Here is a 106,970-nt window from a genome sequence, read left to right on the forward strand (position 1 = left end):
TTGCTCCTTGTATCCCAAATCCTCCCATCAGTCCAAGTGCCTGATTTAAAGGTTGTTGCTATTTCAATACATTTGTTGCTCAACTGCTCCAGTGTATGAGCCAATGTCCTTGGGGTCTACCAACCCCGGAGTACTTGTTTCCACGGCACGTCAGGAAACTCTTCTTGAATCAGTTGCGTGTCTTGCCATGACTCCTCTTAACATCCTTTTTTTTTTTTTTTTATCTCTGTAGGTTTGTTCCAGTCCAAAATGTGTTCTTATTACCTGTGTTTCAGTTTCACCCTCATTATCTCAGTATTTTACCCATAATGTAACTGTCACTTTTTACAAAATATGCAGCAAAGAACCAATTGTGTCCAATTCTTAAATATTTCCATTCTTCGAAACAGGATAGTTGTAATGCTCTAACATGCTTTAATAACACTGTTGACACTTCTGACCAGTGCCGCTATCCTTAATGGCTCCAAGCGACCCCTTAGCTCAACTGCCATCCTGAAGACCCCATAGCGGTGCTTGCACTAGTTCTCTCTAGCTGCCCTCGTCCCAAAGGCCCCTCAATGACACTTTAATAGTTCCTTTTACTGTCATCGTCCTTCAAGTCCCCTTAGTTACTCACTGAACTCTCCCAGGCCTCATCTGAAATGCTACAGCGAAAGGAAGCACAGGTGCTGTGCTGGCTTTTAACTCTTAAATGTGTTCAATCTGAACTGCCAAACAATTACCTACTTACCTACTACTACTAATTACTTTTATTTATGGCGAAGAGGCTCACAGTGACAACCAGATTATTCTTCCACCAAAAACAAGAAAAGAGACACACTAGCAAGCTATGCACAAATTCAACAAAAGTTCATCCAGGTTTTTCAGCAAGATGCAAAACACATAAAGCATAAGCCTTGAATTTTGCCAAGCCAGTCATTTTTAAGAATGTATCTGAGCTCTGTTTATCTTTATTTCTTTAAAGATGAGACAAGCTGATTTCCCTCATCTGGGCACATCCTCATGTTGAGACCTCTGACACCTATTCTTCCAAGGCAGCTGGTGTGTCAGCTTCAACACTGTAAGTTTATGCAGTACAGTCCATCATGGTATCCTGAGATTTTTCTCAAGTTTCCCACAACAGGTCATGGAGCCATGGGCACAAGTTCAGCCTGATTTGCTTGTGCCCCCCTCCCTGTGTACTCTCAGGGAGTCTGGCATGCTTTCTGCTGCAGACGGGATTCTATAGCTTCTTGCAATGTTCACAGCTCTCACAGAGTCCACCTTCGCACAACATCAGAACCAAAGGTTCACTGGTGTTTGTCTGGATCAGTCTTCACTGATGCCAAAGTTCATTGTCATCAAGGAAGAGTTTGAGAATTTGGAGCGCCTTGGCGTCATTTGACACTTGACACCCATCTGCCTTGTCCCTAACCTGGCACCGGGTAGTGCTTATATGTATAGGACCACTAACTGTCCTATACAGCCAAGATTTTTCCTCTTTCCTGACTCTTCAAAAGTGGACCTTGTCAGGGGCTACCACCAGGAACCTGACTGGCCACTGGACAACGGCACAGTTTTCCCTCATCTGTTCACAGTCAAGTCCTTGTAGGAGTTCGTTAACATGGAGAACTTGTACCACTGCTGTTTCCCCAATCTGAGGTCCTGAAAGCCAAGGCTCTGAAACATAGGGTGGACTGGTCCACAGAGAAGGATAATACATTTCTTGAGGCTATGGCCCTTTACAACAATGCTTGCACGCCACTCACATAAAACTTCAATCACCACAGGCGCTTCAGACTACGCCTTTGGCAAGGTGCATGAGCAGTGAGTGAGAGGTACTTGGCAGGTGTTTGCTTTCTTCAGCCGACTGTTGCTTGTCAGCAACTGGATAAACAGTGCCTTTGATCAGGTGCTCCTTTCCCTCTACTTTGCTATTCAGCACTTTGCTGGTCTACTGCCGCCTCATGGGTTTGTGCCATTGTGTGGCTTTGGTGAGTTACTATGTTTGCTGAGAATTAACTAAACGTGTAAAAACTTCAGAGTCACACAGCAGTAGACCAGCAACTTCCATGTTTTTGTTCACCGAGTAGAGAGTCTTGTTTAACATAGGTGGCTAACATACTGTATGTCTTGCTGCTGCTCATTTGTCTAGGTTTCTTTCCAGTTTTTACAGTACACATCTTCTGAAAGGGATCCATGATGATCCTGATCAGGTGATACATCACCAACAAGTCTTTTTGACATGAAAGTAAAAATAGTTTGCCAGTTTTCAGTTTCTCTGGTAATCCATTTCACTACTCTTATTTCTTAACATCTTACCGAAGAATGCTTCTGTCTCCATGACACTGAGATCTTTTCAGGTCATAGCATCTGTTGAAAGACTCCTTGTTCTTCTTGTGACTGCATATCTGGGCTGGGTATCTGGGCTTGATGTCCAAATGCTGAATTTTGGGACAATCAGATGCCACCTGATAGGGCTGTGGACCAAGATGCAACTGCAGGATAACCTCCAGTGTTCTTCATTGCTGTTCCTAGACACTGTTCAACCCTTCTGCAAGTAAAACACCTTTGGTTAGAGCCAAAAAATGTGGCAGTCCAGCTACTGCCACTTTTGCGCAATTGTCCTCGTGTCTTAATGGACAGGGGAGTTTCTTGGCTTTGTTTCCACAGCAGGAAAGATTTATTTATTTATTTTTTTTGTCTTCATGTTTTACATAAAGACCCCTCCTATGGGAGCTTCTCTGCAATATTGACAAGCACAGAGTAGTCTCTGTTTTGTGCTAGTTTATATTAACTTCACTTGTCCAACAATTGATTCAAACACAATTTCATGCCAGTGTTGATTTTACAGTACTGTCCAAATGTTTATATGTATATACCTACCTCTGCATGTTTAAACAGCAAATTTCTATAAGCAACAAATTAATTTAAAAGGTTTTCATGCAAACTGATGAACATGTGCCTTGTGCGTGCGTGTGTTCGTGCAGCTTTGTGCATGTGTGTGATGACACACTACCTGACCTCTCAGGTTTCAGTCAGAGAGGCAAAGCAAGGCGAGGCAAGAAGACAGCAGACAGAGTGAGAGACAGACAAGCTGGGAGACAGACAGACAGACAGACAGACAGACAGACAGGTAGGCGGTCAGGCAGACAGTCAGACATGCTGTTGATGTTTACTGGAATCATTTCGGAATAAACGACTGAAGCAGGTAAGACCACACCGTCAGACGTGTAGACCCTTTGATTTCTGATGACGCTCAGATGTGAAATGAAGCCTGTGTTTATATGAAGGTCTCCGCAGAGATTATGGGAAGGGGTCACACTTTGTTCAGTTGGACATAGTGTCACGGTGTAAAGTGCTGTATGCATCCAGAGATGTCTGGTTTACCTCAGAGTGAACTTTGTATTTAACCTTAAACCTTTCCAACATGAGTTTACAGTTCAACTGTAAAAACTGGTCTCAGTTTTAAATCCACAAGAACCAGAATTTATTAAGGTGATCTCTCATTTTTAATTAATAAGTTGTGGAAGTTTAATTTCAACCAAACCTTCACAGTAGCATACCTCAGACTTAAGACTATCTGAATGCATCATGTGTGCCTGTGTGACAGCTGCGTTGCTGCTAAAGTGACTTCCTCTGTGGTGATAACAGATCATTGGGGTTTTAATGACTCCTGAATTCATTGAAACCCTGTGATACAGTTTATTTCAGGAGAAAGCTTCAGCTGTAATCAAACGGACAACTGTTCACCAATGAAAGACTCATCAGGTTGACTGGAAATGGTGGAAGGAAATTGGACTTGAACTTTTTGAAGGGATAATTTAAACGATATTCATAATCCCAGCTGATATTTAAATGCCAAGCTGATGTCATGTTTCCCGTCACTGTTGTGGACATGGAGGTGTTTTAACAATGAAGCTTCTGTTAAGAATGGAAGTGTAAAAGTCCAACTTGATTGCACATTTAAGTTTCAGGGTGTGACGAATGTCTTGAAGAAAGCTATGATCAACATACTAAAATGCACACCTCAACACCTTTATTTATAAATTCATGGCGACTTGACTGATGTTTCAAGTAAGTGAGTAATGAAGTGGAGTAGTCTAAACTCACAATTTACACATGGAGGAGAACTTGAACACTTGAATACACATGAAAGACAGTAAGATTCATGCATCTCACTTGAACCTCATCTTTTATTGTTTTCCTTATTATAGATCTAAATATGTTATATGTCAATTATTAGCTGCTCTACAACCAGAGTGGCCCCCTGGTTGTGTTACTGGGGTTCTTGTCAGGGTTCTCTGTTCTTTTAGTGAGCTTCGTGCTGCAGCAGCCTTTTGCAATCATGGATGTTAGCATCACTTTGCTACATTATCCAGCACTAAATGTGACTCAGACTTTTAATAGTTTTAAAGAGGGGCCACTTTGCTTGATGATGAGCTTCAGGTTGGATTTTATACTACAGAGCACCAACCGAGGTTAGAGTTTAAGATAACCCAGCAGACACAGTATTTATAGGCCAGCTGACTGTGTTGAACAAGCTGATCAGGGATCAGATATTAACAACTGCTGCCACCAACAACTGCTGCAGTCTAAATTAGCTCGGTGTGGCTGTGGCCAGGCTAACCGCTAACTGAGTAGGGTCACACTGAAAGGTTACTAGTCTGCCAGAGGAAAGAGCATTTAGCTAGTCCGATTAGCACTGCTGGGTTCAGTTCAGGATAGCATGTATGCTAGGAAATCAGGTGGTGGGTCATGACTCAGGAAAGCTTTAATATAGATGGATTATCACCCCTATCTGGTTACAGAAGGTATCTCTCCTGCGGAAGTGCTGACGGAGGCCTCGCACACCAGCAACCGCAGATTAGCTGCTAGCATCTGGCTAGATGCATTAATTTAATTAGCTGAGGGCTTTGTACAATATATACAGTGTACAAGTTGTTAATAGGACCTCACATAAACAAAGCAAACAATCAGGATCTCATGTGTGCTGCACAGTAAACCAGCAGAACCTCCATAATGTTTGTCATTACTGACCTTTGCTTCATTAGTTTAGGTGCAAATGAGCTTGGGTTGCCCCTAAGATATTTACCAGGCTCACACAAGCTTGAAAAATACAAAAACACTACGAGACGTCGCTCCAACACTAGAATTACCAACATGGAATCGGAGAGCATACTAATGAGCACGGTAATCGCAGAAGAAGTGGTAGAGCCATGAAGACATCAAATGCTGATGACAGGGCAGCAGCCTTTAGACACATTTGATCTGCTCAAATCCACCAACATTTCTCCAAACGCCTCAGGCTGCTCTTCACGCTACAGTAAGACAATGGGTCTAAATCCCTCCAAGCATCTTGTCCATACGACGAGTAGAAAACTGAAGGCAACAAACCCCTGAAGATAAGCAGGAGCTGCAGATGCTTAGTGGAGGCCTGGCAGAGCATCATCAGAGAAGATACTAGGTCTGTGAGCTGCAGACTTCAATTAATTCTGATATACAAATGACTGGTGTGTCTCAGATATTATGGAGCCAGTTACATTTAAGGATCGATTTCTCTGTGTCAAGACTAAATATAACAAATCCTCTCTGTAATGAAAATCTAATCTGTAATGTGCCCTTCAATATCATGTGAAGCTTTCTGATCAGGGGAGCACAAGGGCAAATACGCATGTGTCTTTTCCCAAACATTATGGAGGGAGCTTTGTGTGCAAACATATAGCTCAGTAAGCATGTGTTCTATACGTATGAGGTTGTTCACTGGACACCTGTTGCCAGGGAACAGTGTAGTAATGTTTGCTGAAGTTTCCTTGAGTTAGTTTCAGTTAAACATGTGAAATAAGACTGAATGAAACAGTAGGAGCCCTCTTTCTCAGTCGCATAGACACACACTCACTCACACACACACGTGATTGCAGAACATTTGGAGGTTTTAGAGTTACAAGTTTCTTGGCATCTGAATCGCAATGTGATCCTCACGAAACACACTCAGGCTAGAACACATATGCGTGTGACTGTGTGTGTGTGTGGGTGTGGGTGAAGTGGGTGTGCGTCACTGTGTGTTGCCGCCTGGCAGTAACTCCTTTGCTACAGCTCGTTTTTGTCCACAGAGAATTCAGAGAGAAACTGGAGAAACTGTACTCGGCTGTCAGTCAGTTCCTTCCGACGTACAGCTCAATCAGACGGACACACACAGCAAAATATAACACCAACATTCAAGACCAACAACCCTCCTGAGAAGATAAATTTATCAGAGCAAGATCACAGACGGATACCTTGTCGGATCAGTCACCTGGCGCCTTTCTGACCAGTTACCGAATATCTGTCATCAGTTAATATATGAGACTATATGAATAGTTCTAATCGTTTTTATTTATAGAGCACTTTTCTGAAATCACATTACAACCTTCTTCACAGAAGAAACCAAACTGTCATTGGCCGAGAAAAATAAATAAATATATATATATATATTTATATATAATGAATAATTTAAGAAATAATTAAATATTGTCGTATGTCAGTGCTTAATCAAGAATAATCAAATAGTATAAAATACAAAAATAAAACACTAAAATAGCCATTTTAACGTATGATTAGTATTTCTACCTTCAAACTTTCTTAAAAGTAAAAACAGAAAGTTCTACGTACAACTATTAGCCATAACATTATGACCACCTGCCTAATACTGTGTGGGCCACCTTTTTGCTGGCAAAATAGCCCTGACCCATTGAGGCATGGACTCCACTAGACCTCTCAAGGTGTGCTGTGGTATCTGGCAACAAGAAATGTACAGCAGATCCTTTAAAGGGGAACTATTGTTTTTTACAACCTGGACCTTATTTCTGGCATAAAATTTGATCGTTTACTCACCCATATAACTTTTGTGTAATTTGTAGTCATTCGGGAGAAATGCGTATATCCATATAGTGGGAGTGACTGGGGCACCGAAACGCAGCCTCTAAATAACTCATTATCTGCCACGAAACTCGTTCATTTCACCAATATTTTGTTATCGTATGCTAGTGCTATTCCCTGTTGAACCACAGCAGTAGCACATTATGATAACAGGTAACTCCGGACTCAACGGGGAATAGCACTAGCGTACGATAACAAAATATTGCTGAAATGAACGAGTTTCGCGGCAGATAATGGGTTATTTAGAGGCTGTGTTTCAGTGCCCCATTCACTCCCATTATATGGATATACGCAGATCTAAATATCTCCCGAAGGAATACAAATTACACAAAAGTTATATGGGTAGTAAACGATGGTATTTTATGCCAGAAATAAAGTCCAGGTTGTAAAAAACAGTAGTTCCCCTATAAATCCTGTAGGTTGCTAGGGGGGATCACACTTGTTCGTCTATGATATCCCACCACTGCCCCACCTTTACTCACATCTGGGAAATTTGGAGGCCAAGTCAATACGTAGACCATTTCTAAAACATGTTCAAAAAACACTTTACCTTAAAGCTGCCCACGTCTGGTCATATCTCCCAGGACACATTTTAATAGCAAGTCTGAAATAGTTTGGCCTATATAGCCTATAGACATCCTTATGTCTATATAATGGCATTATAATATTATAAGTAATGTGTTACAGTATGTTCCAGTTAAACAAGGTCCAGTGAGCAAATTCATCTACAATACTGTCTCTTTTAGGACAAGAACAGGGCATTTAATTTAATTTAAATATTTTTTACTATTTTAAGTTTCATTTTAACCTGCTGTCAGCTTTGGTTTTCGACACTAAAACTACTTGGTTAGGTTTTTGAGCATCATGCTTTAAGCATCATGTCGACTAGTCACTGGTCACGTGACAATAGCAACATAGACGTCTCCGAGAAGACAGGTTGGGGGCCCAGTGCGTCATTGCAGCAAACTAGCAGTGGTTCATCAAGTGTATGGAAGTACTCGACTAAAGTTGAAACCCATACTACCGTGACATGCAAAATATGTGAGTCAGTCCTGAAATACAACAAAAGTACTACTGCAGTGCACTCTGATCTGAAAAGCCATCCGCTAGCACTAGCAGAGAAACGGTCCAAATCCTCTCGAGAGCAGTCAGTTAACAACTTCACCAAACATCGAGTGGTAACAGAGATCTGCTGATGAAGTTCACTGTCAAAATGTTCCTTTTAACCAAGCTTCGCTATCCCATCTTACAACACACTGTGGAGTACTATTAAATGCTATTGATGGTGCTGAGTTGCAGCCTGTTTTTATACAGGCTATACATATCTGCAGCGCACAGTATGTAGCACATGAGCTGTCTGTTCTCAGCATGTATGTATTCAGGCCAAGAATATAGATTTCATTGTTGCAAAGGTTAGATTTGTTCTTTACTTTTTAATTAAACAATGCTCTTCAGGGAAATGTGATATTCATTCAATTTCTTGCAGAACTGTGACATAATTTATCTAAATTGAACAAGATTTATCTGCAATCGTCGGAGGAGTTGGCAGCGCCCCCTGTCTGAGGGAGGACTCTGTCAGCTGTAGTCAGTCATTCACCTGCTGCTAAAACGCATCCTTTGACTTCAGCATGCGGAGCTGACAGAGAGACAGGAAATACCCAACGTTTCTCACTGCGTCCAACAACATTCTGCAGTCTACAGTTACACACACACATACAGGCTGTGTGTGTGTGTGTGCGTGTGTGTGTGCGGCTACATTCAAACCAGATGGGCTTTTCTCTATCGGTGTGACACAACATCACACAACATCACAATCTGCTGGAACAACAACACTGATAACAGCTGCCGTTGTGTCTGTGTGTGTATGTGTGTGTGTGTGTTTGTCACCTGTCTCTCTAAGAGAGAATCGTCATTAAAATGCACTCTTGTTGACTTCTGTCTGGAAAGAGTGAATCACGTTGCTGTGAGCTTTCTTTATATTTGTTGTATGTCTGTTAGAGTGACAACTACCAAACCCAAACCAGTCACCAAAGTAATTCCTAAACACAAAGTGTGGTTGCACAGATGACGAGGTTGAAGGCTGAAGGTTCAAATTCTGGGAGTCGTGATTCCTCTTTCTTTTTTTTCCCCAGTTCCTGGCCCATCAAGCTACAGTGATAATAAACCAATCAGACACTCCTCCATATCATTGTGTCTGGGTGTCATTGTATTTAGGGATTTGAAGTGTGAAACAATCGTGTCCTCTATAATAAGCCCACTGACTCAGTCAGAAGGGACTAAGGGTCAAGGGTCAAGTTTGTTAGCATTTTACCATCCATCTCTGTGCAGGGCAGACTGAGCTCACATTTCCCTGTGAGCAAGGTGCCAATGAATACAATTAATAAAAACTGTATGTTCAGACAACATTTATGCAGCACAGTACCTGAGTCCTGCAGTCCTGCATACTTAAGATGTTGTGCACTAGTAAAAAATTATAATTCACATGTAATTTGTTAGGAGTCCATAGTAGGAGTGGTTGCAGTATATGATTGCCGATAAAGTTAATAACATTACACAACATTTATTTAAAGCATGAAAAAGTGATGATTAATGCAATGGGCCCTCAAAGGTTGTGACAGTGAACAACTGTCTTTATGTTTTTTTAATTTCTCTCAATTTTTTTCTCCAGCTTCACATTGTCATTAAGTTTTACTTTGTTTCTTCTTCTTAAACTGTATTTTCTACGCTAAAGTAGAACAGTTTCTTAAGAAAGTAAATTTAAGCAGTACGATTATTACTTAAGCATTTTATCTGTCCCGCTTTCTTGAGTTCCTCATGCGAGGAATGTATTTTGTTTTTGCTGCTTTTGGAGTGCTAATATTAGTAGTCACTTCTCCATATTCCTCATAACCCCCTAAGAGACGCTTTTGCTTTGCTGGGATGAAAGTTCACGTCCTCGATTCTGTCATTCCTCCTACGTTGTTGTGTTGCTGATCATGGTATCCGGTATGACTATATACAATATGCATTATACAGTGAGTAAGGTGGCGTGTAGTCATTTCAGATTTTTTAATTTAGCTACTCAAATTAACTTTGGATCCTGAGTTCTTTTTAATGAAACACAGGATATATCATAGAGTACATATAATAAAACCAACTATAGTATGCATCTTTGAAAATGAGGGCAACTGAATGAAAAATAAAAGTGGTACCATACCAATACATGTACAAATTCTACAGTTTAGGAAGAGCAACTATGGAGGCAGAAAACAATGGCGATTGCACATTTCATGCAGATTTGAATTGTATTCATGACACTTTGTTGTGAAATCAGCATGACCCATGTGAATGTTGTTTGTCTGCGTCAGTCTGCGTGTGGCGCCGGTTATCAAAAAGACAAGAGACTGAATGACATGTTAGTGACGGGCGCACACATACAGACAAACACACTCACCTTCAGACTGAACCAACAGCAGCTCTAACAGTAAGACTTGTTTTCATTAATGTTTAAAGGTTTTAAGTCGCGTGTGATTCCTTTTTTCGTGTATGTGCCCAGACATACACATTAGTGCATGATAATATTTGTATGTGCGAGAGTAGAAGTGGTCTGAGGAGGTCAGCACTACCAAAGTATGCGGTCAAACGTACTGTCCTATTTGAATTAGATGTCTGTTACAAATAAAGATTTCCATTGAAAAGACAGAGGGGGACAGCTCAAAATTAATTATTACATACATGCAAGATCAAGCAAAAGTGAGAGTGTCACTTGACGTAGAGGACTTGATCGATCACAGTGTACGACAAAGGACATTTTTGGATTTGTTTTATTTATATTATGCCAATTGCAATTGTCCTAAGACGCCAGTGAATCCACTTTCTTTAAAGGGGAACTACTGTTTTTTACATCGTTTACTCACCCATATAACTTTTGTGTAATTTGTAGTCGGTGGGGTGATATTTAGACCTGCGTATATAGTGGGAGTGACTGGGGCACCGAAACGCAGCCTCTAAATAACCCATTGTGAAACTCGTTTATTTCACCAATACTTTGTTGTATTCCCCCGAGTCCGGAGTTAACTGCGACGTCGGCTTGTTTACCTGTAATTTGCCACTGCTATTTTTTTGGAACATGGCCGAATATTTTTCCAATTCTGAGGTTGTGGACTAACCATAGCAGTGTCAATTTACAGGTAAATAAACTTCATCCTGGATGATGACAGCTAACAGCTAACTCCGGACTCAACGGGGAATAGAACTAGCGTACGATAACAAAATCTTAGTGTAATGAATGAGTTTCGCGGCAGATAATGCGTTATTTAGAGGCTGCGTTTCGGTGCCCCAGTCACTCCCACTATACGGATATACGCAGATCTAAATATCTCCCGACTGACTACAACTTCCACGAAAGTTGTATAGGCGACTAAAGATCGTACTTTATGCCAGAAATAAGGTCCAGGTTGTAAAAAACAGTACTTCCCTTTCATTCTGTGTTTGATACCTTGATGAACACATCTAAATTATCTCCAGAAGTGAAACTGGCTTTCACTGTTTGTGGTACATGCCAGGGGCCACTGGCTGGTTGTCACGGTAACTGCCACTGTTTTGGTCCACGTTTGAGATTTAGTGTTAGCTGCTCCCGTTTCTGACGCTTGCCAATGTTGTTGCCTCAGTTAAATGTTGGTGATACTTTATGGCGACTGAATAAAGTTTGCAAAGTAAAGAGGGAGCAGAAGAGGATGAGTTTAGACAGGACTAGTTGTACTTCAAATGCAGATCACAGCAAACAAGGAGGTTCACAAAACTAAAATTCAACTGCAAGTCAGCTTTCTTGGTCATTGTACTGTACAGATATGTATATACGTGCAACACTTGGAGCATTGAGCAGCCATACACGGTGCCCAGGAAGCAGTTTGGGGGAGTCAGATGCTTGCTCAAGGCACCACAGCCATGGACGTAGAAGGGATTCGAACTAGCCCGCAGCTCACCCTTCAACCACGTGTGTGTGTGTGTGTGTGTGTTTCTGTATTTAGCTGCTGGTAGCCTAATATTTGTGGGAACCAGCAGAGTCACTGAGCTGATAGATGACCTGAGACAGACAGACAGACAGACAGTGTGTCTTCAAGATAGCTCCTTTCAGTGATTTAAACTTCCACGTTAAAACCAAGAGCCCGTCTCTATCGTTCACCCTTTCCCTTGTTTACTCATTCATTCAGATACTCCGTGGCTTCATAAATGGTGAGCAGCTTACTTTCAGACCTTATTGATCTTCATCACTGACAGATGTGGCACTGCATAGCTGTGAATTTTTGTCATCTATAAAATGCAAAGTGTCCCATGGTGGGGCAGCGGAGTCCCTGATGGACGACAGTCAGTGAACATTTGTGCAACATGCTGCATGCTGTTGTAAAATGGAACGTGTGGGACGGTAAAGTTCAAGTTGAACCCTACACTACACACTTACGGACAGTAAATGTCGTGCAACATGTGGTGAAGAGTGTTTGTTAACAGTCAGTCAGTGATTATCGATGTGACCTTTGACATTTCACCCTCAGCGCTTCACTGAGAATCTCTCGATCAGCTAATTAGGTCACCACCTTCATCGCCATCACTCATGTAGCTTTCAGAGGATCTCTATCTGAGATCCTGAACAATGGGACTCAAACATTAGTTTTAAAACTTCAGCAAGGAACTAAAGGAGGTTACAGCTTCCTTTGATTTGTCAAAGTAAAGCACCAAAAGATCCAGCTGAGAAGACACTGACTAAAGGAGACGAGTAAAGGAGTGAAGAAGAGCAGACAATGAGTGCAGAGGAGGAGGAGGAGAAGAAGAGAGGAGGAGTTAGGAGGTCAGCGGTTGATCAGAGGGAGGTGAGGAGGGGCTGAAAGAAAATCATGTAGGAACACAGGAAGGAATGAAGCATGTGTGTGTATGTGTGTGTGTGTGTGGGTGTGTGTGTGTGTGTTGGAATGAGCAGGGTCATCGTACTCACTGTAATTTTACACCAGATGGTCAAACTGATGACTCCCAACAGCTGTTGCTGCCATGGCAATGCAAGGGTGGGGTCAACCCTGGCAACGCTGAAGACTCAAGACACAAGGATTTGTGTATTACTGTGTGTGCGTGAGTGTTTGCGTCCGTACATGTGTTTCTTTGAGCAGCTCTTTATGCGATTGACTTCGGACAGACTGAATCAGTTTAAATGTTGTAGTTTGTAGTCAGAGAAGTGGTTTTGAGACCATAAGCTCCTTGGTTTGAATCCCCCCTATGCCCACAGCTGAAGTGCCTTGTGCAAGCACTTAAACCCTCATACAGTGCCCTGGGTGCCTTGCATTTCTGCCCACAGCTCCAAGTGTGTTCACTACTCTGAAATGCAGAGAACAAATTCCTTGTATGTGAGCTACACATGTGTGGCCAGTAGAGCTGATTTGCTTTCGATTTTTCTGCAAGGCCCTATTCTGTAAAGCAAATTCATTGTACCCAGGATATATTGTAGTTACCTAGCTAAGTTCTAGTGACTGGTTATCATGTAATAATAGTATGTTCTAATAAAGTGAGAGATGTTTACGGGATAACGGTAGGTCTAGGTGGGTTGATTGTCAGTGTCGCTGTCATTAAGGCACGAATAGTCAGCAGTTTATATCCCACTAAATTCATGTGTTGCTTAGACATACAGGGCTATAGTTCATCAATCACCCTCTGTTGTAGAATGACACCAGTATGCAAAAGCACCATGAAATTGGAAATGAAAGTAGTCAAAAGGAGTCCTCCAGCACAGGAGTACACTCCAACTGAGGATCCTCAACAATCAGGGTCACCCCTTGATGGAAGAGGTACAATCGGGTGTAACATCAGAACCTGTTGCCATCGTACGGATCCAGAAGTTGACAAAGACAAGCAGCATCCTTCACTGAGAATCAGTGTCTCTCACAAAGAATAAAAAAAGTTTTCAATATCTTTTGGTACCCTTTTTAAACCTTTGCTAAAGAAACAAATTCTGGTCTCTTACCTGTAAATTTACATTATGGATATTGGCTGTTATGAGAATTATATATATCATGTACAGGAAGTATCATTATTACAGAAGACCAAGTAAAACATTCTTCCAAAGAAAATCAATGAAAATCAATGCCTAATGAAGCTGATATATGTTGCTGTCATCAATAGTAGGGTTTGAATAGCTATAACATGACAAAAATCATCTACAAATGGTTAAATGTGTCAAGATTATTTAATGAGTAAATCAGTCTGAATCTGGTTGCAGGAGTCCCATGACAGGAAGTGGGATACTGTTTCATGTATACATTTGCTTGAGGTTTCCTAAGGCTGTTAGGTTCATGTTGTCCACTCACCTCCCTTCAGGCTTCCCAAGTAGTCAACTGACATCCTCCATACCTGCTCACCTCCAATCCCCCGCTCAGTATTTAAACCAACTATTTACAGATCCCGTTTAAACCCTAGCCCCCTAACAGTCATAAGGAGCAGTATCCTCCATGGAGAATGACGTTAGAAGCCTAGATCAAGGCAACACGAAGAGAAGCTACTGGAACTGTGGAAAGTTGTGATGATGAAATGGTTACCTAAGAAGTACAACGAGCTGTGATCCGGGAGACTGCCAAGCAAAGACTCACAACTCTGGCTACCCGCCTGTTGAGGAACACCAGAGAAGTAGAGGTCAGGAGAAGAAACAGGATGTTTTCAACCAAGCTTTCCAAAGTGTACTCTTAGTGGCAGGCGTGACGTTTCTCTTCACTCCTTTCAGGTAGCTGCTAGGAGAGCTGAGCTCTTATTAGAGATGCACCGCACCTGAACAGGCTGGGTTTAAGGGGATATAAATCAGGCTCGCAAGATCTTCTCTCTCGCTAGGCCAGCTGACAGACTTGTTTGCATGGATTAATTCATACATTTAGCCTATGGTTGGCAGAATTTCTTCAGTCTCAGTCCCCGGAGCTTTTGAATCGTTGTACCAAGGAACAACTGTTGAAGCTAGTTAAGCATTATGCAACTGATATAGGAGAAAGGTGATGGTAAAAGAAGATATTACCAAGGCATTGAAAGACATGGATAATTTACCCACTGGAGACCACAGTCCAACTGATGGGGGTGCTGACTCTGTTTCACCTTCAGGAAAGACAGTCTGTAGATAGAGAGAAACTGGAGCTGCAGCACTACCAGTTACACCTCATTAAGGCTGGTAGAATGTCATGTAAGGTGCAGCTGGCCATGGAGTTTCATCTGGCTCACTTGACTTGAAACGGTTTGATGTGGTAGGTAAGTTGAGGATAATGACCGTGTTGCTAATGTGAGAGACTGGCCTGAGACTGATCGTTGATTTATTTTGAAATGGCTCAGGAAGCTTTTTCAGCACTTAGTATGTTGAAAGCATATGCACTGGTGTCAGAAACCCACCCACAAACATTTTGTTTTTTGGAGAAAAGCTGATATGCAATCAGGTGCTGAGTTTGCAAGGGATATGACAACATACAACCTTCAAACGTTTGTGTGATTTGATTACCCCTTAAGAGTTTAAGGGTTGTGTTCCTGATAGTGGTATAAAAACTGCAGATGAGTATGAGCAGACTTGGAAAAAAAAAAAAAACTGTGTTAAGTTTAGCGGTTGTTCATAAGTCTTGATCTGAGTCTGCCAAGCGACTTATGTGACTTATGGCCAACATTGGGTTGTTTCTGGTCAGGCTTGTAATTATTGCCGCAAAAAGGGACACTGAAAAGCAGAGTGTCCCGTACTTAAAAGCAAGTTGAATTGCACAAGTGATAAATATAGTAAAGCAGTTGCTCTCAGCGCTCCAGAAAATTCCTACTAGTCACAGAGGACATTCCTGATGTAGTGGAATCTGAAACCGATAAATATTCTCCGTTTGAAGCTTTTGTATCACTTGGATTAGTGCCCGGAAGGTAGTTATGTCCAAATGCCTGTAAAACATTCTTGGAGATAGGATTCATTTACTCTAGCTTCTGTGCTGAATTGATCTGAGGAGTCAGAAACAGGTGACTGTGTGCTGGTAAATTGAATGACTTTGACCACTTTGTATGTTTTATAGCATAGAGCCAGTCTGTCATGTCGCCTTGTCAATGGGTTTGTCCATACTGGAGTTCGGCCTGCTTCGCCAGTAGAGAGGGAACTAGATGATTGCAAAAATTAATTGTCAGATCTGCAAGTGTGCCACAGGATGGTATTCAAAAGTGTGATCCAGTGATTGAAATAGTGGCTCCAATCAATTATTGTGATGATATAATGTTGTTCTCATTACTAGACAGGACATTTGGGGTGTGTGGAAGACATACTGCCACATTTTGCGGTACTTCTTTTGGTCATTTTATCCTATCCCTGCATTGGACAATGTATTTGAATATTTAATTTTATATTTGATTGTGTTGGTCCTTTGACTAGGCCAAAATGTGGACTTGAGCTGTTGACAGTCAAGTGTCAGGCCACCCTTTACCCAACTGCCTATCCATTACTTAACTTTATAGCTACGTCTGTACTGAAGACTCAAGCCCAGTTTATTGCCATATTTGGGATACCATTTATTGTTCAGAGTGATCAAGGGTGATGGAGAAGGACTGGAATGAAGGCTTACCATGGTTGCTTTTTGTTGCATGCTAGGTGTGTCATGAGAGCACTGGGTTCAGTCCTAATGGTCTAGTCGGCCACAAGGTACGGGAGCTTTGGCAGTGCATGGGGATGAGTGAAAACGGAATTAAGTAACCTACATGAACTGCATAGCTGGTCAGTTGGCAAAACAGAATTTGATGAAATCTCAGGCCAAGATGAAACATATGATAAGCATTCTGAAAAACGCCAGTTTAGCAAAGGTTACCAGGTACTGGCTTTGCTTCCAGTTGTGGGGTCACCATTTCAAGCCAACTTTATGGAACCTTATTTAGTGGTGTATCTGCCGGCTGTCGGACCAAAACCATTGAATTACTACTCCCAACTGCAAAAAAGTTCAGCACCCTGACAGCCTGGTGGACGAAGCTGTTCAGCAGTCTGGTGGAGCGGGACCAGAGGCTCCGGTACCTTTTCACCGATGGCAGGAGACTGAAGAGGGGATGCAGGGGGTAGGAAGGGTCACCAGCAATGCCGATGGCGTGGTGTGGAAAACGTCTGACTAATGCTGACAGATGTAACTTAACTTTATTTTAGTTTTTGGAAGACTGATTTGTTGTCAGACGGCACAGTGGCGAGGTGGTTAGCACTGATGCCTCACAGCGAGAAGGTCCTAGGCTTCGAATGCATGGGCCGACTGGGCCTTCCTGTGTGAAGTTTGCATGTTCTCCCTGTGTCTGCGTGGATTCTCTCCGGGTACTCCGGTTTCCTCTCACTGTCCAAAGACATGCGTGTTAGGTTCATTGGTGATTCTAAATTGGCCGTAGGTGTGAATGTGAGTGTGAATGGTTGTCTGTCTCTCTGTGTTAGCTCTGAGATAGAATGGCGACCTGTCCAGGGTGTACCCTGCCTCTCGCCCGATGACAGCTGGGATAGGCTCCAGCAGACCCCGTGACCCTTCACTGGAACAAGCGGTTACAGAAGATGAATGAATGAATGAATGAATTGTTATCCCAAAAAATGTATCACCCCCTACATAAAATAAGGGGATCTTCTGTCCTGATGTCCTCTCGGCCGTAGGCTTAGTTCAGTTTGGTAAGTCTTCTAATAGATACCCACCAACAGGGAGTCAGTGGCTGAGGCTGCAACGAAATCTGTATAGTTATTCTTCAGTGCTATCATACTCTGATACCGGGTTAGTTTTAACCTGTCTGTAGGAGAAACACTCACAATGACTCAGCTCTGTACTGATCATCGGTTCGGTATGTTCCTCAACACGACTATGACTCGCATTGTCTGTGTGTGTGAGAGAGAGCTGACCGAGTGTTTGCAGACAGAAATCAGACACAAGTTCGCATTTGTCATACAACAAAGTCTTTCTTTTTCCTGTTGTGTGTGTGTGTGTGTGTGTGTGTGTGTTGAACAGATGAACGCTGCCAGAAATAAAGAGATGAACAGAAATCATACAAAAGTCCTTATAATTTGTCAGACAACGAAGTTCTTTGTTTCATTTCCTGTTTTTGTCTGAACTGGGTGTGCAGTCTCGTTTTTATTAAGTTGTGGGGTAAAAATTTTCACTTACATTGCAGATGATACTTACATTGTGGGGCTATGTTGTCTTTGAGGGCTAAAACCTGCCAAGACTTCGAATTAAAGGTTACAATTAGATTATGGTTTGGGTAAGTGTAAAGTACTTGGTTCAGATAGCTTGGGTTAGTAGCTAAGAGATGCATTCTGTCAATAGAATGTCCTCACAAAGGCAGAAACCCAAGTTTGTGTGAGTGTGTTTGTCGGATGAATGCTGGCAGAGAATCAGTGCATTTTTTTAAACATTAACAGCAATTACCCAAAGGTTCTCATTCATCAAACAACAAAGTTCTTTGTTTCATTTCCTGTTTTTGTCTCTGAGCCGAGTGTGTCTATGTATGTGCAAATCTACACTGATGAACGCATGAATCCTGGTGCAGAAATGGTGAAATCTATGGATGAAAACCAGAAAGAGAGTGCTGCTGAGACAGAAGGTCGAAACATAACAGACAAAAACTGGACAGAAACACAGTTAGAGGGACAGAGAACAGGCACAGTCGGGATCAGGTAAAAGAGATAGAGTTGCAGCAATGATGAACAGAAAAAAGTCATTTTTGGAGTATTGGAGGCGCAACAAGGAGAAGAAAGCTCTTCTAAGAAGAACAAATGAGCTGAGACTTTTACCTTCACAGCTGTAAGTCGGATTCTATACAGATAAACAATGCTCTGAGCTGCAAGTTGACTAATCACTGCTGTATTCAAATTTGTTAATGACTTCCTGTGAATCAGAGCTGTGGTGATTGTAATCTCTTCTTTTTAATTACTGCTGTGATCAGTCAATAACATAAATCTGTGTTAAAATGTCTTCTGTCTGCTTTGATACCGTTTTGTTCCTGTCTCTCTGTGCTTGTTTGAAACGTCAGTGACTGATCGCAGGCAGTCACCATGATCAATCACTGGAAACATCACAATCTCACGATCAATGACTGAAGATCAGTTTCTTTAGTTTCATTCTGACTGCAGATTATAACTTTCAGAAATGATAAAAAAAAATAAAACACTCGGTTTTATTTCAGCCATTTTCCATTTATGTGTTTATGTATATTGTGTCTTTGTTCTCTTAACCTATTAGAGATTTTCTCTGAGGCAAATACACATGAATCATTTAGAATGTTTTTTGTACCAATGTTGTTGGCACAATCAGTTGAACCCATTGATGCTGCAGGTGCATCAGCCGGTCGAAAAAAATTGTAATTCATCTGTCACAGAATCTACCACATTTTTCTCACATTTTTGTTGTTGTTGTTGTGTGTTTGATTTGTTGCAATGCTTTTTCTAATCACAACGCAATTCTAGTGTTTGAAAAATAAATCTGGTCAGACAGTAGAGCTTATTCTGATACACATCTGAAATCACATCTCTTTTGCCCACCTAACTTGCCACAGGGATCGATTGCTGTGCAGCATAGAAGTACGGGAGGCACTGCATGATGCCAAGATGGCGCCCCTGTTGCCCCCTATTGGTATGGAGGTTTTCAGACGCTTCACCCCGGCCTCACTGGAAGAAATCCAACGACGACATGAAGCCGAAGAGAAGCAGCAGCAAAAGAGAAAGGAAAGGAACATTGAGGTATAAGATATTCCCATCAACATTCAATCCATACACTTCTATTAATATTGCCTCGAGTCTGGTTGCCTGTATCTCTGATTTACTGTCTCTCTGACTGACAGATAGCAGAGGAAGATCTTCCTAAGCCAGCCAGTGACCTGGAGGCTGGGAAGCCCCTTCCTTTCATCTATGGCGATCCACCCCCTGCGCTTCTCAACACCCCATTGGAAGAGCTGGATCCTTTCTATCAGTCACAGAAGGTTTCTGCCTTATTAATCAAATCAATTAGTCTGAATAGAAATCAATACCCTTTTCAGGTTTCAACTTAAAGATTGTCTTAAAACTAAATCTGATATATTAGTTGTTTTGTGTGTGATTGTTTTTTACCGTGAATATTTGAACATTATCTGCAGATGATATGGTTCATCTACAATTATACTGGGAAGATTTCCAACTGACTCCAGGCCTCTTTTTATTGTGGATATGGATATTTTTTGCTGTTGTTCTGAGATTAATTTGTACTTTCAGATTTAGACATTTAGACATTGCTCCCATGGATGAAGCAGACTTGTTCAGGTCTTAGCTGAGCTCTTCCCTGAGCCAGCCAATCAGAAGCCTTTAAAGCTATGACATAATTTTCTGGATTTTCCCAAACTGTCTATCTAACTGTATATTAGTAAGCCACTGATTGTGTGAAATGCATGCTGGGAAACTGAAGTGTATTTGATCAGTAAAGATGGGAGAGGAGATTTCAGGTCACATGGAGGATGAAGAAACACCTCTGAACAGTCGTTCTCTCTGCAGACGTTCATCGTGCTCAGCAAAGGAAAAGTCATCTACAGGTTTAATGCAGAGCCCGCCTGTTACCTGCTGAGTCCTTTCAACCCACTGAGGCAGTTCGCCATCAAGGTCCTCATTCATTCATATCCTTTATGGTGTCAAACTAGGCCACAACGTAGATCCGAGACCTGAGAATGTCTCTTTTGTAAGCTTCACAAACTTGACGATTGACTGAATGTCAACTTTGATTAGCAGGTTATTGATAAAAAAATTACTTCCTCCCACTGTCCAAAGACATGCTCATTAGGTTAATTGGTGATTCTAAATTGGCCGTAGGTGTGCATGTGAGTGTGAATGGTTGTCTGTCTCTCTGTGTTAGCCCTGCGATAGATTGGAGACCTGTCCAGGGTGTACCCCGCCTCTCACCCGATGACAGCTGGTATAGGCTCCAGCAGACCCCACGACCCTTCACAGGAACAAGCGGTACAGAAGATGAATGAATGAATGAATGATAAAAAATTCAGCTGGTTTTTGTTCCTTAAAACCAAAACTTTATTCAGTTTGTTCATTATGGTGACCATTCTAACCAACTGTGTGTTCATGACGATGAGTGACCCCCCGGCATGGAGCAAGACCGTCGAGTAAGTACACACAAAATGCACTTAAAAAGTCAGTAAACTAGTTGGAAGTTTGATCTTAGGGAAATAAATGCTCAGCATTTAGACCTGTGAATATGTGTATGATTGATTTGTGATTCTGAATTTAGATGTATAGAAATCATACTCAGGTATCACATCGATTTTCAGATGCTTATGTCTTGAGTATTCTCAGGAGAAAAATAAAATTACTGCCACAGGTTTTACATGTCTTAGAGAGTGTTTTTCTGTCATTGAGAGTGTTTTTCTGTCATTGCACAGATACGTGTTCACAGGCATCTACACATTTGAGGCAACAATCAAAGTTTTATCCAGAGGATTCTGTGTTGGAGATTTCACATTCCTCAGAGACCCCTGGAACTGGCTGGACTTCATGGTCATCAGCATGGCGTAATAATGAATAACACACTCGATATACATTTACTGGTCACTCACCAATAACATATCTAAGACACACTAAATATAGTTACAAAATAAAGTGCAACTTGAAAGACTTTCAGAATTTGTTATATTTCTGCATAAATATTACCCATGGATGGATTTTCACACATGTCCTGAAAGTAGACAAACAGAATCCAATCAAACAAATTGTTGTGCAGCAGTAACAAGACCTAAATGTTTCTGTTAACTGCTGATTAGTCGCCTGCAGCAGTATGGAGGAATTTTAGCCCTGCACAGGACTGCTTCAGTTTTGAGTTTTGGTGGGTTACCTCACATTAACTTCTCGCTTCAGGTCCTTCCACAACCTTTTTATTGGATTAAGGTCAGGACTTTGACTTGGCCATTCCAAAACATTAATTTGTTCTTCTTTAACCATTATTTTGTAGACCTTGTGGGCTTGATGTTATTGTGCAAGAGGCTGTTGCTGTAAGATGACATTTTGTTTTAGAATTTGTTGGTGTAATTCAGAATTCATTGGTCCATCAATGATGGCAAGCCGTCCTGGCCCAGATGCAGCAAAATAGGTCCAAATAAGGACATTATCACCCCTCATCACAGACGGGGTGAGGTTCTAAGGAGGTTCATCTCTAAACATGACACCTCTCAGTTAATCCAAACAATTCTACTTTTGTCTCATCTGTCCACAAAACGTTTTCCCACTAGTCTTGTTCACATGTTGTTTTGAGAACTGCAGGCGGGCAGAGATGTCCTTTTTGGAGAGCGGTGACATTGTTTTTTGCCACTGTTCAGCATTCTTCTGATGGTGGATTCATGAACATTAAATAATGTGAGAGAGGCCTTTAAAAGCTTAGAAGCTTTGAGTCTTTTGTCTGTGTCATCATACACATCAAACACATGCTGTGAAGATCCGATTGTGACAAATCCCAAATTTTTATTTATTTATTTTTCCATAAAATGGGGCAATGAACAACACCTGAGTCTTATTACATTGACTGGAAACACTTCTGAACAGACTCTTATTTGGCCTTGAAATGAACTTGTTGGCCTTGTTAGAGGAGTACTTACGTCTGCACCTGACAGATATGTAATATTGGTTAATTTTCCTGAATAAATAAATAAACATATAGAATATTTTTGTTAAATTTTATTGACTTTGTCTACTTTCAGGACATTTGTGCCAAAAATGTGTCTCATATCTCACAAAAGAGCATGTGTCATCTTGTAAAGTTCTTTGTTACGTTAGAAAATAGAACATTTCTATGGCTGCATCTCCAGTATTATCTTCATAGAGTGTGAAGTTTAACAGGCACTCAGAATTTCAATTATAACTGTTTTTTTTTGTTTTGTTTTGTTTTTGTCCAAGTTTAATGTTTAACTAAAGTGTTATGAAGGTGATGAAGATGTCGATGATGAAGGTAAAACATGTATATCCTTGTGTTTCAGATATCTGACAGAGTTTGTCGATTTGGGAAACGTGTCCGCTTTGAGGACCTTCAGAGTCCTTCGAGCCCTGAAGACTATCACTGTCATCCCTGGTGAGTGTGATCGCTGGTTTTAACATCTAAAGCCGCCTTAAAACTGGGTTATGGTGAAACATGGCTTTTGTTAGTGGTGAGTCAGTTTCAGCTGAGCGTCAGTGACTTTAGAAAAAAGTCTGTTCATGTTGGTGACTTGATATTTACGTTCCTGGTTGGCAGTTCAGTCTTTAACGCGCTTCTCCCGCAGGTTTAAAGACGATTGTCGGCGCCCTCATCCAGGCAGTGAAGAAGCTGGCCGATGTCATGATCCTGACGATATTCTGCCTCAGCGTCTTTGCACTGATTGGTCTGCAGCTTTTCATGGGAAACCTTCGGCAAAAATGCGTCCTCATGCCACCTATGTTGTTTAGCAACCACACATTGGACAACTTCAACGGCAGTTTCATTGGCAATGACACCTATGGAAACAACAGCAGTGACTTTGATTACCATGAGTACATTGAAAATCCAGGTAGGATGAGCTTAAATATTGGTGTGACATTTCAAATTATCTTCATGTACTCCCAAAAATATCAACTTCAGCTGTAACGTCTGTCTGGCAGAGAACCATTACTACGTTCCTGGTCAGCTTGATCCTTTGTTGTGTGGAAACAGCTCTGATTCCGGGTACGTTCACATGATAATAAAATCAACAACAACAATGGTGATGATGATAATGATGATGATAATGATGATGATGATGATATGTTCAGGGTCTGTCCGAATGGTTACGTCTGTCTGAAGGCAGGGAGGAACCCAAACTATGGGTACACCAGCTACGACTCTTTCGGCTGGGCGTTCCTGGCCCTGTTCAGACTGATGACCCAGGATTTTTGGGAAAACCTGTTCCAACTGGTCAGTAGGCTGGCAGACATACTAAACAGGAAGAAAACCAAACTAAACAATAAGTCTTACCCAAATTTGAAATACGTTAAAACAGTAAGGGGGACCAAGTAGGTTTTGAGAAGTTTCAGCACAATTGGTTAAAAAGGTAAATTATTTCAGAGTTTGGATGTAAATACAGCAAAATCTTGGTCTCATTTCTTAGCATAAAAGTCCATGTTTATGTTAACTGCCCATGTACTGTACATTAGGGTTAGGGTTACATTTTGTACATTATAGCTTTACATTAGAGGGCGAACAGACAGTCTTTTGGGCACGCCGACAGGAAGGCAGTTCAACCAAGAGCAGAACCACCCACACCGCCTGTCTTTCTCTCACCTCTGTCTATGCAGACGCTGCGTGCAGCAGGTAAAACCTACATGATCTTCTTTGTGGTCGTCATCTTCCTGGGCTCTTTCTATCTCATTAACCTCATCCTGGCCGTGGTTGCCATGGCGTACGCCGAGCAGAATGATGCCTCCATCGCCGAGGCCAAGCAGAAGGAAGAGGAGTACGCTCAGATCCTGGAGGCGCTGAAACAGAGAGAGGAGGAGGTCCGATCTGATGCATGAAAACTCACTCTGGATCAATTAAGTGCGCTGCTGAACCATTTCTTTTTTGTCATCACAGCAGGCAGCCTGCAGGGCAGAGCTCTTAGAGAAAAGTGACTCAAAGGGCCAGGAGCAAGAAAATGCTGCAGTGGAAGGTTTGAACACAGAGACACACTGGAGCATCAATGAATGGTTGGGTGTCTACTCTGTGAGGTTTATCACATCTCAGTACTCAGTCATAAGGACTACACATCACACTGGGGCAAAAATTGACACATGAAAATAAAACACACGTCAAGCAAATGAGAGGAGGAACACTGTTAACTGATAACTATGCATGATTTGTAGGTGTGTAATTTCTGCCATACCTCTGTAGAGCTTGAACATGAATATATGGCATTTGTGAAATAAGACTTAAACCTCTTTGTGTCTGTTTTTGTCAGAAGTCCATCATATTCCCTATAGTAACTAATGGCACATCTGTTAAAGAGCTTACAAGGTGAAATCTTAAATTTATTCCCATCGTCATACATTTTTGCAAAAAATAAAAAATAAAATAATAAAAATAAAACATACAGGAGCTCGTTACAGCTGTGATTAGTTCAGGTCAATCTGTGAACTGGATTAAAATCACTGATCATAGCTGTTGATGTTACCATCAGTGTTTTTCTACAGCCAGAAATCTAATCTAAAACCATTCACCTTGACCTCTGACCTCTGACTTTAAGCAGGACAAGATCATAGCACTCCTTACACTATATAACCTTTGCTCGTAAACATGATTCAGACTGCAATCATGTTTCAGTTTAAGAACATTTGTATTAATCACAGTTTCCAGGAGACAAGATATAACAAATGTAGTATCTAATCCCAAGTGGAAACATATAAAACAAAGAATTAGACTCCCTTCCACTAGTGGAGGTTTAGTTTCATTTTTTTTATATATAGCACCAAAATCATAACTGTATGTCATGTCAGGGCACTTTAGATAGTAAGGTCAACCTTACAGAATTATGGAGCAATTTGCAGCAATTCCCCCTTGAGCAAAGCTTGGCAACAGCAAGAAACGTCTGACAGAACCCAACAGAGTGGGCGGCCATCTGGCTCAGCCAGTTGGTGTAAGAGAGAAAAGATGAGAGATGAGCGGTGGTAGCGGCTCCTTGATGTCTGGAAGTCAAACAGTCTCGATAGAAAGTAAATACAAGCTCAATTCAGCCTCTGTTATGATCCCACATGCCAATTTGTGTGTAGCCTAACAGCTAAATAGAGAAACATATGTATTTACGTATTTGTAATGATCATTCCTAGGTTGTTTATTGCCTGAATCTGAAGGCTGATGAACAAAGTGTGATCACTGATCACTATCTGAGAGCGCAGTACCCTTACATTTAAATATTCCAACATTTCCATGTGTCTTTAGAGTCACGCACGAGTGGAGCTAAGACTGCAGAACTTTCAGAATGTATATGGTGGTTAGCAGAGCACAGGGAGCTGGAGAGCAGTGATGGCTGGATACAGGCAGAGCTGAGTGAGCAGTTTTTGGGGAAAGTTGAGTGATGAATCGAGATGCTGAGAGGGAGCGGGTAGGCACAGTGAGAAACACTGCCATCTCAGTAGAAAACCAGATTAAACCTGATGGGATGGCGATAGTGGCCACCACCAGGGCAGCCTCCTAACATCCTACAGTGAACTGTATATGAGCACAGAACACATGTTTTATCTTCAAGCTCTTGGTCTCGGTAACAAGTTGTGTTTTTCAGAACTCCAGAGGCCATGCCCCCCGTGCTGGTATGCATTTTCTGACATCTTCTTGAAGTGGAACTGCTGTGGCTGTTGGAGGTGGCTCAAACAATGGCTCTACATCATCGTCATGGACCCATTTGTCGACCTCGGCATCACCATCTGCATTGTCCTCAACACTGTCTTCATGGCCATGGAGCATTACCCAATGTCACCGGAGTTTGAGGAACTGCTGACTATCGGAAATCTGGTCAGTGATGAGCAGCAGACATGGAAGCTCTTTCAGTTGACAGAGTAGGACCAGGCAAGCTTGGGTGTGGGTGACATTACTGCCATCTGTTGGTGACGTTGAAAGGCTCACTGAAAAGAAAAACACAAATGTTCCCTTCAGCATCACACTGAAAGATGAACAATGAGAACCCTGATCTGTTCTAATGTAAACTTGCTTCTACATTAGTGGGTTAGTCTTTAAAATAAGCTAAAAGAGGAGCTATGTCCTGGGAAATGACTCAAAGAGCAAGTCTCTTGTATTTGCCGTGGATGATTTCAGTCCTCTGGGGTGAACACATTATATTTATAGCTGGTTTGTGATGAAATATAATGTCATCATCATCCCTGTTAGATATACGCCTGCATAAACACAAGGACCACATTTATAGGCCGTTCCTCCTAGACTGAGATTGCACTCTGTTCAAGGTCCAGAGCGTAGAATTAAGAGAGACCTTGTGGAAGAGAGGGAATATAATAGCCATGGTTATGTTTTGATTAGCATATAAGAGCTCTTTTTTATGCTTTTAGAAGCCAACAGCCTCTTGATGGAAATGAAGTGTGAGACGAGGGATTTTCTGCTGGTTGCAGACTGTTACCTCACCACTAGAGACCGGATCTTTAAATTCATCTGCCAGAAAAGGATTATCTTAAATCCAGATCATTAAGTTTTGGCTACTGTATTAAACTGACTAATCTCTAATGTCTGACCTCAGGTCTTCACAGGAATATTTACAGCTGAGATGGTCCTTAAGCTTCTGGCCATGGATCCATACTACTACTTCCAGGTCAGGCTTCCTGTTTGTTAGTTTACCACTCACTAATGATGACTGACAGCTGTTCTCATGGTAACATGCACCTGTTGTTGTCATGGTTGCAGGTGGGCTGGAACATCTTTGACAGCATCATCGTTACCATGAGCCTGGTTGAACTGGGACTCGCCGATGTTCAGGGCCTGTCTGTGCTGCGCTCATTCAGATTAGTCAGTGAATCATCACCATAATCATCATTATTATTTTCACGTATTACCAAACATTGTTATTACATTACTATTAACCTTTCTCTTCATCTGTATCCCTGCCTATTTCCTCACCTGTTTTGTTTCAAGATGCGAGTGTTTAAGCTAGCCAAGTCATGGCCGACCCTCAGCATGTTGATAAAGATCATCGGGAACTCTGTGGGGGCTCTGGGGAACCTGACTCTAGTTCTCGCCATCATAGTCTTCATCTTTGCTGTCGTTGGAATGCAGCTGTTTGGGAAGAACTACAAAGACTGCGTCTGTCGCATATCACAGGACTGTGAGCTTCCTCGCTGGCACATGCATGACTTCTTTCACGCCTTCCTCATCATCTTCAGGGTCCTGTGTGGCGAGTGGATTGAGACCATGTGGGACTGCATGGAGGTCTCGGGTCAGGCCATGTGTCTGATTGTCTACATGATGGTCCTCGTTATTGGAAACCTGGTGGTGAGTTTCTGCAGGTAGACAGTTCTGACCTGAATCAGTTTAATAGAGTTGCAGGACAGTCAAAGATACAAAGAAAATCCCTATCTGTGGTGAAAGTTTGCAGGTCTGGGTTAATGAGACTGACTATAAGCAGTCAACAGTAACCCCAAGTCTAAGTCTTGAATCTGTTCCTGTTCTGGTTTCAGGTCCTAAATCTGTTTTTGGCCTTGTTGCTGAGCTCGTTCAGTGGTGACACTCTGTCAGCTTCAGATGATGAAGGAGAAAACAATTTGCAGATAGCCATAAACCGCATCAACAGAGCTGTGGCCTGGGTGAAGGCCTGGATCCTAGAACAAATCCGGAGTCTACTGGGAAAGAAGACCTACGCTGACAAAGACCCCCCAGGTTTGGACCAGACCTGAACTTAAGTGAAATATTTTGGAATGTTTCATTTTATGTATTGTAAATGTACTACACATGATTTATTGTATTATTTATTAAAAAAATATATATTTTTACATCTGAAAACTTTATCATTCATTTCAGCAGTTGATTGCGAGACAGATGATACGACGACAAAGGAGGATTTAGCTTTGACATCGCTGACCTCAAACGAGCCAGAGCCACGTGTCACAGCCCCCAGTTCTAACCATGGAAACCTCACCAGCAACTACCATGTCATTGCCTCCTTGAGGGTGCCCATCGCCGAGGCCGAGTCCGACTTTGAGACCCCTGACAATGAAGATGATGATGACGAGGAGGGTGAGGAGGAAGAGGACGACGACGACCTAGAAGATGATAAACAGGATAAAGAGAAGATAGAGAAACAGTCCAATGTAAGCCCTTTTCTTTTATATTCTGTTGCAACATTTCATCTAAAACTAAACTTTAGTGCCTGTAGCTCTCTTCAATGTTTCCGTGTTAATTAGATCAAATGTGAAGCTCATTGTGCTAGTGTTAGCATCAAGGAGGTGTCATCGGTGTGATGTGTATGTTCAGGGTGACCTGTCATCAGTCTGCAGTACTGTTGAAGTCCAGGAAGAAGAAGAAATCGAAGACAATGACGAGGATACAAATACACCTGAAGATTGCTGCACTGAGAGTATGTACACACACACACACACCCACCCACACACACACACACCCACACACACACACACACACACACACACACACACACACACACTACTAAGTAACCATGCTAACTATACATGACAGCATTTAAAATATTATTTCAGCAGGTAGCCTGTTATCCTGTCAGTGTTTTCTTCACATAGATATCTGTAAATATTTGAGTCCTGTATGTAATGTAATACTATTGTCTAACACAAATACGCCATCTGATTATGTGTGTATATTTCAGAGTGTTACGTCAGATGTCCTTGCCTGAATATAGACACATCCCAGGGCAGAGGGAAGATCTGGTTCAACATCAGGAGGACTTGCTTCATCATCGTAGAACACAACTATTTTGAAACCTTTATCATCTTTATGATCCTGATGAGCAGTGGAGCTCTGGTAAACAAAGTTCAATGGTTTTAATCGTCTTCAGTTCCCTCCAGCAAGGAAGTTTGCAAATAGATGGAGGGCTGAGAGGGTTTGAGGGTAAGGATGAAAAGTGTCAAAGGAAAGGGATGAGAAGGGTCAAAAGGTGTCAAGGGGAAGGGTTAGGGTTAGGTTCTTTAGAAGTGGAGTACCCCAGGGAGTTAAGCTCAGGGTGTGGGCACATCTCAGGAAGCGTCAGCACCTTCCTCCCCTGGTTCCTACTTCCAGTAATGAAAGACGGAATAGGAAACTAACAAAAAAAGTGATGGGGTAAAGAACCGTGATGAACAGAGAGAAGGGTGAAACACACCTTTATAGGTAAGCAGGGGAAAAAGAGTGACATGAGGTGGTCTTGTTCCTGAACCAAACTTATAATGTCCTTGCATTGATATTTTTTTTTGCTTTCTCCTAACATATAAGTTTTTCATATTTTAACATTTTAATATACTCCATTAGTCTGACTGAGTCTCAGTCTCACTGGTGGTGGTGCTGGTTAGTTCGATTTGATCGTGTACCCTAACTGACCTGATTGGTTCTCAGAAACGTGTGCGGTGTGAATACTAACCTGTGGAGTCAACATGGCTGACTTGGCTAACAGTGGACTAGTGGCATTCTGACTACTAACACGGCTACTGCTATATGTGACACAGGTGAGATTTGTCATATTTAACCCTTGATAAGCAGAGACAACATGAAGATAATGACAACAGGGTAAACAATGATGTCCCTTACTGTTGTCACGAGACAGGTCAGCAAGTAGTTTTACTACTCAAACCAACCTTAACCACAGATAAGAGATACACTATCGTTGGACACATCTATTGGCCAGTCTGGATGAGCATGATGACTTCCTGTGATTTTCAACTGTTTTGTGATGAAGTCAAGTCAGCACTAATGACGTCATAAAAACACAGTAGAAAGTCATGCTTTGCAACAATGAAATCACTGTACCATCAATAGCATTTACTAGTACTCCACAGCATGTTGTAAGATGCAATATCCAAAAAAATGTTTAAGAAAGGCAACTGGACTTGATTTTTTTTGAGAAGGCATTTCACCACTTGTCCTAGTAGAACTGAGGAAGCTACTGTGATGTCGCTGTTCGACTGAGAACCTTCACAGACATGAGATGCGATACTGTAGCCAGGTTAAATAATTCTCTGAAGCCTTCTTCATGTACTGCGGCTAAAGGTCTTATAATCTGGACAATGAATGTCACCAGCAAATTGTTGATTTGCAGCCTCCTTCTCTGTTATCGCAGGGCATTTAGTGAAGTTGTTAATTGACTGCTGTCGAGAGGATTTGGGCCGTTCCTCTGCTAGCGTTAGTGAATGCCTTGTCAGATAAGTGAGCATTGTGGTAGTACTTTTGTTGTATATCAGGTCTGACCTACATATTTTACATGCCTCGAATGGGCTTCATCTTTAGTGAAGTATTTCCACACACTGCTTGATGTACCGCTGCAACGACCCACTGCTCCTCTTCACCTGTCTTCTAGGAGATGTCCATGTTGTTATTGTCCTGTCACCAGTGACTAGTCGACATGATACTTAAGCGCCATGACACACCCATGAAGTCGACAAACCAACTAGTTTACTAGTCTGTACAACTTCTAGTTGAAAAGTAAAGTTATTTCAATGTAGAGTGACCTTACACTGAGACTGGAAAACAGCTTGACGTATGACGCAACTTTCAGTGAACACCTGTCCAGATAGTGACAGTAGTCATTGTGTGAACAGGCGTTTGAGGACGTCTACATGGAGCAGCGTCGGGTCATCAAGATAATTCTGGAGTACGCAGACCAGGTGTTCACCTACGTATTTGTGGTGGAGATGATTCTCAAGTGGGTTGCCTACGGATTCAAGACCTACTTCACCAGTGCCTGGTGCTGGCTCGATTTCCTCATCGTTGACGTAAGAACATCTTCCATAACAATGATTATTGGTAAAATATGAATATAAAATTAAAATAGCTTCTACCTGTGTTTAAGCCTTTTCTGTAATAGATGATAATAAATTATTTGGGGCATTTTTCATCCTTTTTTTCCTTTTCCATTTATTTATTCAGTGCTCAATCAATTCTCATGTCTCATGTGAATCTGCTAAATGCTGATATTAAATTGCCGTTGCTCCTTCCGTCCCTTCCTGTCTACCAGGCTGACTCCAAGACAAATTACAAAACATCAGCACTCATAAACTTGATTCATATGAAAAGAAACTATGTATGCTGCCATCCACACACCAGGGGGTTCTGTACGGTCTGCCTCAACTTGTCACTTGCAGTCATTGTCACATATGTTGTGTTTCCAGGTATCTCTGATATCGCTGACTGCAAACATTCTGGGATACTCTGAGCTGGGAGCCATCAAGTCTCTGAGGACTCTGAGAGCCCTGAGGCCTCTGAGAGCCCTCTCTCGCTTTGAGGGCATGAGGGTGAGACTGAGCACTTGATGCGCAGAGATACAGGTGCATCAGAAAGTAACTTAACGTAGGCTGAGTTTTTTACCTCTCTCTCTCCCTGTACCTGTCACCAATGTGTCTGCAGGTGGTGGTTAATGCTCTGGTTGGAGCGATCCCATCCATCTTCAATGTCCTGCTGGTGTGTCTAATCTTCTGGCTGATTTTCAGCATCATGGGCGTGAACCTGTTTGCAGGAAAGTTTTATTACTGTTTCAACGAGACATCAGAGGAGACATTCTCCCCTGACGAGGTCAGAAACAAGTCACAGTGTTTCGCTCTGATTGAGGCAAATCATACCGAGGTCCGCTGGAAGAACGTTAAGGTCAACTTCGACAACGTGGGGATGGGCTACCTGTCGCTGCTGCAAGTGGTCAGTCTGAACACATGAGATTTCAGTGAGATACAGGAAGGCATTCACACTCATCACTACACGAGAGTATCAATATAATGTCATGCTGTATCCTTGCATTTTGACTTTCTTTGTGTCAATGCCTACAGATGACGTGATGAAAATTAAAGCTGATGTTCATGATTTTTGTCTCTGGCAGGCCACATTTAAAGGCTGGATGGACATCATGTATGCAGCAGTGGACTCCAGTGAGGTTGGTACTAACACTGATACTGATACAAAGTTAATATACATTATCATCCAGATCAGTGAGTAATAGACTTCAGGATAACATTTCAGTATCATGTTGTGCCTCACCTAGGTGATCTGATAAGTACACTCATGTGGTGTAGTACTCTCGGGGGACACACTGTCTTTAGTAGTAAACAGCCAGTTTCAAAGTTTAGTGAAACAACCCTACCAACTGTTCAAGTTTTGTGCTTCTACCTGTCGGCCCTTTACATTCATACATGCCTGTGGTGTTCACACTTAAGGTAGGAAGGGAGATACAGTGCATTACATGTTTTTGTATAATTGTTTTCTCATCTTAAAAGTATATATGAGAGCAACTTGAAATTGACTTGTAACCATCATCACCATATTCCGAGTGTAGGTGGAAGGCCAGCCAGAGTACGAGGTCAACCTGTACATGTATATATACTTTGTCTGCTTCATCATCTTTGGCTCATTCTTCACCCTCAACCTCTTCATCGGAGTCATCATCGACAACTTCAATCAGCAGAAAGCCAAGATATGTTTCTACTCACTGACACCTGAATCACTCTGATCAGATTTCATCAGTACAAATTCGACCAGTTTGGTTTCTTTCTGTCAGACAGTTAACTGTGTATGTCTTTTGTCTTTACTTGGGAGGGACAGATATTTTCATGACGGAGGAGCAGAAGAAATATTACAATGCCATGAAGAAACTAGGCTCCAAGAAACCTCAGAAACCTGTTCCACGACCCGAGGTCAGCTTGGTTACTTCCTGTCAGACAGTAACTCCAAGTGTACAAAGTTTACCATCAAACTGGAATTAAAGGACCATTTGATTCAAGTTTCAGCAATCTGTAATTTTCTTTTTTTTCTGTTTGTCTGTCCAGAATAAGTTTCAGGGACTGGTGTTTGACCTGGTGACAAAGCAGTTTTTCGACATCTTCATCATGGTGTTGATCTGCCTCAACATGGTGACCATGATGGTTGAAACAGATGAGCAGAGCGCTGAGAAAGAAATGATCCTGTACTGGGTCAACCTCGTCTTCATTGTCATCTTCACCACAGAGTGCAGTCTGAAGATCATTGCTCTCCGGCAGCACTACTTTGCTGTCGGCTGGAACATCTTTGACTTTGTGGTGGTCATATTGTCCATTGTAGGTGAGTCGGTCTTAAATTTTAGGAAATAACAACAACAACCGCTTTTCCTTTAACCCAGAAGAAAAGTGATGTGTATTAAATGCCACCCTTTTTCCATTGTTTCTTTCTTCTTCCTTCCTTTCTCCTGTCCTTCCCTTCAGGCCTCCTCCTAGCTGACATCATAGAGAAGTATTTTGTCTCGCCCACTCTCTTCCGTGTGATCCGACTGGCTCGTATCGGTCGAGTCCTTCGTCTGATTCGTGGAGCCAAAGGAATCCGGACGTTGTTATTTGCCTTGATGATGTCCCTCCCTGCCCTCTTCAACATTGGCCTCCTTCTCTTCCTCATCATGTTCATCTTCTCCATCTTTGGCATGTCTAACTTTGCCTACGTGAAAAAGGAGGCGATGATCGATGACATGTTCAATTTTGAGAGTTTTGGGAACAGCATGATCTGTCTGTTCACCATTACCACGTCAGCTGGATGGGATGGTATGTTGAATCCCATCATGAACACGCCGCCAGACTGTGACCCGGACTTTGAAAACCCAGGAACGAATGTCAGAGGGAACTGTGGAAACCCAGGGGTGGGCATCGTCTTCTTTACCACCTACATTATCATGTGCTTTCTGGTGGTGGTCAACATGTACATTGCCATCATTCTGGAGAACTTTAACGTAGCCACAGAGGAGAGTGCTGATCCTCTGTGTGAGGACGACTTCGAAATGTTTTATGAAACTTGGGAAAAGTTTGATCCCGATGCCTCACAGTTTATACAGTATAGGTGAGTCCCCACTTTTTGTGATGTGTTATTCAGAAACCCTAAAGAACTAAAGGACTCTAATGTGTTCCGCAGCGAGCTGTCAAACTTCTGTGACACTCTGAAGGATCCTCTGAGGATTCCCAAACCCAACACCATCAAACTGATCCAAATGGATCTGCCTCTGGTTCCAGGTGACAAGATTCACTGTCTGGACATCCTACTTGCACTCACCGCACAGGTAAAATAACCTGGTTACTGTGTTGGTCATATATTATATTATATTATATTATATTATATTATATTATCCAGGTGTTGGGTGATTCGGGAGCAATGGATGCTCTAAAAGCCAGCATGGAGGAGAAGTTCATGGCCAACAACCCCTCCAAGGTCATGTTCTATTTTATTCTACCTTGTACAGATGTGTACACTGAACTGTTTTAGATATATATATAATAAAGTGCAATCATCTTATACTATCTCCAAAAAAAAGCTGAAAACATGGACATCTCAACTTTCATTTCATCCAAATAGCTTCTTGATTGATTTCAGTATTTTTTTTCTTTGTTTCTATTAACTGACTTAGTATCTCACTCTACACAGATGATGGACATTTCTACATTCAATTGATTTTAATGGGTTTCAGACACTCCCAGGAGAAATAAAGTCCCTGAGGCACTCATTCATATTTGGAAACAAGATTGTTGAAGTGTAATCTATCCACAAACATGACATATAATTATTATCACCAACAGGTGTCATATGAACCAATCAGCAGCACCCTGCGGAGAAAACAGGAAGAGGTTGCCGCAACGGTGATTCAGAGAGCATACAGGAAACACCTCCTGGAGCGGACAGTCAAACTGGCATCCCACAAGTACAGAGAGAAGACAGCGGGGCTAAAGGCTGGGCAAGCGCCACCAGAGACAGAGGGGCTTCTCTATAAACGAATCAGTGAGCTCTACGGAGATGGCAAGGAGGCAGGTTCCAGTGCTTCAGCCAAGGACCCTCCCGTCCATGTGGAGCTTCAGAGGGAGTTACTCCTCCACGCTGCTCCTCCACTCAGCGTTCCCACCTTAATGTGTGATGAGAACCTGAGGGAGTCCATCGTCTGATGACAGCAGACTTACATGTTTGCTCTGTTTCTACCTGTTTTCCTCTGCAGTGTGCAAACTCACCCCATGGAGTGTTTCCTGTCAGAGGAGCAGCAGACTTACCTCTCTGTTAGCTTCAGCTTCTGTAAAGAGCTGAACTTAATAGCAGAGATGACTGCAAAGTTTGTCTCTTCGATCTGCGATTGCTGCAGAGACACCAACTATGTCTCCACAATATTACTAACACTTATTATTATGTTATCTGTTGTTGCCTATTGGTTCCAGTTCAGGTGATTGCTCCAGACTAACCAAAAGTGTTTTAACATGTGCGGGTGCCAAATGAGCAGCATTGACCAGACAAACAGATTGTAGATCGATAGTTGTGCCAAGATGATGGTGACACTGGTGCTGATGATCACTGGTATTCACTTAGCAGTTTCACACTAAACCAAAAGTGTTATAACATGCTCGGAAGCCATATGAGCAGCTTTGAGCAGAAAAACAGATTGTAGATCGATAGTTGTGCCAAGATGATGGTGACACTGGTGTTGATAATCACTGGTGTTCACTTAGCAGTTTCGCACAAAACTAAATAGCACTAATCTTTCTTAGCTTGCGAAATTATCATATCAAATTGACAAACATGCTTTGTGTAATTCATGGCACAATTGACTACCGTACATATTTTGCCAAAAAAAGGGGGGGCAATAAAATAAGTGACCTGATCCATGCTACATATAAAATAATTCAGGCTGGTTAGAAATGTTATCTAACTTTTACCAGCTCTGCAGAACATCATCACATAACATTATGTGGTTATGTCACATAACATTAAAGCCTGGTGGCTGTAATTTTCAGTCAGGGCTTGCACTAACTGGAACCACCTCTGTGAGGACAGAACTTTGCCACTGACAGACGTGACCTGTACTACTTTTTTTTTCAGAGACCTGTGGTTACACTCGGTAGTTATTTCTCCCAATGGATGACCTTTTTCGAGCTCCTCCCTCTAATTTCACTTCCATACACGAAAACTGGGACAGCAGTCCAGATGTTAGGCCATATTTCTTTTCACGCTCCTGGCAATATGATAATCTTGTTGTTTTCATAAAACATATATCTTGTATTTAATTTTGTGTCAAAAGAATGATTTAAAGTTGTGTCTGGCCTTAAAACCTTTTAGAAAAACACATTTCTTGCATAAGCAGACCTTGTTTTAAAAACTTTCTGATATAGGGTCTTGAGGGTAACACTTATTATTCTTAAATAAAAAGTAAAAAATAGATCAATTACATGCTAAATAAAGTTTTTTGCAACCACTTGTGCCGTGACACAGGTGTGATGATGTGTTGGCATGTTTCCTATGCAAACTTTTGTTTTAGCATTACATACGGTGTCAGAGCAGTAAGCAAAAATACAAAAAAGTCAAGGCTTTCACTATAATACGTGAATAAAACATTTCCAATTTAAGCATTATTTCAGGAATGTTCAATCACTATTGTTGTTCATCGTACTTTGCTTGCAAAAAGACGCATTTCAGAGATTTGTTTTTTGCCTGCAAAAGAATAGAATGTCTTGATAATTGTCTTTTTATACTCCAGTCATCGGCAGCTCAGCTTAATCATCAAGTCAAAGTCAAAATGATCGCAGCCAAGATATGACATTGTCACAGAGAAGAGTTTGTCTCTCTCTAGGTCTAAGGTTTTTAGTCTGTAGGTCTCACTGAGTCATGTAACCTGACAGAGTAACTGATCCGCCTCACCTAGCAGATGCTCTTTCTTTCTTATTTCTTAATTTTTGTGTATTTTTCTATGAGGTCTGGTAAATCAGTAATGGTATAGTGTTGGTATGTGCAGTAATCTTCGATCAGCTGAAACATCGGTTCTTGTGTTTCTTCACAAAATTCTCTCAGTAGGGAAATTTGTCATACTATGGCTTGTTGTTGTCGTTAATAAACCCTCTCCACTTGTAAGTGGTGGGTTTAGTGGATGAGTCATCAACTCGCTGACAGCTCAGTTTCTAACAAGCAGTTTAAATAAATTAAAGCTTCAAAGTGAAAATGTTGTCCTGATTTTCATACCTTCACATGTTTACACCTTCACATATTTACACCTACACATTGTTACACCTACACATGCTCTAAAACCAAGCCTCTGGGAGTCTGACAGCAGTCTGATAACTAAGAAACAAAAGCACAGAAAGTTGTTATGAGCTGTCAGAGCTGGATCTTTTTTTCTGCAGTTTCACATAAATTTGTAAATAAATATTTCAGGAATCATTAGCAGAAAATGTTCCATGTCTTAAATTTGATTCCAGCTTGATTTGACTTTCTAACATCTAAAATTCTAAATTCTAAAATTAAGCAGATTACTTGCTCTAACAGTGAAACAGTTTCTGCACTGAATTCACCCCCTGCTGGACATCCTCCGACTTCCACTCGCTTAGTCTGTTATCCCTTTCGACTGAGAGATGAGAGGAACAGCTTACAGTGAAAATTAAAGCAGATCAATACTAACAATATGAATAGGAAGAATAACGTATTGTCTGATATTTTATCTGCAGGATTCTTTGCAGCACCTTTATTACAGTTCACCCAGAAAATAGCTGAGTTTAACAGAGTGAACACAGCTTCATCTGCTCAGTGTGTCTCTGAATGTGTGTGCTCTTGTACAGCTATCTTTGTGAGGACCAGTTTGAGTTATACACCATTGGAGTGAGGACATTTGTGCAAAGTGAGGACATTTTGGCTAGTCCTCACTTTGCACAAATGTCTGTCTGAGGGTTAAGACTTGATTTAAGGATAAAGATTACAATTGGGTTATTGTTAGGATTAGGATTAGGGTTAGCATTAGGGTTAGGATAAGGGGCCAGGGAATGCATTATGTCAGTGAATGTCTTCACAAAGATAGCCATACACATGTTTGTGTGTGTGTGTGTCTGTGTGTGTGTGTTTTTGTACAGCAATCTTTCTGAGGACCACTTTGAGTTTCACACCATCAGAGTGAGGACATTTGTGCCAAGTGAGGACATTTTGGCCAGTCCTCACTTCTTTCCAAGGCTGTTTGAGGGTGTGTGTGTCTGTGTGTGTGATTATCACCAAGGGCAGGATAATAATTAAAATAAATGAGTTTGAATGTGCATTTAGAATGTAAATATTCAAACTGAAATAAACACCAAACGCTTGCACTGACTCGCACTCTTATAAAACACACACACACACACACACATGCACAAACACATACAGTACACAGGATTAATATAACATACCAGTTTAACACAAACACACTGTGAATAAACAACGGGGACACAGCTGATCTCATTATAAAACACAGGTCATAAACACAGCCGTGACTTCATGTTTCTTAATAAAATCGTCAATGAAGAGAAATAATAGATGCATGTGACGTACACAGTGAGAATAAGTATACATAACACGTACAAGCAGTAATACAAAAAGCAGCTGTCTAAAGTTTTCTTTAAGTCATTCAGTTGTTCTTCTTTATTTTTTAATATTTTTATAATTGTAGAACAAAAGTAAAGATAGCTATGAAAAAAGCCTTTATTTTAAAGGAGTCGCCTCATATCCTGAGCTCTTGTTGCTGCTTCACCTTCGCTCCCTGCTACTACTCAAACCAGTTTTAAGAAAGAGATTGTTCTTTACATTTGATCCATCCATCCATTGAACACGTCAGCCATAGATTTAACCATGTGACCTTACAGTCCCACGTCCACTTCCACTCCCCGGTGAGCGGTGGACATCGTAAGCAGCGTCATCTGATCTGATGGAGCACTCCATCACTCCACCAGGTCCTGCTCAAGAACTAATGTCAGTCCCTCGCTCTTTTCATGTGCGTTGAATAAATTCAGCTGGAGTGTTGTGATGTAAGCCACCTCTGCTGAACGTCTGTCCTCAGATCAGTGACAGCTTTGAATAAATTCACACCTCTGAGGACAAAAACATCTGACTCTGTTTTTTTTTTTAAACGCAAAACAGGAGGAGATCTTCACGCCTCCTCCCGTAAATCTACGGAAATTCAGACTGTCAATAAAAAAATAAATATTCAGATGAGTTTCTGTCCTGTAAAGTTTTAATGCTGTTATGTTGTGTGTTCTACTCTACTCTAATATACTCTTCTCTTCTCTACAGTGGTATACTCTACTCTTCTCTACTCTGCTCTACTCTACTCTAGTCTACTCTAATCTACTCAGACATACAGTACCCCACTCTACAGTACCTGCTGTATTCTATTGTACTCTAATATACTCTTCTCTTTTCTACAGTACTGTACTCTGTTCTTCTCTACTCTACTCTTTTCTGCTAGCTAGATGTACAGTACTCGTTTCTACTCTACAGTACCTGGTGTATTCTATTGTACTCTAATATACTCTTCTCTTTTCTACAGTACACTACTCTATTCTACTATACTTTTTTTTTTACTCTACTCAGTTATACAGTACTCTACTCTACTCTGCTCTGCTCTACTCTACTCTACTTTGCCATATGCTACTGTATTCTACTATATCTTGCTATACTATGCTATAGTCCACTTTACTGTATTTTACTCACCTGTACGTTCTGTTTCTACTGTACTCTACTGTACTCAGAAGTACTGTACTCAGTGGTACTCCACTCTACAGTACTTTCTGTATTCTGCTGTACCCTAATGTACTCTTCGCTTTTCTGAGGTGCTTTCACTCTACTCTAGTCTGCTAGATTCTATTCTACTCTGGTAGTAGGCTCTATTCTACTGTACTCAGCTGTACTATATTCTGTTCTATATTCTGTTCTTCTGTACTCAGAACTCATTGTACTCAATGCTTCACTTCTCTACTCTGCTGTAATCTACTACTATGTTGGACTCTACTGTAATTGCTGTTTTCTACTGTATTCTAGTCCATTGCAGTTATCCACTTTACAGTAATCTTCTGTGCTCTGTATTCTACTCTACTGTACTCTAGTCTTCTGCAGCACACTGCACTCTACTTTACGCTGCTGTGCTCCACTGTCGACCTCTACTTTCTTGCATTGTTATGATCTGGTTGTACATCGATGTCTCAGTTTTCTTTGAAAAACACCTTTGAATTGATTTTCTTTTGTAAAATGATTTTAAAATCATTGATAATTTCAGCTTCTAAAAGTTTTAAAGTGTTTTGTTTTCTGTTCTAAATTAAGATTTTTTCACTTAAACCTTGTTGACTGGCTGATATTTAACCTTTGTGATTAACATGAATTTCAGTGTTTCCTCCTCAAAAACAGTTTGATCACCAGCAGTCGCTTTCAATGCATGCATAAATATTATATATCAAGGTGTCAATATTAATTAGACACCGTCACAAACTTGTTTGTCCGTTTCATGTTTCTGTTGATGAATTTAATCATCACATTTTCCGCTATAAAGCCACAAACCAGCTCTGAGCTGAAACTATCAGAACATTAGAACTCCTGCTCTCAGGTCGGACTGAGCTCCTCCAGAACCTGAATCAATCCCACACCAGCCATGGACAAAGGTAAGACATAACTGATAAGGACACCAGGAAACATCTCGTAAGTAAAGATTGAAACTACCACAGGCAGCAGTGATTGTGATAAAAATGACCATGGTAACTACTGTGGCACCCCGTAACATTACCACTACAACTTTGATTTATTTAAAATGAAATAAACTGAACATTAACAGTCATATAGTGATGCTGACTCTTTACCTGTCTCACCTGTCTGTTTCCCTCAGTTGTTCTCCTGCTGTCAGTCGTGTTTCTCGGCGTCTCCCCTCAGCCAATCACAGACAGCCAGCGTCTGTTCTCCATCGCAGTCAGCAGGGTCCAGCACCTCCACCTGCTCGCCCAGAGACTCTTCACTGACTTTGTACGTCTACGGCAGGTCGCAGGGACACAAAGGGCGCACAACAGGATGTCTGGAGGATCCCAGTCCTGAACTGTGTGTAACACTTTGTCTTTCTGTGTGTTAGGAGAGCTCTCTGCAGACGGAGGAGCAGCGTCAACTCAACAAGATCTTTCTGCAGGATTTCTGCAACTCTGACTACATCATCAGCCCCATCGACAAGCATGAGACGCAACGCAGTTCTGTCAGTCAACACGCAGTACACATAGGACTACACAGTACACACAGGACTACATGATGGAAAATAATGAGCACATTAGTACATTGTCTATTACATAGATAGTATGTGTAGGATAAGTAATTAATGTTTGTATTATTAGTATTAGTAGTGTATGAAGTATTAGAATTAGTGTTTGTAGTATCATTATTAGTAGTGCATGAAACATTAGTGTTTGTAGTAATAGTAGCAGTGTGTTTAATATCAGTGGTAGTGTGTGTAGTATTATTACATAGTAACTGTAGTAGTGAGTGTAGTTATAGTAGTAGTGTGTGTTGTAGTAGTGTTCACTTATTGTAGTATGTTGTGATGTGAGTAGTATAATTTGTAGTGTGACTAGTATGAGTAGTGTGTGTAGTGTTAGTAGTGGTATGTGTAGTTATAGTAGTCGTGTGTAGTATTAGTGTGTGTCTGTGTGTGTAATGCATCAGAAACAATAAACAAGAGGAATAAAGTCATGTGAGAGTGCGTGTTATACACACAGTTATGTCTGTTATGACTAACATAATACAATACTGTATACTTGTAGTACTCTGGTAATGAATCTACAGAGCTGTTATCTGTCCCCTGACTGGTTCCAGGTCCTGAAGCTGCTGCGTATCTCCTACCAACTGGTTGAGTCCTGGGAGTATCCCAGCCGTTATCTGTCCGGAGGTTCTGCTCCGAGGAACCAGATTTCAATGAAACTGTCTGAACTGAAGACGGGAATCCTGCTGCTTTTCAGGGTGAGAACACACGCAAAATCAGCCCGAACATGCTACTCCCATCATCTCTAGACCAGCTGTGTGACAAACCGCTTGGCCCCGCAGGCCAATCAGGATGCAGCCGAAATCTTCCCTGACGACTCTGCCATCCAGCTGGGTACTTACGGAAACTACGAAGAGTCACTGAGGCGAACCTACGAACTGCTGGCATGCTTCAAGAAGGACATGCACAAGGTGAGGAGGAAGAGAAGAGTGACGTCATGGTGATGTAACACTGCTGCTGACAATGAGGATAATGATGATGATGATGCTGGTGTTTGCAGGTGGAGACCTACCTGACGGTGGCTAAATGTCGGCTCTCTCCGGAAGCAAACTGCACTCTGTAGCCCCGGACCCTGATGATACGATCATGTGTGTTGTCATTCAAGTATTAGCATTAGCATAGCCCTGCTCGGTGGTTTGTTGGTGGTTTTCTGATGATGTCATACTGTCTTAAATGTGAAATAAAGTGTGTTGCATAGACTGGTGTTCTTTCCTGTGTTCTGACAGGATGAGGATCGCTGAACTGTCCGCTCTTCTTCTTCTTCTGGGTGTAATTTGAGACATGCACAATGTGTTTATTGCATTACTGAGCCTCCGTTTCAACTTATGTAGAAAGTTCTAACTTCAAACTATATACCAGTTTTTAAACTGTGTTGATAGGCCAAAGCCAGCTTCAGATGCTCAGCATAAAAAAAACCCCACCATCTTTAGTGTCTGTGCAAAGGTTTTTAATTTGATAGAAAGAAATACTAAACCCCCAAAACAACGCAGTCTTTTCTACCAGAAAAAGTAGAAATTTAGTTGAACTGTTGATATGACAAAAAAAAGAAGAGACAAGGAGGAACTCAAATGTTATTTTTTGACGTTTTATTTTTTAATGGAATTTAAAACAAAATACAATGGAACACAGTGGAATAAAAGGAAATTAAATGGAATAAAAGGAAATAAAACGGAATAAAAAGAAATAAAATGAAAAATGAGGGTACCCGGGGAAAACCCTCCACACCAAAATAGATAGCAGCACAAACTGACAAAAGCTGAGGATAGGGAATAAAACCCTCGTCTTGTAGCTGTCAGTTTGTACTACTGTCCAGTGAGATGAGTCTTAGAACTCTAAAACTGTCCTACATTAAGGGAACCCCTGCTCCACTGGTCTGTGTCTTGCAGAAACCACTAGAACAGAAGGTATCCCCACAATTTACACGGGACTGATCTTAACTGAATGGCTAAAGAGCTTCCTGGTGGGTTTGTATGTAGATTTCACCAGATGTTCTTTGAAAGGAGCCACAATCACTCTGTCAATCACTGGTCGGTCAAGATCCATGAAAATCACAACAACACAACATTGTCTTCAGATTTCCACTTCTTGCAGAGGTCGTTCAAGACAGCCTTGAGGTTCCTGAACCTTTCCGGCAGTATGTTAACATTGTCTCGCTTGAATTCATCCCAGATTTTGATGAACAGCCTGTAGCGGATGGCCTCAAACTCGTCCATATCATATTTTATCTTTGCTTTTGCATAGGCCCGTGAAATTAGGCTCTCAACAAAAACGCTGACACACAGTTTGCACCTTTCTTGATCATCTCTTGAGGGCTCATCAAGTTTTTCTTCTTCTTCAGTTCTTGTCAGACTTTTCATCCTCCACTACCATAATCTCCAGAGAAGACACTTCCATCTGTTCAATGCCTCGGGCTGGTTTGTCTTTGGATGACTGGTGACGTTCACTGACCTCCACGGTGGTGGTCTGGTGACTGAGTTGATGCCACCCCAACGCGTCATTTAATAAACAAGCCTCTAAATGCATTCCTCAATCTTTTCAGAAACAGTCTCTTTTTTGGACTTGTGGCTGGAGCAGGTATCTCCTCCAGATCCTGGACTTCAACCTCAGACTGAGCAGTGCTGTCCTCAACTACTCTGTCCAGAAAGGAGCCTTCCATCTGCTCAAACTCTTGGGTTGGTTTGTCTTCTCGTAACTGGTGTTGAGGCACAAGGATCTCCACGGTGGTGGCCTCTGGTGAGATGCGGGCTGCGGTAACAGCAGGTGGTTTCACAAAGAAGCCACTAAATGCAGTACTCACTCCTTTCAGAGACGATTTCTTCTTAGACTTTGGACGTGTGGCTGGAGCAGGTCTTTCTTCCAGACCCTGGACTTCTTCAATCTCAGGCTGAGCAGTGCTGTCCACAGAGGAGGTTTCAAAGTCTTGGGCTGGTTTGTCTTCAGGGTCTATGAGCACCACAGCGGTGGGCTCTGGAAATTGCTCATCAGGAACAGTGACCAGCATAGTAGGGACCTGCTGCTGAAGCCCAATGCTCTCTGCAGCACCAACTTCTGATGACTTTATTGATGCTGATCTGACTACAGCAGGTCGCACCTTGAAAATCCTTTTCGCAAAAAAGCCCTTAGTATTGATTTTCACAGACAGTTTCTTCTTGGACTTTGGAAGAGCAATTGAAGCCTTGCTCTCTGCCAAGCTCTTGGTCTCTCTATCAGACTGAGCGCTTTCATCCTCCACTACCATAATCTCCAGAGAAGAGGCTTCTATCTGATCAAAGTCTTGGGTTGGTTTGTTGCCTGGTAAGTGATGGTCAGGTACAACCACCTCCACAGCGTTGCCTGCCTGAAACTGCTGCTCAGGTACAATGAGCACCACAGCAGCAACATCTGGAAACTGCTGCTCAAGTACAATGACCTCCACAGTGGTCACCCATGGGACGTCAGGAGGCTCTTTGAATAAAGGTTTCACAAAGAACCCTTTAATCATGCCTCCCATTCTCTTCAGGGACAGTTTGCACATCCTGCACTCAGGACTCTTGTCCTCTTCATCTTCAGATTTAGAAGCGTCATCCTCAACTACTGTATCCTTGAGAGAGGAGGAGTCTGGGGTTGCGTCTTCTTGGCTCTCTGTGTCAGCCTCTGTATTTTTAGTCTTACAGCTCTTCTTGACTCTTATGGAGGCTGTCTCCTGGGTGTCTGTGTCTAACAACTGAATGCAGCTTTCAGTTTTTCTAGACTCCACATCTTCTGGGGGGGGGGGGGGGGGTGACCAGACGTTTTGCGCTTCATCTTCCCAATGAATTCTTTCAACATCTTGCTGATATAACAAACCATAGTTTCAATTCTTTTTTTGGAAGGGACATGCTCTTCAACTTCAGGCTCTGAAGTGTCCTCACCAGCAGAGAGGGAGGAGTTGACGCTCTCAGCCACGCCTTGGGCAATTAAGCTGGTCAACACCTCTGAGCTCTCAGAGCGGACCACTTCTTTAACATCCAGGACTTGAGCAAAGGTTTGAGAAAGTGTGTCACCCATGCTGGACAAGACAACCTCCTCAGATATAAGACGTCCCTGTTTGATTTTTTCCAGGAAGGATTTGGAAATTAGCACTGTCAAGTCTCTGCTCAGCTGTGCCAACATATAGTTGGTGTCATCGTCTGGTTTACCAGAACTAAAATATACCCACTGGTCTGGTGTGATCGTGCTAAAAAAGGATTCGATCGGTGGACGAACCGTGTCCACTGTGATCCGTGGGATCTCTTCTGTCTGGGAACGACTCCTTCTGTCCATTGGAACTGTTGTTGGTGACGTGTTACTATACATTACCTTGGATGCGTTGGTTTACGGGTTTTAAAGTCTATCTACTTACCTGAATGTCGTCGGTTTAGCGAAGATCAGCTGAATCTCTGATGAATCTGTGTTGTAAGAACAAGATTTAACTTTCAAAGTCTGTCAACTCACTTGAATGTCGTCGGTTTAGCGAAGATCAAGAAAATCTCCGATGAATCTGTTCCTATTTAAACTATCCATGAGATCAAAGGCAGCATGTCCATCATTTATTTAGTAGAAAGTAAAGAGTTAATTTTCCACATTTCTATCAGCGTATTGCAGAATTTTAGAAAAATGTTTTTCCTCATGATAACAATGGACTTTTGTATTAACAGTGAATTCAGAGAACATTGCAAGCTGTAGTGACATTTATGCGGAGGTCTATGTCAGGATACTCCGTAGAGTGGCCAAAGAATCATACATCATACATACAGTAACCACCTGAACGAGCTAACCTTACTGTCAAAATGTTAACAACCCCATAGGAGGTTAAACGTCAGCCTGTTAAGTACTAAAGGAACATTTTAGACGATGGGTCTTTTACTTTGGACCTTCAAAGTAAAGATGACATTTTCTCTGTCCTTTATTCCATTAGTACCGTGGAGGTTAGTGGTAATAAACTGGTGGGATAGGTACTGATTCAGTAGCAGATATGAAACCAGCTTTAAACTGTTATCAGAGTCACACTGACACCTGCTGGGCGCCTCCAACCAACACAACCTGACTCAGATCTGATTCTTTACCCAAGAGCTTTCATTGACCAGTAGGGCACCTCCTGTTCCAGCACAGCGGGAGATGAGGAGGGCAGAGTTAGGAGTTAGGGTTGTTAAATGTCTTTTTGTTTCTTTTATTTTACTTTACTTTGTAGTTTGGGAACAAGGTAGCTGGTGTTTGTTGTTTTGTCCTCAGTTCACACATCATCAGATGTTACAGAGAAAAGAGAAAGTGGAGTGAACATTTAGAAGCAGTGCGATATTCCTGAGATAACTTCTAACCAGTTCATAAACATAATGAGGTGAAACCATGAAGGATGAACACGTTTAGAGGAAAAAGTCCAGGCTTGTAACGTGAATGTTTGACTGTTTTACTTCATATCTGGACTTATACATTAGATCAGGGGTCTTCAACGTTTTCCAGGCCAAGGACCCCCAATCTGATGGAGAGATGGAGCGGGGACCCCCTACTTATATATATATATTGTATAAAATTGTGTTTTATATTAAACCGGTCCTATAGTATGGCACAGCAGCATAGATCGTTTATTTACATCAAGATGGTTGACTCTGTTGCCGTTTATGATCACTACTATCAGGAAATCGCCCATAAATATATGTTATATAATAGTTAGAGCCTTGATTCTTTTCCCCATAATCCCCAAGCTGTATAACATTTAAAAAGAACTTCATGTGTGTTTAAAAAAAATTGTGGAGGTGAATATAAAAAAATGTCTAATCAATCAAAACATTTTCGCGACCCCCCTGCAGTACCTCCGCGGACCCCCTAGGGGTCGCGGACCCCCTGTTGAAGACCTCTGCATTAGATGGATTCATTCCAGGAACTACATCTATGGACAGTTTTAGCTAAATGCTAAATACTAATCCACCACCCACTCTGCTGTCCACTGTTTAAATATGTGTCAGAGGTCAATAACTTCATGTAATTAGTAAAGTCCTTAGATGAGACTTCTTTAACTTCATAGTTATGTTAGTAACCATGATGGAGGCAGAATGAATATCAGAGTGATGCTCCTTCCTCCTCATCTGTAGCCACTGGGCTAGTAGCAGCTAGCTAGTTCTGGTAGCTAACGCTAACTGAGATCAGATAGACTAACACAACACCTCTTATCCAATCACAGGACAGGACACAGGAAAATATATGAAACACTTAAGATGCATAAAAACTAAATATTGCAGAGGATGGTTAGATTAAATTATAATAGTCTGTTTAATTAGCAGACTGAGATTGGTCTAAATAATCCTCCACATGTTACTGTGATTATTAGACTCTATTCATCCACAAGGAAAGTTGCTTGGTCACAGTTGCTCATAAAAAAAAACACAAGTAATAAGAAAAGTAAATGAAGATAGTTAAAAAAAAAAGAATAAATAAGATAAAACGATTATATATATAAATAAATGAAATAGAAATACAATAATTTAAAAACTAAATTAAATAAAATTTAAGTAATTTACAGGCTTATTTTCCAAATTAGTACTTGTGTTTGTTTTCCCCTGGTAATTTTCCCATGTCGAAGTCTAAGTCATCACTGTTTTGTATATATTTTTTGCCAAATTCCCACGCTGCTGTGACAAGGTAATTTCCTATACGTGGGATCAATAAACATGTCTTATGTCTTATGTCTTATTGTTGATGGAGAACCAGGATAAATTCACCAAAAGCTTGTCGATGACAACAACCCCAACGTGGGTTTGTTTTTCAGTTCTAGTTTAGTTCTTCTTTTTTTATTTATTTGACATTTGATCATAAAATAGTGAATCTGTCTTGAGATTAGTAAATGATCAACAGTTCAAAATTTTACTTGCATTCTAATATAACAGTCCTGCACTAAATACCCCTTTGTTAGTGTATCACCATTTTGGAGGATGCAGTTTGCTGTTAAACTGGATTGAATTAAACGCAAAAGTGTTTGAGTTATTATACATAGCCCACTAACAAAAATAGGAACGTTAAAATAATAGAAACATGTGCCGGTACACTAGGTGGCAGTATGTAGTTTGTTAGCCAACAATTTACCCAACGAAGAAGAACAAGCTCGTCGCCTCGTCGCTCATCTCCGCCTCGGCCTTTTACCCTCTTCGGGATTCTTCGGCTGTGTTCGGCTGGTAACGGTCGGTGTGTTCAAATGTTCGGCTGCAGCTCGAGACTGAAGTAAAGAAAGAACGAGAGAAAACAGGGGGACAGGCGACAGGAACAGATAGACGGAGTTTCGAGGCGGAATGACGGTGCTGCAGGAACCTGTCCAGGTAAAAACACATCTCCGGGTCGTTGTCATGAGCGAGGTGCCGAGTATTTATGAGCCGTGCTGCGTTCTCTGTCTCGGCCTCAGCGGCTGGTCCAGTCCGCGGTGAGAGAGCTGTCTCCCCGCTACAGGCCCCGCTGCCCGCCGCTAGAAACACGGAGCTATTTTTAGTGTTATTAATGTTAAGGTATTATTACCACGCCTTTGTTTGGTCTGTCGTTTGCTTTGCGAATAATAAAATGCTACTTCGTTAGCTAATACCAGCTTGGTTATAGTTCAGATAGGTCATGCCGAATTCCTTTTTAAAAACGTCCGATTTAGGTTTTAGTTGCTATTGTTAAAAATAGACATATAAAAACAGCTCATTTGGCTTTTTGTGATACATTTGGTGCTACATGTCGCTTCGGCATACGTCTAAAACAAGTCTTAGTTTTAATTGATATGTAACACAGTGAAATTTCAGTATATTCGTCTGATGAACCTTCAGTCTGATTGAGGTCGAAATGGCCAGAGGAGATTCGGCTGTAGTAGCGGAAACAGTTATTAAAGTTTATATTTTACGGAAGCCCGACTTGTGTGTTTGATTGTATTTGTGCCGAATTTAACAGTAGAATCGGTCGTATGTTTAAAGGCCTGGTATGTAGGTATGTTTTCTGCAAATGAGCAGGACGATACCAAACCGCTGGATTTCAAATGGAGTTTTGTATTGTTAGCGTCGCTAAATCTGAAATGCTAACAGCTAACAGAGTTGTGTTAGCCAGCTAACGCGTTGGCTAACGTTGAGCTGAGCTTGTTTATGTCCGCAGAAATACGACTTTAAAACCGGTGCGTGAACACAAACGACTCTCGTGAAAAAATCTGACGAGTTTGGTGTTGAGGTCTGACCATAGACCAGTGGCAGCAGGCTGAAGTTAACCAACAGCTGACTAGCCTCTCGGTGCTAATACAAGCTAACGCCAGCTAGCTGCCGGTCAACATGAACAACATTAGCTGTGAGCTTCCATGTCAACCAGAATCAGCCAACGTTTAACCTGCTTAATGTTAAATGTTCAATCGAAACGGGCATGATCTTCTGAATGAACCGGGTTGTTTTTGGCGGCGTGAGCGTAACAAAATGCCCTGTGTTGACATGCAGCTCTGCGATGAGGTGGGTCAATTTAATGTCACATAAACAACTCGTGTTTCTTTAATCAGTGGTCAATAGACGCTCTTTAAACGCAAGAGCATCTCTTCTGGCTTCCCGCTCCATCACTAACCATCTGAATTTAAACTGGCAGCTGATCTCAGGGGATCCCGTCACATGGGATCTCTGGTTGGTGGATTCAGTGTATTGATGAACCTATTGACAACATTGTGTTGTATTTATTAGTGATTCAGAGTTAGGGTTTAGCTTGTGACACAGGTGCTATGGAAGCTGCTTCATATATATATATATATATATATATATATATATATATATATGTGTGTGTGTGTGTGTGTGTGTGTGTGTTTGTGTTTTTTAACAAACAGTGTTTTACTGTGATGAAATGGAACATGCTGCTAGTGAAACATATCCAGCACACTGGTCTGAAACCAGTAATGTCAGGCCCTTGCAACGTGAGGATGAACCTGACAATCACTCTTATGCCGCTGGTGTTAATTAAGACTACACTATATACACAACTCCAGTGTGTTGGAGTGCACTACAGCTACATGTGTGATTCACATGATGTAAACAGCCATAACAGTAGATACAGTCACCGCTTTTGTCAGACCAACAACGGATGGATGGATAGATACTTTATTTATCCCGTGGGAAATTCATTGTCCAGTAACAGCATTACATAGAATCAGATATGAAAGATATTTAAGTTATATAATAATATATAATGCTGTGTAAAAAATATATATATGCGCAGTAGTGGCAGCAATGACCACAGTCCAGTTGTTTCGTTGTAAAGTCTTATTACCTGAGGGACAAACAACCTCCTCAACCTGTCCGTGGAGCAGGACAGAGACAGCAATTATAAGTCAACCGTACATTAACAGAAGTGTCACAGTATTCACCGATCAATAAAACTGCAAACCTAAAATGGTACTGCTCTGTTGTCAAAGGTTCAGTCAGTGCAGTCCGGAGCACGTTAACAACGAGCCAGAATGTGCTGAATTTTCCAAATATTCTCCGACGTGTAGTGAATTGAATGTAAATATTAATCATAACTTGGTACCAGATTGCCGTCTGCACTATGAGTTCTGTAATCTTTCCACAGATTATGACTGTTGGCTCCCAGGATCCCAAATCCAATATCAAAAATGATAAAAGGATATAAAATGAATGTATTTAACATTTAAACAAACGTATAGATGTTTACTGCTAGCCAACATGTACGTTTGGTGATATAATGAGACACATAATCTGACACTGTAAACCAGAGAAATATTTGTAAATGGAGGCCAACAGTGGCTAAACCACGGCCGCGCTTAACAACAAAACGGAGCTCTTTCATTGTACAAAAGTACCCATTAACAATCAGTCATATACACTGCCACTTAAAAGTATTTGTACTCCAGAGTTGTCCACATTTCTCCACAAAAATAAAATACTCAAAACATCAGTGGATTATGTCCTGACGGTACTTTCAGTAGACAGAGAGATCCCAGTCAAACAAATGAAACAGAAATATTATGCTTTTGTGTTTGTTTATTCAAGAAAAATAATTAATTGTACATACACCGATCAGGTAAAACATTATGACCACCTGCCTAATATTATGTGCGTCTCCCTTTTGACAGTCCTCACTCACTGGGGGGCCTTTGGGTCCTGTGCATTGAGGGGAGGGGGGGGGGGGGGGGGGTGTCTGTGGATCAGGCTTGTCCCAGTGCACCCCACAGATACTTGATCAGTTTGGGATCTAGTGAATTTGGAGGCCAGGTCAACACCTTGTGCTGTTCTTCATGGTTTTTTTTTTTAGTTGTTCCCAAACTGTTTTTGCGTGTATGTCTGTGTCAGGCTGCATCCTGCTGGGGATGCTGGGATATGTCACTGCTATGGGGTGGGGGTGCCTGGTTTGGTCTAGGTGGGTGCTACATGTCTAAGTAGCGTCCACACGAATGCCAGGTCTAAATGTTTTCCAGCAAAACACTGTATTGTCACAAGATGGTCAATGTTATTCACTTCTCCTGTCAGTGGTTTTAATATTGTGGCTGATCGATGTGTGTTCTCTATTGACCAACCAGTTTTTTTTTCACGTGATACTGCTCTTTGACGAAGAGTGAAGATTGTCTGGGGAATGATACATTATGGCTTATGACAGTGTTGTTTATTTAGTCTGTGCGCCTAACAATCCCATTTTGCTGCGATGAAAGGAGACGAACATGCAGAGACATTATTCCTTTGGATGCGTAATTTGCGAGTGAAGAAGATCACAGCATAATTGCAGAACTTGTCACAAAAGGTTCAGAGTCGTAATAAAGTCTGATTGTGACGGTACTGTCGGGAGGTGCTCCTGGTGACTCCCACAGAGAGCAAACGTGGTGTCGTGTTTAACAGCAGACGCATAAACAGATGGCAGATAAGTGTATTGAGTTCTGCTGGAATTATCTGTACTGGGATTTGCCCAAACCATTTCCAGTTTAAGACCGGTACTCGGTACCAGCCGTCAAGCCTATATGATGTTAAATCTGTTCTCTCTCTCTGCTCAGGCTGCAGTGTGGCAGGCTCTCAACCACTACGCCTACCTGGACGCTGTTTTCCTTGCTGAGAGACTCTACGCTGAAGGTAACGCCTGTCTGTCTTTCTACCTGTCTGTCTGTGTGTCAGTGAGGTCAGAGGAGGCTCTCCACCTGTTGGTTACATGCTGATCTGTCTGTCTGTCTCCCAGTGAGGTCGGAGGAGGCTCTCTACCTGTTGGCTACATGTTACTACCGCTCGGGGAAGCCGTATAAAGCGTACCGGCTGCTGAAGGCTCACAGCTGCTCTACACCACAGGTCCGATTCCTGTTGGCGAAGTGCTGCGTCGAACTCAGCAAGTGAGTTAATGCAGATGTGTTAATATTGAATAGAAACTAAGGCAGTTCCTTGTTTTTCTGTTTGTTAATGAAGGTTTTTAAATATGAGTTTCAGATCTTCTTAAAGGAACCGTATGTAAGAAATGTATTTCAATTAATCATAAAATGGCCCTGATATGTCACTAGATATGTAATTTCAAATACTTATATCACTGACAACAGTGGTCCGGCCAGGATATTGTCATTTAAAAGTGAAAGTTGCAGCCCTCAACTGATGTTGATGTTGTCATGTTGTGTTTTGGTCTGAGGCGCCACCCTCAAGCTATCTACTAATCACGAAGTCAGTAGAGTTTCGTCATCCGGGTTGCCAGCTCTGCTCTAGTTACCGCAGCTGCAGCTACGAACGTGTCGGATAAAACATGTATAACGTTACTAAACCTAAAAGACCTCGTTATGAATCCGAAATACGTCGTGACAAAGTCCGGAATGGCGTGGAATTGACCCTCGACTTTTGGATGCTATATTCTACCATGTTTGTTGGTATAGGCTAAAAGCCCCGTGCTTCCGTACATATAGACAGTGGATTTTCCATGGTCGCCCGTGCTAAATGCGTTCATAAAAAGCTTTATATCGCACCACTAGCAGGGTATGAAAACAATCTATGTTCCGACTGAAATGTGGTATTACAGTACATCTTTACGAAATATTTGGCTAATCGCCATTAGTAAATTTTTTGCGATACATAATTACTTCACAAAACATCTCTCATGAAGCATAAACTTTATTAACAGAAAAGAAAACTTACTGTGTAGGACTCGTCACTTGCCATTGGAAGCTCCTTGTAGCAGCCTACGTTCCTGCTGGATCCTGCAGCTTAGCTGGCAACCTCGAGTCGGGGGGGAGGCTGAGGGGATACACCGTTCTACAGTATTTTGAAAGTGATTGCAGTACCAGTTTTGGCCACAATCCTACATACGGTTCCTTTAAAGCAATAATAATACAAAAGAGGATACAGATACGATAATGAAACCACATTCAATTACATCTGCTTTCTTAAACGGATCAATGGATAACATAAATGAAATATGATCAACGGTCCTCTCTGTCTCAGGTTGGCTGAAGGAGAACAGGTTCTGATTGGTGGAGTGCTGAACAAACAGAAGAGTCAAGATGACATCATCACAGAGTTTGGAGACTCGGCCTCTTTTACGCTGTCATTACTGGGACACATCTACTGGTAATAAACCAGTCCTCTCAGACTGCAGCTTCGGGTGTCTTTCACCTATTGATCACTGATTATTCTGTGTCTCTTTCTCTGAGCAGTAAGACGGATCGTGTTGCTAAAGGTTCAGAGTGTTTCCAGAAAAGTTTAACTCTCAACCCGTTCCTCTGGTCACCTTTCCAGAACCTCTGTCACCTAGGTAACTCACGCACATGCACCTGCTGAGTCATGATTTACACCGAGCTGTCATGTGACTTCAAGAGTTCTTTTGCATTTCAGGAGAGAAACCAGATCCAGATCAAGTCTTCAGGTTGTCTTCTCTACAGAACTCCTCGATAGCCCCACCCCCTCCATCTGTAAGCCCCGCCCAGAACCCCTCCCATCGCTTAGACACTGCCCTTATGGAGACGCCGCAGGACACGTTGGTACGCTATACACACATTCCTGCAGTTTGCCCTGAACATTACTGATGTTATCAGGTCGATAACCAGATTAAAATTCGTTCTTGTTTTTCAGGAGTTGAATCGCTTGAATCTAGAATCGTCTAATGGAAAGCTGACGTCTGATTTGTCGGTTTCCTACATCGACTCCTCCCTCATCTCCCCAGAGACTGGCTCCTTACTGGGTAACACAGTTTCCATGGCATCAGCCGGTTCTCTATTGGCAAAACAGAACAAACCCAAGAGTGGGCGGAGTTTACTGGGAGGACCTGCCGCCCTGAGCCCTCTCACACCAAGGTGAGTGCAGTTCAGGCACAAATCAGTCTGTCGGCTTTCTCCCATAGCTCTTAAGTGTGTTAACGCATTGATCGTGATGATCTGACTCTGTGTGTAGTTTTGGCATCCTGCCCTTGGAGCCCAGTCCTGGAGACCCTACATATCTTCAGAACTATTCAGCTTCTATGGAAACACAAAGTACAGCTCCAAGCAAGAAGGTAAACAAACATGTACATGTACTACCAAACAATGCTCTCTGACATCCATGTGTACAGAAAAAATGTCAAAAGTGTGTTATGTTGTACAGCACCGTGTTCACAGGGTCATCTTATTGATCAGTGGATTTCTCTTTAATGCATTGTAGTGATTGTCCAGCAGGGGGCACTATACAGAACTTTACTAATAACAGACCCATGTATTGTTTTATCTCCTTGTTGTCATTTCCAGTTTCTCATATTTATACTCTCGCTCTCAGTCTGTTTCCAGAATCAGCCAGTCGAAGTCTGTCTTCAGTCAGAGTGGCAATAGTAGAGATGTTCTCCCCATCCCCTTCAACCAATCACAGACCTCTGCACCACATACCAGGTAAGCTGCGCTGTGTCCGAAGTCACCCCTTTGTTCACTCACTCACTTTTCACTCAACGGCAGTAAATTGAGATTACCGACACTTTGACTGTTGTTATTTGCTGTCTGTCAGCTATTGAGTGGTTTTGACGTTCTTAAAATCTACACTTATGTGTGATTATTAGCAGAAAGTGATGTCAAACTATTTTTTGCTTATATTGATGTAATTTTCTTGGATCTGTCTTTTTCTCAGTGGCTCCCCTCAGGTCCTCAGTCCCAGTATGTCAGGTCCTCCAAATGTTCAGCCCAGAAGAAGCTCTCGACTGTTTACTAGTGCCAGCTCTACTGCCAAGGTACTGCACTACTGGAGTACTACATTGCACCACACTGATCTATTACACTATTTCTGTTGTATTGTTCTGATCCATTTCATTTCGCTAATATTGTCTCTACCCCTGCAGGAGAACAGTAAAAAGTTAAAGATGAAGTTTCCAACAAAGATCCCAAACAGGAAAACTAAATGTAAATCAGCAAAGACGACGAACAGCAGCAACCTCAACGAGAGTCTAGACATCCTGAGACTGGATTCCAGTCTTAGTTTACCAGACACTAAGATCCCCCAGTACCAAAGGGCTGCAGCAGGTATTACAAATACTACTACTGTCATCCTTTCTGGCACGTATCTAGTTTCTGGTTCTGGTAGCAGCAGGCTAAGTTAGGTAGCACACACTAACCACAGGCCACGTGCAAAATCTCAAAATAATCCCCCCCTTGAGTTCTGACTGTGTTCCAGTATCTTACAGGGTTTCATGAGTGACGCAAACTCAATTCACCCTCATGTATCTTTGATTTAATCCTTTTTGTCAAACCTGATGACCTCAAGGTGAGAGTTGGACAATAAACTGACGACATGTACGTCAAGTTCAGGAGTCACTCACTGTGTTTTTATCCACCATTAAATAATAGACCCACCCTCTCTCACTGTACTGCCTTTTATCCGTGTCTTTTATAACTGCAGGCTAAGGATACAGATACTATCAAAACAACTAACAAGCAGGGCTGCTGGAGGTCATACTAGTACTATTTTTGTATTAGCCACCACCAAGATCTCTTGGCATTACAGATCAAATTTGTTTCTGCTGACAGGCGAACGAAGCCTAAACCCAGCCACAGCCTGTTCTGGTTTTAACCTCTACAGTCATCACAGTAAATGGCCGACATGTAAATTTTGAGTCAATCAACTGGTTTTGTACAAACAAAATATGCAGTATTCTGTAGGTTGGGGTCAACAAAATTAGTCTTTCATGCCTGCTAGCATTAGGCATGCATGTTTCAAGACACAAAGGCAACAACAGGTACTATAAATGTGAGAATAATTCATACCATTCTTCAACACGTATTATAAATGCACATCTTTTCATTGTGTGTTAAATACATGTTGGGGCCCTGTGTGTGTTCAGACAGTGTGATGGCATTGCTACGGGAACTGGGGCGTGGTTACCAGGCACTGTGTACATACAACTGCAGAGAAGCCATCAGCATCCTGACCTCCCTCCCTCCTCAGCATTACAACACCGGCTGGGTCCTCACCCACATCGGCAGGGCCTACTTCGAATTGGCAGAGTACACGCAGGTAACTTGGACCCATCCAACGTGAAGCAAACCGTTACCCGACCTGACGCAGTTACATGTTCTTATCAAAGTTTTGTCTTTTCCGTTTTTGTCATTATTGTCATACGATGCGTGTTTGCAGGCGGAGCGTCTGTTCAGTGAGGTTCGTAGGATCGAGTCGTATAGAGTTGAAGGCATGGAGATTTATTCAACCACACTGTGGCACCTGCAGAAAGATGTCGCGCTGTCTGCTCTGTCCAAAGACTTGACCGACATGGACAAGAACTGTCCTGAGGTGAGAACTGCACCCGTCCAGACTGTGTGGTCGTGTTGGGTGGGTGACGTGTCAGTACTGTAAGAAAAAATGTCTCATCAAACTCTGTCTCTCTGCAGGCCTGGTGTGTTGCAGGAAACTGTTTCAGTCTGCAGAGGGAGCACGACATTGCCATCAAGTTCTTCCAGAGAGCTATCCAGGTGAGCTGGGTGGGACGTCATTTGGATTTTAGGTGTCTGAGGGACCTTTTTTCATTTTTCATGACCTGTGTATGTGATGTTAGCTCGAGGGTTTGTTGTTGGGAGGCTCTCCCAGTGTGTGATTAAGAAGATCTAAGATAATCACACAGTCAGCCCTGTCAACCAACTGGGCAACCGCTGAGGAGGTTTACCATGAATGCAGAGAAGCTCTGTGTGAGAATGAATCTAGGAATTTGGGACTGGTTCTTAACTGTAACCCAGCCTTAATCGCTGTTACCGTGGTTACTAGGTTGCATGACTCATTGTAGTCTGTGAACTGCAGGGATGGAAGGTCATCAAACAGTCAGTCAGGACAGGTCACCTGTTCAGAAAGTGGTGTATTCATAACTTTTCAATCAGCTGAATCTTCAAATGTCTAACCCGTCTTTCTCACTTTCCGCCTGTCTGTCCCTCTGTCCCTCAGGTGGACCCAGGTTTTGCGTACGCGTACACTCTGTTGGGTCATGAGTTTGTCCTGACTGAGGAGTTGGACCGGGCCCTCGCCTGCTTCCGAAACGCCATCAGAGTCAACAACAGACACTACAACGCATGGTAAGAAACACCCCTAACAGAAAGAGTATGTAGCAGACATGACCAGTATCTTCTGTATGTACCATGTGTATAAATATATTTTCAGTTGGGTCCAGGTTTTGTAATCTCATCTTTTTAACAAAAGCTCAGGGCCCTGCATTTATGGACCTGAAAATAGAACGTCTAAAAATACAAAGTTGATCTTGACACATGGATCAGTGTTCAGTCTATAATGCAGAGTGTGTTTGTGTTATGTTGTGTGTGTGTGTAGGTATGGTCTGGGGATGATTTACTACAAACAGGAGAAGTTCAACTTGGCAGAAATCCACTTCAAGAAAGCGCTGAGCATCAACCCTCAGAGCTCTGTGCTGCTCTGTCACATCGGCGTGGTACGTTAGCACATGCTCTGTTAGCATGGAGCTAATCCATCAGCACTCACTTTGAGATGATGTGTTTGTTTGTAGCATCCTCCACAGGCGACAGCAGCTCTGTCAACGTGTAGCTGTAATACAAAAGTAACAGCGTGTGTGTGTGTGCGTGTCTCTGCAGGTGCAGCATGCATTGAAGAAGTCGGATGCAGCTTTAGAGACTCTGAACAGAGCAATTGGGATTGACCCAAAAAACCCGCTCTGCAAGTTCCACCGAGCGTCCATATTGTTCGCCAATGACAAGTACAAGGTAATTATTACTGTTATATACTGATCAATGCAAATATATATGGTAATAATTGATAACAAATGCAGCTGTGCTATTTGCTAAATATGAGTAAAGGGTGGTGATATGACCTACTAAGCTTATATGTAAAGCATGTAACCAAGCAGTTTACCTGGTGCAGAATAGGACACTGTAGACGCTGCATTTGTACGAACATCATGCTCCGTTTTTGATGCAATTATTTCCTGATTTCCTGAAATCAAATTTTACTGCTGAGGGCGTGTCAGAACACAAACCAAACCAAGGTTAAATAACAGTGTGGTATCAATTTCTCCCCAGATCAGGTTGAAATATAGTTGTCAAAACAGGCAGGCATCTGGTTAATGTCCTCATTCAGACTCTCACATACGGCTCCTCAAGTTAATATTTAGAAAAGGTCGAGGGCTACGATGCATGTGCAAGAACACTTCCAGTCAGAGTCATCCGGGTGAGGCAGAGGTCGTCTCATGTCAAACTTCTTAATTAAGTCTTAATGCGTATGAGTGCTCTTTTCACCACATGTGGTGCCATTAACTGACCTTTAGGTAATTTCATGGCTTCACGCACATGAACACAGTGTGTCACTTTGACAAACGCTTGCAAACCAATCAATGAATAAAGAAAATGAACATTAATCCTCCACTAAACCGTCGATATCTTTTAAATGTATACATGTATATGTTATATAAAAATACAATAGTCAGAGGGACCACTTTTTTGTTTTTGTTTTTTTATAATATTTTCAAAGTTTCATAGGCCTGTCTGGCTTGCTGCCATGTTACCATGACAACATGTCTGCCTGTCATTCCTGTCCATAGGCGGCTCTTCAGGAGTTGGAGGAGTTGAAGCAGATTGTTCCCAAAGAGTCTCTGGTTTACTTCCTCATCGGAAAGGTAACAAGCATCAGCTGATCCCCTCTGACCTTTGACCTCATCACTGATCAACGACACAGTAACCGGGCACAAGAGTGCTCTGTTCAGGTCACATTTAGATTTGATCGCCTGTTCACTGTGAAGAGTAAACTGGACGGAGATCTGGATCATTTGTGCTGATCAGTACCGTCACGAATAAAACTGGACAAACAGATTAGTCCCACTTCAACCTCCACCTGTCTCCTCCCCACCCTTGCATTCCTTTCAGGTGTATAAGAAGCTCGGTCAGACTCACCTGGCTCTGATGAACTTTAGCTGGGCGATGGATCTGGATCCAAAAGGAGCAAACAACCAGATCAAGGAAGCCATTGATAAGAGATATCTGCCAGAGGACGAAGGTATCAGTGATGATTAATGTTACGGTCAAGTTGTCCTGCACATTCAGCTGCTGACTGGTGGGTTTGTGCCGAGGGTGGGTGGACTGTGTTGCTTTTATTATTGTCTGATCGGGTCACAAAGCGTAAACATTTATACCTGCCTCGACTAGAGTCGCTCATAGTGTCCTGTGTCTGTCCCCCGTCCCTGTCTCACCTGTGCGTCTCTGTGCCTCCCATCAGCGGCAGAGGTGGACGACAGCCAGGACAGCAGCATCATGACGGACGCCGACGACACGCAGCTCCACACGGCTGAGAGCGACGACGTTCTCTAACCCCGCCCCATCCCCGTAACCCCGCCCCTGTTCAGATCGACCAGAGGAGTACTGTTGCTAGGCAACACCCTGACAGACAGATCTTCAGTTTAGCTCCACCCCTGCCCTCCTCCCTGTTCTTTGCTTGGCTGAAACAGACTGCTGCTGCCCTGAGGCCCCGCCCCCGTCCCCTTCTCTTCCTGTATGTCATCGAGCTCGTCCTCTGACATCAGCTGTTTTTTATGTTCTTTTTATCATCCTTACGGAAATAAATAAAAACATGTAAACCCCGCACATCGATGTCTGTCTGCTTCCTGTTTACCAGCAGCCAATCAGAGCTGTGTAACCTTCGGACCAGGTACGTTTGTGTGGTTTATTAGACCTACCAATTCCTGTATATAAATATACCATAAAACTGAGCCCATGAGAACTTGATTGAATTCAAATAGTTCCCATTTGTTGAATGGAAAAACATCTGCAGTGATGATGAGCGCTGCCATGTGCGAACAATGTAATAGTAAAACAACAAACTGGTCAGAACCAAGAGAAACTTTATTGGTCCAGAGCACTTTAACAATTGACAGGCAGAGAGAGAGAGAGAGATGGTTTTGGCACCTGGTATCAAACTGCATTCTGGGTAGGTTTTTCAGTGATGGGAGGTGTTTGGGGGGGGGGGGTCATCATGGGCCGTTGAGAAACACAGAAGAGATGGTGAGTGGCGGAAAGAGGCGAATTCAGAGAGAGGCTTTCTTTGATTGGAGGGATTTTATGAGCAAAGCTAACCAATGCTAACAGGCTAATCCAGGCAAGTTATCAATTAGCGTGGTTCAGTGCATTTTCTGTTTCTTCAGTGTCAGACCAGATGATGTATCTCAGCTTCTTCTCCTCAAAGAACGACTTTTTTTAAGCTCATAACCTCCTCAAAGACTTCTCAAACCATATCTATGATCCTGTACTTCTACTCAAGACCTCCAAAATCTATTCTCTGCCTCCGTACAAAGAGGTTTAAGGTCAGTTTAGCCTAGCTTAGCACAAAGGCTGAAGGAAGGTGGAAAAGTGCCATCCAATAGCTACAAGTTTGCTGAACCAACACGGGCAGTTGTTCTCTCTTTTCACGTAGCTAAGCTAATATCTTCCTCCTGTTTGCAGTGTCTGTGCTAAGCTAGGCTAAAAACATGCAGGGTGTATCTGGATTAAACTGATGTTGTTCGTCTGACTCAGGAGTACCTGGCTGACTGTTATGTAGTAGAGCTGCATTCAGTTTAACTTTAATATCATAAAACCTCTCCGATCTGTGGTGTGAAGTGAATGTAATGAAGAAAAAGGCAAATTGACGATATCTTTTTTTTTTTTTTTTTTTCCATCAAGCAGTTTCCTTGGTAACAGAGGGGACGGGGGCTTCAGGCACAGGGGTCATCCAATCACAGGCCTTGTTTGGCAAGGGAGGCCGACACCTGACAGGAAGAGGAAGTTTTAATTGATGTGTGTTTTGTGTGTGGCTTTGAATTATTTCTTCAAAACGGGTGAATCTCTCACCTCGTCGGCCAGGGTGTCGAGGGGCGTGGCTTCAGCAGCATTGAGGCTTCCACGGGAGGAAGTGTTGCTAAGGTGAGGGCTGGAGTCGGCCTGAACGATGATGTCAGCGCCGTGGTCGGTTCGGGCTTTGGCGGTTTCTCTGAAGGTCAGTTTTTGACTCTCAATCTGTGAATAGACACAGAGTTATATTTGACCGGGATAGGTCCTTTAAGTCAAGTGCACAACATTGTCACAACTTGGAACATCCGGTCTCAAAGTGATGCTGCAAAAGTAGTGCATCCATTTGTTTCTTCTCTGCTGGACTACGGTTATTCATTAGCTACTGGTTGTCCACGAAGCTCTTTATAAAGCCTCTAGCTGAGCACTGACAAACTACAGTAGCAAAAGCGATCCCGTGTCTTCAATTTTAGCTTTTCTTCATTAGCTTCCTGTAAAATTAAGCATAGAATTTGAAAACCGGCAAACCAGCAGTTAAAAACCTGATAGTACCGTGTCACCCCAATACAACGCTTCACTCTCAACCTGAAGGCTTACTTACCCAAGGGGTGGTTTGACCATAAAATCCTGATGTTAGCCTGTTTTATTTGTTTGCTACACAGTATATAGTATGTTCCTGTTGTGTACCTTCTTCTTCCCTCCTCCCGGCACATGAGTGACGTTTTCCAGAGAACCGACTTTAGACTGAACGGCTTTGAAAACCACCTTCTCTGTCTTTATCTCCACCTTCCCTCCACCTGAGAAGCAGAGAACATGAGGCAGAGCTCTCATTGATCGAGTGAATTCAGACCGGACAGCAGTGCAGTGTTACAGTCTTATCAGCTACAGAATGTAGATTACAGTCTGCTACTCTGTCGTTTCGGTGTCCTGAGCTTAGGTCTCTGGTTGATCAATAGATCAGCAGTAGGTGTAGTTCATCATCAACCGTTTTTTATTCAGGGAGAAATTGACTGAGCATCAAGCTCTTTTACAGCAATGCCCTGAGTTACAAAAACATACAACAACAATAATCAAAATAACAAAACAAGAACAATAAAAGATAAAAAGGGCAAAAACATAATAATAATAATAATAATAATGGTAAAAGTATAAAGTAATAAAATAATTAAAAATGAAATAATAATAATTATAATAAACAGAAAGAAAAGAAGAATATGTATGTATAAATAATAATAATAAATAATGATATAAAAAAGGTCTAAATATTAGTCAAAACAAGAACATTGTACAACAGCCATATCATCAATCATACCCTTGAATTGGTCAAGAGACACAAACCTATCTAATTTTAATAATTCTTGCAATTTGTTCCATTTATTAGATGCAAAAAATGTAAAAGCTAATTTACCAAATTCAGATTTAATTTGAGGAGTTTGAAGAGATATAAATCCCTGTGAACGTGTATTGTGGCAGATTGATTTTATGTTAGGAAGAGAAGTTAGGTAAAAAGGTAACTTTCCCATTAATGCCTTATAAACAAAAAGGAGGCAGTGCCTTTCCCTTCTATCATAGAGGGAAGACCATCCAACATTTTGGTATAGATTACAGTGATGAGTTCTAAAACCCTCTCCAGTTATAAAACGTAGTGAACTGTGGTAAACTGCATCCAGTGATTTCAGAGTGGAAGGAGCTGCATGCATATACACAATGTCACCATAGTCTAGGACTGACATTATAGTTGCTTGAATAATGGTCATTCTGTTTTCTAAAGAGAAGCAAGATCTAATCCTGTAAAGTGCACCTAATTTAATTTTTACCTTTTTTGTGAGATCAAGCACATGTGTTCTAAATGATAGTTTGTTATCTAGCCAAATACCCAGATATTTGTATTGAGAAACTTGCTCAATTTGTGTCCCATTTAAGGAACAGATGTTATAGGCATCAAGGTCACACTTTCTTGATCTCATGACCACGAGATGTGAACCACTGAAATGTGAACCACTGAAGCTTTGAGTTTGAGTGCCCAGTTCTCCTCAGCTGTGATGGCAATGTTACCTGGTTTGTGACGGATGTTGTCTTTGGAGCCGCACTTTGACGACACATTAGCGAGATCCAGCTTCTTGCTGACAATCTGAACCTGCAGACACGCATTCAGAATGGACCTGAGTCAGGAGTCTGTCAGATCAGACAGGATCAGGCTCCTCACAAGTGCAGAGGGAAAGATGTACGTTACCTTGCCCCCTCCAGGTGTGTGTTTCAGGTTCTCTGTCGATCCCACCTTTGACTTGATGTTGCTCAGGTCGGGCATGGGGTGGGAGGGGAGTGGGGGCGTCCGTCCACGAGCAGAGCCAGGGGACCTGGGAGGGGTCCGGACCACTGCCACCTGCAGGACCAGTTTTACCAGTTAGGATGCCATAGCAACCACTGGAGACGACCATGAAGGAGGTCAAGAATCAATAAGGCAGCAACCTCAACCCAGGACTAGCAACAATCCCCACCCGCAGCATGTTAACAACAAACACCAGTTAAGCCGGAAGAAATGGTTACAATTAAAAACCATTAGACGCCAACAAGCCCAGTGAAACCATGAGAACAAGATGAACTATAAAATCTATGGGTATTCATCAATACCAAAGTGTAAGAGCCACATATCCTTTAAGAGGGTTGTTTTCCTCCGAGCCACCGGGAGGCAGTGAAGTGTCATGCAGCCGAAGGTGGCTACAGGTGTTTTAAGTTTGGCTTAATTATGTGTTTTGTTTTGCTGTAGTGGAGGAGACCAACAGTTTTTCGACCTAAATTGTAGTGGTTAGTCCACTATCACCCAGTCGCGGCTAAATACAGGACTAACCACTGCAAACTTTGAAGTTGCATACTTGGTAGTTTGGACTTGACAACTAAAACGAAACTTCTCAGAAAAATGGAGTATGCATCAGCATTACATTAAGTACCTAAAATGACAGAAACCCTCCTGGAAAAAAATAATATTTGACGTGTATTTTAGTGTTTTAGTTTGGCCCAAGTCCCACCCACTAACATGGAGGGGGTGGAGCTTATGACCTATACTGCAGCCAGACACCAGGGGGAGCTCTACTTGCTTTGGCTTCACTTTTGAGGAGCAGTCCCGCCGTCCGTCTTTATACAGTCTATGGTTCAGACTCACAAAATGCATTCTGGGATACCTGGTCAGATGTGTGACAGGTGTTCGTACCTTCTTCACGTCTCTGTTTGGAGTGGACGAGCGGCTGGCAGGAGAACGACTGCCTGGACTGCTGACTCCGTCGACAGACTCTGACAGACACAGGGAGACAGGGAGGTCGGAAACAGCTCAAACTGCTCAGGTCAACGGGTGGGACAGGTGCAGCGTACCTGTACTCTTGGCTGAGATCAGCTTGGCTGCTCTGGCTCCTCCGGCCGTCTTGGAGGCCTGGAGAAACGCAACAAAGGGGAGACGGGTGAGCGCCGGCCGTTGCAGAAATGATGACTCATGTATCAATAGGTTGATTTATTTTTATTTCTTTTACCTTCATGCTTTCGTCGGCTGCTTTTGCTGTTGGGGGAGGAAAGAAAGAGGAGGAGACTGATGACAGTAAACATCAACTGTCCTTGACTCAGCCGCAGGAGAAACACATTAGGAGTAATAATCAACAATCAACCAGAGAAACACAAACTAGGTCTGAAAATCAGACTTGGTCAGTTATTGATTATTACTAATAAGCTCGTACACCTGCGACTGAATCTGACTGATCGCATGGATGGTTATGTCGCTGTGTTAGAGAGCAGCAAACGGAAAAGGCAAGCAGAGGAGGTCGAAGGTCAGAGAGAAAGAGAGAGAGAGAGAGAGAGTGACAGCCAATCCGTTTCCGTGACAACCCAGGAGGTTAAAGAGGAAATGTCCAGTCTGTGTCACCTTCAGCTTCGGACAAACGTAAATATACGCAATGCTCCTTTAACGTCTAGAAATATGACACAGAGGAGAAAGGGGGAGGAGGAGAGGAAGAGGAGCTGCAGGTGGAGGAGACAAATAAAAAGAATACAAAGAAGGAGGTGGAAAGGAGAGGAGAGGAGAAATGCAACTCAGGTTAGAGTGAAGGAGGTGTTAATAGGGCGGAGGGAGAGAAAGAAGAAAACTAGAAGGAGGCGCAAGCTACAGAGGAACAGGATGGGGAGGTGGTGAAGGTGGAGGTCGAGCAGGAGGTGGAGGAAAGGCGTAAAGTGCAGAGAAAGCTGGTATGAAGGACAGACCTTTAGTCAGGGGAGGAGGAGCGCTTGATTTCTTAGCTGGAGGAGCCTGTTTCATAGAAGGAGAGGTGCTTGTTTTCTGCCTTGGGACAGCTGATGCGGGTGGAGCTCTGGTTTTGGAGGGTGGAGCTGCAGCAGAATCCAGACGTCTTTTCTCTTTGCTGAGTCCGTTGGTCATAGGAGCGTTTGTTTCATTGGCAGGGGCTGCTGAGGACTGAGGGGCGGGAGGAGTTTTTTGGGTAACCGTGTCGGCTTTCTCCTCCTCCTGCTCCTCGGCTTGTTCCTCAGGGTGGGAGGGGGCGCTTGTCTTGCTATCAGGGATTTCCACGGAAGGGGGGAGCTGTGGTGACTCCAGCTGCTCCTCCTCATCTGACACCACTGCTCCTCCTTTCAGCTGCTCCTCCTCTCTCTCAACTGCAGCTTCTTTCTCCTCCATCTCCTCCTTGTTCTCCCTGTCCGTCCTTTCTTCTTCCCCCTCCTCTTCATCAGCTCCTACTTTACCATCAAGAGTTGTCGTGCTCTCTGGCTGCTCCTGTTTCTCCTCCACCTCCATCTCTCCATCTCCTCCTCCTAGCTGACCCTCTTCTTTTTTCATCATGCATTCTCTCTCCTCTTTCACCTCCTCTCTCTCTTCGTCAGACATTTCATTCTCCTTCTCTTCCTGTTCATCTCCTCTTACTTCATCCTCTTTCTCATCCCTTTCTTTCTCCTCATCTTGTGAAGGAGGAGGCGTGGAGGTCAGACAGGGAGTCTCGGGCGGAACCTCCTTCTCTTTGACTTCCTCTTCCTCGCTGCCGTTCATTTCTTCCTCCTTCTTTTCATCATCTTCCTGTTCCTCCCTTTTCAGTTCTTCCTCCTCTCTTTCATCTCCAGGAGAAGGTGTGGAGGAGGAGGAGGAAGGTGTCCCTGCCTGTTTCTCGTTCTTGTCTTCCTTTTCACCTCCTAGCTGCTCCTCCTCTTCCTCCTCCTCCTGTTTGTTTGTCATGGAGTGCTCCTCTTTCGGCTCATCCTGTCTCCTGTCTGGCTGCTCGTCAGTGCTGCTCCCGAGCTGTTCACCAACTTCTCTCTCTCCCTGCACCTCCTCCTGTTCCCCTTCACTTCCACCTGGGTATTTGTCCAGAGACCTGGCACCTGACGCCTGGTCTAATGGAGGAGGAGGAGGAGGAGGAGAAAGATGGAAGAGGATAGTCGTAAAGAAAGAAAGTGGAGAAGAGTTTAAAGAGGAGGAGAAAAGAGGGAGAGGCAGACAAAAGGAGGAGAGGGTGTCCAGAGAACATCACAGATGAAGGAGACAAACTGAGTCTGACAGGGGTCAAGTCTGAGAGGAGGAGTCAGTCTGAGAGGAGGAGATTGTCTTACAAACGTCAGTGTGACAGGAGGAGTCAGTCTGAGAATAAAAGTCCAAGTGACAGCAAGATTGTGAGAGGAGGAGTCGGTCTAAAGGGAGGAGTTAGTCTGAGAGGAGTCCATATGAGAGGAGTTAGTGTAGGAGGAGGAGGAGTCAATGCAAGAGGAGGAGCCAGTCTGAGAGGAGGAGTCCATTTTAAAGGGAGGGATCAATCTAATGGGAGGAGTCATTGTGAGAGAAGGAGTTAATCTGAGAATGGAGTCAGTGTGAGAGGAGTCATTCTAAAGGGAGGAGTCAATACAGGAGGAGTCGACAGTGCGAGAGGCGTCGGTCTAAAGGGAGCGGTCAGTGTTAGAGGAGGAGTCAGTTTTAAAGGGAGGGGTCAATCTAAAGGGAGGAGTCAATCTGAGAGGAGTCAGTGCGAAAGGAGGACACAATATGAGGAGGAGTGAGTCTGACAGGAGTCTCCGTGAGGGGAGGAGTCAGTGTGAGAGGAGTTGATCTAAAGGGAGGGGGTTAGTGTTAGAGGAGGAGTCAGTTTTAAAGGGAGGGGTCAGTCTAAAGGGAGGAGTCAATCTGAGAGGAGTTGATCTAAAGGGAGGGGTCAGGAGGAGGAGGAGTTAGTGTGAGTAAAGGAGACAGTCTGAGAGGAGGAGTTATTCTAAGAGGATAAGTGTGAGAAGAGGGGTTAATCTGGGACATGAATAAATGTTAAAGGGAGGGGTCAGTGTAAAGGGAGGAGTCAGCGTAAGATGAGGAGTCAGTCTAAAGGGAGGAGTCAGTGTGAGAGGAGGAGTCAGTCTAAAGTTTAATCAGTTTCATCAAACACATCTGAATCAAAGTGAACTCATTGATGATTTATTGCCAGACGGCCTCAGCGTCTGACAGGACCACACCAACCTCCCATCGCCTTCTGAACGTCCTGGGCAGGCCCATCTCTGAGGGGGGCGGTGTCTCCGTCCATCTTCACTGAGGAGGAGAGAAGGAGGAGGATGGATGGTGGGAAAAGAGGAGGACAAAATGGGGAGAGGAGAGCAACACGTGGAGGGTGAGAGGCGAAGAGAGGGGTGGAGGAAGGAGACGAGGGGCAAGAGGAGGAGGTGGAAGGAAAAGGATGAAAAGTAGAAAGAGAGGAGAGAAAAGGGGAGAATGAGTGGAAGTGGGAAAGTGATGGAGAAGGAGCAGAGGAGGGGTCAGTGAGCATGCTCAGAAACACAATCAAACCTCCATGATGATGATGATGATGCAGCAACACACAGCGTCCGTTAAAATCTACCGTCTCCTCCTGCCTACACCTCCTCCACCTGCCTGCACCTCCCACACCTCCTCTGTGTGCTAGCCCGCAGGCTAACGGAGGAGCGGGCGGTGACAAACGGCCAGAGAGCGGAAAATACCGCCGCTGCCGAACCCGAAACCGCCGAGTCTCCAACGGACGGGAGAGACCCGGAGGACCTGGGACGCAGAGAGAGAGAGGACGGCCGGGCGGAGGTCAGACGGCTGCCCGTGTCTTACCTCCTGTCTGCTGCTTCTGCTGCTGATGATGTCCGTCTGTCTGCTGCTCCACCCTGATGCCGCTCTGAGAGGGAGGGTGGGAGGCTACTGCATGCTGGGAGGAGGCTGCTGTTGCCATGGTAACCCCCCCGCATCCCTGCATCGCGATGGAACGCAGGGAGAGAACACTCCGGAGCTTCCGTTTGTTTCGGCGTCCAATCATGTGTTGAGTTCAGGCTCAGGACTCCTTACTCAGCGGCACCTCCTCTGCTGTCATCTCTCTAGCTGCTGATGAACTGATGATAACTTGAGCAAAACACAGAATAAAATCATGTTTTTGCGTAAATCTTTTTATTTGAACCCGTGTTAATCTTTCCCTCAACGCCACCTGTTGATTAGCTATTTTAGTCACGTTTTGTTCTTTTCTGCGATAAACAAATCTCCGCCCATCAATGTGTGAATGTAAATACAGAATATTTAATCATTGAACTCATGTTTTTTATTGACGATTTAATGTTTGAAATGCGGCCTTGAAGACAAATGTACATATACTATAATAATAATAATAAGACTATAAATTATATATTGTTGTTGTTGCTGCGACTGCATGATCTCCGCCTGTCCACTAGGTGTCAGTGTGCTTCTGTGAACAGAGCCGCACAGGTAAGCTGTGACCTATAAGAGTTGAGTTCGCTGATGTTTACAGAAACCTAAGCATTAAATGAAAATGATTTTAAACTGAATGTTTTTGGGGTTTTTTTTTATCAATATTTGTGTAAATTTAAAGGGGAACTACTGGACCTTATTTCTAGCATACACTATGATCATTTACTCACCCATATTTAGATCTGCATATATCCATATAGTGGGAGTGACTGGGGCACCGAAACGCAGCCTCTAAATAACGCATTATCTGCTGCAAAACTCGTTAATTTCACCAATATTTTGTTATTGTACACTAGTGCTATTCCCCGCTGAGTCTGGAGTTACCTGTTATCATCATCCGGCGTCTGTAGATTGACCCACAGGTAAAATTACAGGTAAACAAGCCGACTGTCGCGGGTTTCGTGTGGCGCTCAGAGATGACATCATCCGGGGTCTGTAGGTCAATCTACCAACCCTGGATGATGATAATAGGTAACTCTGGACTCAACGGGGAATAGCACTAGCGTATAATAACAAAATATTGGTGAAATGAACGAGTTTCACGGCAGATAATGCGTTATTTAGAGGCTGCGTTTTGGTGCCCCAGTCACTCCCACTATATGGATATACGCAGACCTAAATATCTCCCAAACAGCTACAAATAACACAAGTAAACGATCATATTTTATGCCAGAAATAAGGTCCAGGTTGTAAAAAACAGTAGTCCCCCTTTAAGTCGCTATTTAATCATTAATCATTTAATCATTTTATTTTCATACCTTACTCCACCTGCCAGACAGTGAATAATATTGATTATTACTGTCAGTTCTACTGTCTGTGCTGCACCTTCACTCACCACCAGGGGGAACTCACCGCTCAGACATTTCACTGTCTGCAGAGATTTAATTCTCAGAGAAAAAGTCTCCACTGGCAACAAAATTCAATTTCCTGTGTGAAATCTTTAACTTACTGCATGAACTCAATTTATCTGACAGCTGGCTCCACATTGGCAGATAAACACAGGCTGGAGACGAGAGTACAGCAGCACATCTGCCTGAATTTGAATTCCTTTATCCCAGCTGTTGCCACATTCACCATTTTCAGAATCTGACGTCAAGTTTACTTTAAACTGCAGACGAACCATTAAAAGCAGAGCAACACATATCTGACTTGTTTGTGAAAGTCTGCTTGTGAATCATCCCCATCAGTGCTGGGAGAAGGTCCTTGAACGTGTTGATGACAGCGAGCTGAAACTCTGTTTCCATTTCCAACATCATGTCTCTTTTCTGCATGAATAAGAACTAAAACTCACTGCCACTGACTCACTGATGTTAATGAGTTGCCATGTTTTATAAGTTCACTTGAGGAAAACATGTGCTGTGATCTGATCCCACAGATGCAAAACTGGAGCATACACAAACTATTTGCCTTTAGACAGCACTCTTTGTTGATATTATTTTTCAGCTGAATGACAGCTGTTTCTATTATTCTGTCTCTCGGCTTACTTGTAACCTCATACATGACACAAGAAGGCTAAAATATTACGAACCCCTCTGGATGTGATACAACATCTGTTACTTGTCTTTTCCCCTGAACCCAAGAGAAATGCTGAGCATCCTCCTCTTGTTGTCAGAAATTCATCAATACCAAGTATGCAAACATTAGACTTGAGTACTTGGTAATTTGGACTTCTGATAGAATGTAGTTCTATAATTGGAACAGCAGTGTACTTAATGACTCCCATGAAATGCATTCTGGTACACCTGGGTGACTCAAGTCCACACGAGGGTACAGTGATGTTTCACAAGGTGGATAAAAAAGCTGAACGATGCTGTTTGTTTCATTTCAATCCACCTATTGTTACTGATCTGGTGCTATGAGTAAAGTTGTTGATAACAAATATTAGGACAGATTTAAAACATAGACTGTATAAAAATATGAAGCCAAAGCAAGTAGAGCTCCCCCTGGTGACTGGCTGCAGTATAGGTCATAAGCTCCGCCTCTTCTATGTTAGTGGATGGGACTTGGGCCAAACTAAAACACTAAAATACACGTCAAACACTTTTTTTTTTCAAGGATACTTTCAATCATTTGAGGCAATTAATATAATACTGATGCATACTCAAGTGTCATTTTTTCATAGAAGGTAGAGCAGAGTACTTTATTAATCAAACGAAAACGTGAGTGAGTCTGGTGGAAGTGTGGGCGGGTCATCGATAATGTGGCTCCGCATGGCTCCACTCTCGGACCGTATTGCGCAGACTCTGGCTCCAAACTTGCAAAATGGCACCGCCCGTATCCCCAGGATATTAGTGTCAGTTTGGCCAATGCAAGGAAGTGGTGACATGTTGTCCATATTATATACAATCAATGATTTTAATCCCTTGTTCTGTTTTTATATCTTCTGTTTCATTCATTTTTATTTTAGCCGAACGTTTCTGTTCTGTCGTTTTTACATCTCCTGGCTGGTATCAGAGCCAGTAACCAAACTGACTGAAACAAACATCACACACGACTTCAATCTAATGGATCTTTTATGCAAGTAAATTAAAAGTGAAAAACGGTTTGGTAATTCAGAATAAGTGCTGGCTGAACTTCAGTCATCACAGACAAAAGCTCTTCAGTCTGATTGTGTTTATTCTGGGATTGTTCTCGCTCTCAGAAGCATAAATGTGTGATGTAAGACGTTGAGGTAAGCGATTCTTTTTGCTTGTTTGTTCACCTTGAAAGAAGAAATCAAGTCCCCTTTGTTTCCCGTTGTCTCGGCGACCGGCGGCTCATAAACAAGTGGAGCAGCTAACGAAGGCTAACAGTCTCAGCTCCATCACATCGAGTTTATATTCAGTCGCCATGACGACAGAGATATCTGACGGGCTGATCAGTCTGTTTACATCGTATTCGACCTTTAGGGCGACAGACATACGACAGAGATGGAGAAAAGAGACGAAAAGAAGAAGATTCTTTAATTTTTGTGTTTTCTCCTGTCTGTGTAGATGAATTATTTCATTGTTTTTCTTTTTGCATCGACTTTTTTATTTCGATGTCTCTTTATACAAACCTCTCAATCCTCATCAGTGTTTTGTTGCGTTTTATAGAATTCTATAGAATCAGATTTATTGGCTCTTCTGGTGTCTTATTGTTTTATTTTGTAATAGAGTTTTCTTGTTGAATTGAAGTTTTACTTCTTGTCTTTCTGTTCCTGCCTCTGTGATCTCACTCACCTGTCTTGGTCTGTGTCTTTTGCCTGTGTGCTCCTCCCCTCGTTGGTCTCACCTGTTTCGCGTTATTCCATCAGCGCTTGTGTGTGAGTGCATATAGTATATAACCCTGCCTTACCCTTTGTCCCTTGTCAAGTCATTTGCTATGTTACCCCTGTCAATTTGCTGTTGTTGGATTTTCTTCTGTGCCGTTTTCCTTTGCTGTGAATTCACCCCTGTGTGTGTGTGTGTGTTACCGTTCAGTTCCTTGTGTTCTTGGTTTTTTGATTAGACCTGTTTTTGGATCTGTGTTTTGTTCCCTGGATTTTGAGTTCTCATTATATAAATTTTGAGTTCCTACTCCTGCCTCCCCTCTGTGTCTTGCATTTGAGTCCTACTGCTACATAACCGTGATAATGTTTTTGTGTGCTTTGAAACAAGATAGTGGCTGGAACATGGCTCAGTGAAAATTTATCAATCGATTCTCTTGTTTTATGTGACCTATCTTAAGTTCTGCGAACTAGCACCAGCAAACAAACTATCGCAGCAACCGCCTCCTGTTTCCTTCCAACTGACTGTGAAGATAGTAATGTACCGAAGTGTTAGAATACGCCAGTTTCACAGTGACATCCTTTGTTCGTGTTTCCTTTGTCCATTTAATCTTTTAATGCTTCATGTTTTATTTTGACATTCTCTTGTTTCTGTCACTCAGCTTCCTGTCTTTTTGTGTTTCCCTGTCATTTATTTCCAACGGTTGTCATTACCTCACTATCAGTTCTTTGTCTTGTCAATTGAAAAGTTTAAATCTAATTTATATAACGCCTATTCTGCTTTTGTAATAATCCTCTGCAGTTTCTTTACAACTGAATCTCAGTTTCCATTCCTTCCCACATCAGTTACCATGCAGGACAACAATAAAGTGCTTACTATGCTTCCTTGAGGTGCTCCAGTTTTGGCTATAAATATTCCTGACTTTCTCATCAGAGTGATTAAATCCAATGTTGCTTTGAGAAACCCTTCCCAAAAATGAAAATGGATTACTCCAACAACAAAATAAATTCTTTCCAAATCTGGAATTACAGTTTTTAAATAACCAAGGAATAAAGAAGGATTTTACCCAAACTGAGTGATGGATTTATGAAAAGCTGTTGACAGCTGGTTCTCTTACAAAATCGAATTTGATGAGCTGTAAAAACTCACCCTGAGAGTTATTTATAAGAGAAGCAGAGTGTTTACTGTCCGTCATAGACTTCCTGGTGCATGCACATGCTGAAGAAACACAGCATTCATCCTGAGGACAAGTTTATTTCATACATGTCAGACATCAGTACATACGAAGGGGTCACATCTAAATGTACAGTATCAGAACAACTTTAAACCCCACTCACCTTTCCATTATTCTTGTGTCTGGTGCACAAACCCAAGCGCTCCCCGTGTCATTAGACCATCACAGATTAAATAATTAAAGATGTTAATCTGATATTCTTATAAATTCAATATATACAAAAACTAATATTTTTAAATCAAATATTTATCAAGCGTTTTCCAGCAAATAATGCCACAGATATTTTAACTAATCAATAATTATATAAACACAGACACACAGACATATGTATAGCTATCTTTGTGAGGATCTCAGCGCAAGATGTCCTCATGGCGAGGTCCAAAACTCAGGTCCTCACAAAGATAGCTGGACAAGAGCCCCACACACATACACACATACATACACACTAACATTCAGGCACAATACTGAAAAATATGAATTCAGGGAAAAGGAGGAAGAGGAGCAGTATGTGTTTCATCCTGAGTTTTTCCTTCGGCAAACTTATGAGTACTAAACACACTACAGGTTACTATGGTTACTGTGGTTACAATAGTTAGTGCTAGTAATACTGGTTTCTATCAGGGCCAACCAAAATCTTCATTTTTATTTAAATAAAGACTTGCAGATACCTCTACAGAGTGCAAATTGCACAACAACAATAACAATTTATGATAAATAGATTTTCTACTAAACTAAACCTGTTCTGTACAGTGTCCATCTCATGGAAAGTGCAAATATCTCAAAAACACACAGTTAACAAACCTTAAAATTAGCAAATAAATATGTTAAATATCTTTAGGAGTTTGGTGTGGTCTCTGCATTTTTTCCCCTCTGGGTTATTACAGCACTGCCCCGAATTTTCTGTAATCCACAATTTATTAATGAACCCAAAATCTGTTATCTTGACACTAATATATTTGTTACAGTTCGCTCAATATTTTTAGTAATGCACACATTGTTGTATCCTCACATGTGTTGTACCAACAATTCGTTTAACTTGGGTTGTGTTTTTATTTCTACTGATTTTGAGGTAATCTATACATTTCTTGTCGTCATTAAATTAGCAACAACACTGTGGAATATTTTGTAATATCAGAATGAACTAACTAACCAACTTTTTAGGCCCCTCTACATTCCAAATTTACTATGATGGCCCCAAAATTTATTTTATCCTCATCTCATTACGATTTAGAATTGAGTACAATCTATAAAATGATTATCGTGCTGCCAGAAGTTATTTCAAATGTTTTGTTATGAATTGTGCTTGAACGAATTAGGACAGAACCAGAGAGTTTATTCTAAAAATCTGTGACACAAAACAAGTAAAGGAACCAAAACAGAATTCACATTTTCAATCAGCGCTCTGCTGTATGTTTTAGTGCATCATGTTGCGTTCAGGATCTCCAGCTGCACTGATGGAGTTCTGGAAGGAATCTGCTTCTGTGGACTGTTTTGCTTTGAACCAGCTCACTGGATAAAAAACTAACATAAAGTTTGACCACAAGTTTGAACAAAATCTCCAAACTTCAAAAAATGGCTGGACTATTAAGATATGTTTTATCAGTCCATTGGAACCATTTCCAAAGTTGTTTGGTTATTATTTCATTATTGTTAAACTTTTTGTTTCACATTGTTTTCTGTTAGACATATATTCGATCAGGAGCTCAGCTGAAACTGTCTGAAGGCAGATGGATCTGAAGCTGTAGCAGCAATAAACATACCACTTGTGTTTGTGTGTGAGTGTCACTTCTAGTAAACCGTAGAAAGCTGGTGATCAATATTACAATATAGACAGTGAATGCCTGATATACATTTGACCCAAAGGAAGCAGCTGATTGGTTGGAACGTGAAATGGGCAGAGCCAGAAAGGCCTTATTGATCCTCGTCTTTTTGGCTCCACAAATCTGTGTTCTGCACTGTGGTTGGATATTCTTGTCAGATCCAGAATAACACCTCTGATTGCCCAAGTGGGTGAGTTCAGGTCCAACAGAGATCTGTCAGAGGTCAGAGGTTGGAGGACTGTTTGATGCTGTGGAAGGAAACTCTGCTTGGTGAGGTGGGCAGTGACGTGGCTCGCACTGTCCGGCTCCGTATGGAGTGACGGTCCTGCCAACGAATCCAGCGCTTCCTGACAGCAGAGCGTACCTGCACACAGACAGGTGGGGAGAGACAGCTATATGTTGTGTGGTAAATATTATTTGTTAACAAGATTACTAATATGTAAATAAAAAAAAACATATGGGACCCAGTGAAGAACCCTGAGGTACACCACAGAAACAAAACCAGAAGAGAAAAATTAAATTACCTCACTGTTGAGAAAACAGTAGAAAACGGAGACGAAAAAACCCTGCAGAGAAAGAGTGACAGCATTAGTTGACAATTAGTGCAAACAAGCTGCCTCTGTCTCTGTCTCTCAAACCTGGTGTCAGGTTAAGCCTGGTATGTTCAAACGTTAAAAGTCAACACGCTGCTTACATATTGGTTTAAATGGGTGTAAAGCAAACATTATTGTGTAAAATATTATATTTTCCATTTGAGCAAGGTTTGGATGCATCATTAGTCTTTCAGTGCTGGACTCATTCTGCTTGTGATGAAGTAAAATTGTAGCATGAAAGTGGGTTTGAACCTGGAAGGACTCCAGAATGGAGTTGAAGTAGATAAAGACGATCTGCGCAACCTCGTCTTCTCCTCCAGGGTTTACAAAGAACAACATGTAGGTGATCCCTAACAGTGGCAGCAGCACCAGAGTCGCCTTCACCGCCTTCCTACACCAAACATTTTTTTAAAAAAAACACAACAGGGAAGATCAGAGCAGAGAGGAAACAGCAACACCACTTCACTGGAGTTTCAAACTAGAGATTCATCATGCAGTTATTCTCATAGTTAACCTGAAACATGGTCAGGTTGGTCCATGTTGGTCATGTTATTGTTTTAGTAAATGTATTCATGTGCTGAGTCTTAATGATTAGAGATGGTAATGTCAGTCAGTTCTTGGCTGTGATCCAGAGTGGTGTTCGTTTTGTGGTGATCTTTCTACTTTCCATACTGATCCATCATCAAGTCAACATGTTAGGGTATTGACAATACCCACATGAGAAACAACCCTTGGAGACCACATGTGGAAGAGATCAACTACAATGTTGTCACAAGGTAATGCCAAAGCCATTCTGGATCAATAGTGGCAAGACACTGGTCAAACCCTGTGTATGCACCAATGTAGGGGCATGCCTTCCGAAAGAGATTGAAAGTGTGAAGGCTCCAATGTTGACATCATAACCGTACAAATGCTGAGTTGTTGGGTTGTACAGTTCGAGAAGAAATACTGCAAATCCACAAGGAAGTCTTCAGTAAGACAGAAGAAGGAGCATCCTTGCTTCTTGACCCACTAACTGATGAGCAAGATCCTGTTGTACTTGAGAACTGAAGTCTATTGCCTAGTCATACTGGCATCATGCAATGTGCACTAAAAGGTGTAGAGAGGATTTATGACCAGTCCCCATCAGCCTCAACTAGACACTGTGTTCACAGCTAATTGACTAATGTTAGCAAGCTAACAGGCTTCATTAACGTGATAAAATTAAATTTCAGCATGTTGTCATTGTGACTTTGCCAGTGTACATTTGAAGGATTGGACTAAAAACTGAGTTCCTCCAGATCAGCTGCCTTGATGGCACTGAGATTGTGGTTCTCACCAGGTGTAAAGGTGCTTGGAGAGTTCATACCTGTACTGGATGGTCTCTGAGGTTGTTGACGCCCTCAGTTTGGTCATTAGGATCCGAACGATATTGAACAGGAAGACAAAGTTAATCTAAAGAAGAAGGAATTTGGGTTTACAGTCTGTGCTGTGTTCACATTAGATTAGATTTAGACCAGAAGACTAAATACAGGAAGTGGAAGAAATGATAAACAGCTGGGCTACTTCAGGTCAAGAGTGCATACTTAAGAGACCCTTTCACACAGTTTTTATTTTTGTTGTTTTTACAAGCTTTAACTGAACTGTTGCTCGAGGCTGAAGCTCCACTCAAGTGATTTTGTCCTTTTCTAAAAATGAACTCGACAAAAATAAACTTTAATGTTAACAACCCATTGCAAATGTACTGTGGTGAGAACAAGCAACTTCCAAACCAGAGGCCAAAGCAAAAACAGAAAGATAAATCTTTCAGCTGTAACGTTTATCTCAAAAGCATCAGTAGAGGTCATACGACAGGATTAAAGGTGGACTTGCTGTATTTAAGATGGACTGGATGTGATCTTACCAGCAGGACCAGGATCATGGGACCTTGGTAGATGTAGTCTGTATAAACCCCCGCCCTCTTTCCAAACCAGCACCTGTCAAACAAAACAGAAATAACTGTCAGGTGAAATATGGGTTATGTTTAATGATTATGATATTAGACTCAAAAGTGTCTTCTGCTTTCTGAAATGACACATCACATCTGTTAATACATGGCATTGCATCTGCGCTAACAGTCTTCATATAAAAACAACAAATCTGACTCATCTGGTATGGTAACTCACTGCCAGTCAGAGGTAAGATCTTGTTGGCCGGCTTCATGACATAAAGTCTGTGTTTGAGCTGTTTGCCTGCAGACGTCTGAGAGTACAAACTTCCTGTTTCACATTTTATTTTCTCACTTGAAGCAACACACCAACTCAACACCTGGCATTGCTTTGATGCCGGGCTGCTTTGAGTCCGACTGCCTACACGTCGACATGAGTGAAGGGGGGGAAAAGATAAAAAAAAACAAAAAACAAAAACCCATCATCTCTTTAGTCAGTTGTTCGGTTCCCTGGGTCAGGTACAGGTGTGTTGTCATCAGAATCTACCTGAGCTGCTGTTTGAGCTACAGACCGTGAGTTGAAGCCCTGGAGAACGACTAACTGAGAAAGGCTTTTCATTTATTGGAACGCTTACGGCCCAATCATGTGACTTACTTCTCGTTGTCGTAGTATAGCTTCCCGAAAGCCCACGCCACTATGATGGGAAACGGAATGCCTGTAAGCAAGCACACAGATGGACAGGTGAATGGACAGGTAAACAGGTGGACAGACAGGTAAACAGGCAGACAGACGGATGGACTGACCCCAACCGATGCAGATGAACATCCACTTCCTGAGTTTGTCGGTGGAGTAGGTGAGGACGACGGCTGTGTGGAGATAACAGCCTTCACCGAACATCCAGAAGAAGTTTGTTACATGGAAGTAATTATAACCTGCTGTCACCAGCCTGCACCACACCTGGAGGAATTGGGAGGAGAAGGCGTATGATATCATGACTTTGTGTTTTTCCACTTTATCATCACATCAATCACATATTGCATGTATTTGCGTGTGGGGGGGCTGTCACCTGGTTGCTCTCGGTAACAGCGGGGTTCATCGTCAGTTGGACAATGAACCAAGTGGCGTTCCTCAGGATAAAAGCGGAGATCAGATTCCAGTGGATGATGTTCCTCAGACAGCGAATACTCCTGTAATACACCGCACACATAGAGTACATTTATAAACCAACATGGCGCTACGCGACGGGTGTTACATTTCTGTGTGAGGCTGTGGCTATTTGTGCAGATCTCCTGCACGCCAAACACAGCAGACGGAAACGGGTCATCCATAAGACGTGTCTGGTTTTAAGTAAACAACACAACTACACAGCAGGAGGAGACACATAAAAGAAATCTGTGATCTGTGTGTCTCTAATCCGTCCTCTGCATGATGTCTTTGATCTTTAATCCTCCAACAATGACTGGACGCCGACCAGCACACACAGCACACACACTGACCCACACAGACACACACTGATTCACAAACTGACACAACGCGGAAACACACACTAAACCACAACACACACTGACGCACACGCACTAACTGATTGTGGCTGGTTTGTTTGTTTAATTAGACAGGATTTGATCCTTCAGGTTCATCAGAGTGTCAGTCAGCTGATTAGTTTCTTTATTTATGCTTTATTACACTGATCTCTTGGTTCACAGTTGCCAAACAAACTTCTCAGGCTGTATCCACTGCTGGCTCTGACTAGCTGGTATCATGTTACTTCGTCCAGGACACACACACACACACACACAGACAGACAGACAGACAGACAGGTGGATTACCTAAGTCTCATGAAGAGAGTGAAGGCGAGTAGCAGAGCTCCCAGAGAGATGCAATGACCCAGATAGTTGATGATCACGGCCACCTGATAATGAACTTTGCTCTTCCTCTGAAAACAAAGAAACACAACAAATAAACAAACACAACTGTGACTTACTCCAGAAACTTTGTTTAAATGTTTTATTAACAGTTTAAAGATAATAACGAAGATGATGATGATAGTGATAATGATGATAATGATGATGTGATGATGATAATAATGTTGATAATTATGATGACACTGATAATATTGATAATGATGATAGTGATAGTGATAATGATAATAATTATAGTTATGATGATGATGATGACGATGATGACGATGATGACAATGACAATGACAATGACAATGATAATGATAATGATAATGATTATAGTTATCATGATGATGATGACAATGATAATGATAATGATAATGGTAATGGTAATGATAATGATTATAGTTATGATGATGATTTTGATGTTGATGATGGTGACAATGACAATGATAATGATAATGATAATATATGATAATAGTTATCATGATGATGATGACAATGACAGTGACAATGGTAATGTTAATGGTAATGATAATGATAATGATAATGACAATGACAATGGTAATGATAATGATAATAATAATAGTTATCATGATGATGATGACAATGACAGTGATAATGGTAATGATAATGACAATGACAATGACAATGACAATGGTAATGATAATGATAATGATAATGATAATAGTTATCATGATGATGATGACAATGACAGTGACAATGGTAATGATAATGACAATGGTAATGGTAATGAAAATGATTAGTTATGATGATGATGACAATGACAATGACAATGACAATGGCAATGGCAATGATAATGATAATGATAATGATTATAGTTATCATGATGATGATGATGACAGTGACAATAATGATGATAATAATGTTGATGGCGATGACCGTGATAATGATGTTATAGATCTATTCACAATTCACCAGTCAGATGAACGTATCTCTTCTAACATTACTTCAGTTGTGTGTTGTTGCCCTGACAACGATGCATTCTGACATTCTGTGATGTTTTTTCATTTTAATTCACAGAACTGCTGGTAAAATGTGTAAACAAACAAAGAAAAGTGTGTGTCATTTGCAATTGCGGGACAAATGAAGGTTTTTAATGAACATTTTTTTCTTGCATCCTCCTTTGACTATAAACACACGCACACCTTTCTCTTTTATTAATTACAGTGCAGTGACTGGACAGTAGCCAGATCTACCGTCCAATCAGAAGATGGCAGGAAATAGGTGACAGATTCTCACAGTGGGGGAGAGAAAGAGAGAGAGAGAGAGAGAGACCAACTGTGTCACATGACACAACATATGGACATGCCGAGACTCACACACACATACACACACACACAATCCTTTGATAGATTTCATTTTGTCTCTCTTGTCAATGTTTTTATTTTTATTTTTAATAATTAGACACATATGTTTGCCTTTGTATCAGAGGACTCTGACTGTAATGTTGAAAAGATAGATGAACTAGTACACACACACACATACAGACTGGGGGTCCAGATGGTTCTCTCACAGTTCTTGTTCACACTGACGTTTTGATTTTTGATCACTCATGCATGTTCTCACACTCGTCTCTGTTTGCTTCGGTTTGTTTGTTCTGTGTGTGGAGTTATTGTGTGTGTGTGTATGTGTGTGCTGAGCTGGTTGTTGAGTTTGTGCAGATCAGCCTGTCACAAGACTGAAAATGGATGTGTGTGTTCATGTCCTGCGATGCTGAGAGAACAGAAGACCGAAGCTGAGAAAGAACACCACACAGAAACAAACAAACAAGCAAACAAGGTTTCCACCAGGTTCCAGTCTCTGACAGAAATGCAAAGATCCAGAAACGCAGTAACAGCTGGAAGACAGACAGATAGACAGACAGACAGACAGACAGACAGGTAGTCCAAAGATGTTTGAGGTCAACAAACAGAAACAAATCTCTGCCTGCAGGCTGTGATTTATTATAGATGACTACCAGAGAAACACATTAACAGCCAACAGATGTGTTAACACAGACATACACACACTAAAAGTGTTTTCCTGTTCTGTGTGTCTTGGGGCATACGTGTTACCACAAAGCGACGCTAAGGGGGGACACTAGGTTCACAGTTTCAACAGGGTGACAATATAATATTTTCTGCGTGTTTATACAACCTCCTTTTGCTCAAAGGTGCATTTTTCTCTGCCTGGTGAGTCTGAGGTAACATAGTGACTAAAGCGAGCCCATGCTGTTATGCATAGATTTCTCTGCCAGTGTGAGAAAGTAATAATTCAGAGTTTTAGTTGACATCAGAACAATGGACCAGGCCAGTATCAGCTGTTTGCCTGCCTGAACCTGCATCATCACCACTGCAGCTGAATTTGATTCACCAGGCCTGACTAACACCACGTCTTAGAGAGAAGTTGGAGAGCTTTGCAACACTGGCCCAATACGACGGCTGTTTGTCTGATGAGAATCTACTATGTTCAAGTAGGCAAAATGATTTAACTTTAGCTGTATATTGACTGGATTGATGTTGACTAAGCTCTGAATTTTTAAAGTTATATCTTTGAGAGAAGTTTGATTAGTTCTCCCTTCATTAGTCTGTTAGTAACTCAGTAGGACAGATCGAATTAACCCACCTTACCATCACTAAGCATTTCATTGGTGCTATTCAAAAAACGACTGTAGACTGTAAGAAAAATGGATGTCATGACAGCTCCTCAAGTGAAGCTGAAGCATGTGAAGCTCCCCCTGGTGGCTGGCTCCAGTATAGTCCATATGTTCTATACTGTCCCACCATGTTAGTGTATGGGACATGGGCCATGTGATGCTATAAAAACAGGATGTGACATCATGATAGACAGCTGTGATTGACAGTTGCCGTTCAGAACCATTCTGTGAAGCTGTCCAGAATGCACCTGCACATTCCTTTTTGGGATTTGTATTGAGACTAGGAACATCAAACAGTTGTCCTGTAAACTGTCCAAATCGAATCAAGGTTTTTTTTTGTGTTTTGTACGATTGTAAGTGAATTAATGTAATTCACTAGTTAGCTAAAGCAATACTTCAACGTAAGCTCTGTGGGGGAAAAACATTCAGCAATCGGTAATTAGCATTTAGAAAATCTGAATCCATAATGGTGCTCGCTTAAAAAAAAAGTATAGTGCAGTGTTTAATCAGAACTCTAGCCTTAGTTTGACCACTGGGACTATGGTGTAGCCTGATTAGACCTTTGTAAATAAATCCTCTCATATATAACAAAATCTTGTTTATAAGTGTACCTTTAATATAGTGCTGAGGTCACTTTAATCACACTTAAAAATAAATGTGTGGTCACTTTGCTACAGGCATGAATACATCGATCAGAGTTTAGTGACCAGAGGATGTAGTGGTCTCACCAGGATGATGATCTCTGTGCACTGACTGTAGTTTCCTCGAGGAGCCCAGCTGCCGTTGGACTGGCACTCTCTGTATACGCGGTCTGAACACAACAACAAGACAACAGTCACATCATTCAGATAATTAACCGCTTAATTAATTCACTGTCAGAAAGTCTAAACTTAAAGTTAAAACTCAGGTCTATGTTATTCAATCAGCCCCTCGGCACAGAGAGAAAACCACTCGAAGCGCTCGGAGACAGAATCAATCAACATCAGTGTGAACTGATCGGTCTGTACATGACAAACTCCCACACTTGTAACTGACGAATCTACACACATTCATCTGTGTGCCATTAGGAGCTACAGCGTAACCGTGGCAACACCGGAGCTGTCCCATTTGGTGCCCCCCCTCCATCTTCAACAGCACTCCCTCAGTGTACTAAGTGATTTGCATCCAGCATCCGGGTTTATTGTCCAATCAATCAGTCTAGGTTTAGCTGTTTAGCTGCTCCGCTGGCTAAGGCGGCTGAACGGATCAATAGACCCCCTCAATGCTGACCAGCACCTGGCTCAGAAGCCCGCTAGCTGCGTCGGTGTGAGCGGCGCACCGGCCAATCAGAGGCCAGCGGTTCGATAACATCAGACGTGAGACAGCGAGGATATTTCTCGATGTTTGAAGACATGATGATGACTATGATGAAGGTGGAGTGAGGCATGAGCTCCAGCTGGTTGAACACACACACGCGCGCACACACACACAGATGACTCATGCGATTAAGTCAGCTCAAGAACTAAACCTCTAATTAAACAGGATATTTATCACCGCCCACACATTAACACACACACACTCACATACACACTTGTTCTGGGTGGATGAAATACAGCCAGTTCTCAGGAAATAAGAAGTTCGATCCTCTACTGCTCCTCTCCTCCTCACACGAGTTGAGTTGTTTTCATATGCCACAGGCTGATCAGATGTGATTGGCTAACACTTAATTGCCATCTGATTGGCTGAAACTCCAGTGCGCTGTCTTAAAGTGGCTATAGAAGCCCGTCCGAGCCCCAATGAAGAGTTCACTACCATCCGGAAACTGACCTCAGCAATCAGCCGTTGGTTCATTTAGTTTATTTTCTTGTGGGAAATTTATACACTGATCAGGCATAACATTTGGTCTCCCTTGTGCCTCCAATACATTTATGACTCATTTGAGAATAGACATGGGTCTTCTGAGGGTGTCCTGTAGTGTCTGGCAACAGGATGTTGTTGGTGGGGGCCTTTGGGTCCTATGGGTTGAGGGAGGGCTCTGTGGATTAGGCTTGTTCCAGTGCATCCCACAGATACTTGGTGTGTGCCTGTGTCATTGCTATGGGGTGGAGGTGCCTGGTCTGGTCTAGGTGGGTGGCACATGTCTAAGTAACATCCACACAAATGCCAAGTCCAAAAGTTTCCCAGCAGAACACTGAATTGTCACAAGATGGTCAATGTTATTCACTTCTCCTGTCAGTGGTTGTAATGTTGTGGCTGATCGGTGTATATGTACAGTATATAAAATGAAACCTTGATGTAATGAGGACATGTTGTGTGCCTTTGTATCTGCTGAAATAAATTGACTGACAGCGTGAATCTGAAAGCTCTTGGTTCATGTTCATTAAAGACGATGCTCGGCTTTAATCCAGTTTGGATGTGAATCTAGTGTCAGAGTCCTGGACTGTGTTCAGCCTCCATCCCATCCAGCCTCCTCCTGGAGATTGTGTGGAGCTTGGCTCAGTGAAGGACAGATTTTCTCTTCCAAAAATGTTAACTTAATTTCTGTGAGCCAGATATGAATAGATAGCTCACACTGAGCTGATCAGACCAGTCATTACATAGAGACTTCAGAAAAACATACATTTGACATGTTACGAGTACGTGTTCAGCCACAGAGCTGAGGAGGTACGTACTGGTGGTGTTGTAGTGGATGCCGTTGAACTGCTCAGGGCAGGGTCTGGAGATCAGCTCTCCTGCTGCACTGCGAGGCCAACAGGTTCCTATACCGTCCACAGACAGGTCACAGTACAGACCTGCAGACGGAGAGACAGACGAGAAGAACTGTAAAGGGCAGTTTTACTTAAAAACACACTTTTTGGTTTAAAGTTCAGAGAACGAACCAATTTAACACTTTTACACATAGACATTCACACAGGCAGGACTCAAAGAAGCAAACGTCCTGGAGTTAATTTACTGTAATACTTTTTACTGTAAAGGACTGTAAAGATACTCCTGTGTACAATCTAGTACTGGTATGGGTATTCTAAGGAGCCTTTCGGATCCATGATCTCATACAATGTGAGTCTTGTTCCAGCATTGACTTTCTAAAAATACCGCACAGGCATACATCAAAGTAATGTCTTTGAGTAAATCATGGTATGACTCCGATCCTCTAGAGGGCAGGTAAAGTAGAGTGCTCCACCTGTTTTCAGGCTGATACAAATACAAATTGAATCCGTCCACTACACCAACAAACTCAGCTGAGGAAGGTTCTTTTGGTTATTGGGTAATGTAGAAAAGCGTAACACTGTTTATTTAGTCAATTTCTTTGAAATAACCACTCATATATAAAACTCAGGTATGTGGAGTTTCCTGGCCAGAACTGATGCAGGTGTTGGAGGGCTTTATATTCCACCTAAGGCTAACAGAGTGAAAGGGTGGAGGGGTCGGATTGGAGTTGGTCTTTGGTTCCAGTGGTTAAACGGATATATGATATACAGACATATGGGATAACAGTCTTCATACAGACCTGAGGAGTTACTGATGGTGAACGTCTGGTTTAGCAACGCCAACGTCCTCGCTGGGAGGAAGGAAGAAAAGAGGGAAATGACCGATCAGCTCACTTCACTGGTTTGTTCACTGGAGAAACAAATATGGAGACCCAGCAGCAGGACGTTACCTGTCAGGTTGGTCGACAGCAGAATCAAAGTCTCGCAGGTTAACTCGACTGGAGAAACTCGCCCACTCAGGAACACACACACACAGACCACCTGAGAACAGACAAGAGTTTCATATTCTGTAACAAATCCATAACAAGTGGTCCTTTGCGTTGTGTAAGGAAACAGCCTCAAGTCATAAACCACCTGCACTGTAAAACATTACACCCTCATTAAGTTAAATTAACGTTTTTTCTTCTCTTTAACTCCAATAGTCATGGTAAGTTTTTAATATCGAACTAAATAAGTTTTCAAAAATGAAACTTAAAGTAAGCCACTGATCATGTGAGTTTTGTCCGCGTGGTCAATGCTCATTTAACTCACGTCTTGAGTTTCAAGTTGAAAAAAGCAAAGATGGAGAAAAAATATTGGGAAATATGGAGGCTGTATTTTTAAAATAGACAGAGCTAGTACAAAAAAAATGTGATATCTTTGAAACAAGGATTAAACCATGGTATTACAACATCAGCAAAAATATTGGCACCATAAGAGCAACGGATGGGTGGATTTTTGAACCACTACCAGGAATGGATTTTAAGAGGCTGTTTTTGGTTAGTCAAATTTTAATGAACCGACAGGGGAACTTTCACCCACTTTAAATGTTTTACAGTGTAACCACCTTCCTCCTTGTCTCTCCTGAAGTAAGATGGTCGTGACAGAGCAAGAACCAACAAGTGTATTCTGAGTGTGGAGTCTCAGTAAGAGCAGAGGGTTTGTAGAAGGGCTCAGTACTCAAGGGACTCCACAGGAAATAAACAGAACAGCAGCAGAGACAATAATATCACATATTACTGAACCTTAGTGCTAAAGTTGCAACTACAGACTGGGAACCTGTAGAGAAACCTTACCCAAGCTTCCTCCAGAAGAACCAGGATCTAAATGAAGCCTGCTCAGGTGGTGTGTCTGAGTATTTGATCTACAAATGTTTAAATTGTTGAAGCACAAGACTTTTTTTTTTTTAACTTATATTAATAAACATGAGACGGACAGGTAGGCGGAGGACTTTGTCTGTTTGTCCAGACGTTCATATCAGTGTTTGACATCACACAAATATGAACGCGGCTTGTCCTCAGAGGGAAAGAGGATGAAAAGTAATATAAGTTTAAAAAGAAATCAGATATTAAAGACGAGCTCAGAGGGTCTGTCTGTTCTGGATAATTTCCCTCACTCTCGGGGAGCCGGACTTCATTCCTCTGGCTTTGTTTCTGCCACTGAGTCCAGCTGCTGTCCGTCCGGCGCGCCAGATGGTCAGTTGATCATTTTTAAGTTGTCACCTGCCTGTCGACCGCACCAACACCAGAGGCTTCGGGATGCGGTGGCATGCGTGACTGTCATTTGAACAACAACAACAACAACAACAACAGTTCAGTCGTTCATTCAATCTCCAATTAGCTCAGTAATTGACGATTAATCAGATGTTCAGGCTGCAATTATGTTTGTGCCATGATTCATTATTCACTCAGCGTGACTTCACTCTGTTTGGTATTCAGCACTCAGAAGCTGGCGAGGTTCGCATCTGTGCTTCAAACACACGAGCTGAAACACACTGGAACACACACTCTAAAACACACCAAGTAAATCTGTCGTCCGCAGAGATTTATTGTTGTGACGCAGCAGCTAAAATTAGACAGAGAGCTGAGTGCAGCACACTCTCAGTCTTCTAGGCGTTGGGCGTAAATTTTCTTCGGGTCTTGGCAGCGTGTGCAGCCGCTCAGTGGGAGGAGTCGAATCAGCGCCCGCAGGATCCTCTTCATTTTACTTATGCGCAATATTCCGCCCGGTTTCCACCGGGAGTTACTTTTGATGATTCTGCAGCTCGCACTTTAGCAGCGCTCATCACGCACCAGCAGTCAGGGAGTCTCCCCACATCACAGATGCCGCAAACAAACAGTGACAATACAAACATGCCGCGCAGATTTTAGCTCACGGAGAGAAAATTCTGCTTCATGTCCTCTGGCTGTGTATTCGTTCGCGTGTCTGTTGTGTCTCTAGTCGTCACGCTAACTTTACTTTGTGTTGTAGGGATTCGGGGAAATGAGGAGTGAAAACTGATCTTATTTTCTGACACAAATGTTACCCTTGCGTTGGCTGCTGTTGTGATTTCAAGTCATAGTGGATCAAAAGTATGTTGGGTTAACGCATGCTGTTACAGGTGCACTTTGTTAGAGCACATAAAAAGACATTTTTAGGACTTTTGAGTAGCGTCTGTGGACAAGGAGCTACATCTACATCTCAATAAATATCCAAAATAATGTTCAAAAAAGCCATTTTTGAACCTTTGTTGGATATACCATGACCTGGATGACTGAGAACCTTCACAGACATCTACTCAATAAACATAGGCGATCATCAAACTGAAATGCCCTGAGGTGGTCCTTATGTGTCATTGCAAACATGTAAACAAAACAATGGATGAATGATTCGGTCAAGTATCCCCGGATGGAGAATCAATTTTATTTATGTAGCGTCACAAAATCAGGCCTGAAAGCAACAGTGCAAGCACAAAGGCAATGGTGGCAACGGAAAACTCCCTTTTCACAACTTTGACCTTTAAAATTAATATTTATATATAAAAAAAACATTAGTGACAGCAGTAATTCAATTGCAGGTGAGTAAACCGGTATAATGACTGAATATAAGAGGTGTCACAGGCAGGTTGGAGAATGATGCATTCAGGTAGGAGTGGATAGCTGCAGGCCACGAAGACTGGGCACATTGACCAGGTTGTTATCCGCTCCTTTCAGTCCAATTTCATGTCAAATACAGCTTTCTGTAAGCTCCAGGGAGGTTGAGCTTTTAGTCCAAATATTTGGTGTTTTGTGCGACTCCTCGTTTCTCTGAATGTCAGGGTGGAGAGACTCCACAGGCACACTAATGGAAAAATGGCACGACAAAATAAACTGGAGTGATCCTCTCTCGGCCGTCCCACGCGGGGCAGACAGAAATAATTGACTGTTGGATGGATGGTGATGAATGCGTTTCAGACGTTCATGTTCCTCTCAGGATGAACTGAAGCCCTGAGCTGATCCTCCTGACCTCTCCTCTAGCACCACCATCAGGCCAGTGTCAAACAGTAACACATTTTAAACCGGAGACGGCCCCGTCAGCAGGAGCCTTTACTGATAATTAGCATCATACTAAGGTGGCGAACACTATAGAACATTGTCATGTTAGCACGTTTGTTTGCCGAGGTTAGCATTTAGCTGACAGGACTGCAGCCTCAGTGCAGGATTTTACTGTTAATTTTAACCGCTGGTCCTAGATGCTGATAAAAGCATCTCTGTAATGTGGCTGTGTTGCGTTTTGAGGTTTAGACAAATGCTCGTCTCAACAGCTTCACTCTGACGTGACACAGAAACAAAACACAGGTTCACTGTTTCTATAGGGGGAAATTTTCTGGCTCCCACAGTCTCTGGGCCTATTCAGACCTGGCATTAAGATCCGATCACAAGCAACGAGTTTTGGGTACGTGTGTCGTGTGTCTTCAAATGTGTCTCCAGATCCTATCTCAGTTTCGCGCTCTGTATGCAAATAAACCCCGACATCAGTAATTAATTATACCAGCAGTTGTCTCTAATGGATCGCTGCTGCTGCTCCAGAACTGAGAACAGCGCTGTTTTATGTGTGTGCATCATGACTTTGTCTACACACAAATATAAATTCAATTATATATTTAACTTAACCTCACACAGCTCCCCATACATCAACCACATCAGTAATGAACCACATGCTGATGTGTTATTTAATGACAGAATCACACTTGTACTCCAGTAGTGTCATTTGTCATTTCTCGCTTAGATTTATTTATATATTATATATACGTTAACAGCTACAAGGACATAATATTTTAAAAGGCGCATTGCATTGAAACTACCCAAAACAAATGCGACCCAGACCACCTCCAAATGTGGTCAGAGATCGGATCTCTCAGTTGTGATACACCTGTCTTTGGCGCCTGGTGCTTGGAGCTTGCCACTTGCGATCGGATTGCCCAGATCTAATCTCAATGCAAGGGCTGAACAGGCCCTTTGAAGGTTTAATCCTGTTAAGACTTGTGTTACGTCCCTTGGGGAACTTAGGAACGAACACACGACAAACGAGGAAGTTGAGTCAGGTTAGAAGGAAAACTCAACAGATTTACTTCAACACCAAAACGTAACTGAGAAGTTTTTACACATACACTGTGGGGAAGCATGGCACCATGCGGTTGTACCAAATAAACAAAAACAACATAACAAAACCAGGCCGGACTAAGGGCCCGTCCACACAGAAACGCAAAAACGCCGAAACGCATAAGTTTTTCATCGTTTTGGCCTTTCGTCCACACGTATCCTGTAAACGCATAGCCCTAAAACGCACTTTTCTGAAAACGGGTCCCAGGGTGGAGAAATTCGCAAACGCAGCTCTTGCGTTTCTTTGTGGACGGCTAAAACGGGGAAAACGATGACGTCATCGCCACACTCCTGAGCAGCCTTCCACCTCCCGCGAGACGTCTCGTAACAACATCAACAACAATGGCGGACTACATGCTAGTTTTCATGCTGGAGACGATGTTGAGCCTATTAGGGTTACTAGGGCAAAATATCATGCTCCTGTGCCACCACGCTGAGCAAAAAAGGCGATTTGTAAACAGCGCTCAAGCTTTATGCGCATGCTCCGCATCTTCATCTCCCTTTTTGGTGAATTTCTGAAACCGAAACAGCGCCACTTATAGGCCTGGAATAGGAAGTAGCGTTTTCGGTCGTGCTGAAACGGATCCTTGTGGACGCGGATATTTCTTGAAACGATGATCGAAAACGGAGAGGAAAAAGATCGTTTTCGTATGTGTGGACGGGCCCTAAAAGAGCTCCTCTAAATTACTGTTCTGTCTCTAAAAAGATGTAATTAAAAACACTAGTGGTACCAACCAATAATCCTAGTAGTGTACAAAGCCTTTAGGTGCAGTCGAGGCCAAAATTATTAGCCCCCCTTGTGAAATTAGACAAAATTCTTGATTTCTCTCTAAATGACCATTAACAACAAGTGTTTATATTGCATTTGTTTCCAAAATAACAAAGACAAAATGTCCACTAAGTTTGATTAGAATATTTTATTGCTACACTGAATTGAAACAAGAAAGGGCAAAAATGAGACGTCCAAAATTATTAGACCCCTGGCCATTAATAGTCAATAGTGTACCCTTTCTGAGCCACAACTGACAACAACCTCTTAGAGTAGTTCTTTACTAGGTTGGCTCAGGTCTCCTGAGGGATTTTGGCCCATTCTTCCATTGCAAATTCTTCCAGCTGGTCCAAATTGCGTGGTTTCCGAGCATGGACATTCACCTTGAGCACCCACCACAGATTCTCAATAGGATTGAGGTCTGGGCTCTGTGCGGGCCACTCCAGGACCTTGGTTTTGGTATCCTTCAGGAACTGTTGGACCAATTTCGATGTGTGCTTCGGGTCATTGTCTTGTTGGAAGACCCAGCGATGACCTAAGGATAGACTACGAGCAGATTTCTGCATATTATTCCTCAAAATTTCAACATAATTTTCTTTTTTCATGATGCCATGCACCCGAACAAGGCTCCCTATGCCCTGTTCCTTGGATTCCTTTTATGCTGATTGAATGCTCAGGTGTTGTCAGGAAGCCAATTGACTGCACAGGTGTGGTTTGAAACCTGATTGGTTAATTAGGTGTGTTTTGAAAACAAAAATTCACATGGGGGCTAATATTTTTGACCACCCATTTGTCACTGTATTTGATATAAAGCAAGCCTTAAAATGTATTTCATATCCAAAATGTACCAAAAGCTACTAAATAGCACTGGTGAATGTTTGATTATATCAAGTTTTATCAATGCTGCAAACATTGGGAAGAATTTTAGGAAAATGTTCCATAATTCCTGGAGGGGCTAATAATTTTGGCCTCGACTGTATATAACCCTAACCCTAACCCACCTATGTGTGGAAGAGGTAGAGTGCACCTCAAACCCACCCATAGTCCGCAACCTTCCATCACATATATATTAACACTAACACAGAGTGCACAAGTCAACACAGCTCAAAGTCTACTCAGGCAGGATAACAGAAAGCAGACTGGGCCCCTTTTTATGAAGTCCCTGGACAACGTCCGGCCAGTCTGGGGCCAAATCAACCAAACAGTGGGCACTACCAGACCTCACAGATGCAAACCAATCGGGCAATCCACTGCCACAAAACAAACAGGGGAGAGTGAGAGAGAGAATCACACAAATACACTGCCCCCACCCGGCATGTAACCCTTGTTTGGTAGATTTATGACCAGAGTTAGGGTTAGACATGTACTTGGTTATGGTAAATGGATAGCCAATGCATCAATGTAAAGTCCTTTCAGGAATAGAAACACGAATAAGTGTGTGTGTGTGGGTGTGTGTTGGGGGTTGCACTGCAATCTGATTGGCTGAAAGGTCTCGGGAGTGTTGTCCATCTGGTCCACTCTCTAACTGAATCACCTCCTCATATAGAAACAAGATATCTGTCATCCTAATAACACTGTACCCACTATAGCGTGGTGTTTCTAGTGTGTTTTTACAGATACTCTGTTTTTATTATTTGCAGATATTAAAATAAGAATGATAAACAAAACCGTGGCTCATTTTCAAAAGAGGCTCCTGAGAGCTCATTAAGACCTGCAGCTGACGAGTTTCATGTTGAGTTTCACTGTCTCATATGGTGTCAGGAATCATATGAAGAATATTTATTTCCTGTCCGTGTAAATCCTAGCAGGCCACCCGACGATTACCCAGCAGGTAGTGCAGCAGGTTTGAGTTACGTGATAACAGTTCATGTTAATAAGAGCGTCCAGATAAACGGAGGACAAAGATGAGACGGAAAGCCTCGCGGTTTCCTCTCTGAGGAAACAAACAGACTGAAGCTGATGCATCGTGATGAGGGAACAGCTGTGCGAGACTGTGACATTAAACTGAAGTCATGTTGCTCTGAACTGCCAAGTCTCAGAGGAACAAAAGGTAGTGAAGGCAGCACAGCAGCTCCTCGCTGAGCTGCAACTAATAATCCAGCAGAAACCGAAATAATTTGAAGTCACAGATGTCTTCAGAGTCTGAATTCATGTAATCAGGGGAGAAAATGAAACAGTGGTCTGAGCTTTGCTGTTGCGGTGGGCAGTAATGAGTATGTCAGGTTTAACAAGCTCTTCCTCTGCTGTGTGGGAGTCTGATAACAAAATGTTTTGTTTGTTGTTTCCCTCTGACTTGATCCCAGCCTCTGATCTCTAATATTAAATATAATCTGATGACACCGATCCTCGTGAATGGCTTTATGTCTGTCTCCGGTTGGTTAGATTGCAGTCACACTCATGAAACTCTGCAGACATGCAATCAGCTCTACATCAATCCAACACAAAGAACAACTGTCAGATTCTTTCACAGCTGAAGCTCCCAGGTCAACATTCTTGCACAATGACTGACAAAACATCTACAGAGAAAATATACGTCCTATCGCAAGTACATATGAGTGATGGCAGCTGAAATAATTGCTGCCATAACATTCTGAGAGCCGAAGAAATCTGAACGATGGGAGCTGGTAGCTGGTAGCTTAAATTCTTCACCATAAAAGGCTGAAGCTACAAATAGAATTTCTGTATGAGCTGAACGAAACTGAGATATGAAATACGTTCTGTTGTTACAAAAACAATAAGACAGCATGAGGATGAAGATTCAGGAAGGAGGACAATTGGTTAATAGATTTTTGTTTTAGGTCTACCATAAATCAAAACCATGTCCCTGTAGTGTCAAAACGTCTTCTTCACACGGCTCAGGACTCGATACTGAATATTTAAAGATCAGTATCAAATCGGAGGCAAAGAAACTTGTTATCATCCCTAGTTAAGATAGTCTTTTAGTTTGAAAATACAACACAAGCCTCTTATTAGATATGCTTGTTCAATTGCTAGTTAAAGGGGAACTACTGTTTTTTACAACCTGGACCTTATTTCTGGCATAAAATGCGATCGTTTACTCACCCATATAACTTTTGTGTCATTTGTAGTCCTTCTGGAGATATTTAGATCTGTGTATATCCATATAGTGGAAGTGACTGGGGCACCGAAACGCAGCCTCTAAATGACACATTATCTGCCGCAAAACTCATTCATCTCATCAATATATGTACCCGCGACGGTCAGCTTGTTTACGTTTAATTTGAAAGTGCTAGTTTTTTGCAACATGGCTGAATATTTTTCCGATTCTGAGGTTGTGGACGAACTATAGCAGTAGCAAATTACAGGTAAACAAGCCGACTGTCGCGGGAACATCATCCAGGTCAGAAAACATCATCCGGGGTCTGTAGATCAATCTACAGACCCCGGATGATGTGATGATAACAGGTAACTCCGGACTCAACAGGGAATAGCACTAGCGTATCATAACAAAATATTGGTGAAATTAACGAGTTTTGCGGCAGATAATGCGTTATTTAGAGGCTGCGTTTCGGTGCCCCAGTCACTCCCACTATATGGACATACGCTAGGGCTGAACGATTAATTGCATTTGCGATAATATCGCGATATGATATAACGCGATTTTCTAACCGCAACTTGCGCGATTACAAGGTGGTCACGTGACGTGAGCGACGCGGATGATAAGCTTCTGACCTGGACGAGGTCTCTGAGCGGCGCGCGCACCCACGACGGTCGGCTTGTTTACCTGTAATTTGCTACTGCTAGTTTTTGGCAACATGGCTGAATATTTGTCCGACACTGAGGTTGTGGACGAACCATAGCAGTAGCAAATTACTGGTAAACAAGCCGACCGTAGCGGGTGCGCGCGCCGCTCAGAGATGACATCATCCGGGATTATGTTAACACGTAACTCCGGACTCAACGGGGAATAGCACTAGTGTATCATAACAAAGTATTGGCGGAATTAACGAGTTTCACTGCAAATAATGTGTTATTTGGAGGCTGCGTTTCGATGTCTTGACCACTTCCGCTGGATATACACTGATCTAATTGTTTCCTGAACAAGTGCCAATGAAACAAAAGTGATATTGGTGAGTAAACGATGATATTTTATGCCAGAAATAAGGTCCACGTTGTAAAAAACAGTAGTTCCCCTTTAACCTGAATATCTTATCAGCCAATCATACGTCAGCATCTTACTGTGTTTAGGCTTGTAGACTATAGACTATAGACAGTGTATATAGACTATCTGCTGAAGTTCAAATCAAATCATCAGAATGGAGCGCAATGGTGATTAAAGTGACTTTAAATGTGGTTTTTCATGTCAGGCGGGTTGATCTGAGTATTTTTCATGCACGACCATCTCTGGGGTTAACAAAGAATGGTCTGACAAAGAGAAAATATCCAGTGAGCGGTGGTTCTCCAGGTGAAATTGCCTTGTTGAGGACAGATGTCAGAGGAGCATTGGCTAGACTTTAACTGATAGAAAGTCAACAGTAACTTAAATAACCATTTGTTACAACTGAGGTATAACGGAGAACATCCCTTGACGCACAAGACATCAAAACTTGAAAGATGTTTCCACAACGCATCCATTATATGGATATACGTGGATATAAATATTGTCCGAACGACTCAAAATGACACCAAAGTTATATGGGTGAGTAAACGATCGTATTTTATGCTAGAAATAAGGTCCAGGTTGTAAAAAATGGTAATTCCCCTTTAAGGCAGTTCTGAAGACAAAAAGGTCCAACACAGTACTAGAAAGGTGTACCTAACGAACTGGCTGATGATTGCAAATACAATAATAAGAATCAATTGTAAAGAGGCTGCAGTTCCATCATTTTTTTATGTAATTGTTGTATGGTTCTGTTCAGCTCCTCCCAACCACATGTTTACATCCTCAACCTATATCTTATACTTTTCATTCAGCATCAACAGAAAACCCCTTCATTCTGAGTCTTTATTCTGCTCGTGTTTGATCGAGCAGAGCTGAGTGTTTTCCTGCCTGCAGGAGCTCCGAGTGACCGACAAAAAGCAAACAAGAGACCAAAAAACAAAGAAACCAACCCAGAAAACCAGCCGAGCACGAAAACCATCACAGAAACAAGACGCCACAAACTGACCTCAGATCAGCTGCTGAGGGGAGCTCAGAGACATCAGAAACAAAGTAAAAAAACAGACGCAGCGTTACTGAACGCTGACGCTCAGATAATTACCTGCAAGCTTAAAACAAGATGTGAATGATTTGACCTGCTGAGCATGACAGAGCTGACGTTCCTGCTGTGAGCTGACTGAATTCTGTTTCAAACTGATGATCAACAAATCAAACTCACTCCATGACTCTCATCCTGATTCTTTAGAGGAAGGATCCTGGTTTTCTTTTATTGTCGCACGTTACCGTCTTCGGGTCAGAGATAAAACAGCTGATGACTTCCAATCCTCAGACGATCAGCTGTTACTGTGTGTGTTTGTCTGTGTGTGTGGTAGGGAGTTGACATCTGCATGTTAATCACACACACACTTATCCACGCAGAAACACACATTCTGTCCTGATCACATCTGGCCTCAGATTAAAGTTGCACTCGGTACGTCAAAGAGTGTAGCAACTCTCAGTATTCAGAGTACAGCATCTGTTTCAAGCTGTTCTGTTCAATGGTTTCAGTTGTTTGTTTGTTTTTTTTCATTCCTCTGAGATTTCATTCTTAATCAAATGTCCTCACAGATGCTAAACTATCAGTTACATTATTGATCTGCTGCTTACACGGCGTCACACGGATCGCTGGTAACTGGTGATGGTCTCACGCTGAATCTAAACACAGACGTTTAATGTGTTGATTCTGACTGAGTGGCCAAGCTGAAACTGCTCACTTCCTGTTTTTTTTTTGTTTTTTTCCTCCATCACCTGTGCACACCTGATCATCTGCAGCTAACAAGACAAAGCCTAACCCGAACCAAATCCAGAGAGGAATGACACACACAGAGCGAGAAACACGCTGTAGCACACACACGCGTAGACACCACAGTGATGTGAGGAGGAGGATGGAGGGATGAGAGAGAGAGAAACAGGAAGTGATGGATGGCAGTGTCGATCGCCCCCTCAGGTGCTGTCCGTCATTCTACATCTCTCTCTCCCCCTCATTTCATTATTCATCCTCGTGAAATGCACCTGAGTGTGTGTGTGTGTGAGTGTATGTGTGTGTCCTATAAATAGACAGATGTGCGCTGGAGAAACGCCAAACCTTCTCCATTTATACATCACCCCTCTCTCTCTCGCTCTCTCTCTGATGCAAAGTCATACCAATAAAATGGAAACAGAAACTTCATCATTGTGTCTCAGCGTCTTTACTGCAGAGCGTGGACCTGGATCTGATTTACTTATTCATTCATTCATTGGAGCAATCAAAAGGAGAGATATCTTGTCAGAGCATATACTTTATCGACAGCTGGAGCCCCCTCCCCAGACCCTCAGGGGCCAGAAAGACTCATGGATTACTTCATATATTAAAACCTAATGTATTTCAGCCTAAAGGCAACGCCTGCTGGTTCCTGCAAACAGTTTATTGATTGTTTTGTATTGACAGGAGATGGTTATCGATCACATGGATCAGTCTGTCAGGAATGCAGGCTCCATGATGTTTGTTTGTTTGTTTGTTTGTTTGTCTCAGTCTGTTTGGATTTTGGTCAGAGCAAAACTAAATGAAACAGTTCTCCATTAACAACAATGGTGAACGATTTATTGACTTTAAACACACACCAACAAACACACACACACACACACACACACACACACCTCCTCCCACCTGACTCAGTAGTTTTCGCTCCATCTCTGCCATTCATTCATCCGTTCGGGCGCGCGCGCTCCGGCACGCTGCGGTCCTGCTGTTCACAGCCTCGTCCCGCGCGCTCCGGTCCGGCTCAGGTTCCGCAACATATCCGTCCGTACCGGGCCAGGGGAAGAGAAATCCGAGAAGAGCAGAGCCGGGTTAGATCCAACAAGACGAGATGGGACTGGGTTGTGGGGGTGTGGGTGGGGGGGGGATCAGTCTCCGGGTCAGGCAGTCCCGGTTAGCGCGGCACTCTCCGGGTCGCTCATGAGTCCTCCGGTCTGAGAGACACCGGGAACACTGACAGCCCCGAGCAGCGTGTGCTGGCAGCGAGGAGGCTGCTGCAGAGCACGGTCCAATCAGAGGAGAGGAAGGCGGGATGGGACAGGGGGGCAAGAGACAGTAAAACAAACAGTCCGCAGCACGTGACGCTCCTATCACTTACAGTATCGATCATCATGGCGTCTGTAACAGTGATCGATTGACTCTTCAGATGTTTCCTGAAACAGAAGTTTCTTAAAATATCAGATCAATAATTAGAAACCAGAGAATCACAAGTCATTGCACTGTGGTTGTGTTTATTTATAGTCATACATCCTGTTTGTTTGTTGTTTTATTGTTTTGTTTACCGTAAAAATGAATGCAGCTTGTAGCAAAGTAGTATTGATCTACCTGATCGTATCGTGTGTGCATTTGCGAACTTGTTTTTATGAAGTTGTGGGGACCAAACTCTTGAGGAGCACTGGCGTTGTCGGGCCATGATGTCCTTAAAGGGCCATTTTCTGGGCCCCAAGTTATTTTAAGGTTTTAAACCAGTTTGATGGTTAGGGTTAGGGCAGGGCTGTCCAAACATTTTTTCACTTAGATCCACATACAGAAAAATATTCAAAGGGCTGGGTTTAGCAGGTGACGTACATCGGCAGATAAATGTAGGTAAATTATGCTTGATATGTGATGATTTAAGAAAAAGCAGCCTACATCACAGCTTTCCATTAATGTTTTAATTTATTTTGTAACAAAAAGATTTAGCAACAACTTCAGATTGATTCTTAATCAGGATGATGGGTGGGATGCAGGCTGTGTTAGCATATTTTTTTTACTCATTGTTACTTGTAACAGTGTTGTACTGGGAACAGTGATGTTTTGGACTTGAGGATGGTTGGCAAGGCAGGAGTGAGCTTGGTGGTTGAGATGCGAAGGACATTACAGATACAGCTGTTGGTCATTCTGGTTCTCAACCTGCCTTTCCGTAATAAAGAAGTTATTGCTAACTTCCCGATAAAAACTTTGCAATTTGGTGTCTGTGCAATCTGTGCTCTCGCCACATGTAATCAATTAATTTAATTCACTGTACCAATGTGTTTCTAGACATGCTAACGTTGTTGAATGCCTGCCTTGTTGAGGCACTCATTTATGAATTAATCTGGCAAAGGTTTCCTGTTTCGGGCAATAAGTTTTGTACCTCTGAACTGGCTATTGTGACATTTTCCTGTGTTTTGTTTGCATGGAAACTAGTTGCCATCAGAAGAACTTTCTGCTCTCATTCGGCACCAGTATAGATCTGACGTTTGGTTTCAGTTATTGTCAACCTCTTCGCTTTCTGTGAAGAAATACAAATTTTTCCACTGTGTCTCAAATTTTCTGCACTCGCTTGCTGTGTTGCGTTTCTTTGGTTCTGCCATTTTTTTTAAGTCACCTGTGGCAAAAAAATCTTCTTTGAATAATCTTGTTTTGTGGAGAAGCTGCAGCGTTAGCGATGCTAGCGTCACCTACTTTTAAAATTCAATTGTGCAATACAGTCAAGTGCAAGTTCCATCATGTGTAATGAATTCACTGAGCAGTTGCCCCACGGGCCGCAGTTTGGACACCCCTTCCCTGGGGAATGTATTATGTCATGGAAAGTCCTTTCAAAGATAGAAACGTACGTTTGTGTGTGTGTGTGTGTGTGTGTGTGTGTGTGTGTTTGTGTTCTTAAACTCTGAATGAGGTGGCTGGAATTTTATAGTTTTCATTTTGTGTTAACTTTATAACTTTATAAGCTAAGGGTTGCTGTTCAATAGCGTCAAGTTGTGTTTCAGTCTTAAAGTTGGAGGTCAAAGGTCATTGTAAGGTCATGCTCTTGTCCATATTCCAAGTGAAATGAAATGAAATTCTATTCTGGTTTTTATTAGTCCCAGAGCAGTAGAACCAAATAAAGATTAATCCTTTCCTCTGAAAAGGAAAAAAACTGAAATCACCTCCAGGAAATATAACCCTCATATTTTAATTGAATTCAGTTGAAGCCGGCAGAGCTCCTTCATTAGCAACACGAGCTGCAGAGAATCCAGAGAAAAGTCATAGCCTCAAGCTAATGGGTGAAGCAGCTGTCAGGATGCGTCAGTGTTTACATCCAAAGCTGCTCCAACACCTGAAGACCCGGCTGGTTTATTTTCATCCTCTTGGTACTGTCAGCCAGAGACAGCAGCTCCTGGTTTACCTGCCAGGACACAGGCTCACCTCTCCTCACGGCGACAGGACGGTGGAGGTTTTACTGTGACTGCAGAACATTCCTGATGACTCTGACTAGTTCAGGGAGTTTGAAAAAGAGGAGCAGTTCCAGCAGACAATGCAAACTGCAGGAAATACACAGAGACAGTGTGGGCTGCATACAGAACTTAGCTGGTTGTTGCGAGAGCTTCAGTAAGTAAACACACCTGCTGGGTAGTTTAGCTGGTGGCATACAATACACAACAAAGGACTGTGGGTGGGTTCTCGAAGTGCAAGGACAATGTATGGCCTCCAGGAAATACACAGAGCCTTTAATTTTTTTACATTTTAATCAGCACTATAATATTTACGTTATTTACTGTAGGAAGTAAAAGTGAAATGACGAATATGTCCTTTGAGTGTTCAACAAAAGAGAAGGGAAATTAACTATTATTTTTTTAAACCCTAACCCTGTAAAATTAGAAATGATGCCACGGTTAAATTAGTCCACTAGTCCAAATACATTAAAACTTTATTTATTTAATTACTCATGTCTGACATCTCGTTAGAAAAAAATCGCAGTAACCCAAGTAGTTATGATTCAAGTCATAGTCAGTCATCCTACTGAATAACTAATTTAACACTGAGCTTGTTTAATTAATGAGTTTCATGTGTTACATCTGTAGTTGACGTAATCAGATAGAGAGCTTCAGTAAAAAGGTTCGGCAACATCTCTGGCTGTAGACAAAGAGTTCATCAGGAGTATACTTCACGACTGCAGTAAATGTACTTCCCAGTAGACTGAACGTGTGAATACAAACAGACGGACTCCTAATAATAGTCTGAAGGGGATCTGAGTTCTGGTATGGAGACACTGATCCAGAGCTGAAGCTGCTCACCTCAGGTAATCAGATGAGACCTGGTCGGTCTTAGACTGGTGAGGCTGATGTCTGTCATCAGATCTGGGAGGATTATTAGAGTAGAGATCAAAGCTTTTGGACAATTTCTAACTACCGATTGAGTTTCATTTCATTAAACTTGTGTGTTAATGATGACCCAGATATTTTGATTTGAAGCGGTTTACCTCCATGTTTGTGTTGTTCTCTGGGGTATCAAATTGAGGACTGCTCAGATTCACTTAGGTAACAAAGTCACAGAGCTCCATTTAACTTGTTAGCTTGTTAACTCGTTAGCATAAGCATTTGTTTTTTGACGCACTGTTTTAAAGCATTCAGACTGAATTTTTCTATTTAGAAACAGGAATGTGGAGGATGGTTTTGTTTTGAGGCTGTTGTGGATGCTGAGCAGACTTAAACGATATTTTGCTTATCAGACCCTTAACATGAGGCACGCCCACTGGTGACACCACCGTGGATGAGATGCTTTATTTTGTGGTGAAACTGCTCAGAACACAATCTGTCAATCAAACACAGACAAGCCCCTCCAAACCCGCTGTCAATCAAACACAGACATGCCCCCTCCAAACCCGCTGTCAATAAAACCCTCCAGCTGATGCCACAATGATGCAATTTCTTCCTTGATAATACAATCTTCAAACATCACATTACACAGCATCACAGTGTAGTGCTTATCCTGCGGCTGTCGACCTACATTCCTGCTCATGCTGCAGTGCATTTTGGGTAAACTGGACTACATTATACACTAAGGTCTCACCTGCTGACTGGGTCGACCTGCTACTTAACCGAGAGTGTGTGTGTTCCTGTTCCCAAGCTTCACTGATTTAGATCAACCTACATCTGTACAGAGGACACACAATCACACACACAAACACACAGAGTCAGGTTATATCTGCTGGTTCTGCAGCACTGAGTCTGTTTGTCCTGATTGTCTTTCAGCTGGAAGGAATACCCACACACACACGCGCACACACGAAAACACAAAAGACCCTGGCCATGTTCTGAATTGCGACTCAGTTTCTGCTGCGTTTCTCTGTTCTTGTCATGTTTCATTGTTAAATCATGGACAGTGTCTTTGCTTCACTGTCAGATTAATGTAAGCTGACATCTGAAACCTCTACAATAAATCCAGTCCACAGATTAGAGCTCCCATCGTCTTCCTCTTACACGAATCTGGAGTCTTGTCTCTCTCAACACTATGCGAATGCTAATGCGAACTGATGTTGGAGCCAATCAGGAGCTAGGACTCAGTCATTGCTGTCAGCTCATGAGGTGATGATTGAGGTACTGGGTTATAGGAACGACTAGTTTGTCTGGGCGGCCCCTCACCAGAAAACAACAACCAGGTCTGAGACCTGTTAGCATTCATTAGAAGAATAAAAAAAGTCACATTTATGAATAATGTCTGAATCTGTCTCATCAGGTCTCAAGTCCACAAAAATATCTAAAGACGACTTTCAGTTTCAACTGTGGGAACGATAAAGATGTTCACAGCACAAAATACATGGACTGCATTCCATGAAAATCTTAAATGTTGAAATATCCACAACCGAAAATCATCTGAACGAGAACTGATAAATAAACAAACACACACACCAAGAAGACCAGAGTTACATCCAATAACTGTGTCCCTTTGCTCCACAAACAGTCTATTTATAGACCTGAACATACAACACATACACAAACACAATGTGTTCGAGGGATTGTGCGAAACAAAACATCAGTGTTGAATATTTACAGCATGAAACTTCAGTGAAATATCTCTCATCTTCAAGGTCGTTCAGGTTCCATGAGTCCGATTCAGGCACACCAGAAATCATTGACTGATGCCAGTACCCATTAAGGGGCCCTGGAAATGATTCAGAAACCACAAAGCTGATTCAGGGACCACAGTACAGATAAAGGTACTCTAGAAACATTTCAGGAACCCTGTGAAATCTGTGATCTTCAAGGTCATCAGTGTCCAAGAAACAGAGAAGCTCCTTGATAAATACCTGCGACCATAGAGGTGATTCAGGATCCTAGAAATGATTCATGGACCGGGCAACCAATTCAATGACCCTAGAACCGATTCAGGGACTCTAGAAACAGTTCAAGACCCCGTAGCAGATTCAGGGACCCTGGAACTCATTGAGGGAACCCCAAACCAATTGAGGGACCCTAGAAATGATTCAGGGACCCCATAGCTGATTCAGGCACCACAGGACCGATTTATGGACCACAGAATGATCCACAGAACCTCTTTAGTCCACAGTCTGCTCTGGCTTGGTTTTCTGTCACAAACACACAAATTGGAGTCTAAAAAATAATTACTTTAAAAACCTTCATCAACACACACGCAGTAACACACTGAGGTGAGTTCAGTAATGGTTTAGACTGTGGGCCTGATTGACTATTGATCAAGAGACTAGATAGATGGCTCCTCTCCTCCTCCTGTCCTCTCAGATTAACAGAAGAAGGAGGCGGAGGGGGGGTCCCAGGGAGAAGTGGTATGAATGTCGATTAAGTGTTTCTGCTGCCCTCTGTTGGACCCAATCTGAACTACAGCATTCGGAAGACTGACTTTACATTAGGAGAACACAGGAAAGAGAAAGGGCTGTAACCAAACAAATTAATCTACAATTAAAAGATTCATTTTTAGTACTCTCTCCAAAATCCTCTGCACACAATGACTTCCTGAACTCTGGAATCCACGTACATGAGCGAACATGTGTTTTTAGCCTGAGGGTGGCCTGTTGCAGCTCATTTCAACAGATGCTGTGCAAATGCCACACTTGGCAACAACTCCACATCTGTCCATGACGAGGCTTTTGAGTCAAATGTCCAATTACCTTTGGTGCGATGAATAATATAGGATTGTAATTCCTGCCCCTTTCCTCTGATTTTAAGATATGAATATACTCAAATTAAAGTTAGGAATCTGATCTTTAAGCACATTATATAACTAATTTCTGTATTTTTTGGTAAACAGATAAAGTAACAGAATGCTATTAAAATAACTCCAACTACTTTTTAAATTGTCATAGTGTTTACGTCCAAAGTGCTGTGCTTGTTTGCATGTTTGCTTGTGTGCAGTTAACCTCTTGTCTAATGATGAAAATAGATTGGTGCAACATCCTGTGCAAGCCCTGCTGGTTTCCTGACTCCTCCTCTGATCCGCCTCCAAGCTTCATCCACTGGTCCAGTGTTCTGGAGTCACCTGCTAATTGAGGTGACCATTTAAAGGTTCATTCATACCATGGTAGCCCTGTGATAGACCGGCAACCTGTCCAGGGTGTACTCTTGCCCAGTGACAGCTGGGACAGGCTTCGACCCCACCCAGAGCACAAGCAGTTACAGAAAATGAATGAATGAATCATACGGTGAACAGTTCTCCTCTGTGCCACTCTGTGTGTAAAAGTCAGGTTGCTGTCTCAAGGTTTGTGTCTCAGCTAGAGTATTTTATTGGGAAAGCTAGTTTTAATCTGTGATCAAGCCACTGGGTTCTTGTAGTTTCTTTAATATACCCGCAATATCCACCTACACATTGAGACTAGTGGCCTAGAAACACTAGGTTTAGGGGTGTTAGTAGCTCAGGTCTGAGTTTGTCTTACCAGTAAGAACAGGAAAGATTTCTCAACTCTTACATACTGTTGAGGTGGTTGATATTAATTTGAAGGAGGATGTGTCAGAGCAGGAAGACAAAGTGGTGAAGATGACTCTGATGGAGAGGAGCAGGCAGCAAGGCAGACGATAATGTCAAAAAAAACAAAAAACTGTGCTGTCTGTTGGTCTTCACTTCCACATCAAGTTGCAGGCAAGATGGCAGCAGGAAAATGTCATTCTAATGACCCCAGGGCCTGCAAGACTGGCCGTTTCCCATGTATCTGACATTTTGTCAACATTCCAGCTCATTATGGCCTTTATGTTTTTATGTCTTATATAAAACAGGATGATAACTTGTAATAGCAGAAGTTTTTCTCCAAAAACGAATGTTGTAAAAAAAAAAAAAAAATACACTTTCCCTGCTCTCTGAAACACATATCAAAGATTAATCATACAACCATAATGACACATTTAGACATTCTAAATAGACCTGTAGTTTAAAATTTGACCCAGGTTAAATGTATACAGTTTGTAAAGGTTTAAATAGAATCCACCTACCCTCTAAAGAATTCATCAATGTTTTAAAGAACCCCCAGTCCACCTGTTTCATCTTTATGTTTCTACCTTTAACTGAGAGAGCTGTTGATGCAACTGTGTTTTCAGTTTAGCGCGGGACTGTCATGTTAGAATGCATTTGTTTTGACTGAGACTGAGGTACCTAATGATCTGGCAAGTGAGGGTATTTTTAATAATAGCAACAGATATATTTGTGTGTGTGTGTGTGTGCGTGGGTGGGTGTGTGTGTGTATGTGTGTGTGTGTGTGTCCGTACTTGAACTCTATCTTTCTAAGGGCCAGTTTGAGTTTTACACCATTGGAGGGAGGACTTTTGTGCAAAATGAGGCCATGTTTGAGGGTTAGGACTTGGTTTTAGAGTAAAGCTTACAATTAGGTTATGGTTAGGGTTAGGGCAAGGGTTAGGGCAAGGGTTAGGGCAAGGGTTAGGGCTAGGTACTTAGTTGAGGGTAAGGGGCTAAAAAATTCATTATGTCAATGAATGTCCTCACCAAGATAGCCATACAAACTTGTGTGTGTGTTGTGTGTGTGTGTGTGTGTGTGTGTGTGTGTGTGTGTGCGCGCGCGTGTGTGTGTGTGTGTGTGTGTGTGTTTAAAGACACACAAACACTCACTGACAGGAATCTGTTGGCGTCTCTGGTTCGATGGTACTGTTGAATAAACCCAAGGTCATGTCTACAGAGGCAGTACTGTGTTTCCAGTGACAGAGATAACGGCTGGGACAGCAGGCATAGCATACATGCATATAATGTTACACACTGCCAAAGGACTCTGTGTGTGAAGGACAACCACTTCAGCGTAAGTTAATGTTCATGTGTTGTGCTGTAAGATCCAAACACAGCAACCTAGAGGACAAACGAAAGGTTTGTTCTGAGGGGTTCATGAGTGGCTACCTGGTTTTCAGTTTGTTTTTAACAAGGAAGTACATCGGAGAATGAATACTGGCAAACAGGAGAATCCTATAACGGTTTGTCCGTGGTCCCGGTTCCTTGAGTATTATGTGGCTCTTGATTTCTGCCTGAAGGTCGCTCAGGACGTGAAAGCGAAGAAATCCCTGTGCAGTCCAGAAACGTGAGAACACACTAATGGAGGGATAAACGAAGGGATTGAGGCGACTTCCTGAGATTTCTGTCACTTTTTGCTGTTGTTATTTTTCGCCCTTAAATGTCAGATCAGT

At 42.3% G+C, this 106,970-nt stretch overlaps 5 protein-coding genes across 6 annotated transcripts; 3 read left to right on the forward strand and 2 right to left on the reverse strand.

Annotated features, from left to right (window-relative positions):
* Positions 1-18,304: 18,304 nt before the first annotated feature.
* scn4ab (sodium channel, voltage-gated, type IV, alpha, b) lies at positions 18,305-38,962 on the forward strand. Of its 2 annotated transcripts, XM_084571286.1 has the most exons (31): positions 18,305-18,662; positions 19,414-19,597; positions 19,699-19,836; positions 20,381-20,511; positions 20,917-20,997; positions 21,274-21,402; positions 22,858-22,949; positions 23,140-23,403; positions 23,495-23,558; positions 23,645-23,786; positions 24,167-24,367; positions 24,444-24,519; positions 26,125-26,354; positions 27,088-27,159; positions 27,252-27,353; positions 27,480-27,836; positions 28,022-28,220; positions 28,362-28,651; positions 28,815-28,917; positions 29,179-29,333; positions 31,100-31,273; positions 31,670-31,792; positions 31,905-32,189; positions 32,368-32,421; positions 32,821-32,958; positions 33,074-33,178; positions 33,311-33,581; positions 33,722-34,343; positions 34,416-34,560; positions 34,632-34,709; positions 35,075-38,962. In XM_084571286.1, exons 1-31 carry the CDS (start codon positions 18,559-18,561, stop codon positions 35,432-35,434), a joined length of 5,469 nt encoding a protein of 1,822 aa, XP_084427412.1. In that variant the 5' UTR covers positions 18,305-18,558; the 3' UTR covers positions 35,435-38,962. The 2 variants fall into 2 exon arrangements, with proteins under 2 accessions (XP_084427412.1, XP_084427411.1); XM_084571285.1 differs by lacking the exons at positions 18,305-18,662; positions 19,414-19,597; positions 19,699-19,836; positions 20,381-20,511 and having other exon boundaries at positions 20,544-20,997; positions 28,365-28,651.
* A 1,946-nt stretch (positions 38,963-40,908) lies between these two features.
* gh1 (growth hormone 1) lies at positions 40,909-42,616 on the forward strand (the record flags this gene model as incomplete). Its single annotated transcript, XM_084570028.1, has 6 exons — positions 40,909-40,918; positions 41,140-41,273; positions 41,377-41,493; positions 42,108-42,251; positions 42,336-42,464; positions 42,554-42,616. The coding sequence occupies 6 exons, from the start codon at positions 40,909-40,911 to the stop codon at positions 42,614-42,616; spliced, it is 597 nt and encodes a 198-aa protein (XP_084426154.1).
* A 6,088-nt stretch (positions 42,617-48,704) lies between these two features.
* On the forward strand, positions 48,705-60,544 carry cdc27 (cell division cycle 27). Its single transcript, XM_084570155.1, has 20 exons — positions 48,705-48,857; positions 52,535-52,610; positions 52,714-52,861; positions 53,952-54,077; positions 54,164-54,261; positions 54,342-54,487; positions 54,579-54,799; positions 54,897-54,996; positions 55,254-55,363; positions 55,596-55,695; positions 55,804-55,984; positions 56,803-56,975; positions 57,096-57,248; positions 57,347-57,427; positions 57,891-58,018; positions 58,269-58,386; positions 58,547-58,675; positions 59,509-59,583; positions 59,831-59,960; positions 60,180-60,544. Exons 1-20 carry the CDS (start codon positions 48,831-48,833, stop codon positions 60,269-60,271), a joined length of 2,412 nt encoding a protein of 803 aa, XP_084426281.1. The 5' UTR covers positions 48,705-48,830; the 3' UTR covers positions 60,272-60,544.
* A 1,066-nt stretch (positions 60,545-61,610) lies between these two features.
* maptb (microtubule-associated protein tau b) lies at positions 61,611-68,940 on the reverse strand (the record flags this gene model as incomplete). Its single annotated transcript, XM_084570029.1, has 11 exons — positions 61,611-61,704; positions 61,787-61,951; positions 62,411-62,520; positions 63,779-63,860; positions 63,957-64,106; positions 64,932-65,011; positions 65,090-65,147; positions 65,245-65,270; positions 65,966-67,105; positions 68,211-68,279; positions 68,823-68,940. 11 exons carry the CDS (start codon positions 68,938-68,940, stop codon positions 61,672-61,674), a joined length of 2,031 nt encoding a protein of 676 aa, XP_084426155.1. The 3' UTR covers positions 61,611-61,671.
* A 6,985-nt stretch (positions 68,941-75,925) lies between these two features.
* Positions 75,926-79,594, reverse strand: crhr1 (corticotropin releasing hormone receptor 1). Its single transcript, XM_084571187.1, has 8 exons — positions 79,315-79,594; positions 79,052-79,205; positions 78,903-78,963; positions 78,224-78,296; positions 77,690-77,775; positions 76,594-76,732; positions 76,273-76,314; positions 75,926-76,112 (listed from the first exon to the last, which is right to left on the reverse strand). The coding sequence occupies exons 1-8, from the start codon at positions 79,462-79,464 to the stop codon at positions 75,972-75,974; spliced, it is 846 nt and encodes a 281-aa protein (XP_084427313.1). The 5' UTR covers positions 79,465-79,594; the 3' UTR covers positions 75,926-75,971.
* Between the last annotated feature and the right edge of the window lie 27,376 nt (positions 79,595-106,970).

This window comes from Chelon labrosus (genome assembly GCF_963514085.1).
Source record: "Chelon labrosus genome assembly, chromosome: 21".
Taxonomy (NCBI): Eukaryota; Metazoa; Chordata; class Actinopteri; order Mugiliformes; family Mugilidae; genus Chelon; species Chelon labrosus.

Coding starts and splice junctions, on each gene's coding strand:
- crhr1 (XM_084571187.1), bottom strand. CDS start 79,464: ATGTACTCTATGTGTGCGGTGTATTACAGGAGTATTCGCTGTCTGAGG. Junction 79,206..79,314: donor CTGTTACCGAGAGCAACCAG/GTGACAGCCCCC, acceptor CAATTCCTCCAG/GTGTGGTGCAGGCTGGTGAC. Junction 76,113..76,272: donor ACTGTTTTCTCAACAGTGAG/GTAATTTAATTT, acceptor GTCTGTGTGCAG/GTACGCTCTGCTGTCAGGAA.
- scn4ab (XM_084571286.1), top strand. CDS start 18,559: ATGATGAACAGAAAAAAGTCATTTTTGGAGTATTGGAGGCGCAACAAG. Junction 23,404..23,494: donor TGAGTACATTGAAAATCCAG/GTAGGATGAGCT, acceptor TCTGTCTGGCAG/AGAACCATTACTACGTTCCT. Junction 27,837..28,021: donor TCGTTATTGGAAACCTGGTG/GTGAGTTTCTGC, acceptor TTCTGGTTTCAG/GTCCTAAATCTGTTTTTGGC.
- cdc27 (XM_084570155.1), top strand. CDS start 48,831: ATGACGGTGCTGCAGGAACCTGTCCAG. Junction 55,696..55,803: donor GTGCCAGCTCTACTGCCAAG/GTACTGCACTAC, acceptor CTACCCCTGCAG/GAGAACAGTAAAAAGTTAAA. Junction 57,428..57,890: donor TCTTCCAGAGAGCTATCCAG/GTGAGCTGGGTG, acceptor TCTGTCCCTCAG/GTGGACCCAGGTTTTGCGTA.